This window comes from Macaca thibetana, chromosome 2 (assembly GCF_024542745.1).
Source record: "Macaca thibetana thibetana isolate TM-01 chromosome 2, ASM2454274v1, whole genome shotgun sequence".
NCBI classification, from domain to species: Eukaryota; Metazoa; Chordata; class Mammalia; order Primates; family Cercopithecidae; genus Macaca; species Macaca thibetana.
The window spans coordinates 92,202,887-92,330,145 of NC_065579.1; the positions used below are offsets into that span (position 1 = coordinate 92,202,887).

General features: G+C 41.1%; 2 protein-coding genes across 3 annotated transcripts; both read left to right on the forward strand.

The window, feature by feature from the left end:
- Positions 1-4,098: 4,098 nt before the first annotated feature.
- On the forward strand, positions 4,099-98,072 carry OXSR1 (oxidative stress responsive kinase 1). Of its 2 annotated transcripts, XM_050780322.1 has the most exons (18): positions 4,099-4,521; positions 20,818-20,930; positions 30,640-30,748; positions 38,571-38,712; positions 57,004-57,059; positions 62,841-62,950; positions 65,069-65,170; positions 65,834-65,967; positions 71,242-71,290; positions 71,918-71,983; positions 78,369-78,491; positions 84,287-84,322; positions 88,218-88,364; positions 89,814-89,878; positions 92,434-92,486; positions 94,015-94,083; positions 94,923-94,987; positions 95,409-98,072. In XM_050780322.1, exons 1-18 carry the CDS (start codon positions 4,452-4,454, stop codon positions 95,481-95,483), a joined length of 1,584 nt encoding a protein of 527 aa, XP_050636279.1. In that variant the 5' UTR covers positions 4,099-4,451; the 3' UTR covers positions 95,484-98,072. The 2 variants fall into 2 exon arrangements, with proteins under 2 accessions (XP_050636279.1, XP_050636280.1); XM_050780323.1 differs by lacking the exons at positions 4,099-4,521; positions 20,818-20,930; positions 30,640-30,748 and adding an exon at positions 33,251-33,341.
- Positions 98,073-108,118: 10,046 nt separating this feature from the next.
- SLC22A13 (solute carrier family 22 member 13) lies at positions 108,119-120,258 on the forward strand. Its single transcript, XM_050780334.1, has 10 exons — positions 108,119-109,325; positions 116,775-116,878; positions 117,133-117,287; positions 117,518-117,686; positions 117,900-118,020; positions 118,102-118,196; positions 118,406-118,620; positions 118,793-118,901; positions 119,418-119,633; positions 119,879-120,258. Exons 1-10 carry the CDS (start codon positions 108,948-108,950, stop codon positions 119,970-119,972), a joined length of 1,656 nt encoding a protein of 551 aa, XP_050636291.1. The 5' UTR covers positions 108,119-108,947; the 3' UTR covers positions 119,973-120,258.
- The last annotated feature ends 7,001 nt before the right edge of the window (positions 120,259-127,259 follow it).

The window sequence follows — 127,259 nt, forward strand, 5'->3', positions numbered from 1 at the left end:
ATAACTTTGGGTCCTCCAAAACTTAATTACTAATAGCCTACTGTTGATCGGAAGTCTTACTGATAACATAAACTAGATTAACACATATTTTGTAGTTACATGTATTATATACTGTATTCTTACAATAAAGCTACAGAAAAGAAAATTTTAAAAATCTAAGGAAGAGAAAATATATTTACTACTCATTAGGTGGACGTGGATCATCACAAAGGGCTTCTCATTGTCTTCGCATTGAGTAGACTGAGGACAAGGAGGAAAAGGAGTGGCTGGTTGGTCTTGCTGTCTTGGGGTAGCAGAAACAGAAGAAAATCCATGTATTATTACGAGTAGACCCCATAGTCCAAACCTGTGTTGTTCAAGGGTCAACTGTACTCACCACATGGCTGGCTTCCTAACTATTCTCTGTCACAGTATACTTGCCTTTTCCTACACGATTTGCTTAGTTGCTTACTGTTTTCTACGAGACTGTTCCCTGAAAACAGAAACTGAGTCTGCTTTGGTCACCACTTTATACTCAGTGTTTATGACAATACTCTCTTTCACATGGAAGGTACTCAACAGGCTGAGAATGAGGTTGAGGTTTGGATTCTGACCTCAAAGAGCTGCCAATTCCTTGCATATTAAAATCACAGAATCCCAACCTCTATCAGGCTACATGGAGAAAATCAAGGAGACAGGATAAATGAAATGAACAGATCTGCAGAGCTGGTTCTGGCTCAACTAATCCATCAAGCTATGCTTGTGGAAGAGGCAGAACAAAATCCATTGGTGACCCTGCCTGCCAAGAACATGGGCCAATTAACATCTCGAATTTTCACTGTTAGATTAGCAGCTCCTTTTCACTGGGGAAGGGGAAGAAAGGAGGAAGGTTGCCAAAATCTCTCCCTGAAGTATATCCTATTATATTTCTATACCTATTTTTTATATATTATATATATATATAATTTCTTTTTTGAGATGGAGTCTCACACTCTTTTGCTGAGGTTGGAGTGCAGTGGCATGATCTTGGCTCACTACAACCTCTGCCTCCTTGGTTCAAGCGATTCTCCTGCCTCAATCTCCTGAGTAGTTGGGATTACAGGTGCCAGCCACCATGCCTGGCTAATTTTTGTATTTTTAGTAGAGATGGGATTTTACCGTGTTGGCCAGGCTGGTTTCGAACTCCTGACCTCACGTGATTCACCTGCCTGGGCCTCCCAAAATGCTGGGATTACAGGTTTGAGCCACTGTGCCAGGGAGAAAAACAAAAAACAAAAAACAAAACTGAAGTATGTCCATGGGTCATACAGCTTAACAACCCCAAGTTAAGGATTTCTGATTTGTAGACCTTTCTATTGGTGCAAACTTTGAAGCTAATACCATCAGATTTAGCTCCTTTCTGATACATTTGATCCCATCCCTCTCCTCCCTGCAAAAAGAAAAAGGCAGAACATACGGTAAAGAAAGTGTCAGTAGTAATGGCTGAAACCACTTACAGCAAGGCCTGTGCTATGCTTTCTGGAACTGTGGCACCTTTGCTGGGCCTGGACTATTCTATCCTCTAAATGTGCATCTATTGAAATCATGTTAACTTTGCAAGGTCTGGTACAAACGCTTCCTTCTTCATGAAACATTCTCCAATCCTACCAACTAGGTGGAAACCCACTAGTAGCTTCTAGTTGACTGGTTTCATGGTCAGTTGGACCTCCCACAGCAGAGCTCACACAGAGCTTCCAGTGCTTGGAGGTGTTTTAGAACCAAACTAAGATCTACTTGCCCAGTGCAGTAACGCCAGATTGCCACACAGGTTTTGCTGCAGTAGACAGGCAGGACTCCCAGCAAGGAGAGGAGAATTGGTGTAGCTCAAGCTTAAGACCTAAACTTCCCCAGCCTGACCAACATGGTGAAACCCGCCTCTACTAAAAATACAAAAATTAGCCAGGCATGGTGGCAGGTGCCTGTAATCCCAGCTACTCAGGAGGCTGAGGCAGGAGAATCGCTTGAACCTGGGAGGCAGAGGTTGCAGTGAGCCGAGATAGTACCACTGCACTCTAGCTTGGGCGACAGACCGAGGTTTCGTCTCAAAAAAAAAAAAAAAAAAAAAGTCTGGGCGCGGTGGCTCACCCTTGTAATCTCAGCACTTTGAGAAGCCGAGGTGGGTGGATCACAGGGTCAGGAGTTCGAGACCAGCCTGGCCAATATGGTGAAACCCTGTCTCTACTAAAAATACAAAAATTAGCTGGGCGTGGTGGCACGCACCTGTAGTCCCAGCTACTGGGGAGGCTGAGGCAGGAGGATCACTTGAACATGGGATGTGGAGGTTGCAATGAGCCGAAATCATGCCACTGCACTCCAGCCTGTGCAACAGAGCGAGACTCCGTCTCCCACAAAAAAACAGAACAAAACAAAAAAAAACCCCTGAATTTCCAATGGCTTGCAGGAAAGGATTTTTTTTTTTTTTTTTTTTTTGGAGACGGAGTCTGGCTCTGTTGCCCAGTCTGGAGTGCAGTGGCACGATCAACGTTCACTGCAACTTCCGCTTCCTGGGTTCAAGCCATTCTCCTGCGTCAGCCTCCCGAATAGTCCCGCGCTGCCACGCCCGGCTAATTTTTTGTATTTTTTTAGTAGAGACGGGGTTTCACCATATTGGCCAGGCTGGTCTTGAACCCCTGACCTTGTGATCCACCCACCCCCCCCAACCCCGCCCCGACCCCCCGGCTTCTCAAAGTGCTGAGATTACAGGCGTGAGCCACTGCACCCAGCCTTTTTTTTCTTTTTTTTTTTAGACGGAGTCTCGGTCTGTCGGCTACTGGAGTGCAGTGGCATGCGGCATGCTCTCGGGTCACTGCAACCTCTGCCTCCCAGGTTCAAGCGATTCTCCTGCCTCAGTCTCCCTAGTAGCTGGGATTACAGGCGCGTACCACCATGCCTGGCTAATTTTTGTATTTTAGTAGAGACGGGGTTTCACCATGTTGGTCAGGATGGTCTCGAACTCCTGACCTCAGGTGATCCGCCCGCCTCGGCCTCCCAAAGTGCTGGGATGAGCCACTGCACCCGGCCTAAGGTCTCTTCCTTAATAACTGCCATTGGACTGAAATGCGTCCAACCTAGAACAGTTTCGCACCTAGCCCTATTCCTGTCAGATGCTCTTTATTTTTTAAAATCCAATTTACCAAGCGTGTTGTCTTCAGCTCGCTAATTTCTCCAACGGCACTACGTAGTCAAACTGAGAAAACTGTTCAGTGGGGGTGACAAAAGCCAAGGCTCGTGAGACAACCCCCAAATCTGTGGGTCGATCTGACTTGTTTAATAGCCCAAGCCCTGTTCGGGGGGAAAAAGCCTTCCGAGGCCCTCAAGGCAGGTGCTTGAGCTGCAGATCTAAAGTTGCTAATGGACAGAACCCGCCCAATGCAGGAGGGAACCGCGAGAGACAGCGCCACAGCATGCCTTAGAAAGAACGACCGCCTTGAAAAAAAATGTCACCAGGCAAACTTCCAGTTTCACTCCGACCGGTGGCCCAAGGCCTTTTATCCTAGTTGGCAGTGGTCCACACCCGAAGGCTACCCCACCCAGCCGCTCCCTCAGGGCTTCTCCACACCCCGTGGAGGCTTTCGCACGTCTCGAGGGTGTGACGGTTACGCCGTGACGTCACTCCAGAGGAAGTGGTAAGACGAGCGGGGTAATGGGGCTCTTGAAGGGCTGCAGCCCTAACACGGAGAAGCGCTCTAAGAGCCTGGAGGCGGGACCAGCTTATGACTGACGTCTACCCACACCCATTGCTTTTCTGATTCCTTCTCAAACAAACCAATGAATGCGACGACGGAGCCAGCAACGTGCCCCAGGCGCTAGAAGTGGCTCCGCCCCCTCTACTTTGCTGCGCTTTGGTCGCCATGCTTAGTGTGGCTACTGCCTCTGTGCTACCTGAGGCTCTCCTACGGCTTTTCGATGCCTTCGATGAACCTCTACCTAAACATTTCTTCCCTTTCACCGCCAACTCCCGCCTTCTTGGGTTTCTAGCTCGCTCACTTTGTATCCAGCCACACTGTAGATGGCGGCCGGAGGCGAGCCCGAGGTAGGGCGTGACCAGCGCGGTGACGTCAGCGCGCTGCGTGTCGGCAGGTGGAGGGAGAAGGGAAAGTTTGGCCCGTGCGTGGGGCTGGGGTGGAGGGCGGGACAGAGGGGCTGGGCCCAGGGAAAGCTTCTGTCGCTGCTGCTGCGGAGGCCGAGGACAGGACGTGGGCTGGGCCGGGCAGTGCCGGACGCGGAGGAGCAGGAGGCGAGGTCTGCCGGAGCTCTGAGACCCCGCCGCTCTGCCGCGCGGTGACCCCGCGCCCTGGCGCCGTCCGACCCGTGGCTGTTCCGAGACGATTGGTGGGGGCGCGGCGGCGGCTGTTGGGGGTGGGGAGACGCGCGGCGAGGAGACGAGCGAGGTCAGCGAGTTTGAGGGAGGACCGCGAGCCGCTGCCGCCGTCATGTCCGAGGACTCGAGCGCCCTGCCCTGGTCCATCAACAGGGACGATTACGAGCTGCAGGAGGTGATCGGTGAGAGCAGGCGCCGCGGAGGGGGACGCGGGAACGTGGGGATCCGCGGAAGCTCGGGGAGCGCAGCCCTCACAGGAATTCGTGGGACGCTTGTGTCGAGCGCGTGTGAGACGGGAAGGGGGTTTTGAGGCGCGCGCCTGTGAGGCGGCGTGGGGTGGGGCTTGAGGGGGCTCAGGAGAGATTTGTGTACAGCATTCTCCGATGTGTGGACAGGAGCGACCCATGTGTCTTGTAGAGAAAGAAAGTGCAGGTGTGGGGCAGGCCTTACCGAGGCTGTGTGAGAAATGGGATCTTGAAGTTGTGGGCACAGCCATCGATTTCTGCTTTAGTTTTTTCCTCCTGGTCCGTGCTGGGGCGAGCTGGGGATCCTCCAGGTGAAGCTGCAGGAACCACGCTGAGCAACAGAGACTCAGCTTCTGACTCCTTTCAAGTGACTTTCTAGTCGAGGAGGCAGACATTAAATAAGTAGACAAAAAGAATTAAAAAGGGCCGGGCGTGGTGGCTCACGCCTGTAATCCCAGCACTTTGGGAGGCCGAGGCGTGCGGGTCACGAGGTCAGGAGATTGAGACCAGCCTGGCCAATATGGTGAAAGCCCGTCTCTACTAAAAATACAAAAATTAGTTGGATGTGGTGGGGCTCGCCTGTAGTCCCAGCTACCCGGGAGGCTGAGGCAGAAGAATCCTTAAACCCTGGAGGCGGAGGTTGCAGCGAGCCGAGATCGCACCATAGCACTCCAGCCTGAGCGACAGAGCGAGACTCCGTCCTTGGTGGTGTGGGGGGGGGGGGGGTGGAATTAAAAAGAAGAGGTTTTGGCAAGTGCCATGAAGGAGATAAACAAGATGTTCTGATAGAGAATAACCTGGAGATCTAGTTAGGGTGATTTCAAGGAAAATTCTTTTTCTGAGGCGATGACATTTCAATTGAGCCCTGAAGGATGAGAAGTGAGGATTAAGAGCCTCAGGAAGATTTTTCCTTACAGAGGGATGAGGAGATGCAGTGGCCTTGAGTAGGGGAAAAGCTTGGTATGTTTTAGGACCTGAAGGAAGGCTGGCAAGGATAGAGAGGGAAGGGAGGAGCCAGAGCTTAGGGATCTTCTCAGCCTTGCTACAGATTTTGGAATTTTATGTATCACTGGAGGCCCTCAAATAGTGCCTTGACGTGATCCAATAAATTGGGCTGGTGTGTGAAAAGATTTGAAGGGGGTCCAGGAATCCCAGTTGGCAGAGACCAAAACTTGCACAAACATAGATTGTAATTCTCACAGAAGCCTAGGGATTGGGAGGAGGCTGGGGCCTGGGGATGAGGGGAGTATTTGTTGGACAACAATAACCCAGTGACCTTGGAAATCAAAAGGGGGTGGGTTTAGCTATACAGGCTCAATCAAACTGACATGAGCAGACACCTGTGTATTGGAGGAAGGAGAATTGTCTACTTTGCCAGCATCCTGCCCTAAAATTAGTTTTATAACAAAGACCAACTGAAGATTTCTTAGCTGCCTTGGGAGTGTCGGTGTTTATTTCACTGTGGGTTTAAAAAAAACTTTGTGAAAAAAATTTTTTTTTACTTGCCTCTTGTTGTAAGACAATCTGGGCTTAAAGCAGTATTGGTTTGTGTAGGAAAAACAAAAACAAAACAAAACAAAAAAACCTGGACTAAATAAAGACATCACATCTTTGCTTAAGCCACTTCATGGGCCTGTGTGCTTGCTACGTATTTATTGGGTCTTTGACGTGTATTTGTTGGTTCTAAAGACAGCTGGTTCCCGGTCTGAACTGATTGCTTCTGGTTCCGCCAGTCAGAGTTTCATATTGAAGGAAAGGATTAAATGGAAGATTCTAAAATGATGTCAGAGAAGTAAAGATGAGGTTCCCTATCATCATTTTAAAAGAAGAGTTTTTATTTTTATTTTTTTTCTGGTAGTGTGTCCATCTTTCTAGGGTGAAGAGGGTGGTTGTAGTCATTCTCAAAGCCTTTGGTGTTAAGATGGCAAAGAATTTCAGAGTTACAAAGGCGCTAGAGATTTGGTGATTTGTTAATTTGGTGTCCTCAGACCCTTAGGATGTCTGTGAGTGGGCAAAAGGTAGCCTCTCAGTCTTCTGGATAGGGTTAGTGTTCCTCACATTCACAAAGTGGTCCATGGTTTTTAAAAGGTTATGAACTCCAGTGTGATTTGACCATCTTTCATGGATTTAAAACAGCTTTACTGAGGTATAATTTAATATAAAATTCACCCATTTTAAGTGTAACGTTTAGTGATTTTTAGTAAATTCCCTGTGTTGTACAACTGTCTTCACGATAATCCAGTTTTAGAGTATTTCCAACATCCCCATGAGATCTCTTGTGCTTTCTTACAGTTAATCCCTTTTTCCACCCCCAGCCTTAGGCAACCATAAATCTACTTTTTGTCTCTATAGACTTGCCTTTTTTGGACATTTGTATAAATGGGATCATATAACATGTGGTCTTTCATGTTTGGTTTCTTTCACTTAGCATAAATATTTTTTCATTTGAAAAAAACAAATTTGAGATATAATTTACATACCATAAGATTTACCGATTAAAATGTACAATTCAATAATCTTTTAGTAAATTTACATAATTGTTCAGTCATCACCACAATCCAATTTTAGAACATTTCCATCATTCCAGAAAGATGCCTCATGTCCATTTGCAGTCACTCCCTGTTCCCACCCCCAGCCCCAGGCAAAATATACTTTCTGTCTCTATAGATTTGCCCTTTCTGGACATTTCATGTAAATGTAATCATATAATATGTGGTCCTTTGCGTTTGGCTTCTTTTACTTCCCATAATGCTTTTTGAGGTTCATCCATCTGCCATGTAGTACATGGTTCCTTTTTATTGGACACCAGTTAATGGGCATTGGATTGTTTCTGCTTTTTGGCTGTTTGGAATAAGGCTGCTTTGAGTATTCACATCAAGTCATCCCATGAATATGTTTCGTTTTCCTTGGATGTATACCCAGGAGTGGAATTGCTGGGTTGTATCACAAATTTAACTGTTTAAGAAACTGCCAAACTGTTTTTCAAAGTAACTGTACCATTATGTTCCTACTAGTAATTATAAGAGTTCTCATTTCTCTACATTTGTTGTCTTTTTGCGTGTAACCACCCTAGTGGTTATGAAGTGGTATCTCATTGTGGTTTGGATTTGCATTGCCCTAATAACTAATGATGATGAACATCCTTTCATGTGCTTATTTTATTAGGCTTTCATAGATCTTCTTTGGTGAAATATCTGTTCAAATCTTTTGTCCAGTTGGACTGCCCATTGGGTTGTTTGTTTTCTTTTTTCTTTTCTTTTTTTTTTTTTGAGATGGAGTCTTGCTCTGTTGCCCAGGCTGGAGTACAGTGGTGAGATCTCAGCTCACTGCAACTTCTACCTCTTGGGTTCAAGCAATTCTCCTGTCTCAGCCTCCTGAGTAGCTGGGATTATAGGTGCTCGCCACCATGCCCAGCTAATTTTTGTGTTTTTAGTAGCGATGGGGTTTCACCATGTTGGGCAGGCTGATCTCAAACTCCTGACCTCTGGTGATCCACCTGCCTTGGCCTCCCAAAGTGCTGGGATTACAGGGGTGAGCCACTGTGCCTGGCTGTTTTTTTTTTTTTTTGAGTTATAGAAGTGTGGATATGTGTATTCATTTTGGGTATGTGTCCTTCATCTGATATATGATTTAATTTAAATATTTTCCCATCTGTAGTTTTTTTTTTCTTTTCATTTCCTTTTTTTTTTTTTTGAGTCTTACTCTGTCACCTAAGGTGGAGTGCAGTGGCATGATCAGGGCTCACTACAACCTCCACCTCCTGGCCTCAAGTGATCCTCCCATCCCTGCCTCCCTGGTAGCTGGCACTACAGATGCACGACACCATGTTTGGCTAATTTTTGTGTCTTTTGTAGACACCGAGTTTCGCCACATTTCCCAGGATGATCTCAAATTCACTGCAACCTCCACCTCCTGGGCTCAAATGATCCTCCCACCCCTGCCTCCCTGGTAGATGGGACTACAGGTGCACGCCGCCACGTTTGGCTAATTTTTGTGTTTTTTGTAGAGACCGAGTTTCACCACATTTCCCAGGATGATCTCAAATTCCTGGGCTCAAGCGATCCGCCTGCCTCAGCCTTCCAAAGTGCTGGGATTACAGGCATGAGCCACTGTGCCTAGCCTTCTTTAATTTTAACTTTTTTTTTTTTTTTTTGAGTTGCAGTCTTGCTCTGTCGCCCAGGCTGGAGTGTAGTGCCATGATCTTAGCTCACTGCAACCTCTGCTTCCTGGGTTCAAGCAATTCTCCTGTCTCAGCCTCCCGAGTAGGTGGGATTACACGTGTGTGCCACCACACCCAGCTAATTTTTTGTATTTTTAGCCTCCCAAAGTGTTGGGGTTACAGGTGTGAGCCCCCGCGCTTGACCTCTTTCATTTACTTAATGGTGTCTTTTAAAGTACAAAAGTTTTGAATTTTGATGTTTATCACTTTTTTTCTTTTATTTATTTTGCCTTTGGTGTTATATCTAAGAAATCTTTACTAACCCAGCATTGTGAAGATTTTTTTATCCTATGGTTTCTTTTAAGTGTTAGTTTTAGCTCTTGCATTTAAGCCTCTGAAACATATTGAGTTAATTTTTGTGTATGGTGTGAAGAAAGGTGAACCACCTTACTACAACCATCTACAACTGTTTTACAGTTGAAGACACAGAGACAGAAAGGTAAAATGACTACCTAAAGCCATATAGCTAATTAGAGGCAGAGCCAATACTGGCATCTATGTCTCCTGTAGCCTAATTCAGGATCCTTGTTCCTGTATCTACATTGGTTCTTGGATATAAACTGGAAGATGGGGGACATTGTCTCACAGATTAAGGGGAATATCTCCCCTGCTTTTTTTTTTGAGACAGTGTCTCACTCTGTCACCCAGGCTGGAATGCGATCACAGCTCACTGTCTCACTGTACGAACTCCTGGCTTGAGTGATCCTCTTGCCTTGGCCTCCCTAGTAGCTGGACTACAAGCACGTGCCACCATGCCCACCTCATAGTTTTATTTTTTGTAGAGACAGGGTCTCATATGTTGTCCAGGCTGGTCTCTACTTCTGGGCTCAAGCGATCCTCCCACCTTAGCCTCCTAAAGTGTTGGGATTTACAGGTATGAAGCACTGTGCCTGGCCAAGGGAAGTATCTATCCTTAGAGTGAAAAAAATCTGATAGATATTCCACACCTGTCACATCCTTCCAGTCTACTCCTTACAGCCTCTCTCCATTTTCCCAACAGGGAGAAAAAAATTTTTTTCCTTGATCTACAGCCTAGTACAAGCAGCAAGTTTCAGTAAAGCGTTGTATTCTTATTCTAACTTTGCTTCCATACCAAAAAGTTTGGTACATAGTAATTTGTAATAAGCTGTGGTCTTCAAAATGAATCTTTGCGATTTCAGGTTACACTCAACTTTTTCAGGAAACAAATGATTAAAATCTAGAAAAAAGGTTTTGGGATCCTTTAAATTTTGTTTTCAAAGGATTTTTTCTAGAGAAATCAGTGTAATGGTGTCATCTCCATCAAAACACGTACATTTATTTGAACTGTAATATGTTTATTTGAACTGTAATTTTTTTCACATTTGCTTCTTAGCACTATACTATTTATGGGATTGTTTCTCACATTCTGTTTTGTTCTTCGTCTGTCTGGTAAAGTCCTACAGAGAACAGAATCTCCTCCTAGGAACACATTAAAAGCCTATAGACTGAAAATTCAAAGGGCTTTTTTTTTTTTTTTTTTTTTTTTAAAAAAGAATCGTATCGCCTTAAGCATGCTTTGGCAAGATTTGAAGTTCTTTAAGTATGATTATGTGTAAAAGATGTTAGTGTCGTTCTCACAATTAATCATTGATCTTTCAGTATTTTTGAGCCCTTAGTCTTAGATTAGAATTTCAGTATTTTTGAGCCCTTAGTCTTAGATTAGAATTTCAGTATTTTTGAGCCCTTAGTCTTAGATTAGAATTTCTCAGCATGTGTTATACTGTATTTGGCATGTGTTGAAGCAGCTGTAACAATTTGGGCTTTGGGGTTAGACTGACCCAGATTCAAATCCTGGCATTGCCTCTTACTAGTTATGTGATCTTAGACAAATTATGTAATTAGTTTCCATGTCAGCTTTTTGTATACTGGGGAGAATAGCACCTCTGTCATTGGGGTTGTTATATAGGTTGAGTGTGATTATTTGTGGGAAGTGTTTAGCTTGTATAAAATGATAGTTGTTATTATCTCTGACCTTTTTTTACCCTTTCTCTTTGTCCTCGTATTTCCCAACTTTTGGTATTGCCATGAAATATGAAATCCTATGTGATGTGAAATCTTGTAACACTTAACAATATTTTGAATCTGTTTTTAATGCTTATTGGAATATTATTGCATTTATTTTATTTTATTTTTGCATCTTTTTTTTTTTTTTTCTTAGTCCAGGCCTCATTCAGGTTTAGATGGATTTAGGGATTTATGTTGGACATGGTAGTATAACTGTAACCATGATATTGCTAATAATACAATATAATGGCAGAGAGGGCTGTGCCAGTTAGCTTTTATTGCTCTGCATTGTGAAAGGTCTCAATGAGTATTTACTATTTACCTCAGATTAGAAAATTGAAAACTTCATACTAGGTTTAAGGTGTGATTCACCTAGCTTTGACACTTTGGTGAAGGCAGTGCAATATATTTCTATTCTTGACTTTCCCTTTTTATTTTCATTAATTGTTTACTAGCCACACATTTTGAGTCTAAAGTTGTGGTTTTCAAATACAGATTCCAGGGCCTTACCTTTAGCGCCTCCATAAATGTGAAGGACTTCATGCTTTCAATAGAGTGGTGCTTAATAGTGTATTTTTCCACTTATTGGAAGACTCAGCTAAGGTGACATTTTCTATGAGGCCAGCATTGGGCCAACAACCTCATAGTGTTGTATCAAATAGGGCTTACATTTCTCTGCATGTGGGGAAAATAGAAATAATAGTGCCTTAATAAAATCTTTTTCCCCCCTTATATAACAAGAAGACTGGAGGTGGCAGCCTAGGTGCTGTCAGGCACCCAGGCTCCTATTTTTTTTTCATGCCACCACACTTAGCAGGTGACTCTCCTTCTCATAGTTGGAAGATGGTTGTTCCACCTCTAGACTCATGCTTGTGTTCTAGTCCAGAAGAATATGGCAAAAGGACAAAGACACATGAAGCTGAGTTGGCTCTCTTTCAAAAGACTTTCTTTCCTGGATTCCTTTCTCAGTGACTTCCACGTCTATTTTACTGGCCTGAACTATATAATTTGGTCATTTGCAAGGGAAGCTGGGAAATGAAGCTTTAGCTGGACACATTATTACTTCAAACAAAATAGGTCAGGATTCTCTTACTAAAGAAGGGGAAATTGTATGTTGGCTAAGCAACTAAAAATATTGGCCTCATTTTTTCTTTTTTTTGATGAAAATAGTTAAATAGGGTATTGCAAGTAAATAATTTAACCTGATGCATAAAATTCAATTAATAAATGTTAGCTTTAATCTGAAGAGGCAGATGCCTACCAATTAAGAGCAAAGTGTTGAAACTCAGGTAGTTCTTATTTCTAGGCCCTACTCTGCCTAACTAACTGTATGACCTAAGTTTTACCTTAATTACATTGCTTTACTTACATTGCCTTGTAAGACCATGAACCTATCGCATGGGATTATTGTAATGATTAGATGAAAAGAAGAAATGTAAGTAAAGAAAGTACTCAGCATAGACTTGGCACACAGAATGGATGCTCAGTGAATGTTAATGTACATGATGGTGACAATGAAATAACACCCATGAAGACTGGGCTATTTCTGTGTTTGTTCTGCCCCAAACAGGATTTTTTTTTTCCTTGAAAATATACCCCACTATTTGATTAATTCATTCAGCAAATATTGAACTCCTGTTATGTACCAGGCACTGTTCTGGATGCTGGAGATAAAACAGTGAAGCAAACACAAAAAATGCCTGCTTTTACAGAGTTTACAATCTAGAAACTCTAAAGAAGAAGAAAAAGCAGGAAAGCAGTTAGAGACTGCTAGGGATGGAGGTGGGGTTTCAGTTTTAGGTCAGGGAAAACTTCTCTGAGAAGGTGACAGTTGAGGAAAGACCCAAAGAAGGTGAAGAAGTGAATGATGTGGTTATCTGCAGAAAGTTTGTTCCAAGCAGAGGACAACAAGAACAAAGGTTCTGAAGTAGAAGCATGCCGATGGGATTAAGGAATGCTAAGGAGGTGTGAGGGCAGCTAGAGCAGAGTGTATCAGAAGGTGAAGAGACAGATAGGTGAAGAGGTTAGAAAAGTAAGGTGGTATGGATGCGTGGTCCTGATTGTCAGGTTGTAAGTTATTGTAGGAACTTAGCTTCTGCTTTGCGTAAGATTGAAAATCGTTGCAGGGTTTTGAACAGAGATTTAACATGACCTGACTTACATTTTAAAACTCAGGCTGCAGGCCGGGCGAGGTGCCTCGTCTGTAATCCCAGCACTTTGGGAGACAGGCGGGTGGATCCCATGATTCCAGGAATTTGAGACCAGGCTAGCCAACATGGTGAAACCCCATCTCTACTAAAAATACAAAAATTAGCTGGGTTTGGTGGTGCATGTCTGTAATCCCAGCTACTTGGGAGGTTGAGGCATAAGAATCACTTGAACTTGGGTGACAGAGGTTGCAGTGAGCCGAGATCGTGCCACTGCACTCCAGCCTGGGTAACAGAATGAGACACTGTCTCAAAAACAAACAAACAAACACCTCAGGCTGCAATATGAAGAATCGTTTTATAAGGGTACAAGGGTGGAAGGAGATTATCCAGGGGAGAGAAGTAGTAGTGGAGATGGTGAGAAGAGGTCAGATTCTGGATATAGCATATTTTTTGAAGTTAGAGGATTTGCCGTTGGATTAGATGTGAGAGAAAGGGAAGATGGGATGATTCCAAGATTTTTGGCTAGAGCATCTAGAAGAATGGAGTTGTCATCCGCTCAGATGGGAGATCACCAGAGTGAACAGGAGAGCGAGTGATGATTCATTGCAAAACCATCAGGCTGCTTGAATAATTACTTGAAGCATATGGCAGTGTGTCTTTATTTTCATCTTTGTATGGACAGAATAGCATGATTTTTATGATGATGACTATTCTTACAGCTGTTTTGCTAGTTAATTTTCAATATGACTCTGACAAGAGACCTTATTTAGAAAAGGGGTTAACAAAATTGTAAATTCTGATGTTTTGCATGGTTCAGGTGACAATGCTTTAGTCATCTTTCAAAACAAACAGCCTGGGCTAGTGCTTTTCTTTAGTGAATGCAAAACCTTACTAAAATATACTTTAAAATCTTTAGACTATAAGCCTATTATAGTGATGGCTGGACACAATTTTGGGGAAAATGTGTTCATTTGATTTGATTCATTTAATTCATTTTTATCCTCACAGGAATATCTATTTTTAATTATCTCTCTCTTTTTTTAAAAAAAATTATTTTTGAGGTGGGGTCTCGCTCTGTTGCCCAGACTGGAGTGCAGCAGCGTGATCATGGCTCACTGCAACCTCTGCCTCTCAGGTTCCAGCCATCCTCCCACTTTAGCTTCCCAAGTGGCTGGAACTACAGGTGTGTGCCACCACGCCCAGCTAATTTTTGTAGTTTTTGTAGATTTTGTAGGTTTTACCATGTTGGCCAGGCTGGTCTCAAACTTCTCAGCTCAAGTGATCCGCCTGACTTGGCCTCCCAAAGCACTGAGACTACAGGCAGGAGCCACTGTGCCTGGCCGGGTTCTCTCTCAAATTTCTAAGTCTCGTAAAGCGGAGAGAGACTGAAATTTTTTCTTAGTCCTGCTCATGCTTGGGCAGATCCTTCTCTGTCTCAAGAAGTAGAGTTACTTAGTTTGAAAGATTTAAAGAGAAGGTTCATCCATATTTTCCGCACGTTAATTTATTCTGCTGTGTGATGTATGCTAACATTGGTTGCAGTTAAAGAACTAACTAGGAGAGGACAGAAGAGTGGAAGAAGTGAGGATGCAGGATGGGGCATTGAGGATGTGTGCCAATGTGAAATAGTGAAAGGCTGAATTATGTTGTTTTATTGCAAATTGTGTAAAATTTTCCATGGTATTAGTATTCAGATTAGGCCACTGCTTAGTCAAGGGCATTAGGGAAGTAGCTATCACACTTTGACTAAACCATTCCTTTTGTTCTTTTTAAAATCTTTTTTTTCTAAAACATCCTGTTATAGCAGACTAAACCATTCCTAACAGATACCTTTTACCCGTATGTATGAATATTTATGCTGAAGTAACAGTTTTACAAATAACTTCTGTTGTTGTTGTGTGCAGTGTATACTGATATTTTCTATTTGATCCTATTTACATCGATAAAAATGATGGTAAACCCAGTAAATTGTTAAAAAACTGTATTAAGGAACCCTGCTTTGAAGAAGAGATGAAATTTTTTTATTTGTATCTTTAATCCTTCTATATTATTAGATTATTGCAAAATATTGGAAAATAGTTAAAATAATTATGATAAAACTTTTAGATATTCTTCCATATCTTATCTACATTATTAATTGCTATTTTCTATGAAGTAAATTTTTTTCTAATGAGAGAACATCATTGATTATTCTGAATTAGTGTTGAAAGTAGTGAGTTTTTACCGTGTTACCAAAATCTTTTATGTTAGAACCTTAAAATATTTTTCAATTGCTGAAGATTATTTTAACATTTATTTTGGGAAGATAATATGAAGATGGATGAAAGTGACTGTTAGCATAGAAGAACTGGAGCCTGCAAGTTTCTTTTTATCAATGGGTGTGGGAAACATTAGCATCTTGTCATTTGACCATTTGTTAAATCACACCAGAGCGTAATATCTTGCTCGTGAGATTTGTTCATTAAGTGAATAAATCTTTAAGTGAAAGAAAGATACTTTAGTATCTAAACAGTTATGATTGCTAATATGTATGTTTGGTATTTTGTTATTAGTGAAATTGATTGTGTTTACTGATGACTAGAAAATAATAACTAAAGTTAAAATCAAACATTTATCTACATTTTTAACCCCAGCATGGTTTTGGTTTACATAGGGCATGCTATTAATATATTTCAGGTTTCGTATATATAAGATAAATCAATCAGTGTTAGATTATCCAGGGGTAGAATAGCTGGTTTGAGAACTAATACTGGTTAAAAAGAATACCACTGGATAGTACATTTGTAAAGATATTGTAAAGAATCAGTGAACACATTTACATATTAGAAGATGTCTGTTATCTGGGACCAAAGGTACTTTGCAGATGCCATGTTATGTCTCCTGTGACTTGAGAAATGCCTTTCTTGTAGATTTGTGACCAGCATGATTAGCTTACTTCTCCTATTCCCTGGTGTTTCCAAGAGTCAGCCAGTGGCCTCTCACTGAAGGCAAGAGAAAGCAGTTAAACTTTCTTCAGGGCTTCTATGCAGAAATAATTAAGAGGATAGGATGTGAGAGGGATGGAACTTAATGGCAAGCACTACCATTCTGCCTCTCTGTTTTATACACATAACAAAGGGAGCTCAACCAAGAAGCAGATCAACTGCAGACTATTTCAGTAGCAGCCTGTTGGATGATTTTTATCAAGTAAAAGTTAGTGTTCCTAAACTGTTGTCAAAGTTGTTTGTGTACACTATGGGATGACGTTATTGAATGCTAAATATGCTTTTTTCTTTTCTTTTTTATTTCCTTTCTTTCTCTGTCTTTTTTTATTTTTTATTTTTATTTTTGGCAAGGTCTCACTCTGTCACCCAGGCTGGAGTGTAGTGGTGTGAACATGGCTCACTGCAGCATTGACCTCCTGGGCCCATGCAATCTTCCACCTCAGCCTCCCAAGTAGCTGGGACTACAGGTGTGCACCACCACACCCGGCTAATATTTTTATTTTTCATTTTAGAGACGGGGTCTTACTGTGTTGCCCAGGCTGGTCTCGAACTCCTGGCCCCAAATGGTCCTCCTGCTTCAGCTTCCCAAAGTGCTGAGATTATACATGTGAGCCACCACCGCCAGAAGTGTGTTCTTAAATATTAGATTTTATTTTAAATTTTGCATTTTGTGAGTTTGGTGCCATTACTTGTTTGTTTGGTTTTTGAGACAGAGCCTTATTCTGTTGCCCAGGCTGGAGGGCAGTGGTGCAATCTCAGCTCACTGCAACCTCTGCCTCCCAGCTTCAAGTAATTCTTGTGTCTCGGCTTCCTGAATAACGGGCAGTACAGACGTGTGTGACGACACCCAGCTAGTTTTTGTATTGTTTTAATAGAGACGGGGATTCACCATGTTGGCCAGGCTGGTTTCAAACTCCTTGGCTCAAGTGAGCCGCCCGCCTCGGCCTCCCAAAGTGCTGTTATTACGGGTGTGAGCCATTGCGCCCAGCTGTGTGCAGAGTTTTTACTTAGTTTGTCAGAACTGTGATTTGGATTTATCCATGTTGGTGTTGCCTATGGTTGTGTTTGTGTGGCTTTATTGAGAGATTTTCAAATGGATTTAAATGTAACAAATACAAATTCTGTCGAATTATATAGTTATATGTGTAAATCATATATACACACATGTATACATATATATACACATACATATATATATATATTTTGGAGACAGAGTCTTGCTCTGTCACCCAGGCGGAGTGCAGTGGGGCGGTCTCAGCTCACTGCAACCTCTGCCTCCTGGGTTCAAGCGATTCTTCTGCCTCAGCCTCCCAAGTAGCTGGGACTACAGGCCTGCATCACCGTATCCAGCTATTTTTTTTTTTTTTTGTAGAGATGAGGTTTTGCCATGTGGCCCAGGCTGGTCTCAAACTCCTGAGCTCAAGTGATCTGCCTGCCTTGACCTCCCAAAGTGCTAGGTCTATGGGCAGGAGCCACCACACTGGCCTCATGTTAAATTTTTAATGTTTGTAGCACATTAGTATTAGAAATGTGTTGGCACACTTGAAAATATTTTTAAATAACAGCTTTATTTTCTTTTACTTTCGAGATGGGGTCTCTCTGTGTCATTCAGGCTGGAGTGCAGTGGTGTGATTATGGCCCACTGCAGCCTCAAACTCCCAGGCTCAAGTGATCCTCCCTACCTCAGGCTCCAGACTAGGTGGGACTACAGACGTGCACCACCACACGTGGCTTTTTTTTTTTTTTTTTTTTTTTTTTTTTTTTTTGAGACAGGGTCCTGTTTTATCACCTAGGCTGGAGTGCAGTGGCATGACCACAGCTCACTGCAGCCTCAACCTCCCAGGCTCAGGCGATCCTCCTACCTCAGTCTCCCTAGTAGCTGGGACTACACATGTGCACCACCACGCCTGGCTAAATTTTGTATTTTTGTAGGGACGGAGTCCCACTATGTTGCCCAGGCTGGTCTTGAACTCCTGGGCTCAAACGATCCATCCACTTTGGCCTCCCAAAGTGCTGGACTCACATCCCGCCCCTGGCCTGGCTAATTTTAAAATTTTTCATAGACAGGGTCTTGCTATGTTGCCCATGCTAGTCTCGAATTCCTGAACTCAAGCAGTCCTCTCACCTTGGCCTCCCAAAGTGTTAGGATTACAGGCATGAGCCATTATTTCTGGCCTATAACAGCTTTATTGAGATACAATTCACACACCATAAAATTTACCCTTTTAAAGTGTACAATTCAGCATCCTTACAGAGTCGTACAACCATCACCATTAATTCCAGAATGTTTTCATAACTCCAAAAGAAACAGTGTACAGTTGTCCCTCAGTATATGTGGGCAGCTGGTTCCAGGAATCCCAAATTCATGCATACTTAAGTCCTGCAGTTAGTCCTGCAGAACCCTCATTGTGTGAAAAGTCAGCCCTCCATATATGTGAGTTTCTCATCCTGTGAATACTGTATTTTCCATCTGCATTTGATTGGAAATAATCTTTTTTTTTGAAATAGAGTTTTGCTCTGTTGCCCAGGCTGGAGGGCAGTGGTGCAATCTCAGCTCACTGTAACCTCCGCCTTCCGGGTTCAGGTGATTTTCCTGCCTCACCCTCCCAAGTAACAGGGACGGCAGGTGCGTGCCACCATGCCTGGCTAATTTTTGTATTTTTAGTAGAGACAGGGTTTCACTGTGTTGGCCAGATGGTGTTGATCTCCTGACCCACTATGATCTGCCCACCTCAGCTTCCCAAAGTGTTGGAATTACAGGCATACCACTGCGCCCAGCCTAATTTTTGTATTTTTAGTAAAGGCAGGGTTCTGCCATGTTGGCCAGCCTGGTCTCGAACTCTGGTTTCAAGTGATCCGCCAGCCTTAGCCTCCTGAAGTGCTGGGATTACAGGCGTGAAACACTGTTCCTGACTGGAAAAATTCTTTATGTAAGTGGACTCATGCAGTTCAAATTCACATTTTTCATGGGTCAACTGTACTCATTAGCTGTACTCCCCGTTTCTCCTTCCCTCCAGACCCTGGTAACCACTAATCTACTTTCTGCTTCAATGGATTTTTATAATCTTGGTATTTCATATAATTGGAATCATACTATATATGGATTTTTGTGCCTGGCGTCACTTAGTATGTTTTCATAATGAAAACAGTGTTTTTAAGCATATGTCAGTATTTGCTCCCTGGCTCATGTCTGTATAACTCCAACTTTTTTTTTTTTTTTTTGAGACGGAGTATCACTGTGTCTCCCAGGCTGGAGCGCAGTGGCCTGTTCTTGGTTCACTGCAGCCTCTGCTACCCAGGCTCAAGTGATCTCCCACCTCGGCCTCCCAAGTAGCTAGGACTATAAGTGCGCACCACCACGCCCAGCTAATTTTTGTATTTTTAGTAGAGATGGGGTTTTACCCATGTTGGCCAGGATGGTCTCGAGCTCCTGACCTTGTGTTCCGCCCACCTCGGCCTCCCAAAGTGCTGGGATTATAGGCGTGAGCCACCGCGCCCGGCCTGTTTCAAGAGATTTTGTAGTTGTTTGTAGAAGCACTTTTATGATGGCTGCTTTAAAATTCTTATCAGAATTTTAAATTCCAACATCTGATTTATCTTGGTGTTGGCATCAGTATGATCGTATGGTCGTCTTTTTTCTTTTCTCATTTAAGTGTGCTTTTCCTGGTTCTTGGTATGAGAGGTCATTTTTTTTTTTTTAATTGTACCTTGGACATTTAGGTTATTATGTTAGGAGACTTGTTTTGTTTTTCTTTAATGAGAAAGGGTCTTGCTATGTTCCCAGGCTGGTCTCTAAGTCCTGGCCTTAGATGATCCTCTTGCCTCAGCCTCCTGATTAGCTAGGATTACAGGTGCATGCCACTGCACCTGGCTGAGACTCTTGATCCTATTTAATTCTTCTCTTTTAATAGGCAGTTACCCTATTTAAGTTTAGTGTATAGCTCCTGTCCTATTTTTGTGAGCTGTAATCCTATGGTAATTCAGTTTTCAGATCTCTTGCAATGCTGTTTTTTTTCTGTTTTATTCTTCTGGCACCTCTAGAACTCCCGTTCTATCTCTGCAGCTGCCTGGGCTGACCTGTGGATGTGGGGCCCTGGCTCTGCTGCTGCTAAGGGCAGATTGGCTTGACATTGCCACGTTTGTGGGGCAGACACCTGACTGGCACTGTGCTGAATCTGGCCTGCTACTGTTTGAAGCATAGTGTGGAGACCCTGCTGATGTTGGGGTGGATTGGGTTCACCACTGTCCTGGGTGGGGACTGGAAAATGTATCTCTCCACTAGGTCTCTGCTGAGCTGCCCCTTTCATAGACTGTTGGCCAGAGACAGCAGAGTTTTCTCATTTATTTATTTGTCTGTATCTGCCTAATCCATCCATTCGTGGTGTTTGTTCCAGTTTACAAGCCTCTCTGGTGTCCAGTCTGGGATATTTGGGAGATAAAGGGAAAACCCAGTGAACTTACTGTGGTGTTTTCTTGAAGTCTTTAGATCCCTAACTAGTCTGCCTCTCTCTTTCTTTCCACCTTTCAGAGTCCTCTTTTGATTGTTGAATTATTTTTAGGCTATTTAGTTGTATTTGGAGGGGAAGAGTGAGGAAATGTGAGCCTATGCCATTGTATCCTGGAACTCGAATACTAGCAGTTTTGAAATTTTTTTTGCACTGGTATTTATTGGTAATACATATGAAATGGTTGAGGCTTTTGTTTTAACTGACACTCTTTAGAGTGTTTTTCTGTATCTTTTAGGCACTGTAGGAACAAGGTAAGGATTACTCTTGTTTAAATTGTATGGGAATTAGAAATGTCATGTTCTTATATATTCATCTACTTATTTACTCTTTTGTGTATTTGTTTTTAGGGAGTGGAGCAACTGCTGTGGTCCAAGCAGCTTATTGTGCCCCTAAAAAGGAGAAAGTGGCAATCAAACGGATAAACCTTGAGAAATGTCAAACTAGCATGGATGAACTCCTGGTATGCACATCTCATACTTCTGAAATGGAGAGATATACTTGTATATATTCACATTACAATGGGAAATAACTTGAAGTTTTTGATTTATTTCTTTTTTAAAAAAAGGTTTATGATTTCTTCATTAATAAATAATATTCATTGTAAAATTTATAAAGTCTGGATAAGTAGAAAGAAAAAAGTTACAATATTCTTACTCTGAGATTAACATTTAATATATAACCTTTCAGAGTGAACATTTGAATATATTTGTATTTTTATGATAATGTAATCAGATGCTTGCTCTTTTCATTTAATCATTTATCATAGAACTGTTTCTGTGTCTGTAAGTATGGATCAGTATCATTTATAATATGTGTATAGTATTCTGTTGAATAGACCACAGTTTATTAACTGTTCTCTGATATTTGCTAATTACCTTGTTTCCTGTTTTTTATTGTTACAAACAATGCTTACTTCTCTGTTCCCTTAAAATAATACCATGGAATTGTGATTCCTGGGTCAAAAGGAATATCCTTTAAAACGCTCTGGCCTTTTAAACTTTTATTCTGATAGTTGATATAAGATATAGAACAACCCCCAAGCAGCATTAGCTTCTTCAAAGGCTAGGGAAAGGAAGAAGAAAAGGAAGTTCCAAGCAACAGCTGTAAGATGTTCTGTGACATTAAAATGTAACCATACGGGGATTGTATTGTACTTCTTTTATGCATTGTGATACCCAGAATAGTTTTAAGTATATAGTCAGTGCTCAGCAAGGGAAACTAGTTTTTATTTATTTATTTATTTATTTATGAGATGGAGTCTCGCTCTGTCGCCCAGGCTGGAGTGCAGTGGCCAGATCTCGGCTCACTGCAAGCTCTGCCTCCCGGGTTTACGCCGTTCTCCTGCCTCAGCCTCCCGAGTAGCTGGGACTACAGACGCCTGCCACCTCGCCCGGCTAGTTTTTTGTATTTTTTAGTAGAGACGGGGTTTCACCGTGTTAGCCAGGATGGTCTCGATCTCCTGCCCTCGTGATCCGCCCGTCTCGGCCTCCCAAAGTGCTGGGATTACAGGCTTGAGCCACCGCGCCCGGCCGGGAAACTAGTTTTTAAAATTACTTATTATTGTTTCAAAATTTTCAGTTTCTTTGGCTTAACAAAAATAGTAATGCTTGCTTTGGATACCTTATGAGCTTTTTCTTGAGGCTCAAATGATACAGTATTTGAAAACTCAACTGCCATACAAATATGAACTAATATTGTTATTTTATTAAGTATTTTCTTTCAGAGCATGTACAGCTAGTGCTAGAAAGATCTGGTATTAGGACTGGAATGACCTGCCCATCCAGAAGTTTTTTTCGCTTTCCCAAATTGTATTTTATTTCTGGTGGTGTCTGTACTGAGCATTAGGGAATAGTTGGAATTAAAGAAAAAGAGGTAGTGGAATTATATATAGCATAATATATAATTATATATGAGATGGACGAGACAAATATATTTCTTTAGCAATTGGTAATGTACGAGTAGGACCTGAAGGAGTGGGTTGCTGGAATGATCTTGAGCCATCTTTGGTGAGAGAACGCTTTCTTGGAAGGAAATGCTGATTGAAATCTTATTTGAAGATCTTGGATTGATACATACCATAATACTTTAGAGCACCGTTTGGACACTTGAACTGCAGTGATGATAAAAGAAGTTGATAAACTGCAAACTAATTGTGTTAAAGAAAAACAAAAATTTTAACCTACATATTAAGACTAGAACTTGAGAAGTCCAGTATGAAAACCTATAATTTGCCAGTTATTTAATCGATAAGGATAGAGTAAAATGAATGAAAGTCTTATTATTTACTGCTTCATGATTAAGCTGAGGCTCATAGTTTAAATAACTTAAGTTCACTTGATGATAATAGCAAACATCTTTGGGTTCACCCCAAAAGGCACTTCAGTGCGCTTTAACCTCACACACATCTCCATGAGCTAAGTAGTAGCTCTGTTTTATAGATGAAGGAAGGAAATCATATAAGTGACAGAGTCTGGATTAAAAATCAGGTCTTTCTGACTTAAGTCTATTATTGTCTACTTCGTATAGTACTAATAAAATGATTATAATCTTAGTTCAAAAGTAGGAAGAACATTTTTTTTTTTTTTTTTTTTTTTTTTGAGATGAGTCTCGCTGTGTCTCCCAGGCTGGAGTGCAGTGGCGTGATCTCGGCTCACTGCAAGCTCCGCCTCCCGGGTTCACGCCATTCTCCCGCCTCAGCCTCCCAAGTAGCTGAGACTACAGGCGCCCGCCACCACGCCCGGCTAGTTTTTTGTATTTTTAGTAGAGACGGGGTTTCACCATGTTAGCCAGGATGGTCTCGATCTCCTGACCTCGTGATCCACCCGCCTCGGCCTCCCAAAGTGCTGGGATTACAGGCTTGAGCCACCGCGCCCGGCCTTTTGTTTTTTTTTGAGATGGAGTCTCGCTCTGTCTCCCAGGCTGGAATGCAGTGGCGTGATATTGGCTAACTGCGACCTCTGCCTCCCAGGTTCAAGCAATTCTTCTACCTCAGCCTCTCGAGTAGCTGGGATTACAGTCGCACGACACCACACCCAGCTAATTTTTCAATTTTTAGTAGAGATGGGGTTTCACCATGTTGGCCAGGCTGGTCTCGAACTCCTGATCTCAGGTGATCCACCTGCCTCGGCCTCCCAAAGTGCTGGGATTACAGGCATGAGCCACTGTGCCTGGCTGGACATTTCCTTTTAAATATCATTTGACATTCTTGAAAGCAATATTTTTGTTCTTACATTAGGGCCTTTTAAAGACATGCAAATTTGTTATATTTTATTAAAAAGAAAATTGGTTAGCTATGTGTACATTTTGCTCATGTTTCAATAAGCTTTGTGTGGCAAATATAGTTTGCATATATTAATACTTGGCAAATAAGTAAAGGGGGGAAAAGTACATTTTAGTAAAGCAAGTTTAAGATACTTGGGTTTTTGGGGGTGGGGGAAGTAAGCAGGTAAGATCTCACTACATACTGAAGAAACATCAGGAATGCAGAGAATACCTGATTTATTTGTGATACCAGGACCTGTTCTACAGGATACTGAGATCTGAGTGCCAGGGGCTCTATTCCTGAGAGATGTGAGATCCTTCAGTTTTCTTAAAAAAAAGTCTATGAGATCAGTGTACTAGACTTTTGATGTTGTAATATTAAAATTTATTTTCAACGCTATCTTTATTATAATGCAACACTCTTTGGGTTCTCCAAAGAGCGCTGATGTAAACTGGGCTAACAGGTGTGTATCATGTGTGGCAATTACTAGTGAGGGGTCATTGTATTGCTTCTTTCTCTTGTCATGTATTTTCTATCTGATGACCTTTGCTAAGTGTGATGGGAAAATCAGCTATCAAATCGTAATTACTGCATTTATTTTTTTCCAGAGATTGTACTCCTATGCTTTTCTCTAAGAAAGACACATTGTAGTATTTTGAAATATTTCTCTTGTCTGACAGATGCTAGGACTAAAGTCATTGGACATCTATGGGGAACATCAAGAGGCTTAAAATGTTCCTTCTATCAGGTGTTTCACATCTAGTTAAAGAGTTAAGGTTCTTGCCTGTTGTACCAAGGCAGAGTGTGACAAATGTCTCAGGGGAGGTATAAAGTAATTTGAAACAGGGCCAAGTATGGTAGCTCATGCCTGTAATGCCAGCACTTTGGGAGGCAGAGGCAGGCAGATCACCTGAGGTCAGGAGTTTGAGACCATCCTGGCCAACATGGTGAAACCCCGTCTTTACTAAAAATGCAGAAATTAGCTAGACGTGGTGGCACGCGCTTGTAGTCCCAGCTACACAGGAGGCTGAGGCGGGAGAATTGCTTGAACCCTGGGAGGCGGAGGTTACGGTGGGTCAAGATTGTGCCACTGCACTCTAGCTTGGGTGACGGAGTAAGACTCTGTCTCAGAAAACAAACAAGAAATGGCGCAAAACTTATATAATGCAAAATTTAAAATAAAATCTAATATTTAAGAACCTGCTGCTGGGGATGGTTGCTCACGCCTGTAATCCCAGCACTTAGGGAGGCTGAGGCAGGAGGATCACTTCAGGCTAGGAGTTCGAGATTAGCCTGGGCAACATGGTGAGACCTCGTCTCTAGAATGGAAAAGAAAAAAATTAGCTGGGCGTGGTGGTATGCGCCTGTTATCGCAGCTACTTAGGAGTCTAAGGTGGGAAGATTGCTTGAGCCCAGGATGTCAGTGCTGCAGTGAGTCATGTTCATGGCACTGCACTCCAGCCTTGGTGACACAGAGTGAGGCCCTATCTCCCAAAAAAAAAAAAAAAAAAAAAAAAAAAAAAAAAAGCAGTGTGAAAGAAAGAGGAGGAAGAGAGCTTCTAATTGTGAAAATGGAGGGCTTTGTGGAAATGTTTGTGGCCTGGGCCACCAGGGCTGTGTAGACTTTAAACAGGCATAGATGGCAACTCTGCCTGGCAGGGGTTTAAAATCAGGAAAGAATAGTAGACAGCCTAGAGACCATAAAGAAGAAATAATAGGTAAAAAGAATTAGGATTTTATTTGATAGGAAATGTTGATAGCTACAGAAATAGAGGCAAATGTCTTTGAAGTTTTGTTTTTTTTTTTTTTTTTAAAGGGAAATGACTTCATTAGAACCGAGTTTTAGGAAGTTTAGTTTTATAATACTTTTTAAAACATGATAGCCTTATTGATATAAAATTCATGTATCATAAATTTACCGTTTAAAAATGTATAATGCTATGGTTTTTAGTGTATTCGCAAAGTTGTGCAGCCATCACCACTATCACCCCAAAAAGAAACTCCATACCCATGACCACTCATTCTTTATTCTTTCCTCCCCTCAGCCCTAGGCAATAACTAATCTACTGTCTGTCTGCGTAGATTTGCCTATTCTGGACATTTCATATAAATAGGTTCATACAATGTGTGACCTTTTGTGTCTGGCTTTCATTTAGCATGTTCCCAAAGTTCATCCATATTGTAGCATGTATCAGTTTTTTTTTCCTTTTTTATTGGTGAATAACAGTCCATTATATAGATATACCACATATTATTTATCCTTTCATCAGTTGTTGGGCATTTGGGCTGTTTCTACTTCTTGGCTTTTATTAGTAATGTTGTGATGAACATCTGTGTGCAAGTCTTTGTGTGTACATTTTAGTTTTATTATCTTGGGTGTATACCTAAGAGTGGAATTGCTGGGTAATATGGTAACTCTGTGTTTAACTTTTTGAAAAATTGCCAAGCTATTTTCCAAAGTAGATGTACCATTTTACATTCTCACCAGCAATGTATGAGGGTTTCAGTTTCTCTGTATCCTCACCAATACTTGTTATTGTTCATCTTTTTTGTCATAGCCATCCCAGTAGATTAATTCTGTAATATATGGCAAAGTGAATTGCAAAGGAGTAAGAGATCAGTGGCAAAGAGACTAGTTAGTAGGCTTTGCTGTAGTCCAGACCAACAACTTGGTAAAACTTTGAAAATAAGACCCTCACTAAGAAAGATATATTTTATCATTACCTGATATTTAAAGATATATATTCATAAATATTATAACTGAAACATTTTCATATTATATAGAATGTACTTTCATTTTCTATCCTATTTATTCATCTTTTTTTTTTTTTTTTTTTTTTGAGACAGAGTCTCGCTCTGCCGCCCAGGCTGGAGTGCAGTGGCGTGATCTTGGCTCACTGCAAGCTCCGCCTCCCGGGTTCATGCCATTCTCCTGCCTCAGCCTCCCGAGTAGCTGGGACTACAGGCGCCCGCCACCTCGCCTGGCTAGTTTTTTGTATTTTTTAGTAGAGACGGGTTTCACCATGTTAGCCAGGATGGTCTCGATCTCCTGACCTCGTGATCCGCCCGTCTCGGCCTCCCAAAGTGCTGGGATTACAGGCTTGAGCCACCGCACCCGGCCTATTCATCTTTTTAAAATACAATCCACTAAATTTATTTCATGACCCATATAGATTATAACACATAGTTTGAGGTACACTGGGCTATACAGAGATATTGAGACACTAAATTCAGGCAGTGATGGTGGTAATGGAAAGGAAAACACATTTCCTGGATGGAAAATACATTAGTACTAGAATGAGCACTCAGTTAAGGCAGGGACTTTATTTTGTTTATCGTATATGAATGAATGAATAAATTAACTTTATTTGGGTGTGTGAAATGGAGGAAAACTGACTACATTTAGGGAATTAGAAAACCAGAAAGTAATGGTAGAAATGATAGTGAGTGAATTTCAGGAAGGAATAAAAAGTTATCATTAAAAAAAAAAAAAGGCTTCAGAAAGCTTGAGGTGGAGAACTATATAGTTCAAACAAAAAATCTGGCTCTAGCAGACAATAAGAGATTTTCAAGAAAGCAGTTTCATTAGAAGGGGTAGAATTCACTTTATTTATTTATTTTATTAATTTATTTTTTAAATAGAGACAGAGTCTCACTCTGTTGCCCAGGCTGGTCTCAAACTCCTGGGCTTAAGGGATCTTCCTACTTCGGCCTCCCAAAGTACTGGGATTACAGGGGTGAGCCACTGTACCTGGCCCAGGAATTCACTTCTAGGTGGTTGAGGACGCTGCTGGGTAATTTAAGTCAGTATTCATATACCACTCTTGTGAATCATTTATGCATTTATTTTTCTTTTTGAAAGGAGGAAAGGATAACTCTACTGGTAGTTAAGTTACAAGAAGATTTCCCCTTCCCAAGGAATAGAAGCAAGAAAAAGAATATTTAAGCCCCTTTTCGTCTTTGAATTTTGTGTTTTTTTGATAATCTCCTGCTAGAAAACCCTTTGTAGTACTCCCCTTTCCAGATTAAAGCTCAAAACCCTTAGCTCAACATTTAAGACCTTCCACAATTTGACCCTAACTCTTCGCATTGTCACTCTGTCATGTGATTTTTCTTTCCTTCACCTTCCCTATCAGTCACCAAATCCTATTGTTTGTACCTCTCTGTTATTATCTCTTGACTCTTCCCTTTTCATTCATACTGCCACTAATTTTTTGACCTTTTATTTTGAGATAGCTTAAAACTTACAGAAGAATTGCAAAAGTAGTACAGAGTTTCCTTATGCTATCCACCCAACTTGCCCTAATATTAATATAGCTGTAGTATAGTAATCAGAACTGATAAATTAGCTGTTTATCATTTCTCCGTCATCTCTCACTCACGCGGTGGCAACAACCTACACAGAAGCCTTGTCTGTAGTCTTGTCTTCTTCATTGATTTTCTATGTGGCATCCAAGGGTGATTTATGAAAATGTAAAATATAGTTAAACCTGGCCGGGTGCAGTGGCTCAAGCCTGTAATCCCAGCACTTTGGGAGGCCGAGACGGGCGGATCACGAGGTCAGGAGATCAAGACCATCCTGGCTAACCCGGTGAAACCCCGTCTCTACTAAAAAATACAAAAAACTAGCCGGGCGAGGTGGCGGGCGCCTGTAGTCCCAGCTACTCGGGAGGCTGAGGCAGGAGAATGGCATAAACCCGGGAGGCGGAGCTTGCAGTGAGCTGAGATCTGGCCACTGCACTCCAGCCTGGGCGACAGAGCGAGACTCCGCCTCAAAAAAAAAAAAAAAAAAAAAAAACCTTTGATATCTCTCCATTGCTGTTAGGATGAAGCCTAATTTTTTTATATACTTTCAAGGTCCTTTATTATCTAGTCCCAGGTAATTAAACAATCAAAAATCTTAAAAACCTACTTCCTTTCCTGTTGGAGTGTTAATGTAGGAAACTTCCAAGCCTTCCATGTTATGACTCCTATTTTTTAATGTGCCTCTCCCATGAAATCATGTAGTGTCTAGTACTTCCCCTGTGAGCTGTTTATTATTCTGTATTGTAAAGTAGTATTTGTCTAACTTCTTTACCAAACTGTGTTTCATGAGGACTCCCCATGGTGATTGAGTACCTAGCACTATGCTTGGCACATGCTAGGTATTGTAGTAGGCGCTTAGTATTGTAAATATCTGTTGAAAACATGAACTTCTTATCCTAGACAGATTACTCATTGGATGTCTTACGTATTTCATCATTTATGAAAATCATATGTGCCTACCATCTTGTACTGTTATTTCTCCCCATCCTATAGAATTAAACCTGGTTCCCACCTCTTCTGTAAAGGCTTTTTTTGTTCACACTTGCCTACCTTAATTGTTCTTTCCTATAGATTTTTTTAACATTTTTTTTTTTTCCTTTATGCTCTTTCTCAGCAGAATCATCTTGCAACATTTAACATCTTTACTACTCATTTGGTACCTGTATGCTCTCTTATCTGTTTCCTCTTATATGTACTTACCTTATCCTTGAAATTCTGTATAACTGTGTTGATAGCAAGGTGCTTACTTTAGTTCTTTCTTCCTTTTCTTTCATATTTACTTATCTTTTAGTACAGAAGACTGTGCTGGTGACTTTGGGGTTGCAAGATATATATGACAAGATCCTTGCCATAAAGGAAGTTGCATTCAAGTAAAGAAGATGAGAAATTGAAAGTTAGCATTTATTGAGTACTCCTCATGAATCAGGGATTATGAACGACTTTCATACAATTGATCTTACTGAACAAATCCCAAGGGCATAGGGCAGGTACATTAATAGGTGAAAGGCCATATAAAGTGCTGTAGTATTTCATTCATTCAACAAATATTTATTGAAGGTGTACTTTGTGCCAGGCACAATGATATGTGCTAAGAACAGTTTTAGTTCTCACTGAGCTTACAGTTTTGTGGGGGATGTGAAAAGAAATAGGCAATTATAGTATGGTCAGATAAGTTCCACAGTGATTGAGAATCTACTTTTAAGTACTTGCCTTCATGGAGCTCTCAGCCTAGAAGGGAGAGACAGACAGATAAGCACACAATGTACTATCCATTATTTTATGTACCATGATGGGAGGAGATATACAGGGTGCTTGGAAGCTAAGAGAAGGAGCATCTAACTAAACCCGGGAAGCTGGGAGGAAATTCTGTCTAGACTGAGATCAGAAGGAAGAATTGGAGTTAGCTAGGCAGAGATGATAGGGGAAGTATATTTGAGACTGAGGCACAATAGGGTTAAAAGTCCAGAGTTAAAAGAAGCAGGTAAACAGGGCCCTTATCACACAAGGCTTTATAAGGCATTTTATCATACCAAATCTAATTTAAAATCATAAGCTGAGATAGAGTAAGCTTAGATTTTTGGCTCAGATTTCTACTCTGGATTTAGTTTTTGACATTGTCCTATTTCATTTTGTTTCTCTTTAGTGTGAGAATTGTTAATCGTTTCACAAAAACAGAATGAAGTAATATTTTGCAAAGAAAAAAAAAATCCCTACACAAATTATAAAAAAAACCTGTTTACTAGTTAATATCCTTTATGGGTATAAAACCAGATTTCCCAAGATGGTTCTTCAAGGGCACCTTGAAGCAAAAATACATGTCCCAAAGGAGGCCTCCTGGAGTGTTGTGTCAGGGTGTGTTAAATAGTATGTTTCTAGTTTGAAAGATTACTGGTGTAATGAGTGGAGGAAGAAGTTGAATCAGAATGGACTGAGGGAGAGAAAGTGGTTTTATTGATTTAACCATTCTTGAAGAAATCAGAGCCATGGAGAGATCCCAGAAAGGTGTGACAAAATCTTGAGATTTCAAAATCTGGATTTGCTAACTCATAACATTTTTTTAGGCTTGCATATAATGAATTATCATGTTTTCTTTTCTTTGTAGAAAGAAATTCAAGCCATGAGTCAGTGCCATCATCCTAATATTGTATCTTACTACACGTCTTTTGTGGTAAAAGATGAGCTGTGGCTTGTCATGAAGCTGCTAAGTGGAGGTGAGTAGAGTACAAGGAAATGCTATAAGTACCATGGTTTGAAAAGTTAATAAAAGTTTCCTTTTCTATTATGATTTTGTTTTCATGGACATTTGCATTTGAGGACATACTGAAAATATAGTATCTGCTGAAGATGCTAATCTATGAGCCAAGACAGGTTTCACACATTGCATTTGCTTCATTTCGTTGTCATGCCGCTTAAATCTCTCTTAATTTTTTTTAGAGACTGGCTGGCTCTGTCACCCAGGCTGGAGTGCAGTGGTGCAATTATGGCTCACTGCAGCCTCAAACTGCTGGGTTCAAGTGATCCTCCCGTCTCAGCCTGCCAAGTAGCTGAGACAACAGGCATGTACCACCATGCTCAGCTAATTTTATTATTTAATTTAATGTAATATTTTTTGGAGATGGGGTCTCACTTTGTTGCCCAGGCTCATCTCTAACTCCTGTCTTCAAGAGATCCTTCCACCTTGGCCTCCCAAAGTGCTGGGATTACAGGTGTGAGCCATTGTGCCTGGTCTAAGTCTCTCTTAATTTAGGATGCTTCCTTCTTGCTTCCTCCCTTCCATGATGTAAACTTACTGAAGAGTCTAGGCCAGTTATCTTGTAGAATATGCCATATTCTGGATTTATCTGATTATTTCTTCTTGGTGGTATTTAACTTTATCTGTAGTCCTCTATTTTTTGTATATTGAAAATTAGATCTAAATGCTTGATTAAATTCAAGTTAAATATTTTGTGGGAGGATACTTCTTGGTGATGCTGTGTATTTCATATTGCATAACATCAGGAAATATTTGCTATCTGGTTGTATCTTTAATAGTGATGTTAGTTTTGTTTATTTAAGATTAGGACAGCCAGGCCTCTCCATGGAAAAGGTAACATTTTCCCCTTTGTAGCTAGCAAGTAATCTGTGAGATTTTACTTTGTGAGTATCCAGTGAGTGTCCAGTTTTCCATAAGTCTTTTATCTTAATGGTTTTCACATTTGTTGTTTGAATCCTTGTTTGAGTCAGTTATTTCATCAGGAGTTGTAAAACGGTGATTTTTCTTACAGCATCATTTCTTTTATATTTATAAACTGACATCCTTATATGAAGAACTTTTCCATATCAACTGGGACACTGATTAATCTGTACTCTAGTTCCTACTGAAAAGGCAAGATAAATAATTGAGTCTTTTTTAAGGATCAAGTTTTGGAGTAAAAATTTTGTTAGTAATCATCTCCAATAGTAGAGAGGGTTTAAAAATTTTCCTTTTTGCAGTTGGGTAGGACCTTCACTTTTTCGAGTATTATTATAGACCCAAGGATTTTTATGTATTCAGTGTCTTTCCATCAGTTATACTCTATTCTTTTTGGTATGCAGGTTGTCCAAAATTGTCAGTGGGAGCCCTTTCAAAGTCACTCTTGTGTCCTCTTGACATGAACTCATCAGTCTTTCATTACATCCTTAACTTTTTAGTTCAAGATTCCCTAGGGTTATATTTGTATTCATTTATTCAGACCCTGAATCAGCCAGTACTCTAATGAGCTTTGGTATTTTTTCCTCGGGAATGGCACTTAGAAAGCATAACTTGGATGCTTGGAGTGCTCATTACTACTCTAGTGTAATTGCTTCTAGAGCTTGGAAATACAGTATATTAAAAATAAAATTATAATTTGACATTAATACAAGTTTCCAATACAAGTTTAATGTCATAGATTTTTTAAGCTTGAATCTCTTTTCCTTTACACAGAAAATTTTGCTACCCGATATTAACATAATTACTTAAGTGCTTTATCTTGCAATATATATACAATTATTTCTACTTTATTCTTACAATAAAATATAAATATTGCTCATTGCAAACTGTGAAACCTTGGCATGTATAGATCGAACATTTTGTTTTGGTTACCCAAAAGCTCATGCCATTTGGTAAATTAGTCATTTTGCCAAGGCATGGATTTGAATCACATGGCAAGACTGGTAGGACTAGTGGGTGATGGAGCCACACTGGCCTTCCTATCACTATGCTGGTTGGTTTTTGCTTGCATGTGTATTTTGTGGGCAGTATGATTTTCCATCTTAGAATGTAGAGTTACAGAAAAGATAATCCATATTTGTTTAGTTTGCAATTTTATTGCTATATCTCACTGAACACCATACTTCCCCAGAAAGACTGTAAACAACATAAGACTTTAGAATTAAATTTCAGTTTTTCTACTTAGCAATTGTATGTTATTGGGAAAACTCTTTCAGCTCTTTGAAACTTTTTACTTGTCTGTTAAATGGGAATACCTTTCTGCATTTCAGGGTATTGATGAGGAGTATATGAGATGATACATGTAAATCACGTATCATGTGCTGTGCTGACATGTAATAGGTGCACAAGAAATTTTAGTCATTAATAGTAATAAGCCCTTGCCATTTGATGCTTTTCAGTGTAGCCAGAATCACCTTTTTGTTTCAATCCCATTAGTGACACACTGGAGAAACTGGATTGCTTTGTTAAAGGCCCTGTTCATATGATGGTTGGAAGCCTTGCTAACACCTACCACCTTTCAAGATGGTGGTCAAGCATGGTTCTTTCAGTATGGAGAGATATGGGAGTATTAGGTAATACTGTGTCTTTCGTTATTGATCACCTATAGCATAATTTTCTTTATTTGTAATTTACAAGAATACGTAATACAAACTTTTTAATGTTTTGCAAAAAAGTCCTCTGATGAATGGGAATGAATTGTCTGCTTAATTCTCTCGTCCATACCTGTATGCCAGCCTATGCTTTCTGCTACTCCTAAGCAGAACGAGTTTTTTTTTTTAGAATTCCTGTCCCTCTCTCAGTGAGTATATGTCTTGATCATAGAAGGGGCAGGACATGTAGGTGGGTGGGATGTTTTTTAAATGTAGCTCTTTGTCCCTCTTGGTCTTAGGTTTTCTGGGACATTACCCAATTTTTCTAGCCTAGCCCTCAGGAGATTTCCTGGAGGATAATTTTCAAATGTGTTCCAGTTAGTCATAACTCTTTTTATAAGTGCTTATATTTTAGATGATCATTACATCTAAACCTTTTAAATATGAAAAATTTTGCACTTTTTAGGAAAATGAAATCTTGCTTTTGTTATAAAATAAATAAACATTTAAACTGAGGTGATACATTAGGCAACATTTAGAAAACAAAAATTAGAACTAAGCACAGCTTACTTTTTTTTTAAACAGGAGGAAGATGTGTCAGGATTATAGCTTAATTAAAATGACATTCATCAAATACTTATTGGTCTCCAGTACATTGGTGAATAAAGCCATCAGATCCTTGCTCTTGTGGGCTATGGGAACAAATTCCAGGAGAACTTAACCTTATTGAGGGAGAACAGTAGCAGTGGGATTAACTAAGATTTGCCTCTGGAGATGATGTCCACCTGAGATCTAAAGAATAAGTAATAATTGCCTGGGTGAGGTGGCTCATGCCTGCTATCCCAGTGCTTTGGGAGGCCAAGGCGGAAGGATTGCTTTAGGCTAGGAGTTCAACAGCCCAGCCTGGGCAATATGGCAAGACCCTGTCTCTACCAAAAATAAAACAACTAGCTAAGCTTGGACCTGTAGCCCTGGCTACTTGGGAGGCTGGAGGATAGCTTGAGGCCAGGAGTTTGAGGTTACGGCAAGCCATGATCTTGCCACTACAATCTAGCCTGGGTGACAGAGTGAGATTCCGTCTCTAAAAAAAATTAAAATTAAAAAGAATAACTAATAATTAGCCAGGTGAAATGGAGGCTGGAGAAGGATGGGAGATGTGATCTAGCTAGAGAGAATACTGTGAAAACGGGGATGAAGACAGGATGGAGTGTGTATATGTCTTGAGAACTGACAGATTCACAGTTGGAGCAGAGAGAATGAGAGAAGAGGACTGTTGGAAGAGGCTTACTGATAAGCAAAGGCTCCCCAAATTAAAAAATATAAATAACCAGAGTTAACAGAAATATGTATAGGGTACCTTCTTTCACATCAACTTTTTTAGTTAGAATATTGAAAACAAAAGCGTAGTTTTGATTTAGGAACATTGTACTGATGTAGAATTTAATAAGTTAATTAAATCATAAAATGAATAGTGAGTGTCACTTTTATCCCACCAACCAGGTGTACATCCTGGTTAAAATAAGTTTAATTGTGTCAATATTATAATCATTTAATGATCCTTCCTTATAACTGTAATATTCCTATCTTTGCTAATTAAAACTCTCATGTTGAATGTTGGGATTTATTACTACAGGAAGTTAAGCTTTCGAAGTTAGAAGCACTTTTGGTATAAATAGCTATTTCCAGTTTATTAGCACCAAACTGCAAATGTAAGCTTTTTAGAAATCAAAGTAATTAAGAAAACTTCTGAGAGGAAAAAAGAGTTACCTGTAGTACTTAAAGGGAGGAAGTGTAGAAATGCAGAAATCTAAGGTAAATTCACTGTCTGAGATAGTTGTTTAAGGCTGCCCTCAACTTTGTCTTTTTCTAAGAGATAAAGTGCATGGGGACTTCCTTGATCTAAAGGAGGACCCAGATAAAATGTCTGATATTAATAGTGACCGGCTTTGGATGTTCAAGCAACAATGCAGGGTTTTAAATTTTCTATAACATCTTTTGGTCTAAAATGGAATATTCAGACCAAGCAAACTTTGGCCCCTTTGAAACCTTCTGAGGCTTAGGAAGACATAGTAGTGGCTAAAGATTGATTAAAACTTCTTAGAGATACCAGTAACTAAATTGAACAACTTGATTTTATATTTAAAGAGTATCTTTTCATACTAGTAAAGTGAGGAAATTAATTTGTTGATGGAGTCATTAGTTTGAGTTATAATTTTCAGACTTAACAAGTGTCTGAAGCCAGCAGCCACTTCACTACTTTGTCAATATTATTTTTATATTCTATAATGATTTTATTGGACAATTAAAGTTTTGCATTGCTTTTTAAATGTTCCATGCCACAGGCCTGACAGGGGATTATTTTTTGGGAATAGATGATCTACATTTAAACTTTTTGCTTTGTTACAAAATTTGTACCAAATACCCTGTTTCCCATTATTTGATTTATTTACTTTTACTCTGAAAAATGTTTGGATTTTAATGAACAACTTTCATCAAAGTAATCTAAGTTGTTAAATGCCTTTTAAAATCCAGCTTCTTGGGCCCTCCCTCAGTTCCCTTGAATGACTGTCTTATAGGGCCTAGGAATATGCATTTTTACTAGCTTGCCAAATAATTCCTTCACACATTAAAGTTTGAGAACAGATATCCCTATATACTATTTCTTACAAATTGTGCATGAGGACAAGATACTACATACGCGGTTATAAATTTTCCTTATTATTCCTACTTTAGGTATTAATTGAGTCATTCAGTGATAATCTGCCCCCTTTTGCTTAGCATATTTTCTCTTCACCTTTCTCTTAGCTGACATGAATTCTTCATAATTTTGATGTTTGAGGATGGAGGATTATAAACACCGTCATCGAGTTAGAGGCTACAAGAGGCTTAGAAAACCAAATGGATAAGAAGCAGGGGATCTTACAGGACCATTATCTCTCAGTTAAGGATGAAGGTCTTAGTGACGATTCCTCCACCCATGAGAATTACATTGTTGGGAGGAGTTTGAAACTGAAGATAAATTGTTATGCCAAAGAAGGGTTTCTTACATAAACTTTGTTCAAAATGTCTGTTCTGGACATACACTAGAGATGTGCATTGCTTTAATCTCTCCACTGATCATTGGATGATGTGAAATCAATAAAAATCTAAAAGTTTGAAAAGGAGTTCCTGCTTCAAACTCTTTACAGACTTAGTCACTTTTTATGTACCCCAAGATATTTGATGCTGCATTTATTTGATCTACCAGACTGGAAGTTCCCTTAAAGTCAGCAGTCATGTCATGTATATCTTGTCTATCTTGTCATATTTGGTGGCACCCAGTCTTAGATCTCACATGTAATGTAATAGGGCTTAATTGTTAAGTAGATAAGTTGTGTTAATTTTTCATTTCCAGTAGAAATTGGTTTTCCTTTGCATTCCCTATTTTAGGTATTATGTTATAAATAGTGTTTATAATAATTTTAGGTATTACATTATAAACAGTGTTTATGATCAGTGTTAATATAATTGTTTTCTTACTAAGCAGTACTTATGTGACCTGGATTTCTTGAACAGTGAAACATGTGGCCCTTTGGTATAATCACTTTGCTTTGGGGATTAATGTGTGGTTGATTAAGCAGAACAAACTTCTTCCTGAGGTCTCTCCCCTTCTGGATCACAAACTTATGAATTCCAGCAATGGAGAGGGGAAAGAACCATTGTAATAATGTGTTAGGAAAACCTGTCTGGAAGCTGTCTGGAGAGTAAGCCTCTCTGGTTCACTCTCTTCAGAGAATAAACTGCCTATGTCCTATCAGAGGTGGAGAGTATTAGTGGGCAAGCCTCAGGGAGGAAGAGGGATCTGAGAATCTTATCTGAACTTTCAACCAGTTTCTCTGTTTTCAACCCTTTCCTTCACTCCTTCCTTACATATGGTACTTGGTGTGTAGTTCTGAGCCTTTCTGGAGCTCTGGGTAGGGATCACTTTGTCCTAAATGGCATAGCTCCTCTGCAAGCACTGAAGTTCAGATTTCTCCACTGTGCTTATTTACTTTTTCTTTTTCTGCTATCTTCCAGAATATTGTTGCCATCTCTCTTCTGTTATCTTTCCTGTTCTCTTTTTAAATTATGGGTTTATGCCTTTTTAACTAAGTTTACCAAGTTAGTGGATTTTAAGTAGGAGCTAAAATAAACTTGTGTTCAGTCCTTCGTGTTTTTGAGAATTCCATCTTCTTTCTATGTATTTGGAAGTATATTTTTTCTTGTTAAGTGTGTGAAGTAAAAGTACCCAGTAGGGCAAGTTTTTAAGAGAACTGTGTAAGTGGTTGTTTTGATTTTAGTCTTGATCATTGAGGTCTTGTACCAAGAAATGGGTATTGAATATTTTCTGTGCAGTCTATGTAATGTTCTAAACTTCTTGGCACAGTTGCTAATATTGTTTTGTTTTGGTTCTGTGATGGTTATGGGCCATTATATGGCCAGAAATCTTACAAATTTTCACCAAACTTTTTACTGATTATAATCTTCAGTTTTGGAAGTCAGCACTGTGCTTTTAATTACCATATAGGTGTCTTTTCCTCCTCTGCCTTCAACCTTTAGTAGGAGCATTATTTCTTATCCTGGGAAGTTTAGGATTGATAACACATCTGGACTGTTACTTAAAAAGAACTGTAATTTTTATTCTTTTTGTATTTATCTTTGCCTTAGCTATTTTATTTCTATAATTTATTAACCTGAAAAATAATTTTAGTCCTAAGTTAGTTTGTGTATGTATGTGATCCTTACCCTCCAAGTATTTCGCTCCTGATTTGATTGGCATTTCAATTGTATTTTTATATCTTTAGTCATACAGCAGTGCATATTCTAATCTGGTGTCAAAAGCCTGCATTGGTTTGTGGTATCTTATAATAGTACTGACGAGCATGGTTTACCTAGGGATTATTTAGGGGCAGTTAAATATTCTCTACTACCTCTTCAGATTCTCTCTAGACATCCAGAGGAGATGCTGGCATAACATACTATTTGAATATTAGCAGGCTACTTTTTGTTTTAGATTGGAATTGAAAATAAGTTACTAATTTTAAACTTCTATATTTCCTCATATTTGCTGTTTTTTTCATTCCTGCACAATTAAGTTTATGAGAAGGTTTACATGTGTTTTGATTCTAAAATGGATCTGAATTATATTGAATGATTTAGAGATTTTTAGAAAATTATGTCTTCTGTTTTCAGGTTCTGTTCTGGATATTATTAAGCACATTGTGGCAAAAGGGGAACACAAAAGTGGAGTCCTAGATGAATCTACCATTGCTACGATACTCCGAGAAGTACTGGAAGGACTGGAATATCTGCATAAAAATGGACAGATCCACAGGTATGTAAAAGACAACACTCTTGTGTTATATCATCTCATTAAGGCCATTCCCACTCTTACAGAATCATGATCTCTGAGTGTTATCATAGCTCTTTGTATCACTAGTTTTAGTACACTGTGGTTAGAGTCTTAATTATACAGCTAGTAAACATTAAACAAGTACTTTAGTGAAACCAGAAAATATAAAAACAGGAAAAATTCATAATTTCTTATCAAAAGGCAATCACTTGATAACATTTTGGAATATTGCTTTCCATTTTCTTTTATATGGTTAAAAAATATCTAAAACAATACTGTATATGTAATTTTGTGTCTTGCTTTTAAAATTTTACATTATATCTTCAGTATTTCCCTAAATTATTAAAAACTTTTTGTAAAATAACATTTTTTTTAATTACAGCCTTTTTTTCTTTTTTTTTTTTTTTTTAAACAGAGTCTGTCTTAGTCACCCAGGCTGGAGTGGCATGATCATAGCTCACTGCAACCTCAAACTCCTGGGCTCAAGTGATAGTCCCACCTCAGCCTCCTCAGGCTAATTTTTAATTTTCATAAAGATGGGGTCTCGCTATGTTGCCCAGGCTGTTCTTGAACTCCTGGTCTCAAAGCGATCTTCCTGCCATGGCCTTCTAAAGTGCTGGGGTTACAGGCATAAGCCACTGTGCCCAGCCCTTTTTTTTGTTCTTTAATAAATAAGAACATTTTAATATTTCATGATTCTATCTAAATGATCTATCTTAGTAGCTAAGTGCTCTGTTTAGGTTTTGTGTATAGGCCCTGGCATACTATTGTGAGCTATGATTCCAATGATAATTTGATTTTTAGAGCCCTTGCAGTGCTTTTCTAGTCTGATTTTTTTTTCTCCTGGCACTGTGGGGACTTCCATTCAATCCTTGATCATGCCATCTATGGGAGTGGAGTGGATTTCCCTGGGCCAGTTGCTGCCAAGTGGAGAATACGTGGTAGATGCTGGACTCAGGACTTACGGGTCTGTGAGCACTCTCCTAGTCCCATCATGTGGACTCCCACCTGGTGCCAGTGGGGCTTCCATTCAGTCCCTGTTGATATTGCCTGTGGGGATGGAAGGCTATTCCCTTAGACCATTCTTTGCTCCTGGGTGGGGAGTTGAGAAACACTGGACCTGCGTAGTCCTTTGCTGCTGAGTGGAGGGCTAAGAGATGCCAGCTGTGCCGACTGGTGCTACTGATGTGGGTGATGTGGGCCCACTGGCTGTACTGCATATGGGGGAGGGGATGAAGTCCCCTGTCTGCTCTTTATTGGCACTGCTCTTTAGGCATGGTGGGCTCTCCTGCAACTCCAAGTATGGAGTCAGGGATGGGACCACCTATTAGATTTCTGCTGGACTGCCCCTTTTCTGCTCCTTTAGGCAGAGAGAGAGCAGGCTTGGGGCTCTTTTTGATATATGTCAGTCAATAGTTCTGGATTTCAGGGCTCTCTAATGCCCAGTCTGAGTTATAGCAGATTAAAGGAAAGCTCAGGAAACTTTTTTTTTAAACCTTTCCTATGATGATGAAAAACTCAGAAAACATAATGCCATGTTGTCGTTCAAGTTCTGAGGCCCGTAGCCACTCTGCTTTCCTCTTTTCTCCTTTCAGAGTTCTTTTATGATTGTCTGTTGGATTATTTCTGGGAATTTTAGATATATTTAAAGGGGAGGAACAGGGAAGCGTAAACCTACACCATTTGGTTCGGGACCAGAACTAGTCCCTGGATTTGGAATGGAGACAATTTTATTTAAATCTATTTTGTTCCTGGGTTCAGATTCTGAGTGTGTAGTGTGACATATTTTTATATGATACATGGAACCATTCTCCAAATATTTTATGTTTATATTGCTTTTAACACTGTGATGAATACTTTCCTCTGTGATTTTTATAATTTTTAAAAATCTGGCTTTCCATAAAACACATTTTAAAGAATCTTAAAAGACATTGCCAAAGTGCTTTTCAGAAATGTAGTGATTTATACATCTATTAGCAGTGCATAAGAATGGTAGATTCACTGGTCCCTTGCTAGCCTTGCCTATTAAAAATTTTAATTTACACATTTCGATACATGAAGAATAGTATCAATTTTGACATCTTGGATTATTAGTGAGGTTGGACACAGATTTATATGAAGGAATTGGTATTTCCTGTTGTGACTCATCTGCTTGTGATTTTTGCCTGTTTTTCTTTTATTTTGAAATGGGGTCGTGCTGTATTGCCCAGGCTGGTCTTGAACTCCTGGGCTCAGGCATTCCTCCCACCTCAGTCTCACAAGTTGCAGGGATTACAGGCACATGTTACTGAGCCCAGCTCAACTTTTGCCTGTTTTTCTACTGGTATCTTCCTGCCTTTTTTTATCCTGAGCTTTTTATATATTAAAAATTACTCTTTCAGCTTGGCATGGTGGCTCATGCCTATAATCCCAGCACTTTGAGAGGCCGAAGCGGGCGGATTGCTTGAGCCCAGGAGTTTAATACCAGCCTGGGCAACACAGTGAGACCTTGTCTCTACAAAAAAGTTTTAAAAAATTATTCAGATATGGGCCGGGCATGGTGGCTCATGCTTGTAATCCCAGCACTTTGGGAGGCCGAGGCAGGCAGATCACAAGGTCAGGGAATTGAGACCATCCTGGGTAACACGGTGAAACTCCATCTCTACTAAAAATACAAAAAATTAGCTGGGTGTGGTGGCGGGCGTCTGTAGTCCTTGCTACTCCGGAGACTGAGGCAGGAGCTTGTAGTAAGCCAAGATCGCGCCAGTGCACTCCAGCCTGGGCAACGGAGCGAGACTGTCTCAAAAAAAAAAAAAAAAATTTTATCCAGATACGGCGGCGCACGCCTGTGGTCTCAGCTACTCAGGAGACTGAGGTGGGAGGTTCAAGTGAGCCCCAAAGTTTGAGTCTGCAGTGAGCTGTGATCATGCCATTACACTCCAGCTGGGGCAACAGAGCAAGACTCTGTGTCAAAAAGAAAAAAAAATTACTCTCTCCGTTTTTGTCTTTTAGTTTTGCTAAAGATGCTGTTTGGGACTTGGGCTCCAAACAGGCAATTTGTAGAACAAAGGGACAAGAGGGAGTCAGGTTATTAGAGCATGATTAAAATCTTGAAAACTGGATGAGGCTGATGGAAAATCAAGACAGGTCAGTGGATTAGTGATCTTTGAAGTCAGAGTAGTCATAGTAGAGTAGTTGAACAGTTATCTCGAAAGATAGGAGAGTGGGGTGTCTGAATTAGTAATTTCATAATTGGGTCAGTTTTGGTGATAACAAGATAAAAAACGGAGGAAGTAGATGACCCAGGTAGAGTGGAGGAGGGGTCTTTAGAGACGGCATCAGTGAACTCAGAGGCAGGATATTACGTGGATTGTCTCTGTGATTGTTAAAGTTTCTTGAGATAAGGCAAGATGACTTGGAAAGCAAGACTTAATGAACAACAGAGACAGAAAGTATAATATTAAAGCTGGGTGGCATGAGTTTGAAGGGAACTGACTTTTCTTTTTCCTTTTTAGAGACAGATTCTCTCTCTGTCACCCAGGCTGGAGTGTAGTGGCATGATTGTAGCTCACTTGCAGCTGAAACTCCTCAGCTCAAGCAATCGTCCTGCCCCAGCCTCTCCAGTAGCTGGGACTACAGGCATGTGCCACCATGCCTGGTTGTGGGCGAAAGATTACCTAGGTGCCAAGGCAAGAGACTGAAGGCACAAACTGTTTCAGTATAATAAAGAACATAGTTAGAATAAGAATAGTCATAATACAAATTAGATATAGAGATGATCATGGACAACTATCAATTATTTTTATAAACATTAATCATTAGCTTTTAATATTACTCTTTGTTACATTACTAATACAATCTAGGAATAACCAGCGAGTATAGGGTCAGGTGCTGAAGGGGCATTGTGAGAAGTGACCTAGAAGGCAAGAGGTGAGCCCTCTGTCACGCCCCCATAAGGGCCACTTGAGGGCTCCTTGATCAAGAGGTAATGCCAGTGTCTGGGAGGACACCCATTACTTAGCAGACCGCGAAAGGGAGTCTCCTTTCCTAGGAGGAGTCAGGGAACACTCTGCTCCACCAGCTTCTTGTGGAAGGCGGGATATTATCCAGGCCTGCCCACAGTCATCTGGAGGCCTAAACCCCTCACTGTGGTGCTGCACTTCAGTGGTCACGCTCCTTGTCCATTTTCATGTTCCTCCCGTACTCCTGGTTCCTCTTTGAAGTTCGTAGTAGATAGCAGATAGCAGTAGAAGGAATAGTGAAAGTCTTAAAGTCTTTGATCTTTCTTATAAGTGCATAGAAGAAAACCCTGATGTATGCTGCCTTCTCTCTCTGCTTCGGCTACCTAAAAGGGAAGGGCCTCCTATCCTATGATCACGTGACTTGCTTCACCTTATCACTTAGAAGATTCACCCTCCTTACACTGCCCCCCTTGTCTTGTATGCAGTAAATATCAGTGTGCCCAGCCGTTCGGGGCCACTACCGGTCTCTGCGTCTTGATGGTAGTGGTCCCCCAGGCCCAGCTGTTTTGTCTTTATCTGTTTGTCTTGTGTCTTTATTAATTACAATCTCTCTTCTCCACACACAGGTAGAACACCCTCTAAGCCCCATAGGGCTGGACCCTACACCTGGTTAATTAAAAAAAATTTTTTTGGTAGAGATTCGGTCTTCTTGTGTTACCCAGACTAGTCTTGGACTCTTATAGACTCATAGTGGAACCACCTTGGTGGTCTTGGATAAGATCCTGGGGAATTCTCTGATTACCAGGCAGAGACTCTTTTTCTCTTTCCTTGCTTTCTCCCAAGCAAATGTAGTCTCTCTGTCTCTGGGCGGAGCTGTCTGGAGCTGGGGGAGGGGTGACACAAGCACTCTTGTGGCCACCACCACTGGGACTGTCCTGGATCAGACTTGAAGACATCACAGCTCTGGGTCTCCCCCAGGGCCCATGGTAACCACTACCCAGTTATTTCTTATGTTGTTCAAGGCCTTAGGGCTCTGCAATCAGCAGATGGCAAAGCCAGCCAGGCCTGTGTTCCTCCTTTCAAGACAGTGATTTTACCCCTGCCCTGGGTGGGTGCAGAGATGCCATCAGAGAGCCAGGGCCTGGAGTCAGAAACCTTAGGAATCTACCTGGTCCTCTGTTCTACTGCAGCTAAGCTGGCATCCAAACCACAAGACAGAGTCCTTCCCACTCTTCCCTCCCCTTTCCACAAGTAGAGGAGTCTCTCCCCATGGCCACCACTGCCCCAAGCTCATGGCAAGTACTGCCTGGCTACCCCCAGTGTTCAGTTGGGGCCCAAGAGCTCTTCAGTCAGCTTGGGGTGAATGCTGCCAGTCCTAGGACTCTCCCTTCAGGGCAGCTGGCTCCGCTGTGGCCCAGGGCAGGTCCAGAAATGCCATCTAAGAGCCAAGTCCTGGAATTGGGGACCCCAAAAGTCTGCTTGGTGCTCTACCCAACCGTGGTCCAGCTGGTAACTAAGCTGCAAGACAAAGTCCCCTTTACTCTTCCCTCTTTTCTCAAACAGAAGGAGTCCCTCCGTGTAGCCACCATAGCTTGGAATGTGTTGGGTCACACCTGAAGCCAGCATGTCTCTGAGTCTCACCTAAGGTCCACAGCAACTACTGCTTGGTTGCCACTGCCAATTATACAGGGACCAAAGGTTCCTTAGTTAGCAGGTGATGAAATCTACCAGAACTAGGTCCTTTTCTTTAAGGCAGTGAATTCCCTTCTGGCCCAGAGTGTGTCTAGAAATGTCATCTAGGAGCTAGACTCTGCCTGGTACCCTGTTCCACTGTGTCTGAGCTGATACTCAAGTTGCACAACAAAGTCCTCTACTCTTCCCTTTACTCTCTTCAAGCAGAAGAAAGGAGTCTCTCCCAGAGCTGCAAGCTATGCTGCCTGGGGTAGGGGGAAAGGGTGGCACAAGCAGTCCCTTGGCTGCCCCATTGGTGTCTCACTGGGTTGTGTGCTCTGCAGGTCCATTGGCTCCAAGTCCAGTACAGCACCAGAACTTGCCCAGGAATTGCATTCTTTGTAGCCTTGACTGCCTTACAAATTTATTTAAGACCCCAGAGCACTTTAGCCTGCAGAGGCGCGACTTGACAGAACTCAGGTTCTGACTGCTGAGATGCGCGATTCCCCCTGGCTAGAGCCGGTCTAAGTGCTTCCTCCATGGGTGCTGGCTAAGCTCTACCTGGCGTTGCTTTCTGCTGTGACAGAGCAGCACTGAGTTCCGGTGCAGGCACAGATTCTCCCTCTGTGCCCTGCAGCTACTGCCAGGGGATGGGGAAGGGGTGGCATTGACAATTCAAGACTGTCTTTCCTATCACCGTTAGTGTCTCTAACAGTGATGTGAAGTTGAAATCAGGTACTGTGATCATTCACCTGAGTTTTGGTTCTTAGGAAGGTGCTTTTTCATGTAGGTAGTTGTTCAATTTGGTGTTTCTGTGAGGAAGATGATCAGAGGGTTCTGTTTGGCTGTCTTCCATTGGATTTTTCTGTGGGTTTAGAAATGAACATTTTCTGGCCGGGCGCGGTGGCTCACGCCTGTAATCCCAGCACTTTGGGAGGCCGAGGCGGGCGGATCACAAGGTCAGGAGATCGAGACCACGGTGAAACCCCGTCTCTACTAAAAATACAAAAAATTAGCCGGGCGCGGTTGTGGGCGCCTGTAGTCCCAGCTACTCGAGAGGCTGAGGCAGGAGAATGGCGTGAACCCGGGAGGCGGAGCTTGCAGTGAGCCGAGATCGCGCCACTGCACTCCAGCCTGGGCGACAGAGCGAGACTCCGTCTCAAAAAAAAAAAAAAAAAAAAAGAAATGAACATTTTCTAAGTTCAATTTCTGTTTTCCAGTTTGCCTGGGTTTCATTTTTGGATAGGCCCTTTTGTCTCCTATATTCATGTGCACATCCTCAGGGTTGGCCAGGAGTGTGTGAAAGCAGGGGCCTCTTTGTCTCCACTGTGTACCTTTGGCCAAGAATATGTTTGTCTCTATCTAGACTGCTACGACAGGCTAGTAGAGCCACTGTTAACCCTCTCCTGCTGGTCACCCTTCAGAATGTCACTTTAGTTGACAGTGTCACTGGGTATAGGTGTTGCCTACCATGTCCAATCAAAGGAGTCTCTTTTAACCGTGACAGAGAAGCTGCCAGTCTTCATGGTCTGTCTGCCGTAGAACCTCCATGCTGACTGAGCTGGGCTAGGAAGTGTTGGGGCTAGTCCCAGAGCAGAACACCATAGAGTCTCAGTGTTCTTACCTGAAGTGCAGCTGTTTTTCAAGCATAAAATGTTTCTCAGGTTGATTTCCAGAGCACCGAAATGGTTGTTTTATCATATTTGTCCAGCTTTAAGATTGCTTTTTAAGGGGGAAGATTTATCTATTTTCTTCGCTCAGCTGTAGCTGGAAGATTCTACTCTTCATGTGCATTTGGTTGCCTTGAGATTGTCATAAGAAATAAATACATTTTTGTTCCTATCTAAAGAAATTCCTGAAGAAAATCTCTAAAGAAAAAAAGTTATTATATTTTGTATTCTTAAAATTAATTTTGAAACAAAAAACTTTCTATATTATCACATGCATGGGTAATACATTGCTATTATTAATCTTACTTTGCTGGTGAAAAAAGAGGTCTTATTAGGGGATTTGCTTGAGCTTATACAATGGGTCTATAGAGTTTTTCAGTGGCTTATAAGCTAACTGAGGGCAATTCTGAATGGGAATTCCCAGGACAGTTTTAACAGTGACATTATGTCAAGATAATGTTTTTGAAATGGCAGCATTTTAGGCCACTTTTAAAAAGGATGTTACTCATTTAGTTAAATGAGAGTTGATACATTATGCAAAGTAGATGTTATACAAAGTAAAGCAGAAACTGAATTTCTTTGTGCCTGAAATTGATATGAATCCACTCATTGCATTCTTAAAAAGAAAAAAAAAAGACAATGACCCTAAATGTATACTTCAGTGTATATTTTGGGTTAATTTTGCTATTCACTATAGAAATTCTAGATTTATAAAGGTTTAGGAAAAAGATACTTTCATCAGTGTTCTGAAGTAAAAACTTTGACTTGAGAAAATAGATACATGGATATGCTAAGTAAAAGAGGACAACACAATATATTTAAAATTAATCTCAGTGGCAGACTAAAATTCTATTGAGTTAGTGACCAAAAAAATGTAACTGATATTAAGTCGATGGATACTCAGCTTCATTGGTTAGCATAGTCTTTCTTAGCAGTCTTTAGAAGCAGACTGCCTAGATTCAGATCCCAACCCTGTCACTAATTGGGTGACCTCTGGCAAGTTACTTAATCTCTTTTGCCTTATTTTCTCATCTATAACGTAGGGATGCGATAGTATCTATCTCATAAAGTAGTTGTGAAGATTAAATGAGGTAATATATACAGTGCCCTTAGAATAGTATTTAGCACACAAGAATCAGTGAACAGTCGTTGTCATTATTTTGTACACCGGAGGGTGGCAAACCTTTTCTGTAAAGGGCCAGATAGCAAATATTTTAGACTTTGTGGGTGAGATGTTCTCTGTCACCACTACTTTGTTTTTCTGGTATGAAAGCCGCTATAGACAATCTGTAGCTGAATAGGCATGGTTGCATCTTTTACAGAAACAGGCAGTGGACTGGATTCAGTTTGTGGGCTGTAGTTTGCCAACCTCTGATTTACAGGGCTATAGAAGATTATTGTTTTTCTTTCACATAATAGTCTGGGCATAAATGACATCAGTCCAGTATGATGACTCCATGGAGTCAGGGACTCAGGCTCTGATTTTATTGCTCTACTAGCTCTAAGTTCTTGCTTCATGACCCAAGTTGATTTCCACCACATCCACATTCCAGCGGAAGGAAGGAAGGAAGGAAGGAAGGAAGGAAGGAAGGAAGGAAGGAAGGAAGGAAAGAAAGAAAGGGGAAATAGAGGTTATGCCATTTCCTATTAGCAGTGGTTCTCAGGACATTTAGCAATACCTGGAGCCATTTTTGGTTGTCACAACAGGGGCTGGAGTTGGGGAGTGGAATGTGCTACTGACATGTAATGGGTGAAGACCAGGGATACTGCTAAATTTATCCTATCATGTCCAGGAAACCCCTTACGACAGAATTACCCAGCCCAAATATCAGTAGTGCTGGGATCAAGAACACCTATGTTAAGGGAACAACTAGGAAGTTGTAGAAACCACTTTTGTTCACATCACAGTGGCTAGAACTTTAGTTACATGGTTATATCTATTTTGCATGGAAGGCTGTGAAATGTTGCCTTTTATCAGGATGGTCATGTCCGCAGTAAAAATTTCTTGCTTTCTTTGCTTTCCTCTCCCTCCCCCCTCCCTTCCCCTCCCCTCCCCTTCCCCCCTGCCCTGCTCCTCTCCCCTCGACTCCCCTCCCTTTCCCTTCTACCACCCTCCCTCCCTCCTTCCCTCCCTTCCTTCTGCCCTTCCTTCCTTCCTTCCAGACATTGAGGGCCATTTAGTAGTCTGTGGCACTTTTTTCCCCCAAGATTACCTGATGAACATGGAATCAGAACTGAGGTAGTTAATTGAATTATGTTAATTGCTAATATCAAGGTATGCATACATAGATTTATCATAATCCAGAGGACTGGAATTTTCTGTTTTTCAGGACATTTTTTTCTACTTAACAGTGCCGGAAAAAATATTCCCAAATGTTTCTTCTTTGGCCATACCTCATTTTTAGTGATCTGTTAACATGTTAACCAGGTACAAGAGCAATTGATTAGGTACAGTTTTAAATGGAAATTCTTATTGTTTTAAGAGTACAGATGCTTCTCAACTTAGGATGGGTTTATTGGGACACAACTCCATTGCAAGTAGAAAATATAATTAAGTCAAAACTGAACCATCATAAATTGGGGACCCTCAATGTTTCCAAGATTCCTAGTTTATACATTATTCCTTAGAGTCAGTTGTTCTCATTCATCCTCATAAAAAGAAGTTTCTTTTTCTTTTTCTTTTTTTTTTAAAGAAGTTTCTTTTTCTTTGTAAGACTGAAGCAGGTTAGAAAATTTAGACAACTAGAAATTAATTACCCATTTTTTCCTAGAGTGGAATAGTTCTGTAGATGACTGATTTTTACCTATCATATATGGATTTTTAAAAAATGCTGTTATTCTAGGCTGGGCGTGTTGACTCATGCCTGTAATCCCAGCACTTTGGGAGGCTGAGGCGGGTGGATCATGAGGGCAGGAGATCAACACCATCCTGACCAACACGGTGAAACCCTGTCTCTACTAAAAATACAAAAAATTAGCTGGGCGTGGTGGCACGCACCTGTAGTTCCAGCTCCTCGGGAGGCTGAGGCAGGAGAATCGCCTGAACGTGGGAGGTGGAGGTTGCAGTGAGCTGAGATCACGCCACTGCACTCCAGCCTGGGTGACAGAGCGAGACTCCATCTCAAAAAAATGAAATTAAAAATTTAAAAAATGCTGTTATTCTAAGAGTAACCCAGTTAAGGAGTGTGTGTGTGCGCGCGCGCGCATGTGTGCGTGCGCATGCATGTGCATGTGCATGTTTGGTGAGGTATGGTACCTTGCTTTTTTCAACATATTCTGATTACTCATTGAAACCTCAGCTTTACAATTTGTAGTTGTCTGATTTTTTTTTTTCTTTTATCAGTTACTTTTCTGGGCCTTTGCTTTCCTATTTGCTCTAGGATTAGGGTTAAATAGTTTTTAAGATTACATCTTTTTGTGTCTTTTTTTTGCCTTATTTGGTTATTGATTGATTGATTGACAGGGGCTCACTGTGTCACTCAGGCTGGAGTGCAGCAGCATGAACACGGCTCACTGCAGCCTTGACCTCTTGGGCTCAAGTCATTCTCCTGCCTCAGACTCCCAAATAGCTGGCCCACAGGCGCTCACTACTATGCTTGGCTATTGTTTTTTATTTTTGTAGAGACAGGGTCCTACGCTCTGGCATTGGGACCTTTTTAAAAGTTCCCCGGGTAATTCTAATGTTGCCCAGGCTGGTCTCAAACTCCTGGGTTCATGCAGTCCTTATACCTCCGCCTTCCAAAGTGCTGGGATTACAGGCATGATCTGCCACATCCGGCCTCTTCTTTGGTTTCAATTGAGCATTTCATATGATTCCATTTCCTTTCCTCTCTTAGGTTATCAATTATACTTTTTCTTTTTTTTTTGAGACACAGAGTCTCGCTCTGTCGCCCAGGCTGGAGTGCAGTGGCGCGATCTCGGCTCACTGCAAGCTCCGCCTCCCAGATTCATGCCATTCTCCTGCCTCAGCCTTCCGAGTAGCTGGGACTACAGGGGCCCGCTACCACGCCCGGCTAATGTTTTGTGTGTTTTTAGTAGAGACGGGGTTTCACCATGTTAGCCAGAATGGTCTCGATCTCCTGACGTCGTGATCTGCCTGCCTTGGCCTTCCAAAGTGCTGGGTTTACAGGCGTGAGCCACCGTGCCTGGCCTCAATTATACTTTTTTTTTTGAGACGGAGTCTCGCTCTGTCGCCCAGGCTGGAGTGCAGTGGCGCGATCTCCACTCACTGCAAGCTCCGCCTCCGGGGTTCACGCCATTCTCCTGCCTCAGCCTCCCGAGTAGGCAGGACTACAGGCGCCCGCCACCGCGCCCGGCTAATTTTTGTATTTTTAGTAGAGCGGGGTTTCACGGTGTTAGCCAAGGTGGTCTCAATCTCCCGACCTCGTGATCTGCCCGTCTCGGCCTCCCAAAGTGCTGGGATTACAGGCGTGAGCCACCGCGCCCGGCCCAATTATACTTTTTAAAAAACCTTTTTTAGTAGTTGCCTTGTGCAGTATACATTTTACAGGAAATCTAAGTCCACTTTCAAATAGCACTCTATCGTTTCATGGGTAGCACAAGTGCTTTATAACAGAATATTCCTAATTCCTCCCTTACAGTATTGTCATTTATTTCACTTATGCATAAGCTGTAATCATTATATACATTGTTGCTGTTATTATTTTGAAGAAATTGTTGACTGTTAGATCAATTAAGAATAAGAGAAATAAAAGATTTCATTTTATTTTCATTTATTCTTTCTGTAATGCTCTTCCATTGTTCATGTGGATCCAAGTTTTATCTTCTCTTAACATTTCTTGCAAGGCAGGTCTGCCCACTGCAAAGTCCCTCAGTTTTTATTTGTCTGAGAGAAGTACTTCTCCTTTACTTTTGAAGGATAGTTTTTCTGGATACAGAATTCTAGGTTTGTTTTTTTTTTTCTCTTGACACTTTAAACAGTTCACTCCACTCTGCTTGATTGCATGGTTTCTGAGATGTGGGATGTTAATTCATACCTTTGTTCCTCTATAGGTAAGGTGTTCTTTTTCCTCTGACTTCTATCAAGATTTTTGTCTCCCCTACCCAGCTCAGTGTTTTTAGTGAGCCTGTGCTCCTGGGCTGTCACCTGCACAAGTGCTTCTCGGTTCCCCCTCAAGGTGAGACAGGAAGGCTTGATGGGACTGAGACTGGGTATCTCCCTTCCCATAGATGGGTTAAGTTCTGGTAAAACCAAGGTGATTAAGCCCCGATAAAATAGTTTCCCTTGAGGGTAGGTTTTCGTTAAGGAGAATAGAATGCTCAGGGCATATTTCAAATTAGTTACTTTTTTCTTTCTCCTGTGGGAAATTAGGGGAATTTTCTCCTGTCTATACCCCGAGAACCTTGTGGGGCTGTAGGAGGTAAAGCTCATCCAACCCATCTAAGTGTATGAGTCTCCCTTAGACTGGGTCCCCTTGGGGTTTTTAACTCTCAAACTGGTCCACACTGAGCCTCCAGGCATTTGTCAATTACAGTTTAAGTTTTTACACCCCAGTACTGACTCCAGCAATAGTCTGCTGCTGCTGGGCATCTGCTCCATTAAACTGTAAGTCTGTCTTCCTGTCTACATTTTTGGAGGCATGAGTTTGCCCTGTGACCTCAGTCTCTGATGTATCTAAGAAGAATTGTTGATTTTCAGACTTTTTTCCTGTTGTAAAGACAGAAGTGACAAGCTCCTTACATACGGAACTGGATAAGATTACATCCTGAAATTCCTTTACCTTCTCATGTCCAAAGCTTTTCCTGTATAGATGATCTCTTGATGTCCTGTTTATTAGCAAGATAGTGGCCTTGACTTACACTGTTATTACACCTCTGCCAGCAGGGGTAGTTGTTAGATGCAACAAAATTCAAAGGCCTGCTTGCCAAATAAACTTTCATGAGACTATTTGGGCAGTTTCACAATGTTTAGTCCCTTTGACAGTTGAGGAAAAACTGCTGTCTCTTTGACCCTCTGCTACCCTCGTCACGCCACCAAAAAGGAGGCCTAGCACTCTATTTGGACTCATTGGGCATTAGACAGTATGTACCTTACTTGGGCATTCTGTCTGGTCCTTCATATCAGCTAACCTGTAAATCAGCATCCTTTGAGCGGGGCTCTGAGTATCAGGTTGCGTTGGAACCTGTCCAGCTATCTGTGGCGCGGTCCCAGGAACCGCTATAACCCTAATGACTCCTTTGAACACTGTGATAGATGTTGTAGGTACATACAGGTTCAGGATTGTTATTTTCCTGGTGAATTATTCCTTTTGTTCCTATAAAATGACATTTTTACTCCTATAAAGTGACCTTTTTACTTCTATAAAGTGACCATTTTTACTCCTAGAAATGTTTTTGTTTTAAAGATAATTAGATCTTATTTGTTGTAAAGACAATTAGGTCTTAAATGTTTTATAAAGATAATTAAGATCTTATTTTACTATAGCTATACTGTCTAACCTTTGGTAAGCATATTTTTCATTGTGGCCTAATCTTTCAAGGCTCTTGGTTTTATTAGGGGGTTTCAGTTTTAGCTCCTAGCCTTATATCGGCCCAGTGCCATGTTTTCTATTACCTGTGGATTTGAAAACCTGAGCCCCCTAGCCATTTGGCCAGTTTCGCTTTTCTGTCTCCCAGGGCTTACCTACTGCTCTACCTCTTAAGTGTCTCTTTCATTTCTGAACCTTGAGAATTTTTTCTTTACTTTGCATCTAGCTGTGTGATATTTTCCCCCTAATTTATCTAGCATCTCTTTGTGCTTGTAGCTAGGGAAGGGTGTGTTTTGGGTCAAGGGCCTATATAGTAGTGATGAAAGTTTGTCTTCCAATGCACAGTTTGCCATTTAGCTGGAATGGGAATTCTCTGATATTTTAAATCATAGACTTTCAGCCTGGGCTGCATATTGGAATATGGGAAACTTTAAGAAGTATTGATACCTGGGTCCACTGCCAGAAATTTATTTAATTGGTTTGGAGTGAGGCCTTGGCATTGGGACTTTTAAAAGTTCCCTAGGTAATTCTAATGTGCAGCCAAGGCTGAGACCATTACTTAAACTTTAGCAGTAACCAGCTCTGTAATACACTGATACCTAGGCTTAGGAGAAAGTTGTTGTATTGGGAAGCAGAGGCAGATATTTTTAGTATGTCTTGCTACTTCTCATATCTTCAAAGTCCACTTGTGATTTCAGGTGGATTTGTATGTCAGCCCTAGTGGATTAGGTAAAGTAATTTTCCTCTATTTCTACTGTGTTTTCTCTTTGACTTCTAGGCTTTAGAGGTTTTGAGTAGGATGAATAGGTCTCTAAATCAGACTTTCCTCTCTGTATCTACCCAAATATTTTTCCCATTAGAGAGGCTGGCTGTAACAGAAATGTTGGATATTTTTGTCAGTTTAAGATGCTTAAATGTAGTGTGTTTACAGCTTTGGTTTTGATTCATTGCTTTTCTTGACCTTTTTCAAGTTTTCCATAAATGGTGCCTATTGATGAGTAATAAAAATGTTATGGGCAGAAACTTGTGTTGTGTATTAATGAAAAGTCAAGCATGTCTACGATATTCCTTTTAATTTTAGAAGGAATGTGTAACTTTGGGGCAACAGTGACATGTGAGAAATGACATTAAGCAGTAAAAAGCAAAACTCTTCTTGCTACTTAAGAGTGGATGGAGGATTTAGCTTTTGGAGCTGCTGGTTTGCTTGATACTCTTTGTGGCCGAGTAAAAAAGTTCTTTAACTGGGGACTATATTGATTTCCAGATATTTAGTTACAAATCTTTTCCTTGAAAGGTTAGTTGTCCTGTTTTGAGGGCAGGCTGTGGTGTTTTTTATTGTCCAGTTAATTGTGCTATTCTGCTTTTACTCCTGGAAGCTAGTCTACAGATTACACTTTTGGTTTCAAAAGGAAACATGGATTGATTATCTGGGGAATTGATCAGGAAAAGTAGTCATTCAAAGTTTAGGCTCTGCTGAAAATGGATTATTGTCTCTTCATTTACGAAAGACTTGTAAATGAAAAACTTGTAAAACATGATTTGAGTAAGTAATATGTATATATGGCTTTAAAAATTCAAACAGCACAAAATGGTGTATGGTACAAAATAAGTCTTCTCAGCATCACTGATGTTAAATTATATTGATACCATATGCCTTTCCTATGATGTGATGAAAATGGCACCTTACTTTTATGGTTTTCCTTACAAAATCCCCTGACACCAATATAACCATGAGAAAAACATTGTATATATTCCAGTAGAGGGGCATTCTACAAAATACTTGACCATTACTCCTCAAAACTGTCAAGATTCTCAAAAGCAAAGAAAATGTGAAAAACTCACAACCAAAAGGAGCCTAAGGAGACATGGCCGCTGAATATAATATAGTGTGTATCCTGGGCAGGATCCTGGGACCGAAAAAGGACATTGGGTAAAAACTAAAGAAATCTGAGTAAACTGTGGACTTTATCTAATCATGATATATGAATACTGGTTCATTTATTGTAGCAAAAGTACTATACTAATATGAGATGTTAATAATAAGGGAAACTAAGTGTGAGGTATGTAGGAACTCCTATGCACTAGCATCTCAACTTTTATGTAAATCTGAAACTGTCCTCAAACATAAACTATTAAGTCTTCTTCCTTTTATGAATCCACAATACCCTGGTCCAAAGGGAATCACTTGTTGCCATTTTCTTGTGACTCCTTTGAGAGATATTTTCTGTCAGTATAAACATAATGTATGTCTCTGTGTCATGTTTTTCTTTTAAAGAAAATACAAATGGCCACATACTATATTTAGCATTCATTTTTCACTTAATAATGTATTTGGAGATAGTTCCATGTCAACATGTATGTTCATTAGTATTCATAGTAATTTATAGTTTAGGTGTATAACTGGTCTCCTTTTGATGGATAATTAGATTGTTCCCATTTTTTACCGTAACGTATTCGTTTATAACCCTGACGTTTGGAACAGAGTTAGGAGGTGGGGAGTGGGGATTGGGGAAGCAGGGAGGGAATAGTCTAGTATTTTTTAGTGTTTGGTTGGCATTTTTTCTTTCTTATTTTATACACTACTTTCTTTTTTCCCCCCTGAGAAGAGGATTTGAGGCAGGTCATCTCCTCAATGGTTATATAATATTTGTTACAAATTTAAATAGTTATTTAAATCTATTTGCAGAATAGCTCCTCCTATTTGAATAATGCCACCTATGTACTAATAATAATGCTAAGTAAGTACAGGTGACTATAGTAGTATATTAAGATACAGGCCCAGATATAGTTCATGGTGAAATACAGAAGGGAGACAGACCTAGAAATATGATCATATAATACACCTTGCTAACATTATAGTACAGCCTTCTGCAAAAACACAGAGGAGGGAGTGACTAAACTATATTTTCTTCCCCCATTGGGTTTTAGGTGAGCTCAGAAAAGGGAACTGGAAGTTAGTGGTTGACTCAGTTGGATGATCTTTGTCACAGAGGAAAGAGAATGTCCTCTATTCTCTTCTGTTTGTAGTGACTAGAATCTGAGACTAGATTCATGGAGTAAAACAGACTGGCCTGCACTCTGCTTAGTCAGCCTCTGGGAGAACTACCTATAAATTGCTTGGGTTTATAAGCAGTACAAAATACTCAGTAACATGTTTTCCTTATGCTTCAGTGTATATTCAGGAAAGGCATTGTATACCGTGGTATGATGCTGCTTCTGCACAGTTGTGAAACTCTTGTTCATTGTTTGCCAAGGAATGGTTATATCTAAACATGGAGGAAAACGGGGACAGGAATAGGATGAAGTGCTATGCTTTTTACTGGCTCCTTTTCATGACAAGACATTCTTCCATGAGCAGGCCTCGCTTTTCTTGTGTAGCTTCAAGGGCTGCCTTTCTTTTGCTTATTTGATTATGTTTACTTTTAATTACAAAATGACTGTATTCCCACAAGTTATTCAAATACTATTCCCTAGACTTCAATTCCATTAATCTCCACAAAAATCCCATTTGGCAAGGGAAAGGGGTGTGTTTGTGCAACATTAATGGTGTCGTATAAAATGCACTAGTCTCTTATTTGATTTGTTCATTTAATAATGTATGTTAGCATTTCGTGTCACAACGTGTTGATTGACATTATTCCATGGATGTAATAGAATTAATTTAACCTTTCTACTGTTATTGGCTGTTACTAGTTTTTGTTTTTTATTACGAATAATGCTGTAGTAGAACCCTCTTGTTACTTTCCTTATAAATTGTGAGAGTTCTAGGTTATCAAGAGATGGTTTTGCTACTCTTAGGATTTGGGGATTTTAAATTTTGCCAAAAACTTGTTTTTGCTGGAAAAAAACCCAAAAAACTAAGTTGTAGATTTGAATGGATAGTATAATATTGTTTACATTGGGAGAAAATCCCAGATATGTCATCGGTATATATTCTATTAACCAGACTGATAACAGTTGAAAACTTTGGAGAGAGTACTTAGATTTGAGAATGATGGTCAAAGGGATTTTGGCTTTTTTAGTTGTGTTTAGGTTTTCAAAACAAGAATGTTTTCATATATTACTTGTTATGAATAGTTAAAACTATAGAGATGCCTGAGTAGTTTCCATCTTTTTGTTACGGGCATAGAATATTCCCTGTTTTCAGTTGCATACTGATGATTTTAAAAATTTGATAATTCATTGGGGTGTAGAAAAAAATATTTCAAAATGTAGAATTAGGCGAGGGTCACATTCTTTGGCCACTTTTATCCCAATCAAGAATATTTAATCACTTGTGTTTTCCAGATATTATCATAAGAACCTTTCTAGCTTTCTTTTTAATGTTTGGGTTCCTAGTACCAGTAACTAAAATTTTGCTATTAGTCTTAATATCCTTTAATATAAAATAGAACATTTAAATATTGCTAGTATTACATGAATATAGTCAACAATTGCTTAAATTATGTTACTTCAAAGAATAGGTATTTTTTGATACATAACTTTTTTTTTTTTTTTTTAAAGAGATGTGAAAGCTGGAAACATTCTTCTTGGAGAAGATGGCTCAGTACAGATTGCAGGTAATGATTAGTATTTCTTTTTATTTGATGTAATGGTCAGTAGAACCACATTACTTATCTTTTATGTTTCCTGAATCAGCATTCTCTCCTGTTCGCTGGACCGTCTCTATTCAAGATCCTCTGTTAACACATCATAGGATGCCACCGACTCTCAAGATACCTTCTCATACTCATCCTTCATTTCTGCTCTTAGACATTTTTTTCTGACCATTACTTGTTTCCTTCCAGCTATCTGCCTCTTACTTCCATTAAGGTCTTCTGCTATGGGTTCTCGTAGCATTCTGTACTTTCCTTTAAAGGAAAAGTAGTCAAGGATCTTCATTGTGTTTAAGAATAAATATGTTGTATAGAGACTATACAGAGCTGCTTCTGTCCTGGGGGAAATGGAGTATTTGTCAATTAGGAAAAAATGCCTGAGAAGTAGAAGTGCACTTTTGGCAGTTTCAGAGCTGAAGGGATAAGAGTTGCAGTCCAGGGCCTGCCAAAAGTGGCTATCCTGATGAAACACCCCCTCCTCCAGGCTGAGACTCCAGAACGACTGTACCCAGGGATTGTCTAGCAAGCAGATCATCTGAGAAAACCTCAGCTTGGTCCCAGACTGCTAGAACAGTCAGGTGTTTGGCAGGAGGAAGATAATCACCCAAATCTTAAATTATTTCTTCATCTTTAAGAAGATAATTTAGGCGAACATCTTCGTGTCCATGAGGTAAGGAAATATTTTAACCAAGTCACATAAAGCTCTAATATAAAGGGAAAGATTGATAAATTTGACTCCTTTAAAATTAGCAACTTCTAGTTATCAAAAGAGGAACAAATGGTTTATTACTATTAACAGAGTAAAAAGGTAAACCACAGAGTAGAGAAGATATTTGCAGCATGAATAATTGTTAAAGGGCTGAAGTGTAGAGTGTATAAAGAACTCATTGAGAAAAATAAAAAAAAAAACTAAAAAAGTGGGCAGAAAACTGGCATAGGCACTTCCCAAATGAAGGTATCCAATTATAAATGTAGTAAAAGATGTTCAAGCTTACACTAGTAACTTGTTAAATGCAAAGTAAAATCACATTGTGATAACACATTAAATTGATTGGCCTGGCAAAAACATCTTGACAGTACTAATTGTTGATGTAGGTGTAAAGCAAGGAAAAAAGTCTCATTTCTGATGATGGGAATATAAATTGGTACAACCATTTTATTACAATTGAAGATATGCATGCTGTAAGACTTTGGCTCCTAGGTGTATAGCCTAGAGAAACTCACCCATATGTGTGCCACAGTGTTCATAATCATGACAAGTTTGAAATAATCCCAATGCCCTTTATTAGTAGAATGGATAAATAAATTGTCGTTAATTTATATACTGGAATACCTTTTTTTTTTTTTTTTTGTGACAGTCTCGCTGTGTTGCCTAGGCTGGAGTGCAGTGGTACACTCTTGGCTCACTGCAGCCTCTGCCTTCCAGGTTCAAAGATTCTTGTGCCTCAGCCTCCCAAGTAGCTGGGATTACAGGCATGCACCACCCCACCCGACTAATTTTTGTATTTGTAGTAGACACAGTGTTTCTCCATGTTGGCCAGGCTGGTCCCGAACTCCTGGCCTCAAGTGATTCTCCCACCTTGGCTTCCCAGAGTGCTGGGATTACAGGTGTGAGCCCAGCCTGTATACTGGAGTACTATATAATGATGAAAATGAGTAGAACTACAGCTACATACAAAAGCATTAATAAATCATAAAAATATAGGAGATGGAATGGACATGGGTTTCCTTGTCTAGTATGAGTGGCACCATGGCCTGCCACCTGCACAAAACAAGAATTTGGGAACAACTTTGCCTCCTGGCTCAGTCTTTTATTTTTATTTTTTTGTAGTGGTATAATACACATAACATAAAATTTACCGTTTTAACCATTTTTAAGTGTATGGTTCTGTGGCATTAAATACATTCCTGTTGTGCAACTATCACCTCCATCTGTCTTCAGAACTAGTTCATCTTCCTTGACTGAAACTGTACCCACTAAAAAATAATTCTTCATTCCACCTCTCACCCCAGCCATGGGTGACCACCATTCTTCTTTTTGTCTCCATGAATTTAACTACTTTAAGTACCTAAGTGAATTCATACAGTATTTGTCCTTTTGTTATTGACTTTATTTCACTTTGTATAATGTCTTTAAGGTTCATGTTGCAGTGTCAGAATTTCATTACTTTTTAAAGCTGAATAATAATTCCATTGTATTTATATGCTGCATTTTGTTTATCCATTCATTCATCAATGGGCATTTGAATTGCTTCCACCTTTTGGTCATTGTGAATAATGCTGCTGTGAACACAAGTGTCCAAATAGCTGTCTGAGTTTCTTGCTTTCATTTCTTTTGGGTATATCCTCATAAGTAGAATTGCTGGATCATATAGCTATTCTATGTTTACGTTTTTGAGGAATTGGCCGTATTATTTTTCATAGCAACTGTACCATTTTACATTCCCACCAAGAGTGCACAAGAATCCAGTTTCTCCACATCCTCACCAACGCTCGTTAGTTTCTGGGTTTTTTGTTTTTTCAGGTGGTAGCCATTCTAAGGGATGTAAGGTGGTATCTATCCCATTGTGGTTTTGATTTGTATTTCCCTATTGATTAAGTGATGTTGAACGTTTTTTCATGTACTTATTGGCCATTTGTATATCTTCTTTGAAGAAATAACTCCTTAATTCCTTTGCCCATTTTTAAATTGGAGTGTTTGGTTTTGTTGTTGTTGTTGAATTGCAGAAGTTCTTTACATATTTTGGATGTCAATCCCTTATCAGATGTATGATTTGCAAAATATTTTCTCCCAGTCTGTGGGTTGCCTTTCATTCTGTTGATAGTGACCTTTGATGCACAAAAGTTTTAAAATTTTGATTATCTACTTTTTCTTTTGTTGCCTGAAATTTGGTATTATATCTCAGAAATCATTGCTAACTCCAGTGTCATGAAGCTTTTCTCCTATGTTTTAAGTGTTTTATAGTTTAGGGGCTTCTAGTTTTTTCATACCTTATTACAGATAACACTTATTTTAATGTATTATAATTGCCTGATTCCACCTTCTGTATTAGAAGTTGCACAAATGGGGGGACATTTTCTTCCTTGATCATTACTTTTGATCCTGTCACATAGTAGGCACCAAAGTCCACCTTGTACTTTAATTGAAATTTTGTTAACGGAGGAACTAAATGATTTTTTTTCACATCGAAGTTACTCTTTCTCTTTAGTTGGCAATTTAAAACAAAAGGCAAATGGCATTTTTGCTCTTTGGTTTCTGTTTTTAACTTTATGGTTGGATTGATTATGTCTCCGTGGCATTGTGGCTGTGCAGGTTATTTAACAAGAATATTTTGGTAAAGTGGATATTCTCACTTACATTCCTTAGCTAAATGTTTTAACTAGTCTTCAGGGTTCATTTGGAAACAAGCAGAGGTATACCAGCTGAAGATACAAAAATTCTGGATCATTATTAAGTTCTGGATTTAAAATTCTGACTATTTTAAAGCTACTTGAAGGTTTTTAGTAGATTTTAAAAAGTAAAAACTCTTCATAATTGAACCTAAAAAATATGTTGTATATATATAAGCTGTTTGAGTCTTTATCATATTTAAGTATTTTAAGGCATGGCTTTGCCTCTCTGGTTAGTGATAAGAATACCTAATACTTGTTGAGTGTTTAGTATTAAAATATATTACAGGGACTGCTCCAAGTATGTTATTAACTCATTTAATCCTTAACAACAACCTTGTTAGTAAGTACTGTTGTTGCCTCCTTTTTACAGATGAAGAAATTGTAGCACAAAGATTGAAAATACCTGCCCAAGTTCAACTGACTAGTGGCAGAGCTGAATGCACTAAATGTACTTTTTTCCCCTTCAAATGCACTTCAAATTGTTTACTTTGTTATTGTTGTTACAAATGGAACAACATTTTAAAATTCTTAGATATTTGCCAGTTTAGGAGTATTGAAAACTGTTATGATGATGATGATTATTATTATTATTATTTTAGAGAAAGTGTCTTGCTCTGTCACCCAGGCCAGAGTGCAGTGGTACAAATGTGGCTCACTGCAGCCTCAAACTTGTAGGCTCAAGCAGTCCTCCTACCTCAGCTACCCAAGTAACTAGGACTACAGGTGCCCGCCACCACGCCCAGCTAATTTTCTATTTTTTGTAGAGATGGGGTCTCACTGTGTTGCCCAGGCTGGTCTTGATCTTTTGGCCTCAAGTGATCCTCCTGCCTCAGCTTCCCAAAGTATTGGGATTACAGAAATGAGCCACTGTGCCCAGTCAAGATTATTATGTTTTTTTTTTCATAATTCTAAGTACATTCAGACAAGATTATTGTTTTTAAAACTGTACTGTATAGACTTGCTATTTTTAAAACTACTGTATAGACAAGCAATTATTTTAAATAATTGCTTAAAAATGGCAGAATTCATAGGCTTCTGAATCTGGAATTTTAAAGTTTGCCATTCTGAAATTATCCTTCTCACAATCGGGTTGTCCATAATTTATTGTATTTTCAAATTTATTTCTAATTTCATAATTTCTGTTTTATAATTTTATTTTCAATTTGAAAATAGAATAAATTATGGACAAATACACACTCATTTTACATAATGCAGAGTATTCTGGAATGGGCACAAAACAAAAGGGGAGTCAGAATAGGTATGTAAAAGTTGGATAAGTTGTGCCTCAGTATATTAGTTAAAGTTCTTTTGGTTGTATTGGGAATTATCAGTGACTGACTTAACAAAGCAGGAATTTTTAAAATACACTAGGAAGTACACAGAATTAAAAAAATCAGCTGAACAGCTAAGCCTCAGAATAGGCAGGAACCCAGTTGTGCTGGTGACCTTCAGGATGCTGTTAGCATGGCTTAGCTCCAGTGACCCTTAATTTCTTTGTCTTTCCATTCAAGCTTCACATTTCTAGGAGACTAAGATAGGCCTACCTTGGATTAAGGTGTCTAACCCTGGCTCAAATCAGGTATGCCCAGGGTCAAGGTGAGAGAGTACAGATACACACCCAGGGCTATTTACAGAAAAGGGGGGATCATGGTGAGGCAGGCAGTCCTCCTTATCAGTGACTGGTACTTTGGCTTCAGCATTGTGGGATAAAATCTTTGTAGAGAAAATCCTGAGGCTTAGAGAGGTGAACTAAGTTTACCCATGTCATACATCTACTAAGAGGTGTAGTTAGGATATGTATTTAGAATTATGAACTCTAATTTATTTGGGGCTGAGTTCTTGAGAGCTCTTTGAATACTAAGCTAAAAAGGTTGGATTTCATTCTGTAGGAGTTTCTGAGCTGAAAGGGCCATGTCAAAGTGATAATTTAAAAATGAATGGATGAATGAATCCGATAGTGGTATGTAGAATGGATTAGAGCAAGGGGCAAAATCTGAGAAGATGATGATATGTGGGAGTGGAGAGGAATGGAGTGAGGCACCTGCTAAGCTATGTCTTTTTTGTTTTTTTGTTTTGTAAAGATGAGGTCTCCCTATGTTGCCTAGGCTGTTCTTGAACTCCCAGGCTCAAGTGAGCCTCCTGCCTTGGCCTCCCAGAGTGTTGGGATTATAGGTATGAGCCACTGTTCCTAGTCTAAGCTATGTCTTAATTTAGTCAAGAAGTTCAGCAAAAAGATAAGAAATTATCATGCTTTTTATTTATATATAGGATGGTCACTACATTATATTGTTTTCCTATTCATTTATGATAGTTGATGCACTTTAAATACCTTGCTGTTGTATTCTATTTCAGACTTTGGGGTTAGTGCTTTTTTAGCAACTGGTGGTGATATTACCCGAAATAAAGTGAGAAAGACCTTTGTTGGCACTCCTTGTTGGATGGCACCTGAAGTTATGGAACAGGTACCGTGTCTTTTTTCAATTTTAAATGGGTTAGGGCTTTGTTTTAAAACTCAAAAAACTTAATAGTGTTTGCTTTTCTTTGGCATACCAGGTTAGCTTTGGGAAACATGTCCCTGTTCCTTGGGTAGGATTTTAGTCCACCCTTGAAAACAAAACAACAAAAACACTCTAGAACTTTGCAAAGGATATATGAAACTCAGCAATAATATAATTGAGGTTTGTTTTAATAATTTTATTAGTACAAATTATACCAATTTTTACATACAGATTTATTGGTTTAATGATTTCTAAATTATGTCCAGTTTTGTTTCCTAAGCCTCCATATAATTGTTTCTAGTTCTTAATAGATGCTTCACATAAATGCCTTATAGGTATATCAAACTCAGTATGCTACAAACCGAATTCATTTTTACTCTGTTTTAATCACCTGTATTCACCCTGTTGGTGAGGGAAGGATTCCCACTGTAAAGTTATAGGAATGGCTGAACATACAACACCTGACACTGGACAGATGAGATTGACAGCTGTCTATTAGTCACATATACTCATAGCCTAGGGGAGGAGGATACTGCATGCCATGCAGGACCAGCAGAGTTGCACTTACTAACAGAATGAACGAGAAGGGGCTTTGGAGACAGGCTTTGTAGTACCAGCAGATTGCGATGCCCCTTGGTTTCCATGAGAAGATAAGACTGGCTGACAGGGAACCGAAATCTGCTTGTCGGGCAAGCAGGAACTGTACCTGGTCCTTTGATAAGGAGGATTGTTGGACTAGGAGACATTATCTGCAAGAGCAGAGTGGGGAGGGGAACTTGTACTTAGGTCACTAGAGGCCCTTCAGTTTTACCAGATGGCAAGGCAGCACATACTATGGATCCTTAATTTTAGGTCTTACACACTACACACTCCCCAAACCTATTTCTCCTATATTGCTTAGGATAGAAAATTAAAATTTATAGCCATGTAATGTGCTGGTGACAGTATATAAGTAGAGAAATTTGGCAACATATTCACTGTAAAAAGTTTAAAAGTATTCACAACCTTCGTTAACTTTTTCATTATAGAAATTAAGGTGATAATACCACAATACAGATCCTTTGGAAAACAAAAAAGCTACCGCACTACAAAACATTTTGTTTTAATTCTTTCTAGTATTTTACTGTTTGTAAAAGTTTCAGGACGTATGAGCAATTTTGTGTTTTTTTCTTCATGTTTTATCAGAAATGTTTTTTATATTTTCACATAGAATTAATAAATATTGCTTTTAATTGACTGTAATTTTTAAAATATATCATACTTAACAATTTCTTCACTGTTGGTGAACATTCAGGTTGTGTATTATTACCAAATATGTTTAGAGTTTGCCTACTTTATGTTATTGGTTTAAAGCTTATGAACACTTTCATTGTTCTTGGTACACATTAGAGGTAGCTTTTTTGTTTGTTTATTTTTAGAGACAGAGTCTTGCTCTGTCACCCAGTCTGGAGTACAGTGGTGCCATCATGGCTTACTGCAGCCTTGAACTCCTGGGCTCAAGCTAGCCTCCTGAGCAGCTGGACTGCAGGTGTATGTCACCGCTCCTAGCTAATTAAAACAGCTTTTTTTTTGTGGAGATGGGGTCTCACCATGTTGCCCAGGCTGGTCTTGAACTCCTGGCCTCAAGCCCACATTATTCTCCCACCTCAGCCTCTCAAAGTGCTGGGATTACAGGCAGGAGCCACTGTACCCGGCCTCAGAAGCTAATTTTTTTTTTTTTTTTTTGAGGTGGAGTTTCGCTCTTGTTGCCCAGGCTGGAGTGCAATGGCATGATCTCGGCTCACCACAACCTCCACCTCCCAGGTTCAAGCGATTCTCCTGCCTCAGCCTCCCGAATAGTTGGAATTACAGGCACGCACCACTGTGCCCGGCTAATTTTTTTTTTTTTTTTTTTCTTTTAATAGTGATGGAGTTTCTCCGTGTTGGTGAGGCTGGTCTTGAACTCCCAACCTCAGGTGATTTGCCTGCCTTAGCCTCCCAAAGTGCTGGGATTACAAGCGTGAGCCTCTGTGCCTGGCCAGAAGCTAACTTTTAAAAGTCCTTTTGTGCTGGTAAAAATAATGATGCAAATCTGTTTTGCAGGTCCGAGGTTATGATTTCAAAGCTGATATTTGGAGTTTTGGAATTACAGCAATTGAATTGGCCACGGGGGCAGCTCCTTACCATAAATATCCACCAATGAAGGTGAGGCTTGTATTCCAAATACTACCCCAGCTCAAGTCCCAGTTCCTTTTCAGAGCCATTTGCAAGTTTTTAAAATTTTTTTTATTGTGGTAAAATACGCAGATCATAAAATTGACCACCATCTTTAACCATTTGGAGTATATAGTTCAATGGTATTAAATGCATTCATAATGTTGTGCAGTTGTCACCACCATCTTTATCCAAGCTCTTTTCGTTTTAAAACTGGAACTCTATACCCATTAAATAGTAACTCTTGATTCCCATTCTTAGCCCCTTGGCAATCATTTTTGTCTCTATGATTTTGACTGCTCTTAATACCTCATATACGTAGAATCCCACAGTGTTTATCTTTGCATGGCTAGCGTAATGTCCCCAAGGTTCATCCATGTTGTAGCATATTGCAGAATTTTCTTGCTTTTTAAGGCTGCATAATACCCATTGTGTGTGTGTGTGTGTGTTAAGAAGGTAACCATCTACAGCATATTATTTATGTGAAATACACTTAATGATTCTGGATTTTAAACAACTGATTCAGATACAAACTTAAAGGAAATAAAATATTTGTATGTTGGTGGGGGAGTGCCTATATTGAAAAATCTTGACCACAGTAGTTAAACTTTACTGAGTCATCACAAGTTTATAGTATATTGAAAATTCTTGCAGGTTTTAATGCTGACACTGCAGAATGATCCTCCTTCTTTGGAAACTGGTGTTCAAGATAAAGAAATGCTGAAAAAATATGGAAAATCATTTAGAAAAATGATTTCATTGTGCCTTCAAAAAGATCCAGAAAAAAGGTAAAATATGAGAAAACATCTACTTTTCTCTCTAATAAAACATCGTGAGAAGTCTAAGAGTCACATACTTGTATGCACAGGAAATTATTTTCAAAAGAACTAAATATAAACTTTAAAGAAGTATACAGAGACCATTATACTATGGTATACAGAAATGAATTGATTTCTGCCTTCTTTGTAGTATACAGTATACCTTAAATAGTTCAGCCTTTTCCTTGTTAATTTCTTACAAAGTTGTACATTGTGAATTCTGTATTAATAAGTGCCAAGTTAGTGGAGAGGTTTGTTTTTAATTTGCATTTAAAATTTATAAATGAATGTCTTAATGGCATTTACAGTATTAATAAAGGCAAGACACATAGAAAAATTATGTTTAGTGTCTAATAATCATACTTATTTCCATATTAGAAAGATATTTTAGTAAGTGGACCAAAAATTCAAATAGTTTCCTTATCATTATTAGACAGATTGAATGACAAGTGAGCAAATAAATAAGAACAGCCAATATGAGTAACTTCATGAATTAAACAGAATCGTAGAATGTTGGGGATCATTGAGTACAACCTTTTATTTTTGAGGTCACTTGATACTTAGTCATAGGAGTAGGACTTGAATCTCAAAAAGTCCTGATTCCTAATTTAGGGCTCTGTTCCTTCTGAATCTTATTTGTCTGTTTCACATATATATTCCACTCAGCTTCTTAGCACCTAGTTCTTTAATTTTTGTTTCTCTAAAGATCATTAAAAGGGAAAGACTTTCATGTTCTTGATCACATCTCTAGTATATGTAATAGGGTTTCAGAATTTATTGTTGGAAATATTGGAAAGGGTAAGAAAAACAAAATTTATACCTGCGTTTTTATAATTTTTTTTCTGTTTCTGAGTAAACACTTAAAAAAGACAGGAAACACTTTTCTTTTACCAAATTAGTTGATTAAAGGAACAAAATTTTCTTGTTACAAATACCTAGAAATGCCAGATAAAATCTATCCCACTTAAAGATTCTCAGATACCAAAAATAATGAGGAAGCCCAAAGTTAAAGAAGAAATATTGTGAACTAATCCCGTGGCTGTCTTCTGTGGGTCACTGTTCATTCTGATAACCTACTGATTTGGATTTGTAACTCCCATGTGAAGACTGGAATTGAGATCTTGGGTCTACCCAGTGGGGAGTTTAAACTGAGATTCTTCTTCTTAAAGCTAAGAACTTCAGATGTCTGTATCCTTAGTAAAAGGATAGACAAGAATAAAAACTGTCATCAGCAAGAGACAACAAAAACCTCTCCTGAATAATCAAGCCCTTCAACCTGAACGTTCCACAGGTTTAGAGTTTATACTACCTATGTTATCCAGGAACCCACAGGATTAGAAAGTTAAAAAAGCTTCACCAAATCGTTTTTTATTTTTGATAGAAGCCATCACAGAGCTGTACTGGAAGAACACTTTCAACTCTAGCTCCCTTTGGATTCCTGAACATAATGCCCCACTGAAATAAGGTCACAACCCAAAATTAAGAAACACACAGTGAAACAATACGTCATGAACTAGTTAGCAGACACAAGCAGAAGGATTAGTGCTCCAAAAGATTTAGGTAATGCAGTGATAAACTGAAAAGATATAAAATTAAGTATATTGAAAATAACTAAAATTAGAAGAAATCAAACCCACAAGAAAAGACTGTGACTGTGACAGAAGAACCAAATAGCAATGCCAGAAATGAAAAATATAGTGATTAATATTTCAAACTTTCCTTGAGTGTGAGCTGGACTTACTGACTCACTTCTGATGAGTAGAATATGAAAAAGGAAAAATAGTAACTTCACAATGCACCTCCTCTACCCAATGACCAAGGTTAACATCACTATTAATCAGACATTGATAAGACTGATTCAGCTCTTGATATGATGAAATGAGAAGGGCATATAACCTCTGAGGTATTCTTCCTTTAAATCTGTAACTTCAGTCTATAATGAGAAAACATCAGACAAACCCAAATCGAGGAATATGCAGCAAAATACCTGACCAGCACTGTTCAAAACGGCCAAGGAAGAGAGACTAGGAAACTGTCACAGATTGGAGGAAATTAAGAAGACATGAAGACTGAAAGCAACAGAGTATCCTGTATTAGATCCTGGGACAGAAAAAGGACATTAGTGGAAAAACTGGAGAAATGGAATGAAGTCTGTTGTTTAGTTAATAGTATTATACCAGTGTTGATATTTTAGTTGATTTCTTTATTATTATTATACTGTGGTTATGTAAAAGGTTAACAATAGCAGAAGGTGGTGAAGGGCATGTAGGAACTGTGTACTAGCTTTGCAGCTCTTTTAAGTCTAAAATTATTATAAAACTTTTTTTTTAAGTAAGAAAACTGGAAGCTATAGAAAATCTATTCCAGTTTGTAAACCAAAATTAAACTTTGTTTAGAACATTGCTAAGTTAAAATAACACACACAATGGACTGGTTAAACAGAACAACCAATAAAACTAAAAGGAGATTATTTATTTACTCATCAAGTACCAGGCACTATTGTTTACAGTAATCCTTTGAGAATAGCACTGTTATTTTCTTTATCTTACAAATGAAGAAACTGAATCACAGAGAGGTTAAGTAACCTTCCCCAAAGTTACACAGCTAATAAATGGTGGAATCAGAATTCTGACCCATACAACTGGACTAGAGTGCCTGTTTTAATCAGACTACAGTATACGAAGGAAACTGCTCAGAATGTAGCACAGAAAGATCAAAGAGGGAAATATGAAAGAAATATTAACATTTGGAGGGTAGACTGAGAAGGTTCAGTATGTGTGTGTATGCACATCCACACACACACACACAAATGTACATGTACGTATACATGAACTTACCAGGAAAGACTAGAGAGAATGTGGTAGAAATGATATTCAAAGAAATAATGGCTGAGAATTTTCCAGAGTTGATGAAAGACCTATATTCTCAGAGTAAAGAACCATCGCCATAGAATTCCAAGCAGTGTCTCCCTTCTTCCACTTGTACACGTTGTTTTGAAACTACTGGACACGAAACAAAGAGAAACTTCTACAGGCAATCTCAGGGAATAGATTACCTACTGAGGATCAGCAGGTAGACTTGACAGCCACTAACCCAATAACACAACAGTTGAGGCCAGCATTTAGTGAAATGTTCAGAGAAAATGCAGTCATGTGTCACTTAAAATGATGAGGATACATTCTGTGATATGTGTATTAGGCAGTTTTGTCATTGTGTGAACATCATGGAGTGTACTTATACAAACTTTGATGGTACAGCCTACTGCATGCGTAGGCTATTTAGTGTAACCTGTTGCTCTACTGTCAGATACATAGTATGTTGTTGGCCAAAGCATTAAGAGGCTCATGACTGTGACTTTAACCCAGAGTTCTCCAGCTAGTCAAACTATCATTCAAGAATGAGCATGAAATTATTTTGCACACGGAAATTGAGTTTTCCAGTCACATTCTATCACTTAAAGAACCCATAAGTTGTATTTTAGAAAGAACCCATAAGTTGTACTTTAGAAGTCAGAAGAAAGGAATGAATAATAAGCAATGTTGAGCAATCACATTGTTGAGCATATTGGAATCTTGAGTGAATGGAAAAATAAGAGTGATAATGTTGGATTTCAGTTTGCTATGCAAACTGAAACTTTCACATTTATTCAGTTTTTAAATGTTTTTTTTTTTTTTTTTTTTTTTTTTTTTTTTTGAGATGGAGTCTCGCTCTGTCGCCCAAGCTGGAGTGCAGTGGCCGGATCTCAGCTCACTGCAAGCTCCGCCTCCCGGGTTTACGCCATTCTCCTGCCTCAGCCTCCCAAGTAGCTGGGACTACAGGTGCCCGCCACCTCGCCCGGCTAGTTTTTTGTATCTTTTAGTAGAGACGGGGTTTCACCGTGTTAGCCAGGATGGTCTCGATCTCCTGCCCTCGTGATCCGCCCGTCTCGGCCTCCCAAAGTGCTGGGATTACAGGTTTGAGCCACCGCGCCCGGCCCAGTTTTTAAATCTTTATAATAATCATCGGAGGTGCTGGTTCTTAAACTTGAATGCATATTGGAATTACCTAGGGAGTTTTAAAAATTACTAAAGCCAATTAAAGATTCTGCTTTAATTGGTATGAGGTACAGCCTGGTCATTGGGTTTTTGTTTGTTTGTTTGAGACAGTCTTGCTCTGTTGCCCAGGCTGGAGTACAGTGGCACAATCTCAGCTCACTGCAACCTCTGCCTCATGGGTTCAAGTGATACTCCTTTCTCAGCCTCCCGAGTTGCTGGGACTACAGGTGCATGCCACCTTGCCCTACTAATTTTTGTGTTTTTTTAGTAGAGATGGGGTGTCACCATATTGGCCAGGCTGGTCTCGAACTCCTCACCTCGTGATCCACCCACCTTGGCCTCCCAAAGTTCTGGGATTACAGGTGTGAGCCATGGTGCCCGACTGGTCATTGGGATTTTTACATTCTTCCCAGATAGTTTAATGCACAGCAGTGTTTAAGAGCTACTGCTCTTAGGGACTTGGCCAAGTAATACTGAACCTTAGAGAGGTTGTGATTTGCTCAGGATCAGGTAGGTGTGTGGCAAAAAATCAGGTCCAGTTTCTTAAATGTTAAATTCTTTATTCTGAATGTTATTCTTTTAAAAGCTTGTAAAATTGACAGTCATGTCTTTGCTTAAAAGGAAATAAGACCATGAAGAAATGAGGTAAACTGAGTTTTGTTAAATTTGGGGAATATACTTTACTTTTAGAATTTTCGTTTTTAAAGAGAGATTGTGAAATCTATTTTTAAGGTTACCACAGATCCTTAAATTGAAGGCTGGCAGGCTACCATGTGGCAAGAAGTGGAGGTCTTGATTTGGTCCATTTCCTCTTTGAGTGTTTAAATATATTTTTATGCCTTGCTAAAAATGTTAGATAGATTTTGTCTAGCTTACTTATTGGGAAATAATATTAAATATTAAATTAATATTATTAATTAGCAAATATATTAGACTCTATTAAGAAATCATGCTTCCAGAAAAAACATTTCACTAATGACTCTTTCAAAGAATATTAATAATTATTATCAGAATATTTGTTTTGAGATTTTTATTTTATTCAATGTCTTGTATCAAGTTTGTTTTGCTTTTTAGCAGTTTAAGGAAAGTGGAGTATACTGAGTTTTTATTTTGCTGTTGAAAAAATTTTTTTCTGATTTTTGATGATGGAATCTCACATTACACTTGAATTAATTGTAAAACCTTTTCTTCCCTCCCTCCTTGGTTTTAGACCAACAGCAGCAGAACTGTTAAGGCACAAATTTTTCCAGAAAGCAAAGGTAGGAAATTCTAGCTTTTGATTATGTGTGTTATAGGATGCTCCTCAATTACTCAGATTATGTTCACTGCTTAGAAGTTGGATGATTATGTTTGGAAAAATGATGGTAAATAAAATAATTGTGGAAAGCAGTATGTATACAGCCTTTGATAATTAAGATGCTTGCTTCAGAATTTAGTCAATCCATTTTTAAATATTAGGGTAAACTGATCATAGGAATAATGATTATTAAATTTTACCATTATAAATATAATTTGTGAAAAATACCAAACTCTGATTTTAAGGTTTACTACTGAATTTGTAAACATCTCATTTCCCAAATATATCAACTAGTAGGATGTTACTGTAGTTGGAAATCTAGGACCATGATCTCAAAGAACATACAGTACAGCAAACTCTTCATAGACGATGGTTCATACAGTGTACTACATCTTAATTTTCTGTCTCAATTTATAAAATTGTGGTAGTAACGTACTAAAGGAACTTCAGAGTAAACAAATGGAAGTTTTTCTCATACTTCATTACAGAACAGTTACTATATAACATTTTGATTATGGTGAGCATTTTTGTGGGGTTTTTTTGGTACCTTTAAACTTATAAGAACAAAATACTTACTCTTCCTCTCCAGAATAAAGAATTTCTTCAAGAAAAAATATTGCAGAGAGCACCAACCATTTCTGAAAGAGCAAAAAAGGTAAATCGGAATTTAACTCACTTTTCCTGAAAAATTTACTTTATTTTTGCATTTTGAAAATATATTAAGTAATACATTGTTAATAGTATATGAGAATTACTGGTTTTCTTTCAATCCTATCTAAAACGTTCTTTGATACATTCATTCAGCAAATATCTTTGGTCTACTGTATGCCTTTGTATTACTCTGCTGTCTATTAGGATGAAAGGGAATGCTAGATAGTAATTGGTAAATTAATTCTAAACTCTGATTTGATAACTGTTTCTAGCTACCAGAATGAGTTGTGATTTTACATAGCATTTATAGCTTTGGGTATAAGTCACAGTACCCTTTTTGGAACTCCAAATTTTCTACTGCTTTTACAGAAAGACTGAAAGAACCTTATTATGTATATGTAATTTCTAAGAAGTTTGGTCATGATGTGAGCATGGAGAATGCTTTAATATCTCAGTTTGGGCAGAATATATTAATTTTCCTGTCCATGATACTTTTATGAACCTCTGTGAAAGTAGGGAGAAGAAAATCCTCCCTTTTCCCCCCTCTTACTTCTCTGCTCAAGCATACTCATCCAATGTGAAGGAAAAGAGGCTTCTGTTGATGATAGACTTGAAGAAGGTAAAGGTCGTATACCTTATATAATACAGTGGTAGGCCTGTCCGAGAAGTCAGAAGCGTTATGTCTAGCAGTGGCTTATTCTCTTCCATAGATCTCACTGCTTGGGAATTTTGATATTATTCTGAGAATTTAACAAAACAAAGAACCAGAAATGTATAGTAAATACTTAGAAATGATATTCTTAATAAGCACTGATAAAACAGTTAACTTGTCTCTATTTTAGAGATATATCTTTTTCAGTGGCTATAATCCATCGTTTCATGTCAGAATCACTTGGGGACTTAAAAAAAAAAAAAAAAAAGGAAAGAAACATAGACAGTGTCATCCCAAACCAATTAAAGTCATGTCTTTAGTGGGTGAGACCTGGAAGATTATTCTCATGGATAGTTACTAGGTTAAAAATTCACTTGGCTCATTCCTTCATTTTATGTCGCATCTTACTCAAGTGGCCTTTCCTCAGAATAATACTCTCTGATTACTAAAATAGTACCCTCCATGACTCTATCCCGTTACCCTACTTACCACCATCTGACATTTTACAGTCTTTCTGTACCGTTAGAATAAAAGCTTAATGAGAACAGGGACTTTTTTCCATTGCTGTATCTTCAGTGTACCTAGAATAGTTCCTGACACACAGGATATTCTTAAATAATATGTATATATTTCTATACTTATTAAAAATATGGATAAAATTTCTGTGCTTATTCTTGTTTATAATAAATCCCATCTGAGATTCATGTTGATTTAGTATCTGAAATCTGATTAATTTAAGAAGAGTAGGTTGGATGCAGTGGCTCACGCCTGTAATCCCAGCACTTTGGGACGCCAAGGCAGGTGGATCACTCAAGGCCAGGAGTTCGCGACCAGCCTGGCCAACATGGTGAAACCTCGTCTCTACTAAAAATACAAAACTTAGCTGGGCATGGTAGTACATGTCTGTAATTCCAGTTACTCGGGAGGCTGAGGCATAAGAATCGTTTGAATGCAGAAGAGGGAGGTTGCAGTGAGCTGAGATTGTGCCACTGTACTCCAGCCTGGGCGATAGAGCAAGACTCTGTCTCAAAAAAAAAAAAAAAAAAGAGTGAGCCTCATACCGGGGATATGATGACTCATGCTTGTATTCCCAGCACCTCTGGGAGGCTGAGGTGGGAGGATAGCTTGAACCCAGGAGTTGAAGGCCAGCCTGAGCAACATAGTGAGACCTCATATCTACAAAAAGAATTAAAAAATTAATGAGGTGTGGTGGCATACACCTTTGGTCCCGGCTATTCAGGATGTTGAGGTGGGAGGATCGCTTGAGCCTGGGAGGTTGAAGCTGTAATGAACTGTGATCATACCACTGCACTCCAGCCTGGGTGAATACCTCCTGCCAAAAAATATTTACTAAAAGAACTGTTAAGAGAATAAAAAGAGATCAGGCACAGTGGCTCATGCCTGTAATCCCAGCACTTTGGGAGGCTGAGGCGGATGAATTGCTTGAGCTCAGGAGTTCAAGACCAGCCTGGGCAACATGGCAGACCCTATCTCTACTAAAAATACAAAAATTAAAATTAGCCAGGCATGGTGGTGCGTGCCTGTGGTCCCAGCTACTCAGGAGGCTGAGGTGGGAGGATTGTTTGAGCCTGCAGGGCAGAGGTTGTAGTGAGCCAAGATCATGCCACTGCATTCCAGCCTGGATGACAGAGTGAGACTCTGTCTCAAAAAGAAAAGAAAAAAGAGAATAAAAAGGAAAGGCATAAACCTCTAGTATACAAAAAATGGGAGAAGTGAAAGCTGCAACCAAATTTTCAAAACTGTGATGCCCATAAATTAGTGGTAAGAGACTTGGCAAATCAGAGAACTATAATTGCTAAGCCAGTATTAAGAAAAGCTTGGAAGCTACCATATACAACAGAACCCCAGAAGGGAAGGGAATTAACAGTGCCGGGTACCTCCAGAAATGAGAGTGAAAGTAGGGCTAAAAACAGGAAGATTGGTTGAAAGTCTTAAGATAGAGTTAGACTCTGGTTTCCTTCCCCTACTCCATGCAGCACTCCAGGAGATGTATGGAGGTTTGTTCTGCAGAAGGGTAAAAGAAATGGTCTCTGAACTGAAGGACACCAGGCACAGTTAAAGATGGGAATAACTTACTGAAAAGGGCATTTAAGTAATTGTTTACACACTGAATATTAAGAATCTATATCACTTCATTCAACTCCCGGAACATAAACATTAAGGCTTATTACCCCCTAGGCAAGACATTGAAAAATCCTTATTTGATCAATCTGACTAGCCTAAGAGGAAAATCAAAAGTACTGACATGGGAGGTGGGAAATGCTCACCCACATCACTCTGCAGTGAAGCAAACTCCACCCACTTAAAAGCTCAGTGCTTCCAATCAGTGCTTTAGTTCTTTGTTCTGAAATATGAGCATAGATCTAGGATTACAGGATACCTGAGGAAAACCTCTTAATGAGAAAAATAGAGGACAAAATAAATAGAAGGAAAAAAAGAAACTTACAGGAAACAGACTATATAGGAAGATAATTTAAGTAAAATCATGACTGCCTTTAGAGATAAGAGTTTATATTTGCCAGGAGTGGTAGTCCACGCCTGTAAATCCCAACACATTAGGAGGACAAGTCAGGAGGATCGCTTGAGCCCAGGAGTTCTAGACCATCCTGGGTAACAAGGCAAGACCAGACTCTACCAAAAAAAAAAAAAAAATAGCTTGGCGTGGTGGCATGTGCCTGTGGTTCCAGCTGCTCAGGAGGCTGAGGCAGGAGGATCGCTTGAACCTAAAAGGTAGAGGCTGCAGGGAGCCATGGTCATGCCACTGCACTCCAGCCTGGGTGACAGAGCAAGACCTTGTCTCAAAAGAAAAAAAAAAAAAGTTTACATGCACAAAAAGTGAACATGATACTATTAAAGAAGCATTTGTGTCATGACAATTCAGTGAAGACTAAAGAATCATCTTCAAATGGCCTTGGTACAACTGAATATTCACATGCAGAAGAATGAAGTTGGGTCTTTTACTCTCATCCTACAAAAAATTAACTCAAAATGGATTGTCGACCTAAATATAAGAGCTAAAGTTATAATACTGTTGCAAGAAAATATAGCTATAAATCTTTGGGAATTTGAGCTAGGCAAAGCTTCCTTAGATATGACACCAAAAATACAAGCAATAAAAGGAAAAAGTAGGTAAATTGGTTTTATTAAAAGTTAAGACTTTTGTGCTTCAATAGACACTGGCAAGAAAGTGAAAAGACAACCTACAGAATGGGAATAAATATTTACAAATCATATATGTGATAAGGGACTTGTATCTAGAATATATAAAGAACTTTTGCAACTCAAAAATAAAAAGACAACACATTTTTAAAAATGAGCAAAGGATCTGAATAGAAACCTCTTGAAGATATATAAATGGCCAATAAACACATGAAAAGATACTCAGTGTTATTAGCCATCAGAGAAATGCAAATCAAAATAACAAAGAGATACCACTTCACACCCACTAGGATGGCTATAATCAAAAAGACAGTAACAACTGTTGGTAAAGATGTGGAGAGATTGGAACACTTCTGCACTGGTGATGGGAATGTGAAATGGTGCAGCCACTTTGGAAAGCAGTCTGGCAGTTCCTCAGAAGCCTAAACAGAGTCACCATGTGACCCAGCTATTCTACTCCTAGGCACACGCCAGAGAATTGAAAACGTAAGTCCACACAAAAATGTGTACACTGCTCATAGCAGCATTATTGATAAAAACCAAAAAGTGTAAACAACCCACATGTTCATCAGCTGATTATTAAATTTATTAAATGTGGTATATTCATACAGTAGAATATTATTTGACAATAAAAAGGAATGAAGTACTGATACATGCTACAGCGTGGATGACCCTTTCAAACATTATACTAGTTAAAAAAGTCCATCACAAAAGATCATACGTTGTATGATTCAGTTTATGTGAAATGTTGAAAACAGGCAAATATAAAGAAACAGTAGATTAGTGGTAACTTAGGACTGGGGGTTTTGGAGAGAAATGGGCAGTTACTGCTAAAGAGTATGGCATGTCTTGTGGGGAGTGATAAAAATGTTCTAAATTTGATGGTAGTGATGGTTGCACAACTTTGAATATACTAAAAATCATTGAACTGTATACGTTGAGTGGTTCAGTTGTATGGTGTATGAATTATAAGGGAGCTTTCAGAGAACCAGGACCAGTACCAACAAAAAGCTTTTGGAAATTGAAAACATAGAAGAAATGAAAAATTCAATACAAAGGTTGAGGAAATTTCCCAGAAAAGAGTTCAAAAGGCCCAGATACAGAAAACAAAAAAGCTGAGAATATTAGAGGACCATTTGAGAAGGTTCAGCATTTGAGTAAAGAGAATTCCAGAAAAGGAGAACTGAGAAAAACAGAAGAAAGTAAATCATTGACAAAATAATTCAAGAAAAATGTCCAAAACTGGATGGTCATGAATTTCCAGATTGAAAGAGTCTTAAGTACTCAACACAATTAATAAAAATAGACTAATGCTAACACACATTACCATGATAAGTCAGAATACTGAAGGCAAAAAGAAGAATCTGTAGTCTTCCAGGGAGGGGGAAATGTCACAGACAGGATCAGGAGTCCTGATGACCTCAGTAGCACTTCTGGAAGCCAAATACAATGAGGCAGTTTTCTTCAAAGGTATGAAAGAAAATAATTACTGATACAGCCTTTTCTTTTTTAACCAAACAATGAATGAAATGTGAAGATGGAATCAAGATAAGTTCAGAAATGCATGACTTTAATATACATGCTAATAGTGGAGATGGTGCTTAAACTAAAAACAGAAGTCATGTGATCCAGGACGCACAATCCTCTGGCTGATGGTAGAATTTGATCTGAAGTAGGAGACGTGCTGTGAAACCAGTCTAGGATGGAACAGATCAGGAGGTTCTGGTGAGAGTCTTCTTCAAGAAGATGATACTGACAGAATACCCATTTGAATATGGTAAAAGGAGATATAAACAGCTGAGAGAGAGTAAATATGAACTACAGGGGAAATAGAAGTGGTAATACACAATAGGCTCAGGTCTGAATATGATACATATAATCATGTTATGTAAACACTGAATATTGACCTAACCAAAATTATAGTATATCTTGAGAAAAGAATAGAGAGTTCATAACAGAGTTAAATTTTCATCTTCTATTGTGGGAAGTCCCACAGTTAACTCTTGAAACCAAAAAATCAGTAAGTAATGATAGGAACACGTATTCGAGAGATGAATGTGCAGAAGGATAAGCTAAAATGAGTTGAAAGGGTTGCCAGTGGAGATGAAGCTGAAGGTTAGGAGGTTTCTGTTTTTCTTAATACAACATGCACAGCTCTAGTACTCTTGAAATCATAGGCAAGTATAGTTTTGACTTAACAAATTAAAAAGAAAAAGTAACATTTTAAATCTTGGGTTTATTCATTTTGAGCACCCAAAACCTTTTTTTTTTTTTTCCTTAAATGTCTCAGGACATTTAAAATCGGATTTTACCTGTGATTTTACATAGGAAGGATTTTGATGTTTGGGCTCAAGAGTATAGAAGTACAGTGGTTGTTACTAAAGACAGGTAGTAGAGCAGGTGATGGTTGGAGGATATGAATTTGTATGGGAACATTTATGGGGAAAATGATTATCTACTTAATGGATTGAAGTGATAGAAGAAGAGAGAAATATGGAGTTTCATACTTAGTAAGCATGAAACACCACCATAACCCACTTCTCTTTCTAATGAGCAGGTTCGGAGAGTACCAGGTTCCAGTGGCCGCCTCCATAAGACAGAGGATGGAGGCTGGGAGTGGAGTGATGATGAATTTGATGAAGAAAGTGAGGAAGGGAAAGCAGCAATTTCACAACTCAGGGTAAATTTTATTAAACTGTGTACTTTAGCTAGAACTTTGTGTGGTTCTTGTTCAGCTTAACCAGCTAAAATGTAAAGAATACAATTGTGACAGAATTACCTTGAACAGCTTATTAATAATAGGAGCCCAGTTAATTCTGCATGGAAAGTTGGACTTAGACATCTGTTTGAATATGATAATATTTAGAGTATATAAAAGTGACCCAAATCTAGAGATGAAAGCTACAAATGTCTGAGATGCAAAATACACTGGATAGGATTAATGGCCAATTAGACATTGCAGAAGAAAAGGTTAGTGAACTTGAAGGCCCAGTAATGGAAGCTTTTCCCCTGAAGTCTGTTATCCTTCTAAGGAGGAATGGTGTATCTCTTATTCAGTTTGTGCATCCTAGATATCTGTCGTGCACACGTATGTGTGTTTCCTAAAAACAGTGAAGACAAGAGTCTTCCTTTTGGTTCGTTTCATCACTCTTACCTGAAAGCACTGCCTCAGGTTGTCAGGACTCATTCCTAAGACTGGAAGTGCTTATAAGGAAATATAAATGTTTGAGAGTATTATACCTTTGACTGCTTAGGACTGTTTTTGTGGGATGAATACTGAGTATACTGGTATATTGCTTCCTGCTTTTAGGATCTGCTTTTAGGATCAGAAAGCACTTACGACTCTCTGTTGATCAACCCTGAATATTTGTTGACCTTGTTTATCTAATGAGGTCTTTGAGTCTAGTCCTTTTGCAGAGCTAAGTTTGTAAAGGCCTTTCCAATGGAAGTTGGCACGAATCTATTAAGCTCTAAGCTTGGAAACACTGTTTAGAAGATAAATGCAAATATTGTTTACATACAATTGTGAGTTTAATGTTTCTTTATAAATGTGAGACTATGGCATCCTTCCTTTTTCACATGACTCGTCTCTGAATTGATACTGTCATGTATTGTTATATTAAAGCTACCAGAGGAAGCTAAAGCTGCATGAATTTTGTAGTTCTCTAGCTTCCTGTGAAAGGGATGATGATGCTATTTTTCTTCTGACTAACAAATATTTGGAGATATACATTATAGCTTTTCAGTATCTAATTATTACTATCTAGCTATCTATAGATAAATTTGGTAGTTCTGAAATAGTTATAGTAGCTTTCTTATAACCCTAATACATTGGTATCTAAACAACACAGAAACTTACCTACTTTGGCCACAGAATAAGTAGTTTTCTGTCCAGTATTTTTCATGTTATCTTTATAGCATTTTTGAGACCATGAATTCTTTTTAAGAACATGAATCTTTTAAAACTAAATTGAACTATGTTAAGAAAAGAATATACCATGACCAAACGGGGTAGGGTGCAATGATGGTTCAGTATTAGGAAATCTCATAATATTGATAGATCTAAGGAGAAAAATCATATTTTTATTTTCATAGATTCTGAAAAAGGCTTTGACAAAATTCTTCCATATTCATAATGCTCTTATGTAGATCCAGATTTCCATATTTATATTATTTTCCTTATGCCTGAAAAACTTTCCTTAATATTTTTTGTGTTGTAAGTCTTTTGGTGGTGATTTCTTTAAGATTTTATGTCTGAAAATGTCTTTGTTTTGAGAAGGTATGTTTTCAGGGTATAGAATTCCATGTTGACAGGTTTTTTTCTTTCAGCATTTTAAAGATGTTTCTTCACCATCTTCTTGCTTGCATCTTTCCACTGAGAAATTTTGTGACATTCTTATTCTTGTTCCTTTATAAGTAACATGTCTTTTTTCCCTAGCTGCTTTTAAGATTTCGTCTTTACAAATGGTTTTGGAAAATTTGATTGTGATATGCCTAGGTATATTTTTCTTCATGTTTCTTGTGCTTGGGTTTTGTTGAGCTTGGATCTTTGGGTTTATAGGTTTTTATCAAGTTTGGAAATTTTTCAGCCATTATATTTTCAAACTTTTTTTTCTGTCCCCCAGTAACATATATATTAGGCAGCTCGAAGTTGTCTCACAGGACACTGTTTCTCTTAATTTTTTTTAATTCTTTTTTTCTGTCTATTTTGTGTAGTTTTTATGCTAGCTTTCAAATTTATTCATCTTCTGCAATATCTAATCTTCTGCTAATCCCATCCAGTTCCTGTTTCATCTCAGGCATTGTAGTAGTCTAGAAGTTTAATTTTTTTTCCCATCTTCTATGTCTCTACTTAACTTTTTGGAGATATGTAATACAGTTATGATAACTATTTTAACATCATTCTCTTCTAATTCTAATATCCATGTCAATTCTGAATTGGTTTTGTGTGGTTAATTATTCTCTTCATTATGGCTTGAGGAGTGTTTTCCTGCCTCTTCATATCTAGTAATCTGATTAGATGCCAAACATTGTAATTTTCACCTTATTGCTTTGCTGACAATTTTGTATTTCTGTAAGTCTTCTTGAGCTTTGTTCTGGGATACATTAAAGTTAGTTGGAAATAGTTTAATGCTTTTAGATCTTGCTTTTATGATTTGTTAGTTGGGTCTGGAGTAGTGTTCAGCCTACAGCCATTTATTCCCCACTACTGGGATAAGACCTTTTTGAGAACACTACCCAATCCCCTGTGAGTTATTAGTTTTTCCAGTTGGACTGGTGGAAATAGGCACTGTTCCTGGCTCTGTGTGAGTGCTGTGCACTCTTCTCTCTCATCATTTTTGATGTTTTCCCCCCTATTCTCAGGCATTTGCTCACATGCATTCGTTGATAAGTATTCTGTCAAACATTCGAAAGTGACCCTCTGCAACTTTGTAGGGTTCACTCACCCTCTAGCTTTCTCCTTCCTTGTACTGTTTTATCAACTTAATCTGCCTTGGTCTCCCAGACTGTTAGCTCTGTTTCCTCAAGTCAGGCAGTTCCTTGGATTTCATCTAGGTTCCATCTCCCTATGCCACAGCTTGGAAGCTTTCAAGGCAGTATATAGGGACAAGGCCCACCACTTTTTTCCCCTGTCTTTCAGGGATCACTGTTTTTCCTTGACAAATGCCCAATGTCTTGAAAATTTTTGTTTCATATATTTTGTCTTTTTTGCAGAGGTGGGGTTGTTTCAGACAGAAAGATAAATCTGGTCCCTGTTTATTCATCATGGCCTGAAGTGGAAGTCTATAGTTATATTTTAAGTGAATATGTAACTGTACTGAAGGGGAATATAAAAAGAAAGAATCCAAGTAACCTATGAATATAGTATTTGACCATGTGTTCTCAGGTGGAGTTGATGGGGGAAAGAGAAAACTTAAGATAAACCTTGATCTCCTTTTATTAGGATTATTTTTCATAGTTGCATATGCAGAGCAGTTCAGAAACTCTTGTAGATGTAGGATTGAGGAAATAAGTAAATGTCTCAATGTTCTTGGGAACCAGGATTCTCACTATAGAAGAAGATATACGCAGGTACGGAGCAGGGCAAGGTAAGAAAGAATCTGGTGGGAATGGGTTTGAATTGGAGACATTGATGTGAATTCAAGCTTTGTAAAGTATGTGTGTGTGTGAATGTATGTGTGCACGTGTATGTATATACATATGTCTATACTTGCATATATTTCTCAGCTTTGTCTACTGAACGACCCAGAAGCAAAGAAACCCCAATAATGACATGCCTTGTATCCAGATAATGGTCTCTAATACCATTCCCCACTAAAGGAAACCAGGGCTCCTTTGAGAATGGTTGATTCTAGGGCTTGGGCAGGGAAAATGTAAGAGGAATCTTGAATATTATCTTCTTTTGCCAGAAGGAAAAGATACTCCAAAAAAAAAAAACATAAGGACACAAGCGCCAGCTCGAAGTTACTCCTACTGGTGAAATCTGGGACAATTTAACCACCAAAATAAAGTGCAATAATTAATTATAAATAATTTAGAAAATAGGTATCTTTGAGTCTATACCAATAGCAAATAGATAAACAAATGGGGGAAAAGGAATGGTTCTTCATTACAGTAGACTACCAAGTGCTGACCAGTATATATGGATGAGTGTTGGAGATGGAAAATCATCATTTTACAATCATTGTTGTAAGGATAGGACTAGGTAGGAATCATCAATGAAGCTAAATATAGGGGGAAGTTTTGATAAGCAGGATATTTTCAAGGTCTTAAAGTGTGTCCCCACATATTACCTATTCACCACAAGGGGAAAAAATAGGGTTTTTTAATACTGGAGAAGTAGGAAAATTCCTTGACCAGGTGATTAAAATTAACATCACCAACGAGGGGCAGATGAACATGTAATACAGTAAGAAGGACACATCAGTATGTAGAATTCCAAGTGGGAATTCGTGTAAATATAATAATAAGGAAACATCAGATAAACCCCAAGTGAAGGACGTATATTAAAATAAAGTATGTGGTGGGAGTGGAGGGACTGTATTTTCCAAAAATGTTGATGTTCCAGATTTTAAAAATCTAAGAAACGTGAAAACTACCTGCAATACATGATCCTAGACTGTATCCCATACTGGAGGAAAAACAAAAGGCTACAAAGTACATTAGTGTCAACTGACATTTACACTATAAATTAGATAAAAGTATTATATCATGTTAAATTTAATGAGAACTATAGTGTGAAGTTATATAGGAAAACATCTCATTCTTAGGAAATGTACACTCTGTATTAAGTGGTAAACAGCCATGATATATGCAACTTATTCTCAAATGGTATAGGAAAAATATATTTAGAAAGAAAGAGAAAGTGAGCACCCAAATGATAAAGCAGATAAGGGGAAAAAAGGTTAATAATAAATGAATTGGGGTAAAGGGTATACTTATGTTCTTGTATTGTTATTCTAGCACCTTTTTTGTTAAGTTTGAAATTATTTACACAAGTTTTTTTTCTTGTAGTCTGGATGAATTCAGTATTTACAAAGTTGTTTTTTTTTTTTTAAAAAACCTTTTGGGTTGGCCACTTACTTGGTATGCTACATTAGCTATTACCTGAACTTTGATTACTCCTTAATGAAATGGTGATAAAAGTGTAAAAAAAACCATCAGTTGATCTTTGACATATTCTGACTAAGTCCATTGTTGGCAGAATTTACCATAAATTGTTATTTGTTTAGAGGTAAGTTTTTTGGTAAACCACAGTGCCTGTATCCAGAATTACTGCTGACTTTTATTATTTTACCAAATAAACAGCTTAAATTTTCATATGGCGGATTATAATTGGTCATTTCCTAATAAATGTGGTTTACATCAGATATTTGAGACCTCACCTCAAGTATCGTTTTATTTCCACTGCCTTTATTTTTGCTAGTGGTCCATGCTTTATTTTTGGACCACCCATGTTTCTTTACATACCAGATTCCTGAATATCCGACACCAAGAGTAAGGGTAGTAGACTCTTGACATGCAGCTTTCAGATCAATTCTGGCTCAAGAGTTTTCTCCATTCAAGCCTGTAAACAGAATTACTCTTTGAGAATGTATTAGATAATTAGCTTAAAAGTTTAGGTTTGGTCTGGGATCTTATATACATAATATGTTCACCATTAGTAGAAAGATTTTACTTTGGAGAATGTGACAGTCCCATTATGTATGCTTATAAAGCTTACAATTTTAAAATACAGAATTTTAAAATTGATAAGTACATTGATGTATTTGTTACAGGCTACCTGGGCAAAAAATACAATACTATCATGACAGTTATTTTTTCCAGAAAACTTTCAGTAGACGTGCTGGTGAGTTAATATATGGATCAGAATTAAATGGAGTTGACTTGCATTTAACATCACTTGCAGTTTGGGACTGACTACAAGTAACCTGAGTTGTGAGTTAACAACCATCCTTTTTGTATTTCTTTTAGTCTCCCCGAGTGAAAGAATCAATATCAAATTCTGAGGTAAGTAATTGTGATTATTGAATCCTTGTTAAAGTATATGTGCTTTTGTTTTGGTTTCAATTTTAAGCACTTTTTTTTTTTTTTTTTTTTTTGAGACGGAGTCTCGCTCTGTCGCCCAGGCTGGAGTGCAGTGGCGCGATCTCGGCTCACTGCAAGCTCCGCCTCCCGGGTTCACACCATTCTCCTGCCTCAGCCTCCCGAGTAGCTGGGACTACAGGCGCCCACAACCGCGCCCGGCTAATTTTTTGTATTTTTAGTAGAGACGGGGTTTCACCATGTTAGCCAGGATGGTCTCGATCTCCTGACCTTGTGATCCGCCCGCCTCGGCCTCCCAAAGTGCTGGGATTACAGGCGTGAGCCACCGCGCCCGGCCTTAAGCACTTTTTTTTGTGCATATGTGTGCTTAAATGGGAATGCAACTTTATACCAATCAAATTTTAAAAGTTGGCCTAAGGGCTCAGAATGTTCTTCCTTGCTTTCTTGATTTTGTGAATTTTTTATTTTTATTTTTGACTTGGGCTACTTGAAATGAAAAGTTATTTATTTATTTTTTTGAGACAGGGTCTCACTCTGTCACCCATGCTAGAGTGCAGTGGCGCGATCACGGCTCACTTTCAGCCTTGACCTCCTGGGGCTCAAGTGATCCTCCCACCTCAGCCTCCTGGATAGCTGGAACCACAGGCACACACCACCATGCCTGTTTTTTGTAGAGATGGGGTCTCACCATGTTGCCCAGGCTGGTCTCAAGCTCCTGGGCTCAGGCAATCTCCCTGCCTTGGCCTCCCAAAGTGCTGGAATTACAGGCATGTGCCACTGTGCCCTGCTAAAAAGTAGTGTTTTTTTTGCATTAATTTGTTTGTGAATTTGTCATATGCCACCTGTCCTTTTTGAATTTTTTTCTTTCAGCCGCTTCTCTTGTGAAATAAATTCTATTTTCTGTGGTTACTGCGTCAGTATGATAGGAAATCCTGTTAAGCAGATTCTTATTGGGCTGGTTTCCCTGTTCTCATTACCGGAGGAAAACAATCATTTCTATGATCTATTCTGTCATACAGTCGTACTTCTGGCAGCATCTTCATTCTGAGCTCAGTATTTGGTTTAAACACATCTCTTGCTCTTAAACCAATTCTATTTTTTCCTCTTTGCTAAAAAGTAACCTTTTTATTCATTTATTTTGTATATAAAGTACATTTCTGTATGTGATTATGTACATTTGTTTACATAGAACTGTATTAAGAGTAAAAACAAATTACTTCTTTCACATATTAACAGGCCGATATCTGTCAACTTATATTAGAACTGTTGTTCACTTATATGTGTGGCTCCTCTTCTTGGTAAGGGAATTGCGTTTTCCTGTCCCTTGAAATTACATATGGCCATGTCAGTTACTCTGGCCAGTGACATGTTAGCAGAAGTAAGAACCACTCATGATTCCCTTTGTCTCCTTACTCCTGCTACTATGACCTGTATTCCTGAGTGAGGATGATACCGAGCTTGTTAGCCCCTGCTGGCGAGAGATAGACTTGAAGTGTGTCCAAGAAACAACTTTTTTTTTTTTTTTTTTTTTTTTTTTGAGACGGAGTCTTGCTCTGTCGCCCAAGCTGGAGTGCAGTGGCCGGGTCTCAGCTCACTGCAAGCTCTGCCTCCCGGGTTCACGCCATTCTCCTGCCTCAGCCTCCGGAGTAGCTGGGACTACAGGCGCCCGCCACCTCGCCCGGCTAGTTTTTTGTATTTTTAGTAGAGACAGGGTTTCACCATGTTAGCCAGGATGGTCTCGATCTCCTGACCTTGTGATCCGCCCGTCTCGGCCTCCCAAAGTGCTGGGATTACAGGCTTGAGCCACCGCGCCCGGCCGAAACAACTTTTGTTGTTTTAATCCACTGACACTTCAGGATTATTTGTTACTTCTAACTTAACCTATGTTGACTAATACTTGATTTCTCAGAAATTGAATGAGAGGCTATTTTACAGATTATCTAGTTTTTATTTTTAGTCTTTTCCTTGTTCCTTTGCCTAAGTATCTCCACATGAACTCTTGCATACTCATATTCTCATGCTCATTACTTTGTTTTTACATTTGTGATAAAATTCACATAACATAAAATTTACCATCCTAATCATTTTCAAGTATATAGTCCAGTGGTATTAAATATATTCACACTGTAGTACAACCATCACCACCATCCATCTTCAGAACTATTTTATCTTCCCAAACTAAAACTCTGTGGCTGTTAAACAGTAACTGCATTCTCCCCAGTCGCTGGCAACCACCATTCTATTTTCTGTCTATGAATTTGCCTACTCTAGGTACCTCATATAAGTGGAATTATACAGTATTTGTCATTTTGTGACCAGTCTATTTCACTTAGCATAATGTTCTGAAGTTCATCAGTGTTGTAGCATATGTCAGAATGTCTTTACTTTTTAAGGGTCGATAATATTCCATTGTGTGTGTGTGTGTGTGTGTGTGTGTGTGTGTGTGTACACGTACCACATTTTATTCATCTGTTAGTGGACACTTGGTTTGCTTCTGCCTTTTAGCTGTGGTCCATTATGCCATTGTCAACATAGGTGTACAAGTGTCTCTTTGAGACCCTGCTTTCAATTCTTTGGGGTGTATACCTAGAAGTGGAATTGCTGGGTATATGGTACTTCTATTTGTAATTTTTTGAAGGACCATCATACTGTTTTCCATAGAGGCTGCACCATTTTACGTGCTCATCAACAAGGGTTCCATCAAAAAGGGTTCCAATTCTCTCATTACTTTTAAAAATATATCCTTTCCATCTTTACTACAGATAAATGTAAGTACATACAATTTGGAAGCTAAATAGTCTTTTGAAATAGCATTAATAATTAACATTTTCAAAAGTACTCTTAAAGGCCTACTTTTCTATAAAAATCTAGAACCAATGAGTAACTTACGACTTCTTATGTATGAAGTTAAATGAACACAAAATTTTATTCCTTGTCTCCTTGATTTTGCTTATATAATATCACCTATTCGACCTCTATTACTACTCTTGGAATTTTTTTCTCTTTCAACTTTACATTTTGGCTATTGCATCGTTTTTCCCCCAACTAACTGCATAATTTTGAATATGTTTAACTTGTTTTTATACTCAGAGTCAGTCATTTCCCCCCAAACTACATAATTAAAATTTATGAACTATTTCAGACATATAGAATGACATATATAAAATATATTTTTTTAGTTTTAAAGCATCACATTCACTTTTAAAATGCATTTCAGATATGTTAAGGAATTATTGGTTGATTGTCTTTGTAAGAAATACAAAGTCCCCATGCATGGAAAAATATAGCTTCTATAATTTTGTATTACATATTTAAATCTGTATTTTGGAGGTGCTGTTTTGCTGGGCAAAGGAATGGAATAGATTTTGTTAAAAATACATATAATGCAAAGTGAAAGACGACAGATAAAAAAGACTATATATTATCCGATTCCATTTTATGAAGTACCCAGAAGAGCAAATTTATAGAAATTAGATCATTTGTTGCCTATAGCCGGGTGTGGAAACAGTAACTAACTGTAGACACGAGAGGGCTTTTTGGGGGTGATGGAAGTGTTCTAAAATGATTGTGGTGATGGTTGCACAATTCTATGTATTGTACAAAAATCGCTAAATTGTATAGTTACAGTGGATAAATGTAGAGGAATATAAATTATACCTCACAGAGTTGTTAAAAGTTTAAAAGCCTAAAAATATTTGACTTCCATTTGGAATAGATGTATTCGGAGTAGACACAAAACCTGTACACTACCCAGAAACTACTTTGAAAATATCACCCTGAAAGGCTGCACTTGCTGTCAGCAGACCTGCCTCCCTTTCCACACAACTTAAGAAGCACTGTATGTGTGTTTTTGTTATAGCTTTTTCCAACAACTGATCCTGTGGGTACTTTGCTCCAAGTTCCAGAACAGATCTCTGCTCATCTACCTCAGCCAGCTGGGCAGATGCCTACACAGCCAACTCAAGTCTCTCTCCCACCCACTGAAGAGCCAGCAAAAACAGCACAGGTGAAGCCGGGGATATGCTTTCATGGTCATTCCTTTGGGTAGATGAAAAGAGCAGATACTAATATGGAACACAACGTAATGTAATCAGGTTAATGTCTTGGTAGATTTTGAAACAAGTTAGAAATTCTGTCTTCACATTTTTAAGCATGTACAGGTAAGAGAATTTTACAAGGATCACATGCAGGTTTTTACGCAACAGAATAAGTTAATGATGGAAATATTTCAAACATCAAAAATTTTGGGCTAATTTCTTGTCAGCTTTGTATTAGATAATTATTACATTTAACTTCAGAATGCAGTTCATGAAGTTCAACAGAGACTAGGAGAATCGATGGCTGTACTATTTTTGTTGTTCACTCAGGCTTATACTTTTTATTAATACTCTGTTATCTATGGTTTTTCTCTATTACTCTTTTTAAGTTATTTGTCAATTTTGTGAGGGTTGGTTTGTTAAGTCTGGGTGTTATAATCTGTAAACTCATTTATCCAGGTGCACACAAACTTTATCAAATCATACTTCATTAAGAGCAGCCAAGTGAATGAAGGCCCTGCAGTGGGCTACTACATGCTGTGTAACTCCTACTCTCCCTTCAATAAACCTCAGACACTGCATACAACATGTGGTCCCTATGGTACATGGTTAAAGTAAGACTTTCAGCATCCATTCATTTATTAAATATTATAAGTGCCATTTTCTTGTCTAAAGTTTTAGATGAAAAGAAACTGAAATTAACAGTCTGATTTTTTTTTTTCTTTTGCACCCCAGTAGATCATCTTGTGTTCTGCCTTTGGAGATCACTGTTTTGAGCATTTCCAATTAGTCATGGCACTTACTTCGTTTAACTTTTTCATCCCTCAAGCTTTCCATCTCTGTCCTGCATATGGGAAAAGATACAGTTGTCTTAGGAAAACTGATGGAAAAATTAGATTCATTTTATAAACAACTTAAATTGAATTCATGTCCTCCCATAAGCAAGCGATAGCTGTACAATTTTCAGAGAGGATTAGTTTAGCCGTAAAAAGATGGAACCTATGTATGGGTTGGATGGATTCCTGAAGGGCTGCTGGTTCAGGCTCTACCTTTTGTATTGCCATATGGTGCACTGGCAGATTTTTTAAAAATGAGAAATGTAGCTTCATGTTTTTCAGTCTTGTAGAGGGGAACAGGGGTCTCAGAAATATAAAATGTAAATGTGGCTATATGTGAAATTTCATCTGGGCTTGAGAATTGTCTTTCTCATTGTGTTGGACTTAAACTGACATTCAGCTTTTGTTGCTGCCTTGAAGTGCATGTCCTCCTCCAGCAGGGAATGCCCTGGGGATTAGTACAACCTTAGCTGGAGATGAAGAAAATTGCTGCCAAGTACATGATTCCTCTGCCAATGACCATTAGTCACCTCCCCACTTAATGTTTCAGGCAATGACTGTATACCTTTCAATGCTTTTTAGGCTTTGTCTTCAGGATCAGGTTCACAAGAAACCAAGATCCCAATTAGTCTAGTACTAAGATTAAGGTAAGTAGACATTTTTTGTTTTGTTTTGTTTTGTTTTCTGAATACTCTGCATGTGCTGTAATAGTCTGTGCCTGAGAGTAACTGGATAGGATTGTATGTTCTCCAGCATGAAGCTCTGTTTGCTTCACGGTGTATTATTTTCCTCAGAAATAATAGCAACAGTGTGAGGACCTGGATGTCAACGGTGTTGTGACTAACTGATGCACATGTTCTCTTAGTTGTTTCTATGCTAATTGATGATGAGTTTGTGTATTTGCAGTGTAGCTAGTTTGGGTTAGGAAGTGTAGCCTGTAATTGAGGAACAGTTTTTAGGGGAGCAGCACTAACTGGCTTATCTGAAGATCAGTCTTATAATTGTGACCAGGTAAGCACCATGGACTCTGAGATCAACTAACCCAAGAGGGGAGGACTTTTTGATTGTGATAGGTCAAATAAAGGCCTTGTTTTTAGAAGATTAAAAGGAAACTTCTAAATGTTTTTGTAGTCTGTTTCTGTTTTGCAGCCAGTACCCTAAATTGGTGGTTCTTGGTGGGAACATATAGAGAGGTCCTGACAGATTGTTTAGCAGGAAGTACCGTAGGTAGCAATCTGTTCATTTTAACTCCCTGCCCCCCGCCCCCACCTCCCCCACCGCTACCACTGCTGGATTCAAATTCCAGAGCTTTCTTGTCAGAATAACTATGGCTGTTGTATTGCTCTAGTTAGGTCTCTTTCTACTCATAAATGCCTTTGAGAAAAAATTAGTATTAAAGTATCACTTGAGGCAACTCAGGTCCTTTAAAACTAACATTTTTTTAAAAAGAGTTCCACTGCATTACCATTAACTCATTCCCCTTGCACGTATGAATTCCTAGTCATCTTTCGGTAAGGTCATAATTGGAGATAGAGGCAGCAAGAGCAATTTAAGAGAATGTGGTAAGGAGAATCTCATTGCTCCCTGCTACTAGGAGCAATGCATTTATGCCATAAATGTGAAAAGCAGATTTGGTTACCTTTCCTTTACAGAAGCCTACTCAGTATACCTGGTCTCATCTCAAAAATTCTGAATTACTAGGATGTCTTGACAACCTCATGCTGTTTTAATTCTACATAAAGAATAACACTTTAAGAAAATTATTGTGAAATGTATTAAGCACAGACTATGTATAGCACTCTTTGGTACTGTGGAAAGATGGATACTGAGAAAAGAGAAAATTAAATGACTCCCTTAATAATCAAGTCTAGGTTGGAAGTTGATTTGAACTATGTACTTACACAGCTAAAAGCAAATTTCAGGTAGTGTATACATGCAGAAGTATAAGTTTGTATGTACCTGTGTAGAGAGAACGCAATGCAAGGGAAAATCATTTGGGGCAGGTTATATTTGAGATGGGTAGTTCTATTTTAAGCACAATTTCAGTAACATCCTCAAGTATATTATTCTTCAAATAGAAGTAAACCCTCTCCATTGTTTATATAAAATAGATTTGAGTCCTAAGTGAGCAGGCATATCTGCCCTTAGATATAATGCTCTCATTTCTCTGTCTTTAAACTTTATAACCTCCAGGGATCCTGCTTTATCTCAGTACGTGGTGTGGTCATCACTGTAATTGTACCTCACCAGTCATGTTTGAATTTCTGGAGTCATGTATTAACTCTGCTATCAGTATGGACCCAATTACTTTCCCTATCCTCTCTGCCTACCCAAATCCTGCTTATCTGTTAAGTCCTATATAAAAACTACTTCTAAAATTTTTCCTTATTATCCCCATCTCTCATATATTGTTTGAATTCCTATGGAATTTGAGGGAGTATCGTGTATTTCATTTTATGAGTCTGCCAAGACTGATCACCAGTGGTAGGCAGTGAATTGTGGGCATGTAGGAATGCGGATAAGGATGAAAAAGGCATCCTGTATAATTTTAATCACACCTCCCTGTGCTCATACAATTTTCCTCTTAGTTTTATATGTTCTTAGTGGGAATAAGGATGGGAGTGGGCATATAAGAATCTACTCAGGCCGGGCGCGGTGGCTCAAGCCTGTAATCCCAGCACTTTGGGAGGCCGAGACGGGCGGATCACGAGGTCAGGAGATCGAGACCATCCTGGCTAACACGGTGAAACCCTGTCTCTAATAAAAAATACAAAAAAAAAAACTAGCCGGGCGAGGTGGCGGGTGCCTGTAGTCCCAGCTACTCGGGAGGCTGAGGCAGGAGAATGGCGTGAACCCGGGAGGCGGAGCTTGCAGTGAGCCGAGATCTGGCCATTGCACTCCAGCCTGGGTGACACAGCAAGACTCCGTCTCAAAAAAAAAAAAAAAAGAATCTACTCAAAGGCATGAAATTTTTATATTGATCAGTAAGGGACATAGATTCAAAGGGTTGTAGGTCAACTAGATGGTCATTCTAAATTGGTTTTGCTCTGAGTTCTGCAGTGTGAACATATCTGAATACATCGTATGATCTATGGGAACAAAACAGTCTTTCTTGAGGCACAGCTTTCTTAATACATGTTGGCAGAATCTCTTTGCATAAATTTAGAAATTCTTATTTTATGCCTTCTGCTTTCTTTCATAGGAATTCCAAAAAAGAACTAAATGATATTCGATTTGAATTTACTCCTGGGAGAGGTGAGGCATCAAACGGATTGAAAACAAAATAGCTTCTAATTTGTGATTCAGTGAAATGTGTTGTGAAGTTTCTGTCCTTTGTGAAGTTTTGCTTTTAAAGGATAATAAAAAATTTTCCCGGTTTTGGGGAGCATATAAGTGAGATAAAAATGCAGTTCGTAGACTACTAAACACATTTAGAAAACCTTGTATAATAACACAAACAGTAATAAATATATAATAGCTCTTTACAGCTTAGTATAGGCCAGGCATTGTCTTAAGCGTTATCTTATTAAATTCTCACAGCAGCCTACTAAGGAAAAATTATTATCCCCATATTATCGATGATGAAATCAAGACTTAGAGAGAGGCAAAGTAACTTGTTCAAGGTCACACAGCTGGAAAGAGGTAGAGCTGGAATTCAAACCAGATCTGTCAGAATCCAGAGTTCTTGCTTTATACATGGTTGTCCTCCATGATGGCAAAGAAACAAGGTCTGCAGTCTCCTCTCTCCTCAGACAGAAGCTGAGGCTTGTCATGTACTGTTTCTGGCTGTCGAACTTCACCTTGAACAAGGCATGTTTTGTTTCTTGCCTTTATTACTCAGGATTCTAATTTGGGGAGTAGCCAGCAAGTATCTGTTCTGTGTATCATGCTTATTCTTCTTGCCGTCTCACTATTATCAGCAACTAACCACTAAAGAGAAAAGATGCAGGTGTACAGAGGTGTTACCAGTTTTACTTTTTAAAAACCAGGCAACATCACATTTTCAGGAATTAATTCAAATTGCTGGTTGCCTGTGTGAATGTGTGGACACTCTCCGCAGCAGTCCTCCTGTTCCCTCTGAGGTGCTCATTTTCAAGCCCTTGGGAACCAGTACTACTGAGTCGGTTGAAGATGAGGTTAATTGGGGATACTCTATCCTCATCTTTTTACTTTCTAGTTATACCCATTGCTCAGATTGTACCACCTGGGATAACTAGATAAGAAGAAAAGCCCACCAGAATAAAAAAGTAAATGAATTTAGTAAAAAACTTGGAGTATGATTCCCAAAGAGAAGAGAAAAATTTTTTGAGACAAAAATGGTTGCCTCAGTTTTTGAGAATAAATCATTCTGGTTTTTTAGCCCTAGAGATGCTCAGTATTCAACATTATGTCTCAGAGCTCTGAGAGCTCAGTCCAGGATTGTACTTGAAAATAGGAATTTCCTCTGCAACATCAGTGTCAGGTGCTTTTCTGACTGGGCCGGAACCCATCTACATTACACCATTTAGAAAGTTATCTTTACATTGAGCTGTATAAACCAGATATTTGCCACCTGGTTTATACAGATTCTGCCCTCTAGCTAGATCTTTGAGAATTCCTCACTTCAGATAATCCCAGTGGTAGGAACAGTCTTTGGGAGGAAGACCCTGCCTGCCTTCTTGGTTCTGTGGATTTAGCAGCCAACTTGGGCCTAGCATGGCACACTGACACCCACACGAGCTGTGAGCGTTAACAGTGTCAAGCATGCACAAAAAACAGAGCACCGTCTTCTTTGTCCTTGCAGATACAGCGGAGGGTGTCTCTCAGGAACTCATTTCTGCTGGCCTGGTCGACGGAAGGGATTTAGTAATAGGTAACTCCATTGCGTTCTGCCCATGTGCTCCTGTGTCTCTGTATACTTAGTACATAGAAAAGCAGGTTTTTAATTTCACTGAGTAGGTCTGATGGTTCTTGGCTTTGCTGAAATTATAGGTAATGGGATAGTTCCTTAAACACACACAAAATTTCACCTCTGAGTTTGTTTGTGACCTCCAATGATAGTAAGTGAAAGCACACCCAAAGTCTTCAGGAGACTAATAGAAATTATGGCAAAAGTAACAAGTTAAAGTAAGCTTGGTCATATCTGATCTGTTTTGGATACCTAATTTTTGTGGCCCAGGTTGAACAAAAGTCATTAGAGATTTAGTCCTAGAAAAGCAGGAAGGAAGAGAGAAGGCCCAATGAGGCCACAGGTCCTTGTTACTGAAGGAAAAGACCATGTCCTTAGGCACAGTTTTCCATGAAAGACCAGATAGTAAATAGTTTAGGCCTTGCGGGCCATGTACAGTGTCTGTCGCTTTTAAACCACTCTTAGCTTGCCGGAGAACAAAAACAGACCACAGGCTGGTTTGTTGACTTCTGGCCTTGGGGTTTCTGATCCATAAATCAGGAAATCATACCTCTTTTACCTGCATGTCTTTCCTACCTTAATACAACATTTTAAAGAAAGTTAATTTGACAGTGGCTCAAGGTGTACTACTTAGAAATCAGTTTAAAAGACACTTTCATTTGGGGAGTGATTATTTGATCTGTCTGCTTCCATTTTGATTGTACAGAGCATATTCTTAACTACCATTTAAGCTTTTAAAATACGGTTGAAAGTGGATTTATGTAACTTCTCATTCATTACCTTCTCTGTTTGTATGATTACAGTGGCAGCTAATTTGCAGAAAATTGTGGAAGAACCTCAGTCAAATCGATCTGTCACTTTCAAACTGGTACTCATCCCTTCTTCCTTATGAAAACATCTTGCCTTTTACACACTGGCAGCTTTTCCAGACCAGCTTCTATGTGCCCTGAGTGATGAGGATATTAAAATGTGGTGGATTGTGTTCATTTAGCCTCCCCAGTGCCCTGGGCTGATGTTTCCCTTTGAGTGGCCACTCTTCCTCTGTCCATGCCAGGAAACCTCTGACCCCAGCCCCTTGGCTATTCATAAGAGAAACTATTAGCCAGTCTGACTCTAGCTGTTTACCCAGCCCCCTTCTTTTCTGGAATAAATACCTTCGTCAGTCTCCTATTTGTATCCTAGGGACCTGTTGCCCACTGCCTACCTTCCCACTATCCCATGTCAGTTTTATTTGCTACCTGCAAGTTTGTTTATAATAATCACAGTTTCTCATTTTGTTTGGTTCTTAGGCATCTGGTGTCGAAGGCTCGGATATTCCTGATGATGGTAAACTGATAGGATTTGCCCAGCTCAGCATCAGCTAAACCACAACCCTGGAAGAGGCGGCCTAAGGAGATTCCACACATGCGTATCTCTGTTGCTTCTATTGGCCTAAACCCACTACTGCCAAAGAACCCAGCAACAAACCTCCCGGCTAGGAGCTTTAGAAGTCTTTATGTTCTTCCTGCCATCATTCCTCCTTTTTCCACAGGAAAAGAAAAGTTGGATCACTAGTGGCCAGCATCCCCAGAGTTCCGTTAGTAAACTTACTTCATATGTCCCCTGTCTTCCTCCATCTGAGAAGTGGCCCATGTGCTTCAACACCCAGGAGGGAGATCTGTCAGCTCATTCTTGCCTTACTCCAATGATGGCCCAGGTGGAAAAGTAGCAACTGTATCGGGCTTCCTCATCCCACCTGTTCCCCCACACCTGCCAGGATATGGACATCTTGGGATATCTCTTTACCACTGAAGTAGAATTGATTGTTCAGCTGGAGCCCAGAGAATTTAATTTAGTGTTTTTTCTTTGTACCTGATGTGAATTCTAGCAACCTTTGTTAGGAAAAAGCACAGCCTCAGATGGAGGCAGCCTAAACTGTGTTCTTGTTTTGTTCATGGTGTTTCTAAGCGTTTTGCTGAAGCTGCCCTCAGGCACCCCCTTCTTCATTGCTCTCTCCAGAAAGGGTTGCTAGCCTTAACTTCAGCTGGTGCAAAACATCTGACTGTAGCCGAACTTCAGCCATCGGATCCTTCAAAGTGGAACTTTGGATTGTTTTTACAGACAACATCGAGTAATGGCTTGTAAATGTGAATTTTTGCAAGAGGTGGTTTTTGAACAGGAAAATCATAATTCATATCATTGGAGAAGTATTTATTTTCAAATATTAAATTGAAGAAAAACTCAATCCTCCCATGAAAATCAGTTTGCCTGGCCTCCAAGTCATGAGGAAATGGGTATGCAAGGCTGAGATTTCTACAGCAATAAAGGAGACACACACTGGGCCGGAGAGGCCTGCCTTCTGCCTGCTCTCCTGCACTGACCCTTTGGAGGGGGTCTCTGTGTGCTGAAGCTAACTCAAGATGGAAAGTGAAACCACATGTGCCGTGACCTTTAGGTTTTATGAGTAGACAGTGTTCATTTGATTTTCTACAGAAATAATATAAATTATTCTTTAGGTTTAAAAAGAGCACTCATAATGCAATATGTGAATAATCAGTGAGGTTGATTTTTCTTTTTTCCTACCGTTTCATAGTCTTTGTCTAACTGCTAGTAACCCTGCCGAGTTTTATATATGAGTGGGATACTCAATCTGGCCTTAAAAAGATACACAAAGATGGGCTGTGGGTCCCTGGAAAGGGGGAGAGTTGCCCTTTACAGAATCACTCGAGCCCTTTCCAGAAGTGTTGGTCTGATGAACAAGGTTGTTTTACCTTATTTTCTCTTGGAACATATCTGAAAGCCTTCCCCACAAATAACTTGTCACACCTTTTGTTTCATTCTGAGCCTTTAGTTTTAGTCATGGGCTTTCTTCACCTGCCCTAGGTGCAAAGGCATGTTGGGAAAGAGATGGATGTTGGGGAGGAAGAGGGGATGAATTTCAGATGGGAGTTGGGAGGAGAGTAGGTGAGAAAATCAGACACCAAAGTTCAATGTCCCAGCAGTCTTGGTAAAAGGAGGGAGCCTGCTGAGCCAGAAGGGAGAAAAGAAGATTGACCAGCTTGCTAGAAAAATATTTAGCTTTTCTTTTTCTTTTTTTGTGGGGGGGATGGAGAGGAAAAAGGACGGGGAGGTGGGAATGAGGTATAGAAAAGAGATAGCATCCTCTTTGGCACAAGACTAGTGGCTTACCTTAGAGTCTTTCTGTTTGTTTGTTTCAAACAAACCCATCATAATCTACTTATTTATGAATCCAAGGGGTGGTAGTATCACTCTGTTCTAGCATTCTGTGTGGAGATGGTCTGGTGCCCAGCTGGGAGTGAGCAGCAGCCTATCCCCTGTTCACTTTCTCTAGCCCATCATTACCTGTGAACTGCAGTGGGGCAGTCATGGCAAATAGAATTGGGCTGGGGTTTCTCCTTCTTTTCGGTTCATTGTTTGCCCTGCTAGGAATTAGAAGACAGACACCATGTCCCAGGACAGTGTTATTTCTTCTGCATGATGTGTGGTAGACTCCCTTTGCTGGCTTGTGCAGTGATACTGAGAAAATACATGAACAGAAACTGCCCAGGTGGAACAGCACGTAACCTAGTGAGTGACTGTACTCCTTTCTAGGAATGCTGGTTCAGAGTGCACTTCTGTCACTAGGTCCCAGGATCCCCTTGTCCCTGGAGTAGGGACTAACTATAGCACAAAGTAATATGTGCCAATGCTATTTGTGAAATGTTTGGTCTTTCTAAATGACTAATGGATTTATTTGGGTTTTTGCTTAAGTTTTGAACCAAATCCTAGAGCCAGCTGATAATATTTAATAATCTGGAGGATAGAATAATGATGTACCAATAAGTGGAGATTCCTCCTTATGATGTATGCTAGGTTATGGAAGATGTAAAATATTCAACTTTTTCCTCCTTTTTTTGGACTTTGTATTTTACTGCATGTTTTCTTCATTTTTAATCAATAAAGAGTAAATTGTCCGTAGTGGTGTATGGATGCTTTATTTTAGTGGCCCTTGGCAGAGAGCTGTGGGTTGTGGGTCAGGGAATCACCACCAACTTTAATTTTTCATGTGAATAGAAGCCAAAGTACATATAAACTATAAAGTGTATCTGTTGATCTACAAATTACCTAGAACCGTTAAAGCCATTATATAGTTGGGGAAACTGCAACCCTAAAAGGGAGGGATGAGGTCAGCCCAAGGAATTAGGGTGGGATATGGAACTCCTTTTCTTATCTTTTGATCTTTTTTGAAATCTTTGATTTTGCTCGTGCTGTTGGGCAAGGAAGGATGTCAGATTCAAGCCCTTGGGAGTCTCTTTTGAAAGTTCAGAACAGGGCTGAACTTATCTCTTCTTGGCTTTGATATTGCAATGGTGAAGTTACATATAAGATTCTAGGCTCCTTTGTATTCCTGTTATCCTCCCAACTGCAGGAGGAATCTTCCCTCATCATCCATCCTTCCCAACGGCAGTGGCTTTTGATCCATGATAACACTGCTTGTGGGTCCTGGTATTTCAGAGCTCAGGGCTGTGGAGCCTTGGAGTTGACAGTACTGTTTGGCCTGCAGCTAGTGGAGTTTGCTTTCAATATAAGGAAGTTATAAAAGTGGAATCAAACTATCATGGGGATAGGAAGGAGGTACTGGTTACTCATAAGTGACCATGGTATATCTGGAGGGAAGGGAAAGGGTCAAGGGCAAATTGAGCCTTCACTTGCCCATTTCTGACAAAATCAGGTCATATCACTAGGCTTGGTTCCTTAGCTTTATTTGTTTGGCAACAATACTCAGTGCATCCATTCAGGGATTCCTCCTTTGAATCAGGTTATCTACCCCAAGGTTTTTCGTTTTGTTTTGTTTTGTTTTTTTCTTTAATGGACTTTAATTTTTAGAGCAGTTTTAGTTTCACAATAAAATTGAGTAGAAGATACAAAGAGTTCCCACACACCTCCTGACTCCACCCACAAACAGCCTCCACTACATCCCCCACTAGAGTGGTACATTTGATACAACTGATGAATGTACACTGACACACCATTATCACCCAAAGTCCATAGTTTACATTAGGCTTCACTCTTGGTGGTGTACATTCTATGGGTTTTGACAAATACGTGATGACATATATCCACCATTACAGTATCACACATAATAGTTTCACTGCTCTAAACTTCTGTGCTACCTGTTCCTCCCTCCCCCACTAGCCTGTGAGAACCACTGATCTTTTTACTGTCTATTGCCTTTTCCAAAGTATCATATAGTTAGAATCAAACAGTATGTACCCTTTTCAGATTTTCCTCTTTTACTTAGTAATATGCATTTCAGTCTCCTCAATGATTTTTCATAGCTTGATAGCACATTTCTTTTTAACAGAATAATATTCCATAGTCTGTACCTCAGTTCATTCACCCACTGAAGGACACCTTGATTGTTGCCAAATTTTGGCAATTATGAATAAAGCTTAGTAAACATCTGAGGGCAGATATTTGTGTAGACAGTTGAAAACAGCAACAGCTTTTTTGGATAAACTCCAAGGAGTGCGATTACTGGATGGTGGGTAAGGCTATGTTTTGTAAGAAACTACCACACCTTGTGGCTGTACCATTTTGTATTCCCACCAGCAGTGGATGAGAGTTCCTGTTACTCCACATCTTTAACAGCATTTGCTATTACTGGTATTTTGGATTTGGCCATTCTAATAGGTGTGTAGTGATACCTCTTTTTAATTTGCAACTTCCTAATGACATTTGCATCTTTTCATATGCTTATTTGCTATCTGTGTATCTTTGGTGAGGTGTGTGTTCAGGTCTTTAGCCTTCCCCACTTCCCCCCTAATTTTAACTTTTTGTTTTGAAATAATCTCAGACTACAGAAAAATTTACAAAAACAATACAAAGAATTCCCCTATACCCATCTCCCAACTTCCCCAAATGTTAACATCTTACATAACCACTTACAATGATCAAAATCAGGAAATTAACATTGATGTATTATTGACTAGTCTACAGATGTTATGCAAAAGTTGTCAATTGCCCCACTACTACTCTTTCTGGTCCCATGATTCAATTCAGGATCTCACATTGTATTTAATTGTTACAATTCCTTAGACTTTTTCAATCTGGGATAGCTCCTGGTCTTTGTTCTCATGGCCTTCACATTTGAAAAATGATGGCTAGTTGTTTTGCAGAATGACTCAATTTGGATTTATCTGAAAATGATGGCTAGTTGTTTTGCAGAATGACTCAATTTGGATTTATCTGATGTTGTCTCATGATTGAATTCAGGCTATGCGTTTAGAGAAAGAAAACCACTGAATTGATGTCAGGCTCTTTGCAATTCATCATCAGGAAGCACACCATGTAAACATCTCATGAGTGGTCATGTTAACTGATCACTTGGTTAAGGTGTGTTTCCTGGATTTCTCCACTGTAAAGTTACTATTTTTCCTCTTATAATTAATTAATGTTTTGTGAGGAGGTAGTTTGAGATTGTATAAATCTTGTTACTCATAACTTTGCTCAAAAACGTTAGCATTCTTTGATGATTCTTATGTAGCTCAATTATAACTGTGATATTTGCTAAATAATTTTTTTCTTTTTTGTTTTAAATTAACTGTCCCAGATTCTGACTAAATGAAGATTTTCTGCTTCCATCACTTATTCTCCATTTATGAATTGGAATTCTACTGTAAGGAAGAGCTCTCCCTTTTCCCTCACTATGTGTGAGTTCAATTATTTACTTACGTATGCATGACTTGCCAACAGAATATATTATACTTGTTAATTTTTGCTGAACTGATAGGGGAGAAATTATATCCTGGTGTTGGTTTCTCTATATGTGAGGTTGGAAGGTCAAAGAGCCATTTATAGTTAATAGACTCGCTCATTTTAAAATCAAGTTATTTTTCTTACTGAGTTGTTTTTTTTTTTTTTTTTTTTTTTTTTTTTTTTTTGAGACGGAGTCTCGCTCTGCCGCCCAGGCTGGAGTGCAGTGGCCGGATCTCAGCTCACTGCAAGCTCCGCCTCCTGGGTTCACGCCATTCTCCTGCCTCAGCCTCCCGAGCAGCTGGGACTACAGGCGCCGCCACCTCGCCCGGCTAGTTTTTTGTATTTTTTAGTAGAGACGGGGTTTCACCGTGTCAGCCAGGATGGTCTCGATCTCCTGACCTCGTGATCCGCCCGCCTCGGCCTCCCAAAGTGCTGGGATTACAGGCTTGAGCCACCGCGCCCGGCCTTCTTACTGAGTTTTAACAGTTCTTTGTATAGTTTTGTTAACAGTCTTTTATGAGATATGCCTTTTGCAAATATTTTCTCCCAGTCTGTGTCTTATCTTCTTGTTCTCTTAACAGTGTCTTTCACAGAGCAGATGCATTTAACTGTAATAAAGTCCACCTTACCAATTATTTCTTTCATGGAGCACGTCTTTGGTGGTGTAACTAAAAGGTCATTACTATGCCCGAGGTCATCAAGGTTTTCTCCTGTTGTCTTCTAAGGATTTTATAGTTTTGCATTTTCTGTTTGGGTCTGTGATTCATTTTGAGTTAATTTTTGTGAAGGGTGTAAGATTGTTTGTAGGGTCATTTTTTTTGCATGTGGGTGTCCACTGTAATAATGGACTCATCTGTTTCTCCTTCCACTTCTATCAGTTTTTGCCTGACACGTTTTGATGCTCTGTTTTTAGGTACATACACATTAAGGATTGTTACATCTTCTTGGAAAATTGACTCCATTAAGTAATGTCCCTCTTTATCCCTGGTAACTTTACTTGGTCTGAGCGACTCCTACTATCTTTTGATTAGTGTTGCATGGTATATTTTTCTCCATTTCTTTACTTTTAATCTATATGTGTCTATGTTTAAAGGGGGTTTCTTGTTGAAAACATACAGTTGAGTCTTGGGTTTTTTTGATCCACACTGACTACCTCTGCCTTTTTGTTGATGTTTTTAATACCGATGGCATGTAAAGTGATCAGCTATTGATACAGTTGGACTAACACTTGTTGTAGTTTTCTATTTGTTGCCCTTGTTCCTCAAACTTATTTTTGTCTTCTACTCTTTTTCTGCCTTTTGTAGTTTTAATTGAGAATTTTATATGATTTTATTTTCTCCCCTTTCTTAGCATACCAATTATACTTCTTTTTTTATCTTTGTTTAGTAGTTGACTAGAGTTTGCAATGTATATTTCTAACTAATTTAAGTCTCTTTTCAAATAACAGTATACTATTTCACAGGTAGTACCAATACAAAATAATCCTGTTTCCTCCCTCTCATCCTTTATATTATTGCTGTCATTCATTTCAGTTACACATAAGCATATATATTATATATGTGTGTGTATATATATACACACAAGCAAAGATAATCTAATTTGCTGCTCTTATTTTGAAGAAAATGTTATCTTTTAGGTCAATTATGTTTAAGTAAAATAAACTTTTTTTTTTTTTTACCTTCACTTATTTCTTCTCTGATACTCTTCATTTCTATATGTACTTCCGAGTTTCTGACCTATGTAATTTTCCTACTCTCTGAAGATCTTCTTTTAACATTTCTTGCAAGGCAGGTCTACTTGTAACAAATTCCCCCAGTTTTTGTTTGCCTGAGAAAGTCTCTATTTCTCTACCATTTTGGGGGGATAGTTACGCAGGATACAGGATTCTAAGTTGGTGGGGCTTTTTTCTCTGAGCACTTTAAATATTTCACTCCACTTTCTTCTTGCTTATGTGGTTTCTGAGGAGAAGCTGATGTAATTCTTTTTTTTTTTTTTTTTTTTTTTTTCTTGAGACAGAGTCTTACTCTGTTGCCCGGCTGGAGTGCAGTGGCATGCTCCTGGCTCACTGCAACCTCTGCCTCCCAGGTTCAAGCAGTTCTGCCTCATCCTCCCGAGTAGCTGGGACTACAGGCACGTGCCACCATGCCCGGCTAATTTTTTGTATGTTTAGTAGAGATGGGGTTTCACTATGTTAGTCAGGATGGTCTCGATCTCCTGACCTCGTGATCCGCCCACCTCAGCCTCCCAAAGATGTAATTCTTATCTAACTCCTCTACAGGTAAGGTGTGTTTTTTCCCTTTGACTTTTTCAGGAGTTTTCTTTATCTTTTATTTTCTGTAGTTTGAAAATGAGGTGCCTAGGTGTAGTTTTTTGGCATTTGTTCTACTTGGTGTTCTCTGAGCTTCCTGGGTCTGTGGTTTGGCGACCAACATTAATTTGGGGAAATCCTCAATCATTATTATTTCAAATATTTCATTTGTTCCTTTTTCTTTCTTCTCCTAGAATTCCCATTGCACATGTTATACCTTTCGTAGTTTTTCTTTAGTTCTTGGTTATTCTCTGTTTTTCACCTTTCAGTTTTTGTTCTCGTTGCTTTTCAGTTTTGGCAGTTTTTATGCGATATCCTCAAGCTCAGAGATTCTCTCCTCAGGCATGTCCGGTCTACCAATAGGCCCATCAAAGGCATTCTTCATTTCTGTTGCAGTGTTTTTGATCCCTAGCATTTCTATTTGGTTCTTTCTTAGAATGTTCATCTCTCTGCTTACATTGCCCATCTGTTCTTGTATGCTGTCTACTTTCCATTAGAGCCCTTAGCATCTTTGGGGTGTGTGTGTGTGTGTGTGTGTGTGTGTGTGTGTATGTTTTGTCCATAGTTCCTGGCCCATAACTCCCATAAACCCTTGTTACAGTAAACACAATCTCTCTTTCTTACCTTCTCCAGTCTCCTTTTCTCTGCCCAAGGCAGGACTCTAATCTGATTGTGGGTCATAAAAGGCCCTCATTCCAGAGGGGGGACCTGCCCTATATCCTGGAGGAAGGAATGCTACACAGAGTGGCCAAAAAGAATCTGAACAGACAGAGTTTGCTGGGTTTAGATCATACCCTTTTTGTATAATCACATTTTGACATGGTTGTCCATGCTTCTGTTCATATCATGCCTATTGAATGAAGTCTCCACAAAAAAGCCCAAGAGGACAGGACTGGGGGCTTCTAGGGAGCTGAACACATGGAGGGTGACAGGGAAGGTGAACGATAATTCATCCATGTGCAGGAAGCTAGGTGCAGTAGCACACACTTGTAATCCCAGTGACCTCAGGAAGCAGAGGTGGGAGGATCGTTGGAGCCCAGGAGTATGAAGCTGCAATGAACTATGATTGTGCACTGCACTCCAGCCTGGGCAACACAGCAAGACCCTGTCTTAAAAAAAAATCCACATGCTGGGGGGGTGGTGCACCCCAATTCCACAGGGACAGAAGTTCCTGTGCTTGGGACTCTTTCAGACCCTACCCTATGTATCTCTTCATCTAGTTGTTTATTTCTATCCTTTTAAATATTGTTTATAATAAATTGGTAAACATAAGCATTTTCTTGAGTTCTGTGAGCTGCTCTAGCAAATTAACCCAAAGAGGTGTCAGGGGAACCCCACCTTAAGTGGGTCTGTCAGAAGTTCCAGAGGCCCAGACTTGTGACTGGTGTCTGAAAGTGGGAACACCAGTCTTGGAGACCTAGCCCTCAACCTGTGGGGTCTGATGCTATCTGCAAGTAGATAGTGTTGGAATTGAGTTGGAAGAAACCCAGCTGGTGTTGGCTACAGAATTGATTGCTTCCTAGCTGGTAGGGAGAAATTCCCACATATTTGGAGGTCACAGAAGCCTTCGTTTTTAATTATTTTGTTGGTGTGAGAGCAGAGGAAAAATTGAGTTTTTCCTAAGAGCATGTCAATCATAGTTGCTTTAAATTCCCAGTCTGGTAATTCCAACGTGAATAACTCTTCTTAGATCTGTCAAAGAAGTGAAGTCACAGGGCAAAACACTGCTCCAAAACACTGCTAGATTTAAGTCTGGTTCTGATCTCTGCTCTGTCTCTTCAAACGGTGTTTTTGCCTTTTAGTATGCCTTGTAATCTGTTGTTGAAAGCTAGACATGATGTGTACTGGGTAAAGGGAATTCCAGTAAATAGGCCTTTAATGATGTGGTAAATTGTGGGGAGAGGGAAAGCAGTCTATGGTCCTGTGGTTAGGTCTCGGTCTTTTAGTGAGCCTGTGTCTCTGCACTGCGAACGTTACAAGTGCTTCTCAGTCTCCTACCCTCTCTTTAAATTGCAAATTTGAAAAAGACTTAAGACATCATCTAGTCCATCCCTGCAGGGGATCTTTGAGGAATAATACTTCCCTCTCCCTCCACCCCACACACAGACACCTCCCTCTGCTCCCTGGACATGGTTGCCAGTGATCTTCCTGATACTTCCCATATGGAGAGTGTACAAAAAATTAGCCGGGCATGGTGGCGGGGACCTGCAATCCCAGCTACTCGGGAGGCTGAGGCAGGAGAATCGCTTGAACCCGGTGGGCGGAGATTGCAGTGAGACGAGATTGCGCCATTGTACTCCAGTCTGAGCGACAGTGCCAGACTCTGTCTCAAAAAAACAAAACAAAACAGAACACTCTGGCTTATTTCAAATGGTTACTTGCCTCTCCCTGCTGGAAGCATAAGAGAATTGTTCTCTGATATTCACTGTGTGAACCCAATAGAGCTCTTGGAAGTAAAAGCCACAGAAATATGGAGGCCTTTCTCTGGAGTTCTTAACTCTCAAAGTAATCTACATTGCGTCTCCAGCAATTTGTCAGTTACAGTTCAGGTTTTCTTATCCTGGTACTGGTTCCTGCAGAGGTTTCTTGTGGATTTCTGGCCCAGTAAATTGTAATTCTTTTTTTTTTTGAGACGAAGTCTCAGTCTGTTGCCCAGGCTGGAGTGCAGTGTTGCGACCTTGGCTCACAGCAACCTCTGCCTCCCAGGTTCAAGCAAGTCTTGAACCTCAGCCTCCTGAGTAGCTGGGATTACAGGTATGCATCACCACGCCCAGCTAATTTTTGTATTTTTAGTAGAGACAGGGTTTCCCCATGTTGGCCAGGCTGATCTCAAGCTCCTGACCTCAAGTGATCTTACCCGCTCAGCCTCACAAAGTCCTGGGATTGCAGGTATGAGCCACTGCGCCTGGCCTAAATTGTAATTCTCTGTATTCACCTGTGTGTCTCTAACTTTTGGGGCAGTCTTTTGCCTTGTGACTTCACTTCACTGACAGATCTAAGAAGAGTTATTCATTTTTCAGTTTGTTCAACATTTTACTTGTTAAAAAGGAGTGGCAACTTCTAAGCTCCTTATGTGCCAGACCAGAAACCAGAAGTCTTACCACAACTTTTTATTTAATAGAATCATTAAATTGCAAATTTGGAAAAGATTTGAGACATCATCTAGTCCATCCCTGTAGGGGATCTTTGAGGAATACTTCCCTCTCCCTCTACCCCACACACGGACACCTGCCTCTGCTCCCTGGACATGGTTGCCAGTGATCTTCCTGATACTTCCCATATGGAGGGTGTATTCATTCCACTTAAAACTGCTCGGCTGGTTAGAAAACTCTTGTTACACCCCTCTTTGGTCTTAGCTGTGGCCTTGAATGAAGGCAGGTACAAAGAGGAAAATGAGGAAGACAGCTTCAAAGAGGATACCTGGTCATGGGCCTTGAAGCATTACAGAGAGCGTCTGGCAGTCTTTACAGGATATGGTGGGGAGGAAGGGAGGACAAAGTTAAGGGGAGGAAGAAGTAAAGCAAAACATTAGGATTTGGGGAACGTAGAGGTAACGTGAGACCAGTGACATTCGGTGCCTCAGTTCCAAGGTTTGGGGATCATAGTTCAGCTGGAGACTGACTCTAGGGAGGTCTTTGATCAGGCCTCACTCTTGTCAGGAGTCTGCTAATCATTCTTTCTTTCTCTGCTTTAGAACTGTACACCAAGAAGTGGAAGAATCTTTAGAGACCATCCTTTACCCAGATGGGGCAATTGAGGGCCAGAGCCAGGAAGGAACAGATTCTCAGGGTGAATCACTGGCAGGGCTCCCGTTTCCTACCTCCTAGCTCTAGCTTCCTTGGTTGCTTGGAGCCAAACAAAGCAAAAATTCCTTTTCTGACTGGAGTGAGGAGATGATGAGGGCAGAGGACAAGGCTTGTCTCCACCTCAGTTCTTTCCCATAAGGGGAATACCAGACTAGGCAGTGGCGACTGGTAGCAACTGTTTATTCAATAGAGACAATGCTGAGAATAAGAACACTCAAGGAAGCTAAGTGAAGGAAAAAAGAGCTGGGGACAGTGGTGATCCTGGCGGGAGAGCTTGGGGTGGGGCAAAGAGCAAAGCATGCTCCCTGAGCAGCATGTCAGGCCTTGCTTCTGCCCTCCACTGTCTGCCCTGTCTTGACCTGTACTGCAGGCTGACTGATTAACAGGCTACCAGCAGCTGTGCCAGTCAGGTGGCCAGGGCTGCCCTGCATAACATTGCTTCCTTGCATTCCCTTCAGTGGTGTTCCTCTGCTTATCCCTTAAAATAGTTCAAAATTCAGAACATGAAAATGCTTTCTTATGCATACACAAGCAGACATGTATATGTGTATGCACCTGGTGTGTGTGTGGGCTGTGGTGGAGACATACTTTGTCCTGTGTTCATTGTCACTGAGATTGCTCAGGGAGGCTGGGCTACTTGCATTTGTTTTCCTCTTTAGAGTTGTGTTAATGGTTTCCTTCTTCATTAAAGCAGAGCTCAAAATGCAACTCTGTCATTGCTCTGTATTCTTGGTTTGTCTTTGGTGTTGAAAAGGCAGTGCACTTGTGCTTTTGGTGGGGCTCCAGGTCTGCATGCTGCCTCCTAGGATTGGCAGGTATTGCATATCACCACATACCAGACACCCACAGGAGAGAAAAATCATCAGGATCAAGAGGCCAGAGTGGGCTGCTGGCAAAGTTTATCCGCAGGCTAGGTGCTTGCTGCTCTCCTGCTTATCCATGCTGCCCAGTGCGGGCTGTCCCTAGAAGGGAATTCTGTGTCCGAGTGCTGCAACTACTGTCAGCGTTTTACTGTAGTGGTTTTACCTCTGCCTATTGATTGACCCATCTACCTGTTTCATTTGAGTTGAGTGTGAATTGTTTAGGATGTTGCAATTAGAGGTGGTGTGGGCTGGAGTGGACTATTTATTTTTATTTTTCTTTTTTTTTTTTTTTTTTTTTTTTTTTGTTGAGACGGAGTCTCGCTCTGTCGCCCGGGCTGGAGTGCAGTGGCCGGATCTCAGCTCACTGCAAGCTCCGCCTCCCGGGTTTACGCCATTCTCCTGCCTCAGCCTCCCATGTAGCTGGGACTACAGGCACCCGCCACCTCGCCCGGCTAATTTTTTGTATTTTTAGTAGAGACGGGGTTTCACCGTGTTAGCCAGGATGGTCTCGATCTCCTGACCTCGTGATCCGCCCGTCTCGGCCTCCCAAAGTGCTAGGATTACAGGCTTGAGCCACCGCGCCCGGCCTATTTTTCTGTTTTTTTAAATTTTAATTTAAGTTCTGGGATACGTGTGTTGAACGTGCAGGCTTGTTACATAGGTATACATGTGCCATGGTGGTTTGTTGCACCCATCAACCCATCATCTAGGTTTTAAGCCCTACATGCATTAGATATTTGTCCTAATGCTCTCCCTCCCCTTGTCCCCCACCCCCCGACAGGCCCCAGTGTGTGATGTTCCCCTCCCTGTGTCTATGTGTTCTCATTGTTCAACTCCCACTTATGAGTGAGAACATGTGGTGTTTGGTTTTCTGTTCCTGTGTTAATTTGCTGAGGATAATGGTTTCCAGCTTCATCCATGTGGACTATTTTTTCATCATACTCTGCCCTTCCCAGGTCACACCTAGGGGGCTGAGGAGTGACAGGTGGAGCAGGGCAAGGCTGGATTAAACATTAATGCAGCTGTCACCACTGCCCAGAGGAGCAAGTTCCCAGAGCCAAGCTGCAGAGCTACCCTAGTATCCCCAGGCTGAGGAGGTGGTGAGTGGCAGACATGGCTCAATTTGTCCAGGTCCTGGCTGAAATAGGTGACTTTGGTCGCTTCCAGATACAACTGTTGATACTGCTGTGTGTTCTCAACTTCCTGTCTCCCTTCTACTTTTTTGCCCATGTCTTCATGGTCCTAGATGAGCCCCACCACTGTGCAGTGGCCTGGGTGAAGAACCACACTTTCAACCTGAGTGCTGCTGAACAGCTGGCACTGAGCGTGCCCCTGGACACTGCAGGCCACCCAGAGCCCTGCCTCATGTTCCGGCCACCCGCTGCCAATGCCAGCCTGCAGGATATCCTCAGCCACCACTTCAATGAGACGCAGCCTTGTGATATGGGCTGGGAATATCCTGAGAACAGGCTCCCATCCCTAAAGAATGAGGTAGGCTTTTCCTTTTGCTGGTCTCTCCACCAGTTGTGGGTCTGTTGGGTCTTGTGCCTGACTCTTTACCCTCAGTCACTGGCTCTGTATCTGCCCCATGCCCATATGGTCAACCATGGGCACATATGTTTTTCATTTTGTCAATCTCATTTTCCTCTTTGTCCTCTGCCTATTGACCCATTTGCCTGTCATCTTCTCTGTCCAGTCTGTCTGCCCATCTGCCCATTTTTGCCCATCCTTTTGTTGTCCCTCTCTTTCCTTGTCTCTCTGGCTATCTACCCAGTTAGTGTCCTCTCCTGTTTTCCCGTCTTTGTGCCTTTCTCTCTACCCAGTGTTCTCATCTGTCTGTCCAGTTCTCTTTGTCTTTCAGTCTGTCCCTGCATGTCTGCCTACGTTCCTGTTTTCCTAACTCTCTAATGCCATCACTTTCCCTGTCCATTTCACTGCCTTCCTGCTTGCTGGGCTTCACACCGTTCAGTTTTTCTCTCTAGATCTCTGCCAGCCTGCCTTTGGGACGCTGGAGAACATCCAGGACTCTAGGACTTGTCCTGTGGATAACTAAGCATTCATTCTTGCTAACTTCCTTCTTTTAGGAGAGATGCAGGCAGAAAACTTCCCACCCTAGCCACCTCTGAGCAGGAGGGGCCCTCTGAAAGCATCCAGTCCCACTCTGTTGCTTCCCAGATGGTGGGGCTGAGGCACAGAATGAGGAGATGGCTTAGCCAGGGCAATGCAGTGAATTGATCATGGAGCTGGGGCTCTCATGCTAGACACCTGCTGTCTAGATTCCCACAGGAGTGGGAGGCAGCACAGAGAGTCCAGAAACCTGAGGGGCATGGGTGCTTGAGGGGATCTATATAATTCTCATCTTCTTTATGGTGGAAAATCTGGGATTAAACATTCACTTCTCCCCCACCCCATGGCTGAAAAAGTATTTATTTTTAGAGGTTTTCAGAGACCAATGTGTTAACCAAAGTTTAACTTTCACTTTTTAATATGTGACCATAAAGCTGCTCCCAGAAGCCTGATAGCCTGCGGATATGTCCTGCCTGTCCTTCTCCCGACTCTCCCCCACTCCACCCCACTCCACCCCACAGGGAGCTCTTGGGAGCCTATGCATGCTCCCAGGCTCTGGGACTGGTCCGCCTAGCCCCTTCTGACGCTTACTGTCCTCTCCATCATCTCCCCAGCATCATATCCATGGCCAGTCCCAGCCTTCACCAGCCCTAACGTGTTGTGGTATGCCTATATGTGTTAAACTGTCTGCCCACCTGGCCAAATATCATCATTCTCAAAGCCCAGAAAACCTTCCAGATTGCTCACAGACTACTCTAGGCCTTGTTCACACCCCATGTTGGACTGTTCATGCAACCGTATTCAGCCAAAGCCCCCTGAGAATTAACTGTGCAGGGAAGTCAGAGGGGAAAGGTACTTTATTTCTCTAGTGTTCAGGAAAGGTCTGGGCCCCTTGCAGAGGAATAAAGGGCTGGGTGGGTTCTAAGGCCCAGTATTTGCTTCCTCCTGGTTGGGAGGAATGGGGAGGCAACTTTCTGAAGGAGGTGATATGTGTGAACTAGGCACCAGGATACTAGAAAAATGTTGCTAGAGAAGAGGGGAAGGCCTTTGCAGGCAGAGAATAAGAATAGCACAGAAAAGGCCTGGCAGCAGGAAGCAGGCAGGATGTCTGGGGAGCAGTGGGTGTGCCTGCAATGGGGTCAGGGTGGAGGGGCAGGAGTATAGAATTAGATGGATGTTTTCAAGGATTTGGGACCTCTTTTCTTTGGTTATTGTTTGGCACATCTGAAAAGAATGCATACACAAAGAATTATCATGTGAGAAAGCATTAGTTGAAGCATTAGTTGACACTAAGGTAATAATTAGGATTTGCAGAAGGTGGAAAAAAGTTACCTAAACATTTTTAGCAATTGGGAACTGCAACCAAAATAAGCCGATAACATCCCCGTTAACACTTAGGAAGAGCCTTCATTCATGACATCTGGTAAACTAGAGAGCCTCCATTTTCTCTGTTGGAAGGTTCCTCATATGCAAAACAGAAACAAGGGGAGTCCCTTGACTGGTTCCCATGTTCTTAAGTGTTCTCCCCACTCCTTCTCCAACCTCAGCTCCTCGATGAAGCAGGCCTGCATAACTTGAAAGAGTGTGTTATCACTCCATAGACATCTGTCTTATAGATACCATCACCCTCACATTTCTTCTACATGCTGGGTCTTCAGCTGCATTCTGGGAACACCATGTCACACACTCTTAAGCTGCACATTTATGCTAAGCTTATGAGAGAATGACAGGAAAGACTCTTTTGTCAGATTATGAACTCACTCCATTTAGTGTATTTCAAAAGGTACAATACTTCCCTTCATTTATCAGTGAAAGAAGTTGGAAATTAACTTCGAAAAATAAATCAGCAAATAGCACATTTTCTCAAAAGTCACAGTCACATGTATAGTGCAAGAAATGAGGAAGGGCAAGACAGACTCTACCCACATTCGTGAGTTTCATCAAACACCCAAGGGTGGAGAGAAAAGGCAGCTTTCAGAAAGGACTGTGTTATGGAACGAGGCAGGTGGGGAATGTGTTTTCTAAACTAGATCTAGGAGGTGGAATGTGGAATCAATCTGTCCTCCTCCCCTTAAGGACTGTCCACTGGTGAATAAATTTTTTAAAAGACTCAAAAATAAACTCCTCACACACAAACACCTGCAAAAAACAAACAAACAAACAAAAACAAGAAAAAAAAACAGCACTAAGAGGTCCCACATTACTCTTGAGGGGAACCAAGGAGCAGCTTAACAATTGGCATTAGTGTGCTAGAGAGTCATCATAAACATGCCTTGCTTTTATGCAAGCAAAAAATTTTTTGAAGCAACAAAACAAACGAGCACTGATCACTTTTCTGACAATAAACAGTGACTTAAGTAACTAGTATTGGAATGGGGAGGGGGAACCATACCCATGAGCCTTGTCTTGCAAGAGTATATGTTGGTAGGATTAGGCATTTGGCATTATTGCAGAGAATGAACTTCAATTTTTTTTTTTTTTTTTTGGAGACAGGATCTTGCTCTGTCACCCAGGCTGGAGTGCAGTGGTGAAATCTGGGCTCACTGCAACCTCCGCCTCCTGGGTTCAAGTGATTCTCGCCTCCCAAGTAGCTGGGATTACAGGCATGCACCACCACACCCGGCTAAGTTTTGTATTTTTAGTAGGGATGGGGTTTTGCCATGTTGGCCAGGGTGGTCTTGAACTCCTGACCTCAGGTGATCCACCCACCTCAGCCTCGCAAAGTGCTGGGATTACAGGCGTGAGCCACCATGCCCGCCCTAATTTTTAATCCTTAGTTTGACTTAAACCTTGCTTTTACTGTGATGGCAACACAAGCTGAGCTGAAAGGGCTCAGGAGAGCTGTTCATAGCAGCACACCCCTGAGGCTCTTCTTTGGCTCTGGAGGCTGGATTAACTGCATTCTTTAGGCCCTTCTCTGTGAGTGCAGAATGCTCCACGTACTCAACAGCCTTCCAGTCCGAGGCCAGTCTGGAGTGATAGGCTTCCATTTTTTGTTCTTGGCAAGTTTCACAAGAGTAGAGGGATTATCTGTGAGATGAATTTGGGTCTTGACAAGAAAGGAATCTTTGGACAGTGGTGAGTTAGAACAGGCATCCACTTTTCTTTCACATTTTTGAATGAGGATGGAGATACCACTGAAAAACTGACTAGAAAAACATCTGTTTGTGGATACTTAGCGATTGTAATCTTTTATAACCCTCTTGCCCAGAAGCGTCAAAAAGTCCAAGAGCATATGACTCTCCACCAACCATAACCATGACGCATAGTTGTTAGAAATAGTTGGTATATTTTCAGATGTAAATTTGTTTGTTATGTAGGATATCGGTAGATCTGTTTTATCAATGGCATCATTGCTCACAACAGCACACTTAATGATCTGCATTGCTGAAATAGTTTTGTATTTACTTTAAATATTTCAAACTCGATGTTGACCTCAGCCTTTCCCTGGGGCATGGTGGCACTCAGGACCTCTCTCCTAGACAATGCTGGCATTGTGGTGGACCTTGGGCCTCTTGCCCTACCCTATCATGCTGTCCTCACCCCTACTCTTCCAAAGACTGTGACTCCCAAGGAAATGTACGCTTTGTGCCCTGAACCACATGATAATCCCAAGCTTGGTTCCAGAATGCAGTTGGCTTGGTGTGAGATCTTCTATCTCTGGTTTTTATCCATGAGGAAGGTTCTGCCCATTGACCCAGAGGACTCTCTCTGACACCTAAGCTTCCTTATTATAAATGATGACTTCATATTTAAACTTAAATGCAAACAATACTAATTTGAAAAGAAAAAAGTATATTTCCATGAAGGCTGTGTGCTCTTGAAGGTCAGAATGTTTCTTCTTTCAACCTACATTTCCTACGTGTCCATCCTGGGTAAAAGAAAAAAAAATGGGCTGAGTGTAGTGGCTTGTGCCTGTAATCCCAACACTTTGGGAGGCTGAGGCAGGAGGATCACTTGAGCCCAGGATTTCGAGACCAGCCTGGGCAATATAGTGAGACCTCATCTCTACAAAAAATAAAATAATCAGCCAGACATGATGGCACATACCTATAGTCTCAGCTACTCCAGAGGCTGAAGTGGGACGATCGTTTGAGCTGGTAGTGAGCCATATTCATGCCACTGCACTCCAGCCTGGGGAGATGCTTTCTCAAAAAAAAAAAGAAAAGAAAAAAGAGAAGAAAAAAATGACTCCCCTGTCTACATGGATCTTGGAATGGGAAGGTGGGAAGACCATCAGTGAATAGCAACAATCATGTGATCTGTCCTGGGACCAAAGAAGTAGGAATAGGAGGGAAGGGGAAGTGGAGAGAACAACCATTTCTGGGTTCTGGAGGCTTGAAAATGCCTGGCATATTTAGGAATGCTGACATAGCAAAAGAGGCTGGGAAATAGGCAACAGCTAGCTCTTCAAGGGCCTTAGATATAGTGCTAAGGAATTTGGGCTTTCTCCTAGAGACCAAAGGGAGCTGTTGAAGGTTTTAGAATAGGGGAGGGATCCAAGCTGGGGAGGCTCCAAGAAATGAGGGTGGGATTCTGCAGACCACCATGGCAGACTGCAGACAGAACCATCCACTGTGGGAGTTAGGGCTGAGGAGGATGACTGGCATCCCAACTTGGAGCCCTCTTCATCTCTACCACCTGCAACATGATAACACCATGAGAGCTTGGACACATCTCGGCGCCTCTCCAAGCCTCAGCCTCTGCTGCTGCACAAAGGGAGTGATAAGCCGTTATGGGGTTAGAATGAGGATTTAATGCCATAGCAGGTATATAAACTGAAGAGAGGTAGTGAATGGTGGCTGTGGACCAGGCGTGCCAGCCTTAGAAGACTCCATGGCTTGGCGCTCATGCCCAGAGAGCACTTCACCCCCTTGTGTCTGAGCTGTCTGCCACCAGCTGAGAGCTCTGTGAGCACAGAGGCCAGAGCACAGCCTCACCCTAGATAACAGGTGCTGAGAGCTTCCTGTGACACAGCCACTGAGCTAACCATGTTACAAGTGTTAGTTCCTTTCACTGTATCAGGTCATACTATGTAGCATATTTTATTCACATTTTGTAAGTGGGAAATCAAGACACAGACAGATGGGCTAACAGGGTTAAGGTCACACAAAGCCACTCAGTTCTGACTCCTGAGCCTGGCAACAGTAGGCCTTTATTACTAGTTATTTTAAATGCCATCTTACTAAAAGGCAATCTGTGGCTGCTAGACAAAAACTAAACAGGATAGAACTGGCTGGAGCAACAATTTCAAGTCCCCTGTCCTTCCCCACTTCATTCCCAGGAACCATCAGTTCATCACTTGATACATGTTGAAAGTTCTTGAAAATTAACAGTTGTCCTTGAGAAAAGAAATATGAGCACAACAGTAACTCCTGGACTGGTTAATTTCTTGCTAAAAGTTATTTAACTGATGGTGATTGGTTAATTAGCTAGCTGTAGGCATTAGTTTATTTCTTCATTTATTCATTCATTCAGCAGACATCCTCTTAGCCTTTACTCAGATTCATTCCCTGTCTAGGGCAAGAGAGATGTCTCAACTCCACCAGCTGCCATCCAGCTGTGGGACCGAGGGTTAGCTGCTTAACATTTCCTTTCTCAGGAAGATGATAAGTGAAGGATTATTATTAGAATTCTGTGAGATCATGCATGTAAAGCATTTAGCAAGCACCTAGCACAGGGTGAGCGCTTAGAGGTTGCTGCTGGGAAGCTGGAGGAGAGCTCGCATGATGGTTCCCCAACAAACATTTGTGTGTGGAACTGAGCTGTGTGCAAGAGGCATGGCGGGACTCCCTGAGGGGCCCACAACCCAGTGGGATGGGGGTCAGTCAAGTGAGTCAAGTGCACATTCAGCAGACATGCGTACAGAGTGGTATGGACCTAAATATCTTCTCCTCTTGGTTTCTTAGGCTGTGAGATTCTCTCTATAGATCTTGGGTGGATTAGCATTCTCTGTGTCTCTCTCTGTCTCACACCTGCACATTCTCTCACTCCCTCCCTCCCTCTGTGTGTGCATGTGTATGTGCGTGTGTTCCTCTGATCTAATCGCCTTCCTCAAGGCATGTGTGAGGGCTTCTTAGGATTCTGATTGCCTGTTAATGGTGGGTATTTCAGGAGGATTTTGCAGCCAGGTGGAAAAACATGGAGAGGCCCAAGTGTGTCCCAGGGGTGCCCTGGCTATGGGGAAGCGGCCCCATTTGTTAGGAAGCACCAATTAATGGTCTGTCACGGGGTCCCAAAATTTGCATCTTTAGTGTGTCAATAATTTTACATGGCATCTCCAGGCCAAAAGAAATGCCTAACAGCTATATGTATTAAGCCATTAAGTTCAAACAAGTGTTTATGTCCTAACAACTTAGTAGTTATTTTTTGGAATAAACACATACGTTGATGGAAAAATATTTTAATTTTATTCTTAAGCACAATAACTTACTGATAGGCTGTATGCACTTACTGGGCATTGTACAACTTCTCAGTCCTTGAACACTGCCGCCCTCACTTTCTCTTCCACATTGATTTTCTGTGGCATTTGCTTTCACAAAAACTGCCAAAAGCACTTTCCTATAGATATGATGTCAGATTTCACATAGATATGATGTCATTGGAAGGAAAGTAGCGTGGTCTCACGTTGAAAGTGTGAACTATCCTGAGCTAGTAGTTTGTGTGATGTCAGAGAGATGTCAACTTGTATTTCCCTTTAAAACCTGAAATGCCCTGCCATGCTCAGTGAGTTCACCATGGTGCCCCGGAATGCCTCAGTACACAGTTTGGGAACCATGAGCTCCTTCGCTGAAGGGTTTGTAGTGGGCCAGGTGGTGTAGGGCTTGCCCTCCGTGCAGCCCCTGGACTCACATCTGCCTGTGTCTCCTTCAGTTCAACCTGGTTTGTGATCGGAAGCATCTGAAGGACACCACACAGTCAGTGTTCATGGCTGGGCTCCTTGTTGGCACCCTCATGTTTGGGCCCCTCTGGGACCGGTAAGAACCTTGCCCTGCCCACTCCCTGCCTAGCAAGCTCGTCAGCTCTGGCACAGGCCCAAGTCCCCCTTATGCCCCTCACACTGGCCTTTAGGGCAAGGCCCTCCTCCCCCTACCCTCAAACGGGGCTCAGGGAAGGGCCGTGTCTCCTCCCTCACAAAGAGACCCCAGGACAGGGCTGGGCCCCCTTGCGGCCTTCTCCTCAGATGCCTTCTGGGAGGGACACTTCCCATGGACCTGCCCTGTTTCCTCAGGATTGGCCGCAAGGCCACGATCCTGGTGCAGCTCCTCCTCTTCACCCTCATTGGCCTGGTCACAGCCTTTGTGCCCAGCTTTGAGCTCTACGTGGCCCTGCGCTTTGCTGTGGCTACTGCCATCGCTGGATTTGCCTTCAGCAATGTCACCCTACGTGAGTGTCTGGTCCTTGGAGCCTTCAGTCACAGGGTGAGGCCCAGGGGTCTGGGAGGGCCATGGCCCCAAATGGCCTGTGGAGGTCTTGTCAGGTACCCCACATCTGAAGTGGTCGCACTGGTGCTTCCTGTGTTGGCCCTGAGGCCCAGCCCCCACAGGGTGGCACCTGGGAGTAATGGGGAGTGAATGGCAGGGATTAGCCCTGTCTCAACCTCTCCATTCCCACAGTGACGGAGTGGGTGGGGCCCACATGGAGGATGCAGGCCGTGGTCCTGGCCCAGTGCACCTTCTCCCTCGGGCAGATGGTGCTCGCGGGACTCGCCTATGGTTTCCGCAACTGGAGGCTCCTTCAGATCACTGGCACTGCACCTGGCTTACTGCTCTTCTTCTACTTCTGGTGAGGAAAATACATGCCAGGAGCAAGTCCCCCCCAAGTTAGTTGTGTTGTGGTGGGATTGGAGTGCAGCGCCCACGTTCACGGGACAGTCAGAGGCGAGTCTGGGAGAGGAAGCCTGTCACAGCTGGGTGTGGGGTTCAGTTTGCACTGGAACAAGCCAGAGAGCTCCCTAGGACTCCAGGCCCCAAGGTCATAGCTATTGCTGACCCACAGGGCTCTGCCAGAATCTGCACGGTGGCTCCTGACCCATGGGAGGATGGACGAGGCGAAACAACTGATTCAGAGGGCAGCCTCGGCCAACAGGCGGAAACTCTCTCCGGAGCTCATGAACCAGGTACTTCCAGCAGGCCCAGGCCCAGAATCAGACCCACGTGGACCTTCCTGCCTGGCCTCTCACTCTGCTTCTTCCTCCCAGCTGGTCCCAGAGAAGACAGGCCCCTCAGGGAATGCCCTGGATCTGTTCAGACACCCCCAGCTCCGGAAGGTGACTCTGATTATCTTCTGTGTCTGGTGAGTGCCCAGAGCCCAAGGACAGAACCACAGGGCTGCAGCCTCCTTGGTGTGTGTCGTCAGAGAGGTGGGCTGGTGGCTGTCTGGATGGGATGGTCTCTCCCTGGCTGTGCCAGTGTCCCCTGCTGTGACTGCTGACCAAGGCAGGCTCTCCCTCTGGGTGGTGTCTCGTCGCCCAGCAGCGACAAGAGCCCTTCATTACCTTGTAGGTTTGTGGACAGTCTGGGGTACTACGGCCTGAGCCTCCAAGTGGGGGACTTTGGCCTGGACATCTATCTGACGCAGCTCATCTTTGGAGCCGTTGAGGTGCCTGCCCGCTGTTCCAGCATCTTCATGATGCAGAGGTTTGGCCGCAAGTGGAGCCAGTTGGGGACCTTGGTCTTGGGTGGCTTTATGTGTATCATCATCATCTTCATCCCAGCAGGTACCACCCCATTCCCCCTCACCCGCCGGCTGTCAGGGGCTAGACCAGTGGCCATTGTTCCGCTTCCAGGAGTAAAGGCTTCCCGGGGGTTTGGGTACAGAAGGGGTGGGGAGCTTCAGTGGATGGGGCCGGCGGCAGGGCCCAGGTGATGGGACTGTCTACCCTCTGCCAGATCTGCCTGTGGTGGTCACTGTGCTGGCTGTGGTGGCGAAGATGGCCACAGCTGCCGCCTTTACCATCTCCTATGTGTACTCTGCCGAGCTTTTCCCCACCATCCTCCGGTAAGAACTGCAGTGTGACTCCTGCTCCTCTGCTGCTGAGACTGATTTGGCTGTCCCTCCTCGGCCCTCACCCCATTCCACAAATAGCTGACAGGGCTGGCTCTGGGGCAGCAGTGCTGGGCAGGGTCCAGGACAACTAGAAATCTAGACCAAGCCCTCAAGCTGTCCCCAGGATAATGGAGGACAGACAGGCAAGCAGGCCACACCCTGGCGGTCGGGACAGGAATATGGGACACATCTAAGAATGAATGGCCCCAGAGAAGGATGTCTTCAGGTGGGAGGGTGGTAAGGATGTACAGCCTCCTGACTTGAGAGTTGACAGACGAGCAGGAGTGTAGCAGGCAGAGAGCAGGAGCTGGAGGCAGGAGCAGAGAGCAGGAGCGCTGAATGGGGTGGGTGAGGCTGGAGACCCTGCAGACCTTTGGGGTCTGGGCTCTCCCGAGAAAATATACTGGGGTGAAGCTGAGGCCCAGAGTTGGGCCCAGGTCTACTTAGCTTGCCCTGGTCTTCTCCCAGGCAAACAGGCATGGGGCTGGTGGGCATCTTCTCACGGATCGGGGGCATCCTCGCACCACTAGTGATTCTGCTGGGAGAGTACCACTCTGCCCTCCCCATGCTCATCTACGGCAGCCTCCCCATTGTGGCCGGCCTGCTCTGCACCCTGCTGCCAGAGACACGTGGCCAGGCCCTGAAAGACACCCTCCAGGACCTGGAGCTGGGGCCTCACCCATGGTGAGCTGCTTGCTTGCTCTGAAACCACGACCTGGGTCTCACATTGGCCACGCACACTGTATGCCCAGGCCTCCACCTCATCACTTGTCCACTGTTACCTAGAGGCTAATATGAGGTCCTCCAGAACCACAGACATCTGGCTGGCTTTAGTTCAGATTCCCCTTACCTTGAGAAGGGGAGTGGTGAGGGACACTGTCATGGGACCAATTCCTGGACAGCCAATGACAGTCTTCTGTTCCCTCTAGGTCCCCCAAATCAGTGCCCTCAGAGAAGGAAACAGAAGCCACAGGAAGAACTTCCAGCCCAGGAGTGACCTTTGTGAGCAGTACATACTTCTGATTGAGGTCTCTAAGAGCTGGACTGTCAGCATCAGGGAGCTGCCTAAACACCTCCTTGGATATGGCCAGGACCCACAGGGACACAGGGCAAGACCAGCCTTGCTTATGGAGGCAGCACACCACAACCTGGCCCATGGCTGTCACCTCCTGCTGAGCCCAATCCCGGAGGTATCTGGGACAGGACCTCTCGGCCTCCTTCGCGTTTCTCATCTCTGGAGCCCAGCCCCCAATACTCTGTCTGGGTTAGGATCTTGGGTATGTCTTGGGATTAACTTGTCCTCTAACAATCTTCACAAGGTATGGCTCTCTTGATCTCCTCAATCTGGAGTCCCCTGCCCTCCAAACACAGTGATGCTCAGAACAGAACACAAGGTAAGCCCTTTCCAAGTTGTGGGGACAGGAGGGGAGAGGAAACAAATGTGAAGTTGTGGACCTCTACCCAGGCAGGTGGATAGAAAGGCTGTGGAAAAAGGGAAGGTTATGGTTCCTTCTAAGGGATGGATCAGATCCCTCTGGCTAAGGTATGGCCCCATAGGTCACTGGGTTGTACAGAGAGAAGATTTCAGTTCAGCCTAAATCAAAATTTCTACCGTGGATTCACTTCAAAGATCGCCCAACCCCCCACCCCACACACACTCAGCTCATGCCTAACCTATGTGTGGCTCAGGGACCAGCTTGGGGAAGGAGAGGAGGTTTGTTCTGCTCCCCCCCTTACCCCGCCTCCTCCTGCTCATGCTCAGCTGCTTCTGGACCTTCCAGGGCCCATGCAGGGTGAGGGAAAGGGCAGAGGTCTTTTCACCGAGCTGCTGCTGGTTGCAGTTCTTTGTGGTGCACATTGGCTAATGCCAGTTGGTGCATTTTGTCAGGCTTCTGAAAGCTGCCTTTTCCACAGGGCATCTTCATGGGCTTCTCAGAGATCCTCTCAGGCCTTGGTATTGTTCCTTAGAATGAGCAATATGCTCCCAATGCACTCCCAGCTCCTCTTGGGACCCTTCTCCAGCCCCACCCAGCATTGCTCCCACAACTTCTCCTACAGCTGGAAGCCCCGACCTTAAAAGAAGATGGCCTTCTTGGCTGGGTGTGGTGGTTCACACACTTTGGGAGTCTGAGGCGGGCAGATTACCTCAGGTCAGGAATTTGAGACCAGCCTGGCCAGCATGGCAAAACCCTGTCTCTACTAAAAATACAAAAATTAGCCCGATGTGGTGGTGCATGCCTGTAATCCCAGCTACTCAGGAGGCTGAGGCAGGAGAATCGCTTGAACCTTGGAGGCAGAGTTTGTAGTGAGCCGAAATCGCACTATTGCACTACAGCCTGGGCAACAGAAAGAGACTCTGTCTCAAAAAAAAAAGATGGCCTTCTTGGATGGGCGCCCATAAAGAGACCTCAAGCCAGACTGCCTTCCTCAGCACCTCCTTAGCCCACAAGAACACCATATATAATTGTGTCACCAAATGGTAGAAAAAGAGCTTGCCTGGCCACTGCCCCCACCTTGCCCCAGCTAACCCCCCACTAGGGAGAAGGATCCAGTCTCTCTTCTCACAGGTGCCCCAGCCCCTCATGCTTGCTCACCTTCTCCTACATGGCTGGGTCTGGGTTGGGCGTAGGTGCCGGACCAGTTTCCTGTAAACCCAGCATGGAAGTGTCCAGCACCTCTCTTCCAAACACGTGGATATTTCTCACTCACGGTTCTCAGCTTTGAAACGCTGTACAAAAGCTCTATTTAGCTTCCTACTGTGTGCCCATTCATGGTGTCCTCTTGGGGAATACTAGCAAATCTTTCTGGGCACAATGTGTCTCCCAGGCTGAAACTGCCAAGGGGTGGGGAAAACCAGATAGAAGTGGGGAGAGGGCCGTTTCCCAGCTAAAGGCAGTTTCCCCCTCTAAGATGTGGACACGTGCTCCCTTCAAGACGGAATGATTGTCATCCCCAGGAAGAGATCGGAATGGCCAAGTCTGGCTAATTTTTGTATTTTTGGTAGAGATGGGGTTTCGCCATGTTGGCCAGGCTCCTGACCTCGTGATCCGCCCACCTCGGCCTCCCAAAGTATTGGAATTACAGGCATGAGCCACTGCGCCTGGCCCCTGGAGACTTTTTCTTTTCTTTTTGGGGGGATTATGGTTGGTTGGGGAGAAAGATTTTTTTTTCTGTGTGTATTTAAAAGTGTCCTGTGGTTTGCTCTGATGAATGGGTAAGTGTCCTTTAGCAGTCACTGATGAGAGGTCGGCTGCTGAGGCCTCTGGGACCCCAAAGGAGAAGATATGCAGCCTGATCTTGACTGTACTCTGAGAAGCACAACAGAAAAGGGGCCTTACTGGGCCAGGCAGTGGCCGGCACATATTGAACCACCATCCCCCAGAGGGTGTTACAGAACACAGAACAGCCCGGATCTGAGGGACCTGCTAGCAGTGGACCCATTACTCAGTGCTATGGTTAGCTTTGTGGGGTCGGTGGAGGACTCAGATTTCAGGCCTTGTGGGCGGGAGCCCTCCTACTCTGGGCCTCAGCCTTTCCATGTTAGAATGGATGATTTCATAATTCCCTTTACATGGATCCATGATAATTCTAATCTCATGTGCTCTGGCTGAGGATAAAAGGCAAAGGGGTCCAGCAATCTGCCCCCAAGTTCAAGGAAGATAGGAGAGGCATGCCAACCTGCACCCAAACCCCAACAGCCCCCAGCTCACTGCCAGACACAGAACAAGGCTATCTTCAAGCTTGGTCCTGGCTCATGCTCTCCTGGGCTGTGGCTCACTCGCTTACCTGTTCATGGGCCCACCGATCTGCCAGGGAGATCCCACATCCCGTGCCCTGCATGCTGGACCCAAAGATGCACACTTCTTCTGTAGCCATCAAACTGCTCTGCAGAACTTTGGGAGAAGTGCCATACATGAAGAGGAGAGGACGTGGTTGTGTTAAACAAGGCAGCTGACCCAGTGTATGGGGGCAAAAAGCCCCCCTGAGGACAGGCATCTAAGAACAGAACCAGAGACCAGGTGAAGAGAAGGTGGGCAGGGGGTGCAGAAGAGCTTTTGAGGTGATGACCAGCAGTGGGCAGGTGCTGCAGCTGGAAGGAATCCTGGGAGTTTGAGGAATCAGACACAGGTGGGGCTTGTGAGACCATAGCCTTAATTTTGGACTTTGTTTTGAGGACAATAAAGCCACTGCTTTTCTTTTTTCTTTAAGCAAGTCCATTAAGATTTGTATGTTTTTTAATTTTTAATTTTTCTTAGAGACAGAGATGCTATGTTGCCCAGGCGTGTCTGAAACTCCTGGGCTCAAGGGATCCTCCTGCCTGGGCCTCCCAAAGTACTGGGATTCCAGGTGTGAGCCACTGTGCCCAGCCATAGATTTGTATTTTAAAAATCACTCTCTATCTGAAGAATGTGTTGGAGGAGGGTGAAAGTAGAAGCAGATGAACCAGGCAGGACATAATTACAATGATAAAATTAATTAATAGCAAGCATTTATTACCTTATTTTATCCTCACAACATTCTGACGACAAAGTGGGCTGGTGGCAGTGGAACCGGGGAGTGGCTGGATCTGAGAGCAGGTTTGGAGGAAAGCCCTTTGATTGGCTGCTCTCTTGGCCTGTGTCCTGGGTAAAGAGCTTGGCCCTGGGGCTCCCTTGGCTCTCCCCAAGAACAGCCCAGTGGCCACCCCCTTCAGGGCCCTCTGAGATGAAGACCACTGTACTGTGCATCTGCGTTCTCTACTTCAATTCTAAAGTCTAAGATGCCCCCACACTTCCCCAGCCAGCTGCTCTTCTGCATTGACACAGTCCCCACTGACTCCAGCAACACTGACCTATCCCCCATCTCAGCCACTTCCACCACAGGCGATATCCTCTGTCACTGGAACAGTGGCTCCAACGCCGGCAGGGGCACCCATGTCCTCAGCACTGCTTGGAAGGTGCTCTACCTCCTGCCTCTTCCTCTCTCACACAGGAGAGAGGGTGATGGGGAGGCTGCTCCCCACCATTACAGCTTCTCAACCACTACCCCTCCCACTTGTGACACCTCCTGTCATGGAAACCTGTCTCTCTTCCTGGCTCCCACCTCTTGGCCTCCAGATCACAGCCTCATCCATCCAGAACTCCGCTACCTGTCTCATAGTTGTCCTTTCCACTCCAACCCTGCCATCAGCTTAGGGAAATCCATCTCTACCTCCAAAATCTCAAGAATTTCTGGCATATGAGTGCATAGATGAATGAATCTCTAACTGACTTCTCATGCTCTGACTCCAGCACCCTATCCTTCTGGCTCATTTGTCTTAGTCAGTCGGGCCCCCCATAATGAAATACCACTGACTGGGTGGCTGAAAAACAGAAATTAATTTTTTTTTTCACAATTCTGGAAGCTGGAAGTCCAAGATCAGGTGCCGGCATGGTCAGGTTGTGGTGAGGGCCCTCTCCCTCCTCCCTGGCTTCAGATGGCCTGGTCTCTCTGTGCCTCACATGACCTTTACTCAGTGCACACACATGGAGGGAGAAAGAATTTCTCTCTGCTGGACCAGAACTCCTGGGCTCTGCCTTAGCCTCCTGAATAGCTGGGACTTCAGGCGTGCACAGTCACATCTGACATCTCATCCTCTATTTATGAGGCTGCTAATTCCATCCTGAGGGTCCCACCCTCCTGACCTAATGCAATCTTACTTACCTGCCAATGGCCCCATCACCAAATACCATCATATTGAGGGGTAGGGCTTTGATAGGTAAATTCGAAAGGGACATGAACATTCTTTCCATGATACCATCCTTAGCCTCATTGGCCCCTATGGTCTGTTGACCCTTTTTAAAATTAAAAAGCCATCATTTAATTTCCATTGAGAGATGGCAATTATTTCTGCCTCTGTTGCCAATACTCTACACTTTAATCCTTTTACCATTTGGTTGTGCCCAACTAGCAAAGTCACAGCAGCAAATGAGCCCAATGATCTGCCTTTTCTTTCCCTGCCTCCCAGACTGCTGGCCATTGCTACAGAGAGTCACATGCTGGACAAGTCGGTTCCGCTATGAATTAATGATCACCAGCCTCAGCTGGGTCTTTAACAGTGCCCAGCGCTCCTGCCAGCTCTTTCTAGTCCACTTGTTTTCCAGCCCTCCCCCATGGCTATTTCTACCCTCCACTCTGCACACCTCCCATCCTCCCACCTTTTAGCGGATCGCTTCTCCTCCTTCTTTTGGAAATCGGAGAAGCCGTCCTGTGGCAGCTCCCCAAACTTCCCACCACCAAATCTTTAACCTACTCCTTCACCAGCCCTTCTGCTGCTCAGAGATGGCAGTGAAGCCACTGAGCAAGGCCATTAACTCTACCCCCATAAGTGCTGGGAGTTGCTGCTGAAGGTCGGGCCTTTTCCTCCTTCAGCTCTCTTCTCCATTTTCTCTGCCTTAGGCAAGGAGACTAGGGATCAGGCATGTGGGTGGGGAGCCTCTGAACCGAATTTGCTTTTGCCTCTTAAGTTTCTGTGGAGATGAAAGAGTATCGCTCCTTCTGGGGTTTTCCTGCTCCCAGATGTCTTCAGATGAAGCAGGACTGGTGTCATCTATGGATGGTCCACGCCGTTTTTCTACAGAGGTGTCTGGGGTCTGAGCCAGGACAGGCCTTGACAGTTATTAGTCTGGGAACCAGGAAGAGGCCAGCTTCCCAGGTGCCCGGGGCCTCCCTGGGGCTGGCCCTTGCTCTGTGGGGTAGAGATGGTGGCTTCACTGGACCCTGGTTGTGTATCTCCTTGATTTTGCTCCTCAAAGTTTAGGGCAATGGTGACTATCAGTCCTGAACATTTAGTCCAGGTGTGTGAAAGCGAACCTATGCCCCAAACAGTTAGACACCAGTGACTAACAGAAATTCTTGAGTTTGCAGGATGGCAGATAAGAAAAGAAACAACTTGCTGAGACGCTGAAACTCTCTCGACTTGTAAAACAAAACTAAAATAGGTTGGAACCAATGGGGCCAACTAGAGTCTGTGCAGAAGCTGCTAGCTGACATCACAGCCTGAATTTCCACTGCGTGTTTCATTCTCACTCCCCCCGTACCTGCACATGTGATCTATGAGGTGGCATGAAGAGAACCGCACATGCCCCAGGACTTTCCAGGCCTCCTCTTTCCTTCCACCAATCACCTGCTAATCTCAGAATCCCGACACCTTTTCTAATAAAAACGCTGCCTTAGCACCAGCCCAGGGAGACAGATTCAAGCTGCACTCCTGTCTCTGTGTCGGCCGGCCTATAATTAAAAGCTTTTCTTTTCTCAAAAACCCAGTGTCATAATATTGGCTTCTAGCACATTGAACAGCAAGTCCCTTTTGCCTAGAAACAATTTGACCCTCATATTTATTAGTTTTCTCAACCCGTAACCAAGGGAAACAAAAATGACCTCCTAAATTTTTAACAAAGGCAATCAACATTTGTAGCTGGTATGAATATTTGTTCTGTAAACTCATATCTGCAAGAAACACAGTGTTTCTTTAGACTATGAGCCTCCATCTCACTGAGCTGATTGGAAATTCATCTCAGCTGTTACTGGAGTTCTTCTCTACCCAGAGATTAGGCCAGAGAGTTCTGGGATCTTTTTTTTTTTTTTTTGAAAAGGAGTCTCACTCTGTCACCCAGGCTGGAGTGCAGTGGTGCAATTCTCTGCTCACTGCAACTTCTACCTCCTGGGTTCAAGCAATTATCCTGCCTCAGCTTCCTGAGTAGCTGGGATTTCAGGTGTGCGCCACTGCACCTGGCTAATTTTTGTATTTTCAGTAGAGATGGGGTTTTGCCATGTTGGCCAGGCTGGTCTTGAACTCTCGACCTCAGGTGATCCGTCTGTCTCAGCCTCCCAAATTGCTGGGATTACAGGCGTGAGCCACCATGCCAGCTGAGTTCTGGGATTTTATGTAACCAAAAAAAACCAAAACAAAGGGGTGCTCCCTCCCTGCTCTTCAGTCTCACTGATGGCTGCTGGGTGCTCACTGTGCTGTCTGCTTGGTCCCTGTGGCCCCCAGAGTGCTGCTGCTCAAGAGTGGGGAACTCTGGGGGCGGTGAGGGGCTCGGACCAGCCACTGAGACACCCCGAGGGAGGTCTGGTGAAAGCGGAAGGATCTGATGCCCCAGATACCAATAAGATTGCAGTGCCCTGCCCCCAAACAAGTGAAGGTTGAGCCACAGGAAACTGCAAAATAGCTGTAAGTAGGCTTCCCTGTGATTAATACTTCATTGTTTTTTTCCAAATATATGAAATTCTTTTAATTTTTTTTGTGTCTTAGTGTCTGTGTTAGTCCATTTTCTGTTGCTTATAATA

Bases quoted from the DNA above. Each gene is read 5' to 3' on its own strand.
- OXSR1 (XM_050780322.1), top strand. From the start codon at position 4,452: ATGTCCGAGGACTCGAGCGCCCTGCCCTGGTCCATCAACAGGGACGAT. The intron at 20,931-30,639 runs GTATGCACATCT...TTTTCTTTGTAG, and splicing joins CTAGCATGGATGAACTCCTG to AAAGAAATTCAAGCCATGAG. The intron at 65,171-65,833 runs GTGAGGCTTGTA...AAATTCTTGCAG, and splicing joins ATAAATATCCACCAATGAAG to GTTTTAATGCTGACACTGCA.
- SLC22A13 (XM_050780334.1), top strand. From the start codon at position 108,948: ATGGCTCAATTTGTCCAGGTCCTGGCTGAAATAGGTGACTTTGGTCGC. The intron at 109,326-116,774 runs GTAGGCTTTTCC...TGTCTCCTTCAG, and splicing joins TCCCATCCCTAAAGAATGAG to TTCAACCTGGTTTGTGATCG. The intron at 118,621-118,792 runs GTACCACCCCAT...ACCCTCTGCCAG, and splicing joins CATCATCTTCATCCCAGCAG to ATCTGCCTGTGGTGGTCACT.